This window comes from Eubalaena glacialis, chromosome 2, assembly GCF_028564815.1.
Source record: "Eubalaena glacialis isolate mEubGla1 chromosome 2, mEubGla1.1.hap2.+ XY, whole genome shotgun sequence".
Taxonomy (NCBI): domain Eukaryota; kingdom Metazoa; phylum Chordata; class Mammalia; order Artiodactyla; family Balaenidae; genus Eubalaena; species Eubalaena glacialis.
In genome coordinates, this window is record NC_083717.1 from 5,007,188 (window position 1) to 5,151,366 (window position 144,179).

The 144,179-nt window shown below is 38.7% G+C and overlaps 2 protein-coding genes across 4 annotated transcripts; one reads left to right on the forward strand and one right to left on the reverse strand.

Moving 5' to 3' along the window:
• Nucleotides 1-19,006: 19,006 nt before the first annotated feature.
• Nucleotides 19,007-88,491, reverse strand: STAM (signal transducing adaptor molecule). Of its 3 annotated transcripts, none has more exons than XM_061181542.1 (14): nucleotides 88,249-88,491; nucleotides 70,053-70,137; nucleotides 53,982-54,057; nucleotides 53,805-53,900; nucleotides 52,183-52,329; nucleotides 47,583-47,673; nucleotides 45,540-45,732; nucleotides 43,365-43,459; nucleotides 39,928-40,016; nucleotides 37,837-37,924; nucleotides 37,310-37,364; nucleotides 36,541-36,694; nucleotides 34,542-34,714; nucleotides 19,007-20,315 (listed from the first exon to the last, which is right to left on the reverse strand). In XM_061181542.1, exons 1-14 carry the CDS (start codon nucleotides 88,286-88,288, stop codon nucleotides 20,108-20,110), a joined length of 1,590 nt encoding a protein of 529 aa, XP_061037525.1. In that variant the 5' UTR covers nucleotides 88,289-88,491; the 3' UTR covers nucleotides 19,007-20,107. The 3 variants fall into 3 exon arrangements, with proteins under 3 accessions (XP_061037525.1, XP_061037526.1, XP_061037527.1); XM_061181543.1 differs by lacking the exon at nucleotides 88,249-88,491 and adding an exon at nucleotides 88,006-88,074; XM_061181544.1 differs by lacking the exon at nucleotides 88,249-88,491 and adding an exon at nucleotides 57,738-57,919 and having other exon boundaries at nucleotides 70,053-70,138.
• A 17,150-nt stretch (nucleotides 88,492-105,641) lies between these two features.
• HACD1 (3-hydroxyacyl-CoA dehydratase 1) lies at nucleotides 105,642-125,762 on the forward strand. The gene is made up of 7 exons (XM_061181545.1): nucleotides 105,642-105,926; nucleotides 115,158-115,275; nucleotides 115,464-115,482; nucleotides 115,558-115,646; nucleotides 118,246-118,367; nucleotides 122,798-122,976; nucleotides 125,606-125,762. The coding sequence occupies exons 1-7, from the start codon at nucleotides 105,670-105,672 to the stop codon at nucleotides 125,686-125,688; spliced, it is 867 nt and encodes a 288-aa protein (XP_061037528.1). The 5' UTR covers nucleotides 105,642-105,669; the 3' UTR covers nucleotides 125,689-125,762.
• Nucleotides 125,763-144,179: the final 18,417 nt, after the last annotated feature.

The window sequence follows — 144,179 nt, forward strand, 5'->3', positions numbered from 1 at the left end:
TAGCTAGAGAAATGGAATACTCCTTCAAAGGTCTTAATAGAATAGACTTTTAAGTTTGCTCCAAGGTGTGACATCTGCAAGATGGTGGAATGGGAAGTCCCCAGCCTTAGTCTCCCAACAGAAACACCAGTTTAGCAACTATCCATGGACAAGAATGCCTTTGTGAGAATTCCAGAACCCAGGGAAGAGGCTACAGCACCCCAGCAGAGCATGAAAACTAAGAAAAATCACATTTAAAAGGATAAGAGGAACAGTTTCACTTTGTCTGCATTGCCCCCCAATGCCCCCCAAGCCGGCACATCAGCACCGAGAAGGAGCCCCTTTGGCCCATGATTTCTCTAGTGGAGAAAAGAGAGACCCAGGTGCATATCCAACTTTCCCAGCATTTCAGGGCACTCCTCAAGAGGCCCACTTCTGTCTCACCTCATGCAGAAAACTGAAGAAATTGGCACAGCTAGACCACCTGGAGACGGTTAAGAAGTTAAAAAGAGGTAGGGGTTTTCAGTGGCTAGTGCACACAGATCTCAGAGATGGCACCGCAGCCACACAAACAACCCCACCTGACCACAGAGCTCCGCCAGCCGGCCCCATTCAACCAGAGACCCCACTAGCCAGTCCTGCCCAATCACAAACCCCACAAGCACTGTTGAACTACAGACCCCAAGGACCCTGGAAGTGAACCCCCCTTGCCTGTGGATGCCACCAAAATCCAGAATCCCAGGACAGGCTGAGTCATACTGATGAAGTCCTGTCCCTTTTGGAGCCAGCCTGTTGGGACGGTCTTGAAATTCACAGATACCAACAAAGGAAACAAACATCACAAGGAATCAGGGAAACATAACACCACCAAAGGAAACATTTACTTCTAGTTACTGACCCTAAAGAAATGGAGTTCCACAAACTGACAAACAATTCAAACTAATCTCTTAAAAAGCCCAATGGACTACAAGAGAACAGATAACCAACTAAGCAAAATCAGGAAAACACAGGAACAAAATGGGATGGAATAACGTCAGCAAGATGGCAGTATTAGAATTTCCAGTGCCCATCCTTTCCCAGAAACATCCGCTGGAACAACTATCCACATGCAAAAATACCTTCAGAAGAGCTAAGAGTTCCAGGTGAGGGATTACAGCACCTGGATGGAGCACAGAAATAAGAAAAGAGCCATTGAGGATGGCAGGAAAGATAATCACATTATGTGAAGTTATCTAAACTTGGGCAGCCCACTGGGGAAACAGACATCCTTCCCATGGCAGGAGAATGAAGTGAGCACCCAGCTTCACTGCAGACCCCAGCACTGCCAGCTTCCACAGCCCCAGGTGGCTCCTGTGGTGTCAGGCTTCCGGTGGGCTCCTGTAAACCCAGGATCCCAGCCCATCCCAGCACTGGCACCAGACTGGCCCCCATGAACCCAGGCTCCCAGCCAGGCCCAGTGCCAGGTCTGCTATCACAGATCCAGGCTCCCAACCCACCCCAGCACCATGTTAGCTCCATGAAGCCAGGTGCCCAGTCTAGCAGCAAGCCAGCACTTGCAGACCCAGACACTGGGCTCACCCCAGGTTCACAGCACTTAGCTGGCTCTGTGGAGCCAGGATCCAGGCTTGACCACAAGGACTCAGGCACCAAGCCTGCCCATCTGCTGATCCAGGCACCAGAGCTGCCAGCCCAGGGCCTCCATCAGCAAGGCCAACCACAGACACCACCAGATGGGTCACCTGGAATGTCTCACTAGTAAAGGGCTTTCCCTGCTGAAGCCAATCTGTAAAGACCGGAAGAGGTGCCTACTTCCTCAAATGCACAGAAACCAACACAAAGCCACAGGATCACTAATAATCAAGGTAACATGATTAGCTCCAGTGACTGACCCTAAAGAAAGGGAGCTCTATGAACTGTCTCACAAAGAATTCAAAATAACCCTCTTAAAGTAGGGACAACTAAAGGACACTAGGAAAACAGTGCATGAACAATATAAGAAGTTCAACAAAGAAATAGAAACTATTAAAAAAAATCCTAGAGTTGAAGAATAAAATGAACTGAATAACTCAATAGAGAGCTTTGATAGCAGACTTGACCACACAATAAAAAAAATTAGTAAACTAGAATATAGGTCATTTGAAATCCTTCAGTCAGAGCAGCATAAGAAAAAACAATGAAAAAGAGTGAACAAATCCTCCAAGAACTGTGGGACACCATTGAGAGAAACGATCTACACATTATTGGAGTCCCAGAAGAAAAGAGGGAGAAATGGCAGAAAGCTCATTAAAAGAAATAATGGGTGAGAACTTCTCAATCTGGAGGGAGATTTGGACACCCAAGTTCATGAAGCTAACAGGTCATCCCGAAATTTCAATTCAAAAAGATTTTCTCCAAGATACATTATAATAAAACAGCCTAAAATCAAAGACAAAGAGACAATTAAAAAAAAAAAAGATAAATAAATTCCTCACATATAAGGGCCCACATAAGTCTATCAGCAAACTTCTCAGCAGAAACCTTGCCGGCCAAGAGAGAGTCAGATGATATATTCAGTGTGTTGGGGAAACAAACAAACAAACAAACAAAAAAACCCTGCCAAACAAGAACACTTTACCCAACAAAGTTGTCTTTCAGAAATGAAGGAAAGATCAAGACTTCCTCAAAAAACAAAATCTGAAAGATTTCATCACCATTAGATCTGCCCTATAAGAAATACTAAAAGTAGTTCTTCCAAGTTTTTTTTTCATCAAGGAAAGGATGCTAATCAGTAACTTGAAAACATGAAAATATAAAACACTGGTAAAGTATATAATCAAATTTGAAATACTCTAATACTGTAATATGGTAGTGTGTTAATCATTTATGCTAGTATAAAGGTTAAAGTATAAGAGTATTAAAAAGACAGAGAATTCCCTGGCAGTCCAGTGGTTAGGACGCTGCGCTTTCACTGCCATGGCCCGGGTTTGATCCCTGGCCAGGAACTAAGATCCCGCAAGCTGCACGGCACAGCCAAAAAAAAAAAAACCAAAAAAAAACTGTAGACACAATAATTTGTTAATGTATATACAATATTAAAAGAGATAAACAGTGACATCAAGAACATAAAGTGGGGGGAAGTAAAAGGGTAGAATTTCTATAAGTCATCAAACTTATCAGCTTAAAATAGACTTTTGTATTTTTAAGATGTTTTACCTCATGGTAACCACAAAGCAAAATCTAACAGTAGATACAAAAAAGATAAAGAAGAGGGAAATCAAAGCATACCACTATGGAAAATCATCAGTTCACAAAGAAATACATCAAGACATATCATGACAGCAAAACAATAATAGTAGGAGACTATGATACTGCATTTTCAACAATGGATGTATCTTTCAGATGGCAGATGAATAATTAAACAGCAGACTTGCACAACACTATAAACCAATTTGACTTAACAGCATATACAGAATATTCCAAACCAAGAGCAGTGGAATATATACTCTCTTCAAGCATACATGGAACATTTTCTGGGATAGATCACATGCTAAGTCACAAAACAAGTCACTGCAAATTTAAGAAGACTGAAACCTTTTTTACTTTATTTTATTGCATTCTTCCATGAAATAAAACTAGAAATCAATAACAAAAGGAAATCAGGAAAACACACAAATACATGGAAATTAAACAATACACTCTTGAACAACCACTGGGTCAAAGAAGAAGTCAAAAGGGAAATTTAAAAATATCTTGATACAAATGAAAAAAAAGAACAGAATATACCAAAGTTTAGGGGATACAGCAAAAGCAGTACTGAGAAGGAAGCTTTTAGTGACAAACATGTACATTAAGAAAGAAGAAAGATCTCATACAACCTAACTTTACACCTCAAGTAAATAGAAGAAGAACAAACTAAGCTCAAAATTAGCATAAAGAAGGAGATAATAAGGACTAGAGCAGAAACTGATGAAATGAAATAAAGAATAGAAAACAATGCAAAAAACAGATAAAACTAAGTTCGTTTTTTGAAAAGGTAAACATATCAACAAACCATCAGCTGAACTGACTGAAAAAAAGGAGAGAAGACTCAAAATCAGAAATAGAAGAGGAGGCATTACAACTGATGCCACAGAAATTAAAAAAAAAAAAAAATAAGGGACTACTATGAACAATTATATATCAACAAGTTGGATAACTTAGAAGAAACGTTAAAAACTACCATGACTGAGTCAAGAAGAAATAGAAAGACTGAACAGATCAATAACAAATAATGAGATTGGATCAATAATCAGGAATCTCCCAACAACCGAAAAAAAGCCCAGGACCAGAGGGCTTCATAGGTAAATTCTATCATCAAGATTTAAGAAGAATTAATACCAATCCTTCTCAAACTCTTCTAAAAATAGAAGAGAGAACACATCCAAACTCCTTTTATTAGGCCAGCATCATCTTAATAGGAGAGCCAGACAAAAACACCACAAGAGAAAAACAAAAAACTACAGGCTAATATTCCTGATGAACATGGATACAAAAAATCCTCAACAAAATATTAGCAAACTTAATTCAACAGCACATTAAAAGGATCATAAACCATGACCAAGTGGGACTTATCCCTAGGATGTAAGGATAGTTCAACATATGCAAATCGATGTGACAACATCACATTAACAGAATGAAGGACCAAAAAAATCATGTGATTATTTCAATACATGCAGAAAAAAGTATTTGACAATATTCAGCACCTTTTCATGGCACTCTAAAAATTATATCAAGTATAGAAGAACTTACTTCAACACAAGAGGCTATATATGAAAAGCCCACAGCTAACATCATACTCAATGTGAAAAAGCAAAATTTTTCCTCTAAAATCTGGAACAAGACAACACCTGTTGAGATGTCTATTATCCAAAAAAAAAAAAAAAAAAGAATAAGTGTTGGTGAGGAGAGATATTGAAAAATTGGGATTTTTGTTGTACACCGTTGGTGGGAATGTAAAATGGTATAGCTGCTATGGAAAATAGTATGGGGCATCCTCAAAATATTAAAAATACATCTACCAGATGATCCAGCAATCCCACTTCTGGGATGGAACTGAAATCAGGATCTTGAAGAGGTATCTTCACTCCTGCATTCACTGCAGCCTTATTCTTAACAGCCAAGAAATGAAAATAACCCAAATGTCCACTAGCACGAATAGATATGGAAATCGTGGTATATACATACAACGGAATATTATTCTGCCTTAAAAAAATGAAGGAAACCCTACTCTTTGCAACAACACTGAAGACATGATAAGTGAAATAAGTCAGTCACAGAAGGACAAATGTTGTGTGATTCCATTTATATGAGGCATCTAATACAGCCAGACACACAGAAGTAGACAAATATAATGGTGGTACCAGGAGATGGAGAAATGGGAAGTTGTTGTTCAATGGGCATAAAGCTAGTTATACGAGATGGGTAAGTTCCAGAGATGGGCTCTAAAACGTTGTGCCAGTAGTTAATAATAAAGTATTATGCACTTAAAAGTTTAAGAGGGTAAATCTCACATTAAGTGTTCTTACCACAAAAACAAAACCAAGGGACACAAGGACAATTTGGAGATGATGGATATAGTTATCACCTTGATTGTGGTGATGGTAACATGAGTATATACATACGTCCAAACTCACAAAAGGGTGTACGTTAATTACGTGGGGTTTTTTGTGTACCGATTATTACCACAATAAAATTGAAGAAAAAATTTTGCTCCAAAACACTGAAATGACTAAAGCCTGTACCTAACTCCCCAGTTGCAATATTAGCCCTTATCTCTTCTTATAGTACTGAATGCCTTACTAAATTCTACCTCGTGCTATAGTTTTAAATGTACATGTTTTCTTTCCTTACACATTCATGACCTCCTTTAAGGCAGTGACAGGATCTTGTTGTGTTGCAGGGACCCCAATGCCACCCGCAGTTTTGATGATTCACTAGGAGGCCTCTCGGAGCTCAGCATACTGTACCCATGGCTGTAATTTATTGCACTGAAAGGACTTGAAGCAAAACCAGCAAGGGGAAAAGGCACGTAGGGGGACGTCCAGGGAAAACAGGTACAAGCTTCTGAGAGTCCTCGGTCCAGAGTCACACAGGACGAGTTTAATTCCCCCAGCAACAAGCTGTGACAACACATGTGAAATGCTGCCAACCAGGAGAGCTCTCTAGACTCAGTGCCTGGGGTTTTTACTGGGGCTGATCATGTAGGTACTCTCTACCTGACATGTCCCCAAATTCCAGACTCCCAGAAGGAAAGCAGGTGTTCAGCATAAACCACATCATTTGTGCAAATAGTTTAGGCCCAGTGAGCCACTCTTATCAGTTGTGAGAATGGTGGGAACCCTCCTCAAATCCAAGTTCCCAAATGCCAGCCAAGGGCCAACCTTGGAAACAGGACTTTCAAAAAAATGGCAGTCAGGCCCGCTATGCCAACTTTTTTTCTGTCCGCTTAGTAGCTGTTAGAACCCCCTGGTGCTCAAACATCTGCTGAATTCCAGCTTCAACTTTACACTATTGTTAAAATGAGATGATGGGAAATAAATAAATGAAAATTTCATATATACAAAGAACTATGTTTACATTTTAAAACTCTGCATGTGTTTTTAAAAACTTTGTCTTGCCACTCAACATGAGTTTTGGTTTTTTTTCCCCTATATTACTTAAGCTTGGATAAACCAATTTTACATAAACAGCTAGCTAATCACTATAATAAATATAGAAGTGAACACAATGTAGTGGTTAAATCACCATCACAGAGGTAATGGCCCAGATATGATTTCTATTTTTAATATCTATTTGGGATCTGACCTAAGGTATTGGAATTAGTCTATAGACCTTCCTCTGTAATGATAACAATACTTTGAACTTATATTACAGTCAGTAGTAAACGGCTAAGTTGATTCAGACTAGTAACAAACCTATTAGTCTCAATAATAAAAAGAAAACTCTGAGTGACTTGACAGCTCCGCTGGTAGAATCCAGGCCTGGTGATGCCAAAGGATGTTTTGGTAAAAGACTGGAGAAGCCTGACGTGAGCCTTCATGCTTCACCACGGTGCTGCCAGAATACCTTTCCCTGTGGTACGCCATGGCCCTAAAATTATGCTCAAAATAAAAGGCTTGTCTTTGAGTCTAGAAAAAAGTGGCTTAACAAGTCAACGCAATCTCCTTTACCATTTTTTTTTTCTCCTGGAAGATGCCAATGATGCAAAATATGAAATCCTGCCTAGATCATTTCCTCAATAGACTGTATTCTGTAGTATGAAGAACTCACATAGGCTGTACAGAAACCATACAGGTTCTTTGATTTCAATTTTTCCATTATGGTCAAGAACATAATCTATAAAATCTGTTCATCTTCACACCTCCTGAGTTATGATGGAAATAATGGGGCAAAAGGGTCCATCAGTGGGGTGGGCCGAGGTTAGGGGAAGCCTCGATATCTAGACTGAGGAGTTTTAAACTGATTCTATAGGACAGGGGTTCATAAAATAGCCTATATAGATGGACTCTAAATATCTATGAGGGACTTCCCTGGCGGTCCAGTGGTTAAGACTTCGCCTTCCAATGCAGGGGGTGCGGGTTTGATCCCTGTTCAGGGAGCTAAGATCCCACATGCCTCGCGGCCAAAAAACCAAAACATAAAACAGAAGCAATATTGTAACAAATTCAATAAAGACTTTAAAAAAAATAGTCCACATCAAATAAATAAATAAATATAAATAAATATCTCTGAAGCACCTGAAATTATATATAACACTTTAGGTGGGAGAATTTTTCTGGGGAGAAGATCCATAGCTTTCTTCACCTTTTCAAAGGTGACTGTGTCCCCAGAATGTTTGTGAAAACTCAGGCCAAGTGTATAAGGAAACTTAGGCCAGAAGAAGAAGGCTGCATATTGTCAGCATTTTCCAAACCAGTGTGACCACAAGGATTGCTTGGGGCACTTGTTAAATTGCATGTAATTCTCTTCTCCAGGAAATTAAAATTGAACCATTTAAAAAATCTTGATGCACATTTTGATTCATTGCTTATATCTCAAAGCAATGAATCAAGAAGGCAATAGTTAATCCCCAGTATAGCATGTCAGAAAATGATCTATAACATGCTTATCCTTCAGATTCTGTGGAGACACATCCATTGCTGCTCCTTTGTTGGGCAAATCCAGAATATTCCACATATTAAGTAAATGAAAATTCTAAAAATCAATGCTTTTCAGATGTCATGAAAAACAACAAATCAGAAATTGACGGCTCTGTCACATTCTTTCCCACATAACCTGTCTGAATCCTCATCTTTCAGTTAAGTGTCTGGATTCAATCTCAGCAGCACCACCTACTGATAATTTATTTTATTTATTTTTGGCTACATTGGGTCTTCGTTGCTGCGTGCGGGCTTTTTCTAGTTGCAGCAAGCGGGGGGAGCAGGGGCTACTCTTCGTTGCGGAGTGCAGGCTTCTCATTGCGGTGGCTTCTCTTGTTGCGAAGCACGGGCTCTAGGCGTGTGGGCTTCAGCAGTTGTGGCTCACAGGCTCAGTAGTTGTGGCTCGCGGGCTTAGTTGTTCCACAGCATGTGGGATCTTCCTGGACCAGGGCTCGAGCCCGTGTCCCCTGCGTTGGCAGGCGGATTCTTAACCATTGTGCCACCAGGGAAGCCCCACCTACTGATAATTTAAATTCAGTACTTTATGTAAACTCTTAGCAATGTGAATATTAAACGATTAACTGGAAAACACCTAGAACATGTTTGGCTTTTCATAAAATATGTGATAATATAATTGATAGAGGAAAATTTTTAATATTTTTGCAAGCAGTGAATCAAATTGCTTTCAATGACAATGCACGCTTCAATCATGCTATAGATCGAATGCTTATGTCCCCGCAAAATTCATGTTGAAATTCGAAGCCCCAGTGTGATGGTGTCTGGAGGTGGGGTCTTTGGGAGGCGATTAGGTCACGAGGGCAGAGCTCTCATGAATGGGATTAGTGCCCTTATAAGAGAGACCCCAAGGAGCTGCCTACCTCCTTCCTTCTGCCGTTAGAGGTTATAGTGAGAAGACAGCTATGAACCAGGAAGCAGGCCCTCACAAACTGAATCTGCCAGCGTCTTGACCTTGGACTTCCCAGCTTCCAGAACTGTGAGAAATAAATTTCTGTTACTTATAAGGCACCCGGTCTATGGCATTCTGTGATAGCAGCCTGAATGGACTAAGACACATCCAGATATGTTTCTCCCATGCTGGCTGTTCTCCATTTGTCCCCCCACACGGATGTCCCCATCATTCTGTATTCCAGCTGGGTTCAGCCAATGAGAGGCCCAGCAGGAGATCAGAGGGCAGCAGGGGACACTAGGGTATTCACTCCCCTTGCGCCTCTTTCCTGCCTGCTGTGCCAGTCACAGCTCTGTCCGTCTGTCCCTCCTCCAATTAGTCCAGCTCTCACTGGGCTCCGTGCATTGCTATGGAGCACTTACCCCTTTTGACTCAGGGGTCCTGACGGTAGAGGATGCCTCAACTTCCCTTCCTCGTTCCCTTAGTCTTCAGTAAGTAGTTCTTTCACGAAAGCTTGTGCAGTTGACCTCCTGAGTGTAATTCGACCTCCTGGCAGGTCCCTGACAGACACAGAGCTCTCTGCAGAATCATCTTGCACACTGTAAAACTGAATTGATCATTCACTCAACACTTAAGTGAATACAGTGGGAAAAATATTATTTTAGGTACAGTACAGATAAAAAGATGAAAAAGATTCCATTCTGATCCTCAAGAAGCTCATATTAACATACATACAGGGGATTTGGTTTGACTAAGAACTTTTAAGGTAAATGATTCAGCATAACTATTTTAATTTCTACACATATCATTAATCTTAGGTATTAAGTAGGCCTTTTGACTATCGTGTCTCCATAGTCCCCTGAAAGAATCTCACCTAGTTTACCACCATTAGATTAGAACCCTGTGGTTTATTTAAACCATCTTAAATAAACCAGTTAGAAACGTGGAACCAATTGCTTAACCTGAAAATGTATATTTTTACATTCTAATGTGGTAGTCTCACAAATATCTACCTTGGAGTCCTTCTGTGGGATACACACACTCACTCACACACACACGAATACAAAATCCTCCCTTAGTGAGAAGATTCTGGAGAGCAGGGGCCTGCCTCATTCTCCACTGCTGCATCCAGAGTTTCCACACAGTACAGAGTGAATCAACGTTTCAATGACCAACTGTTGGACAAGAGTGCAACCTTTACCTAGGTTTGAGCCCCAGCTTTGCCTTCATCTGGCTGGATGACCGTGAGCAAATGACCAAACTCTCTGCCTCAGTTTCCTCACCTCCAGCATCACCCTAGTTTAAATGAGTTATCTGAAAAGCACTTAGAGTAGTACCCACCCCACAGTAAGAACGACGCAAGTGCTTGTTAAATAAATAAAATTAAAGCGATGCTGTTTTTCACATCACCTGGAGGAAGTGCAGCTGGAACAGAACTTAAGAGACATAACTCACTTTATAGATGATAAAACTGAGGACCAGGAAAAGTGAATGCAATAAGCCAGTGTAGATGTGACCGACACGGGTAACCTCACCCCTAGGAAGACTCGCTCATTTACACAGCATGCTTTAGAAATAAATGGAGGAATTTTGTCCAACAAAACAAAAATCTGTTGATGTCAAAATGAACGTGTAAATAACCTGTATTTATATTTTCTGATTTGTAAAAGTACGTAAATATTTAAATAAATATCTACTGTACTTAGTGCTGCGAAATAGGTAAAAATTTAGAAATCAGTTAGTAAACCTTGAAAACCTGGTACACATTCGAAAGTCAGCCAACTGAAGGACAAATTAATAGTTAATTTTTAAAAATCAATGGAAATAATGGCATGATGGCTATGCCCACTTAACTCAGAATATAATGGTTTTCCTTAATTTTCCTCTTTCTTTTTTGGAAGGAGAGGGCAAGATTGTAGGGCATATATTCTCACTATAATTAAGCAAAACGCGTAATTCTTTGAATTTGAATGTGCTCACATGCTCAACTGGGATCCTTTCTGATCTAGTATGGGGAAAGAAAGCTTTGTATCCTAAATATCCATAATTCTTATCAATCGCTTAAAAGTATAAAAGGTATTTTTTTTAAGTTAGAAATTAATAGTGACTAAGCCACTCATTCTCCATCTCTAAATGACTTTGAGAGTCAGTTTTGATATAATGACTGTTTGGAAAACAAACGCTTGTTGCAGGAGATGACACTAGGGAACAATGTGAGCAAAATGCAAATTTCAGTTTGCGTGGCTTTGTCCAGGAGAAATGGTAGGACATGTAGAAAACTGCACCCAGCTCAACTGAGCACAGGAACACACAAAACACATGCAGGAATAGGCAAAACACACACGCGTGCACACCTCACACCACCAGCGCCCTCAGCTCACCCAGGTCTGGTGTCACAACTGCCCTCCGACACCAGCAGGCCCTCCGCCCACCTTTACTCAATCCACAAATACAACCCTTCCCGCTCCCACTCCCATAGGCATGCCTCAGGTTTTTTCAAGGTAAACTGCTATATTTATTGTAATATTCATGTATCTAGAAACCGTTTAACATGTGAAACAGTTAATACTGTTTATATTAGATTTTTCTTTTTGTTTTTGTTTTTTTTGGCCACGCTGCACAGCCTGCAGGATCTTAGTTCCCCAATCAGGGATTGAACCCGTGTCCCCTGCAGTGGAAGCTCGGAGTTCAAACCACTGGACCCCCAGGGAAGTCCCTACATTAGGTTCTTACCTTTACTCATTAGTATGTCATTGCTGAAGTTTTGGAATGTTGTGCCTCTAACCAGTTTTCCCCACAAAACCTAAGGCTTGTTTATTTTGCAGTTATGCACAGCACAGTGATTTTTAGAACACATACATGAATGACACCAGAATTCCCTGTATTCTATTATGAGCTCCAGGTCACCAAAATTACAACAATTCAAGTCCAATATACAGGAGTCATCTGCTAGACAACGTTAAGGTTGCCCTTGAATTGATTTCAAACATTATGTATAGAATTTTACATTTCTCAGACAACAGCTCTTGTTGTAAATACCCAGAAAAAAAATGAGCTATACACAGCATTTGATTAATAAGCTGTGAATTACTAGATAAAAAGAATATTTAGAAATATGACTTTCAAAACATACTACACACAGTAATTTAGATCACACTAGTCAATTTTAATTTAATGACGCTTACCTCTTCATCAAAAATGGAAAATAATACTTCAAAGTTTTTAATCTCAAAGTGTTTTTGACAAAACTGTTAGAAACAAATATGTTTTATGCCTAAACTCAGCTCCTTTAGCTATTAATCTATCCTTCTCTGCTTAATTTTTGAGAATAATTTCCCTGACCATTGTGAATTGTAACATACATAAAACAAACATTTAGTATAAACTGGATACTTACTCAATGTTAATGCTCCCCACTGAAAGCATAAACAGAGTCATGTTGCAAATAAAATAAAATTTGGGGGTGTTTTTTGCTTTTCAAATAGGTCCGCATAGTTAAATATATACAAATGCTGGAAAAGAGTTAAAATAAAAACAGAACTTTGCTCCTATCATGCTAAAAACCTTAAAGAAATTCTCTTTCAAATAAACGAAAGGCATGCAGAGACAAAATATTCCTTAGTTTAATGGAGTTAAGCAACAGCACAATAATTTAACTTGCAGCCTAATATAGTTCCATTCCAGATACTAGAAGTCTTCCTATTTAAAATACATGCTTAAGTTAACCTGAAAGGAATCCACTGGCCTACCTGTTCCTCCTCCAAGCAAATTAACATTTGGCAACCATGAATGAAATTAAATTATCCTGATGTTTTGATATTAAATCATTTCACTAAGACCAATTTGAATCTAAGTAATCTTTTAAAAATAAAAAAACATCTGTACAAACACAAAATTGATTTTTACTATGACATAAGATAAAGAACTTTCTTTTGTTTGCTTGTTTCTTTGTTTTGGTAAAACTCAACCAGTATTCACTCCCGGAATTATTCTTGAAAAAATTAGCATGAGACAGCAAAAAAAGATTCTGAAAAGTCAGTGACTACTCCTGCTTACAAAGGGAGAATATGACACAACCAGTGAAAACAATCGGAAATTTTGTCTTTCCCCCCCTCTGAAAAAGCTTATCTACCTTATTGAATACTTGATATAAGCCTTTTTTATCAGATTCAGCATAAACTAATTTTGGAAATAATTTTCTTTAATGCCAGCAGGGTATGTAATTTCCTAAAGTGCAAACAAGAAAACTAGAAAATATATATTTTACCCTTGGAATTGTTTTATATAACTATATAAAATAACAGACACATGTAACTGATTGACATACAAGAAAAAAGTTGTTGACTAGAAAAACAACTTTAACGGCTAATGTTTATGTGTATTAATATTAATAACTTGTAACAATGTATAATGACATTTTTCTAGGCCAAATATTTGTGATGTAAAAAAATGCCATTGCTGATTGTGTACCTTATTTGGAATATTAGAAAAAGACACGCTCGGCCAGCCTCAAAGATGGAAACTGCTAGTTTCCATAGTTCTCTAACATTTCAGGTAATCTGCTTACTTAGTAAATAAAACAGCAAAAGGATGGCAAGTATAGTACGTTGGCTTCATCATAATTTTCACGTCAATAAACACAACTCTGCCTACAAGAACATCAAAAACGGTAAAATTTCATATAGTCCAATGCTACCTCTCTCCTTTAGCTTGAAGCAAGATATGAAAACTGTGTATGCTTCAGAGTCGTAATTATTTAATTCTTCCCCCAATGAAAGTGAAAGTACTATCAAATGAAAGCGCTTCTACTCAAAGTGCAGACGTTCCTGGTGGGGTCACTCAAACATCAACAAAAGGCTCAGGAGCTGACTAACGGACATCAGGCATCCCCAGATTACTCACAGGGAATATACTGTTATGACCATGTGCTGGAAACATGTTCCCGAGTTTCAGTACCTTTTCCTTCTCTGAGCTATGAGGTAATTGCAGTGGCACAGATGAGTTATTCAGGCTGAACAGCAGGGAGGCTGGGGATCTGAAGCACAGAATTTCTGCAAGCGTCAAAGGATCATGTGACAGTTACACTAACACTACAATTTATAAATAAGTGGAAGGCCCAAGAGACTCATGGAACTGCCTAGGATCACATATCTAGCAAGATATTCTTTTGAGAAAAGATATATCTGGGTTAAAATCTAAATTCCAAGGGCAATGAACTGAAATTTCCACTTCATAGCAGAATACAACTCCAACGAACTCCCATAACATAATTTAGTTCTTATTCTTTTCTGCAACCGAAAGTATTACCACATCCTTTACAAAAAACCCATGTGGTCAAAACGGATACATTTTACAACGCAAATACTGAAATCTTTCCTTTTATCCTGTGCCAACTGCCATGTATAGAAATGGACTTGTTATAATGAAGCTTCTTTGGTAAATATTAAATGAATTTACCTGTATTCTTCACTACAACTTCTTCAGTCATGTTTCACAACTAAGTGTTATCATTGTATTTTTAAATCACAGAATATCAAAGATATTAAATTGAAACATTTTTTTCTCTGAGGGAAAAGGAACAAAATCCAAAACCAGTATTTAGGTATTTTTTGTGTGTTTTTAGTTCTGAGGAAAATAATCATACCGTATGGATGTTTCACATTTGGCATCTTAAATGCCTAACATAATATTACACATAATTAATCAAAAACATTCTCAACTGTTTACATATCTCTTTTTAAAGTAACAAGATATGTAATTATCCTGCACTTAAGAAACTTCATATATCCTGCCACAGAAACAGTGGATTCCAAACATTTATTCTATTTTTTTTAAAAGCCATTAACCAACTGAAATAATGTAAGGGCTTAAACAAGCTATTTCACAACCTGATAGTGTACATTATTGTAACTTGCATGTGTTTCTAACTTGACTGTGGGTATAAATTTTAGTCGGCCTGATTCCAATTTGGCAACCAATTTGAGGAAAATAAGTAAAAACTAGAACTTTTATAAAGAAAGGATTTCCCTTCCTCTGAAGTGATTTCAATATCTTAATAGAAGATACGACTAAAAGGTAAAGAGAAGTCTTTTTAAACAAACATGCCAAAATGTACACATCCCAAAACAGAGTCCTATCAGTGTTGATGACATTTCTAAAATACCTAAAAGCCATCCAGAGTGAATCAGGTACATGAACAAGCTTGAGAAAAGCTCATTTTGGTTTGAATGGTGGAGAAGGGGAGCTAATTATTTTTTTCAAGGGCACAAATTTCCTTCATGTACTCTGAATGCAATTTGAAAGGAAGAACACAAAACTGTACTGAGCCATGGTAGCATCAATGGCCTGAGCACGCGGTCTCTCATACAGAATAACCATACTTTAGGCTAACAATGTTCATTTATATGTACAGTTTTCTGATACGAGCTTGAAAAATTTAGATTCATCCCCTGTAACCGTAAGTCACATAGTTCTGACTGCAATTTGGGGGGATTAATTAATAATAAAAGAGTTACTATAATGAGAACCGTGCATCAAGTTAACTAAATAACATCATAAAGAAAGAAGAGATAAATCCAGAATGTGGGACACACTATGAGACAACTGGTGTAGATCTTTAAAAAGGCAGGGAAAAAAAGAAGAGATCAATCCAGATTAATAGAGAATAAATGGACATTAAAAATGTGATATATTTCCTGGATTTTTAAAAAAACTGTACCTATAAAACAGTTTGGGGATGTTTGGTAAGAATAATATTACAGAATTACTGTTAATTTTCTTAGATGTGACAAAGGTTTAGGTTATGAAGGAATATGTACTTATCCTTACAAAATACATGATGAAATGCTTAGGTGTATAGTTTAGTGCGAAGTCTGTAACTTTGTTTATTCACACAATAAAGTATATGTGCATATGCACATACAGACACACCTAGACACAAACATGGATACACACACACACACGTATATATAAACATACATAAAGAGATAAAGCAAATGTGACAAAATGTTAATGATTAGTCAATCAAGACGAAGAGTACTCAGGTGTTCAATGCATTATTTCAATCTTTCTGTAAGTCTGAAAATTCTCAACATAAGAGTTGCTGGGAAAAGCACCACCTGTAGTATCAGATACTGACTTCAAAGGGCCAACTTAGTAACATCGTACTCCCCTCTGCTTAATCTTAACCTCTAAAACAGTGGTCTCCAAATCGGGCATACACATCCTAGGGGACAGACTAAATGAACCAGAGATACGGGAAGAAAATATTAGAATTTCTATTAATAATTTACCTCTTGCCCTGTAAGACTTCTATTTTTGGTGTGTTTCATAATGTGCTATATGTATTACTACAGTAGAACTTCTATAATTTGTAAATACATAGACACATTTTGAGGCTATAAACTCAAAAGATATTTGTTACTGATGAGGGCAGCAGATCAACAAATTTGTATATACTCTCATGAGGGCAGCAGATCAACGAATTTGTATATACTCTTTTCTAAAATAGACATAACTTTTTTAAGTCTCTGAACATCAAACGATTATTAGAACCAGTTCCTTTCGCGTTTATACAAGGGCTTACCGACACAATAATTTAATCTTCAATCTTTATCAGAAACTCTTGACTCTAAAAGAAGCAGGGAACAGAGAATAAAGGCAGAGGGAAGTATTAACATAAAGCTAGGGAGTTGAAATATCAACAAAGAGCAAACAGTATGACGACAAGTTATCACCAATAAAATGTTAGGTTTTGTTCAATAAGGAAATCTAATATTTTAAACACTGAGATTTAAAATGCTCTAGAATATTATAAGGAAAAAATATTGCTGAAGCTAGAAAAACTTCAGGGAAAAAAATTACTAAGTATTATAATTTCAAAGGAAGACCACACTAAAAAAGAATATATAAAACTCAAGGCAGCTTTGCTTAAAAACCAGGGGGGCATGTAATTATAAACAGCATAGAAAATAATCTAGATATTTGACTAGAACACTTAATCGAACCATGATTCTAAAATAAAAGATAACTGAACATAAGGTCTTTGAGAAAATATTTAGGTAAGTTTCTTTTATATATTTATTCTAAAGGGTACAAGGATTCATCGACAATGAAAAAAATTTTTAAAAATTAGAAAATGATATGAGTGAAGAATTTAAACTATAATTTTGTTATTAAATATTTAAAGAGTTATATAACAGGATGCTATATAATTGTTAATACAATCGGTAAGATGAGAAAAAGAAAACAGTAATTTTAATGTATTAAAGAAATGAAAATTTGACCAATTATACCAATGGACCTCATTTTAGAAAATAATTATATAGCTTTTGCAGTTGCATGGTTTACCATATAGGACACTAATTTATCTTGTATAAACTTGAAGCTTGGGACTAAAGATAGTTTCATGCTGAATTATACATATGTCATATATGAAAATTGTATCTATCAGAAAAGAAAGTTAGGGGTCTATTAAGCATTCTAATTACAAAAATTAAGAGGTATAGAAACAAGGTCCAGAAGTTTTTAATATAAAGAAGGGAATCTCTGGGCACAGGAAAAGGTTCATCACTGAGTAGGAGAGACAGGTAACGGTGAAGCAGGACCAGGGAGTTAGAAAAGACTGCAAAATCATGGTAAGGACATACTACATATTATTCCTACTAGGTAGGTTTAGGGCACTGATATATTGTCCATCCAACTGACTGCGGGGTTTGTTGGCTACTCAAGCTAGATAGTATATAACTGGGCTGAATTTTTCCATTCAAATGTCACTGGCTTATGGATACACAAACTTTATAAAGGAAATAAACTGAGAAGTAAAATTTGCTTCACAGAAATTCATATTATAGTTAGTTCTTTTTATAAATAATCCTATTCCCTTTAAAAAGGGACAGCTATCTTTCAAAGAAAGATTTTACGGAAGTGCAACACATACACTGGTTGCAGAACAAAATCACTGTGCTCCTAACTGGTCCTTTCCTATTTCCGTCCTTGCTATGTCATCTGAAAGATGAAAAATCCAGTGGTTCCTTTCCAGTGGAATTTTTTCCGTCTGCTATTTTTATACCTAATAAGTGAAAACTGCAAACTAATATAGTATCAGTTTTAAGTATTCATCATTTAAATCTTTATAAAGGTAAAGAAACTTGCATATGCATTGTAATAAGGGTAGTCTTTTTTCATTTCACCATTCTTTGACTTTTACAGGGCAAAACACATACTAGAGAATATATCATTGATTTTACATCATGAAGCATATCAAAATACAATGGGAAAAATGATACATTTGCCATTGGTAAACAGGAATTCATCAAAAGACAAAGAGAAAAATACAATATGACTTGAGACGAAGTGTATCACTTAAACTAGAGTATTCAAATTGGAATGAGAAAGAGTACAATGTTTTGACAACGTTCATCAAAAAACAACGTATTAAAAAAATTTTAATGTAAAGTTTGAATTCAAATTTTAAAACTACTATTTGAGGGCAACGTACTCTAAACTCAGGAAAACACAACACTAGGGTGAAACACCCTAAGTTGAATATGAGGATTTAAATTTGAACCTACCTTGCCAAAGATGGAATCATTTGTCAAAAGGAAAGCAAGTACCTGATCATAATAGTCTGAGAAAATACAAATTAAATCTTCATTTATGGTGTGACACCTGTTACTAAATCAATTCATTTACTATGACGCTCAACTCAATTTTTCAGTTGTTCAAATAATAGCGTTAAATAATAGCACAAAACTAGGGAAGTTATAAATATTTAAGGAGATTAAAATGTCAGTAGAAAACATATTACATATGGATTAAAAGAAAAGCATTCATTCAAACTACTCCTGAATAAGAAGCCAAAATAATTCCATTTAGAACTTTAAAAGAGAGAGAGCAGCCCATAAATCCCGTTTGAAAGACAAGAATAAATAAACAAACTGTTAAGCAATGCCAGGAATCTAGATGACTTTGAAACATCCACTTACATCCATTTTAATGAAGAATTAAAGGATACACTGTGTTAAAGACATATTTAAAAGACTAGCAGTGTTATTAAGACAGATGAATCAAATTTTGTTATAGCCTAAATAATTACAAGAGACTTTGAAAACGTAGTGTAATTCATGTTTTCTTTCCAGTTTCAAAGCTTCTATCCATTGCCTCTATCTTTGGTGTCACTGCCACCAATAAACACAGTATACAGCTTAGAAACCTAATTACTATCTTCAACTAGGAAAAAGTAAATTAACATTATTTCTTTAAAAGTAAGATATAAAGAATGTGGTCCAACTTAATTTTGTCTCATGGTCCCACAGTATTCTGAAATATCATGCCAAAATGTAAAAGTTTAAAAGGGAACATCATCATTTCCTATAAATGCACCAAAAATTTAGCTACTGTACGCTGGTGTGATGACAGCTAGTAGTATGCAGAGGCCACACAACGACATAACATACGTGTGTTCAGCGCACAATTACTCCAAGGAAGGTTCAGTTTAATGGGAAACTGAAACATGGACAACATAATGCCTTCATGTACATATGCTAAAGCGTTGTTCTCTTGCAGTTCAAAAGGACAGTGTAATTCTCTTAAATTTACACAAAACATTATGAAACATGGTAGTTGCTCATGATTAAAATAAAACAGCAATGTCAATTAAGTTAACAGTGTTAAATATATTCACATGATCACCACCGTGATTCAAAGTGGCCACGAGTGAAGTTACACAGCGATCTATGCACACATCTGCCACAACGGTGCTTGCCAGTTTGACTTTCTGCAGACCAGGTAATTTTACGAGACAAATAATCTTGCACTGATTCTTTCATATTACGAAAGGAATCAGATGTTGTAAGTAGTTTCATTCCTCTGGGGGAGGGGGAGGGGAGGACCTCTAAAAAGTCAGTGCAAATTGAAGAGAGGTCTCCCTTCTTGAATATTGGAACTTGCTGACCAAGATACGATTCCTATAAGCTGAGGATAAACAAATCTTAAGATATCAAAGAATCTCATAACATTGTCATCGGCGTTTAGCAGGTATTTGCCACAAAGAGGAATCCCAGCCCTACAGCAGGGCCTTCGGAGAGTACGGCTGCTGGGGCGGAGGCGGCTGGGGCAGTGCTGACGTTAAAGTGTAGTTCGGCACCTGGGACAGGCTGCTGCCTGCGTTCTGGTACATGGTGACGTCGGGGGCGGCAGCGGCGGCAGGAGGGGGACTGTACACTGAAGCCTGGCTGGGATACGTGCCTCCTGGAACGGAAGTGCCCATCGTGCTGTGGAGCGGAAGGAACACTCGGTTAGATCAATACTGACTTACCCAGCCGCTTAGAGACAAACAGGAAAGCTGTTCATGAAACAGTTACTCATTCATGCAACGCATTCAATAAATACTTAGTAAATAGCTATAACGTGCCAAACACTGTTATTTGAGGCACTGGGATATCATCAAGAAAGAAGGGGGAAACGTCCCTACCATCATGGAGCTTACATTCTAAAAGGAGAAAAAAGATGATAAAAAAATGTATAATAACAAGAGGTGGTATAAAGAAACATAAAGCACCGTAGGAGAACCACGAGTTCCTGGGACAAGAGGTTCCTGGGTATCCAGGGTGGTCCTGGAGGCTGCTCAGACACAGCTACACTGAAGCAGAGACCTGGAAAGAGGGGGGAGGGAGTGATACCGATTATCTAGGAAAACAGGCTTTCAGGCAAAGAGAAAAGCAGGCCCTGGAGAAGAGAAAAGGCCAGGCACGTTCAAGGCGCTACAGGAGGCCCTGAGGGCCGGGGCAGCGCGAGCAGAGGGGAGAGCGGCACGGAGCCAAGCGGCAGGACCAGAGGGGAGAGGAGCCTCGGAATACGTGGCCGTGCAGACTCTGGCAAGGACGGTGGCGTGCATTTGAGTGGGACGCAGACACACTGGTTGGTTGCGGACACCAGAGCAACGCGATGTGACTTGGCTTTAACAGGCTCACCCAGGCCCAGGACAGAAGCCAGGTCACCTGACTGGGGGCTGCTGTAATCGTCCCTGTGAGAGCCGTCGGGCAGCTGGCGAGAGCCATGGAGGGAGGAAAGGGGAGGGAAGGGTCCGATTTTGAAGGAAGTTCCATCAAAGGAAGTTTACGTCATGTCTGAGGTAAAATCTTAGAACTAAGTTCTACTCTACTCTGGTAGAGCAGCCATCCACTGAAAAGGAAAAGACTACAGATAAGGGCCACGGCAGATTTGGGGAGGGAGAATCAAAGCACAGTTTTGGACATGCCAAGTGAGATACCTAGGAGATTCCCAAGAAATGACAGTGAGCAGGCGGTGAGCTATGCGGGTCTGGAGCCCAGCACAGAGGTGAAGACTAGGAGCTTGAATTCGGGGGTCATCAGCACACACAGGCGGCGTTCAGGGTCAGGGACCTGAATGACATCCCCCAGGGAGCGACTACAGACAGAGGAAAAAGCACTCCGTGTTTGGAGCTCTAGAGCTAGAAGTCAGGGAGATAAAGAGGCACTAGGCAAAGAAGGCTGAAGAGTGGCAATAAGGCAGAAGGAAAACTAAGAGAGCATGGTCACGGCCAAGTGAAGAAAGTATTTCAAAAAGGAAGTGACCACTGGGTCTGGCCATATGGAAATGGCTGGTCCCTAAGAGCAGTGCTGGAAGACTAGGGGAGATGAAGACCTGATATCCTCCTTTCTCTTATTCCCTGAAAATAGAGAAGCAAATAACAGAGACCTTCTATCTACTCCCACTAACACATTTACCCACTGTCTGCACCCACACCCACGGTTACATCCTGCCTTGCCTCCTGCTGGAACTGCCCACCTGCCAGTGCTCCTGTCCAAGGTGCCCCGCACTGTGCACTGATTCCCATCCCACCAACCAGAACTCCTTCGAGCTGTCTTGATTCATGTCTCAGCTTCCTCTCTTCCCATTCCCAACCTGACAGTCGAGTTTCTACCATGTGTAAGACACCAGGATATATAAAGAGAAATACTAGGAGCTTTAACAAGCAGATTTCCCCCCCACCTCTCTGTGAAAAATGTAAAACAAGCTATACAATGGGCAATTGCCTAAAATTTTCAAAATACTGCCTATTTTTAAACTTTTCTTCAATTCCTAGATTGTTTATAAATCAATGTTGGTAAATTCAATACTCTTGTACTTTGCACAAATTAAACCAATTCACTATTATAACAGATAGTCATTTGCTGCTACATTCCACCAACTAATGTAACCACGTAAGTCATGCTTAAAGGCATCACCCATTATCATTCCACAAGTGTTGTGTTGTGAAATATAAAGTATTACAAGGACTCAGGTTTCGTGCTATTGGTCACATCGATAAGGGTCACAACAATGCTATTATATCATATTGAGACTAAGTGCTAAGCTCTGGTGCCAAAATGCCTCATTTTGTATCTTAGCTAAATGGGACCTTAGCCGTCGTTCCCTGCCTCAATTTCCTCATCTATCAAATGGGGATAATAGTGCACCTACTTCATGGGTTATTACTGTCAATGAGTTAACACACATAAAGCATACAGCGCAACACCTAGTGCTTACTATCCCATAAATGTTAGCTATTACTGTAATCATTCCCACTTTGTACTATATTCCTCATCTCAACTTAAAAGTTCTACCATCCACCCAGTTGTTCAAGGGTTAAAACCCAGCAATTCTCTCATATCTCTGCTCTGCACTATCTCCCCACCGTGTTACCCATAGGCAATCATTTGCTCATCTCTAAATAACTCTTTTCTCGTCCCTACCTTGCAGTTAGACACTCATCATTTCTTGCTTAATATACTAGCCTCCCAGCTCCTAATCTAGTCCCTATGAATCCATCAACACTATCACCACCTGAAGCTCTTTACGGGCTTTCCCAGACAAGACCCAAGCTCCTTAACGTGGTATCTAGGACCATCCATTATCCTTGTCAGTAAGTCCAAGCGTCTCTCTCACCTCTCCCTCGCAAAGACTTTAACCCTTTAGTAACACTGCACCATTGGTAATGCCCAACATGCACCGTGCGTTTTCACTGCTCCCCATTTCACCCATTCCATGGGCACCATGCATTTCATAGCATGTCAAGTCAACAAAAACATGAGAACCACGTCTTTGTTCATGACAGACAATCATTCTTACTTTTTCCTCCAGTCTTAAGAACATATTTTTCTTGGAAATCTTCCCTGAACCCCTGCATATAGCTTTATTTGTAATTTGTGTTGTAACAACATACTTTGTGTGTGTTTGCCTCCATTAGCCCCTAAGAACCTTGAGGCTCAGAAACTCCAAATCAATGGTCAACTAATATCTGACAAGGGAGCCAAGAATACTCAATGGGGAAAGGATAGTCTCCTCAACAAACGGTGCTGGGAGAACTGGATAACCACATACAGAAGAATGAAAAAGGACCCCTGTCTTACACCACACACAAAAATGAACTTGAAATGGAATAAAAACTTAAATTTAAGACCTGAAACTGTAAAACTCCTAGAAGAAAACACAGGGTAAAAAGGTTGTTGAGACTGGTCTTGGCTGCGGTTTCCTGAATATACAGCAAAAACACAAGCAACAAAAGCAAAAATCAGTAAGTGGGACTACATCAAACTAAAAACTACAGCAAAGAAAACCATCAACAAAACCAAAAGGCAACCTATGAAATGGGAGAAAATATTTGCAAATCACAATATCTGATAAGGAGTAAATATCCAAAATACATAAAGAACTCATACAATTCAATGGCAAAAAACCTAACAATCCATCACTTAAATAAATCATCACTTTGCTTTCTTGATCTCCCTCTCTGTCTCTGAATTCTTTCTGCCACAAGAACCTACCATGGGAACCATCCTTGTTGGAGCCATCCAGGAGAATTCAGGAGGACCTTCAAGATGGCGGAGGAGTAAGATGTGGAAGTCACCTTCCTCCCCACAAATACATCAGAAATACACCTACATGTGGAACAACTCCTACAGAACACCTACTGAACGCTGGTAGAAGACCTCAGACTTCCCAAAAGGCAACCAACTCCCCACATACCTGGGTAGGACAAAAGAAAAAAGAAAGAACAGAGACAAAAGGATAGGGATGGGACCTGCACCTCTGGGAGGGAGCTGTGAAGGAGGAAAAGCTTCCACACACTAGGAAGCCCCTTCTCTGGCGGAGATGGGAGTGGCAGGGGGGAAGCTTCGGAGCCACGGAGGAGAGCGCAGCAACAGGGGTGCAGAGGGCAAAGCGGAGAGATTCCCACACGGAGGATCGGTGCCGACCAGCACTCACCAGCCCGAGAGGCTTGTCTGCTCACCCGCCGGAGAAGCTGGGGGCTGGGAGCTGAGGCTCGGGCTTCGGAGGTCAGACCCCAGGGAGAGGACTGGGGTTGGCTGCGTGAACACAGCCTGAAGGGGGCTAGTGCGCCACAGCTAGCAGGGAGGGAGTCCGGGAAAAAGTCTGGAACTGCCGAAGAGGCAAGAGGCCATTGTTTCGGGGAGCGCGAGGAGAGGGGATGCAGAGCACCGCCTACACGAGCTCCAGAGATGGGCGCGAGCCCCGGCTATCAGCACGGACCCCAGAGACGGGCATGAGACGCTAAGGCTGCTGCTGCCGCCACCAAGAAGCCTGTGTGCGAGCACAGGTCACTCTCCACACCACCCCTCCCGGGAGCCTGTGCAGCCCGCCACTGCCAGGGTCCCGTGATCCAGGGACAACTTCCCCGGGAGAACGCACGGCGCGCCTCAGGCTGGTGCAACATCATGCTGGCCTCTGCCGCCACAGGCTCGCTCCGCATTCTGTACCCCTCCTTCCCCCTGGGAGGCCCTAATCAGCCGTTCCTTTAACCCTGTCCTGGCTGGGCAGGGAACAGACGCCCTCAGGCGACCTACACGCAGAGGCGGGGCCACATCCAAAGCTGAACCCCAGGAGCTGTGCAAACAAAGAAGAGAAAGGGAAATCCCTCTCAGCAGCCTCAGGAGCAGCGGATTAAATCTCCACAATCAACTTGATGTACCTGCATCTGTGGAATACCTGAATAGACAACGAATCATCCCAAAATTGAGGCGATGGACTTTGGGAGCAACTGTAGACTTGGGGTTTGCTGTATGCGACTGACTAGTTTCTGATTTATATGTTTATCTTAGTTTAGTTTTTAGCGCTTGTTATCATTGGTGGATTTGTTTATTGGTTTGGTTGCTCTCTTCCTTTTTTTTTTTATTACTTTATTTCTTTATTTTAATTTTAATTTTTTAATTTTAATAACTTTATTGTAATTTTTTTTCCTTCTTTCTTTTTTTTCTCCCTTTTCTTCTGAGCCATGTGGCTGACAGGGTCTTGGTGCTCCAGCTGGGTGTCAGGCCTGAGCCTCTGAGGTGGGAGAGCCAAGTTCAGGACATTGGTCCAGCAGAGACCTCCCAGCTCCACGTAATATCAACCGGTGAGAGCTCTCCCAGAGATCTCCATCTCAACACTAAGACCCAGATCCACTCAACGACCAGCAAGCTCCAGGGCTGGACACCCCTATGCCAAACAACTAGCAAGACAGGAACACAACCCCACCCATTAGCAGAGAGGCTGCCTAAAATCATACTGAGTTCACAGGCACCCCAAAACACACCGCCGGATGCGGTCCTGCCCACCAGAAAATCAATACCAGCCTCATCCAGCAGAACACAGGCACCAGTCCCCTCCACCAGGAGGCCTACACAAGCCACTGAACCAACCTTACCCCCTGGGGGCAGACATCAAAAACAATGGGAACTACGAACCTGCAGCCTGTGAAAAGGAGACCCCAAACACAGTAAGTTAAGCAGGATGAGAAGACAAGAAATATGAAGCAGATGAAGGAGCAAGGTAAAAAACCACCAGACCAAACAAATGAAGAGGGAATATGCAGTCTACCTGAAAAGTAATTCAGAGTAATGATAGTAAAGATGATCCAAAATCTTGGAAATAGAATGCAGAAAGTACAAGAAACGTTTAACAGGGACCTAGAAGAACAGAAGAGCAAACAATGATGAATAACACAATAAATGAAATTTAAAATTCTCTAGAAGGAATCAACAGCAGAATAACTGAGGCAAAAGAACGGGTAAGTGACCTGGAAGATAAAATAGTGGAAATAACACTACCACAGAGCAGAATAAAGAAAAAAGAATGAAAAGAATTGAGGACAGTCTCAGAGACCTCTGGGACAACATTAAATGCACCAACATTCAAATTATAGGGGTCCCAGAAGAAGAAGAGAAAAAGAAAGGGACTGAGAAAATATTTGAAGACATTATAGTTGAAAACTTCCCTAATAAGGGAGAGGAAATAGTCAATCAAGTCCAGGAAGTGCAGAGAGTCCCATACAGGATAAATCCAAGGAGAAACACGCCAAGACACATACTAATCAAACTATCAAAAATTAAATACAAAGAAAAAATATTAAAAGCAGCAAGGGAAAAACAACAAATAACATACAAGGGGATTCCCATAAGGTTAACACCTGATCTTTCAGCAGAAGCTTTGCAAGCCAGAAGGGAGTGGCAGGACATACTTAAAGTGATGAAAGGGAAAAAGCTACAACCCAGATTACTCTACCAAGCAAGGATCTCATTCAGATTCGACAGAGAAATTAAAAGCTTTACAGACAAGCAAAAGAAGAGAATTCAGCACCACCAAACCAGCTTTAAAACAAATGCTAACGGAACTTCTCTAGGCAAGAACACAAGAGAAGGAAAAGATCTACAATAACAAACCCAAAACTATTAAGAAAACGGTAATAGGAACATAACATATCAATAATTACCTTAAATGTAAACGCATTAAATACTCCAACCTAAAGACATAGACTGGCTGAATGGGTACAAAAACAAGACCCATATATATGCTGTTTACAAGAGATGCACTTCAGACCTAGGGACACATACAGACTGAAAGTGAGGGGATGGAAAAACATATTCCATGCAAATGGAAATCAAAAGAAGGCTGGAGTAGCAATTCTCCTATCAGACAAAATAGACTTTAAAATAAAGACTATTACAAGAGACAAAGAAGGACACTACATAATGATCAAGGGATCAATCCAAGAAGATATAACAATTGTAAATATTTATGCACCCAACATAGGAGCACCTCAATATATAAGGCAAATGCTAACAGCCATAAAAGGGGAAATCGACAGTAACACAATCATAGTAGGGGACTTTAACACCCCACTTTCACCAATGGACAGATCAAACAAAATGAAAATAAATAAGGAAACACAAGCTTTAAATGATACATTAAACAGGACGGACTTAATTGATATTTATAGGACATTCCATCCAAAAACTAACAGAATACACTTTCTCCTCAAATGCTCATGGAAAACTCTCCAGGATAGATCATATCTTGGGTCACAAATCAAGCCTTGGTAAATTTAAGAAAAGTGAAATCGTATCAAGTATCGTTTCCGACCACAACGCTATGAGACTAGATATCAATTACAGGAAAAAATCTGTAAAAAATACAAACACATGGAGGCTAAACAATACACTACTAAATAACCAAGAAAACACTGAAGAAATCAAAGACGAAATCAAAATATACCTAGAAACAAATGATAATGAAAACACGATGGCCCAAAACCTATGGGATGCAGCAAAAGCAGTTCTAAGAGGGAACTTTATAGCAATACAATCCTACCTCCGGAAACAAGAAGCATCTCAAATAAACAATCTAACCTTACACCTAAAGCAATTAGAAAAGAAGAACAAAAGAACCCCAAAGTTAGCAGAAGGAAAGAAATCATAAAGATCAGATCAGAAATAAATGTAAAAGAAATGAAGAAAACGATAGCAAAGATCAACAAAACAAAAAGCTGGTTTTTGAGAAGATAAACAAAATTGATAAACCATTAGCCAGACTCACCAGGATAAAAAGGGAGAAGACTCAAATCAACAGAATTAGAAATCAAAACGGAGAAGTAACAACTGACACTGCGTAAATAGAAAGGATTATGAGAGCTTACTACAAGCAACTATATGCCAATAAAACGGACAACCTGGAAGAAATGGACAAATTCTTAGAAAAGCACAACCTTCTGAGAATGAACCAGGAAGAAATAGAAAATATAAACAGACCAATCACAAGCACTGAAATTGAAACTGTGATTAAAAATCTTCCAACAAACTAAAGCCCAGGACCAGATGGCTTCACAGCCGAATTCTATCAAACAGTTAGAGAACAGCTAACACCGATCCTTCTCAAACGCTTCCTAAATATAGCAGAGGGAGGAACATTCCCAAACTCATTCTGCGAGGCCACCATCACCCTGATACCAGAAGCAGACAAAGATGTCAAAAATAAAGAAAACTGTAGGCCAATATCACTGATGAACATAGATGGATAATCCTCAACAAAATACTAGCAAACAGAATCCAGCAGCACATTAAAAGGATCATACAGCATGATCAAGTGGAGTTTATCCCAGGAATGCAAGGATTCTTCAGTATATGGAAATCAATCAATGTGATACACCATATTAACAAACTGAAGGATAGAAACCATACGATCATCTCAATAGATGCAGAAAAATCTTTTGACAAAATTCAATACCCATTTATGATAAAAACTCTCCAGAAAGTAGGCATAGAGGGAATGTACCTCAACATAATAAAGGCATTTATGACAAACCCACAGCCAACATCATTCTCAGTGGTGAAAAACTGAAAACATTTCCACTAAGATTAGGAACAAGACAAGGTTGCCCACTCTCACCACTACTATTCAACATAGTTTTGGAAGTTTTAGACACAGCAATCAGAGAAGAAAAAGAAATAAAAGGAATCCAAACTGGAAAAGAAGAAGTAAAACTGTCACTGTTTGCAGATGAGATGATAGTATACATAGAGAATCCTAAAGATGCTACCAGAAAACTACTAGAGCTAATCAATGAATTTGGTAGAGTAGCAGGATACAAAATTAATGCACAGAAATCTCTTGCATTGCTATACACTAATGATGAAAAATCTGAAAGGGAAATTAAGGAAACACTCCCATTTACCATTGCAACAAAAAGAATAAAATACCTAGGAATAAACCTACCTAAGGAGACAAAAGACCTGTACTCAGAAAACTATAAGACACTGATGAAAGAAATTAAAGATGATACAAACAGATGGAGAGATATAGCATGTTCTTGGATTGGAAGAATCAACATTGTGAAAATGACTATACTACCCAAAGCAATCTACAGATTCAATGCAATCCCTATCAAACTACCAATGGCATTTTTCACAGAACTAGAACAAAAGTTTCACAATTTGTATGGAAACACAAAAGACCCCGAAGAGCCAAAGCAATCTTGAGAAAGAAAAATGGAGCTAGAGGAATCAGGCTCCCCGACTTCAAACTATACTACAAAGCTACAGTAATCAAGACAGTTTGGTACTGGCACAAAAACAGAAATATAGATCAATGGAACAGGATACAAAGCCCAGAGATAAACCCACACACATATGGTCACCTTATTTTTGATAAAGGAGGCAAAAATATACAATGGAGAAAAGACAGCCTCTTCAATAAGTAGTGCTGGGAAAACTGGACAGCTACATGTAAAAGAATGAAAGTAGAACACTCCTTAACACCATACACAAAAATAAACTCAAAATGGATTAAAGACCTAAATATAAGGCCAGACACTATAAGACTCTTAGAGGAAAACATAGGCAGGACATTCTATGACATAAATCACAGCAAGATCCTTTCTGACCCACCTCCTAGAGAAATGGAAATAAAAACAAAAATAAACAAATGGGACCTAATGAAACTTAAAAGCCTTTGCACAGCAAAGGAAACCATAACCAAGACAAAAAGACAACCCTCAGAATGGGAGAAAATATTTGCCAATGAAGCAACTGACAAAGAATTAATCTCTAAAATATACAAACAGCTCATGCAGCTCAGTATCAAAAAAACAAACAATCCAATCCAAAAATGGGCAGAAGACTAAATGGACATTTCTCCAAAGAAGATATACAGATTGCCAACAAACACATGAAAGGATGCTCAACATCACTAATCATTAGAGAAATGCAAACCAAAACTACAATGAGGTATCACCTCACACCGGTCAGAATGGCCATCATCAAAAAGTCTACAAACAATAAATGCTGGAGAGGGTGTAGAGTAAAGGGAACCCTCTTGCACTGTTGGTGGGAATGTAAATTGATACAGCCACTATGGAGAACAGTATGGAGGTTCCTTAGAAAACTAAAAATAGAACTACCATATGACCCAGCAATCCCACTACTGGCCATATACCCTGAGAAAACCATAATTCAAAAAGAGTCATGTACCACAATGTTCATTGCAGCACTATTTACAATAGCCAGGACATGGAATCAACCTAAGTGTCCACTGACAAATGAATGAATAAAGAAGATGTGGCACATATATACAATGGAATATTGCTCAGCCATAAAAAGAGATGAAATTGAGTTATTCGTAGTGAGGTGGATGGACCTAGAGTCTGTCATACAGAGTGAAGTAAGTCAGAAAGAGAAAAACAAATACCGTATGCTAATACATATGTGTGGAATCCAAAAAAAAAAAAAAAAAAAAGGTTCTGAAGAACCTAGGGGCAGGACAGGAATAAAGACACAGACGTAGAGAATGGACTTGAGGCAATGGGGAGGGGGAAGGGTAAGCTGGGACGAAGTGAGAGAGTGTCACGGACATATATATACTACCAAATGGAAAATAGATAGCTAGTGGGAAGCAGCCGCATAGCACAGGGAGATCAGCTCAGTGCTTTGTGACCACCTGGAGGGGTGGAATAGGGAGGGTGGGAGGGAGACACAAGAGGGAGGGGATATGGGGATATATGTATATGTATAGCTGATTCACTTTGTTATACAGCAGCAACTAACATAACAATGTAAAGCAATTATACTCCAATAAGGATGTTAAAAAAAAAAACAAACCTAACAACCCGATTAAAAAATGGGCAGAGGACCTGAACGAACATTTTTCCAGAGAAGACATACAGATGGCCAACAGGCACGTGAAAAGGCGCTCAACCTCACTATCCACCAGCAAAAGAAAATCAAAACTGCAAGGTATCACCTCACACCTGTTGGACTGGCTATAATCAAAAACACCAGAAATAAAGGACTGGTGGCGAAGATGTAGAGAAAAGAGAACACCTATGCAGTGTTGGTGCAGTCAGTATGGAAAACAGTATGGAGGTTCCTCAAAAAATTAACAATAGAGCTACCATATGATCCAGCAATGCTGCTTCTGGGCATATATCCAAAGGAACTGAAATCAGGATCTCAAAGAGATATCTGCATTCCTATGTTTACTGCAGCATTACTCACAATACCCAAGAAACGGGAAAAGTTAAGGGTCCGTCAAGGGATAAATGGGTAAAGAAGGTGTGAGGCAGAGATAGAGATACACACACACATGAATAGTATTCAGCCGTGAGAAAGAAGGAAACCTTGTCCCTGTGACAGAGAAGGACAAATACCGTGTGATCTCACTTATACCTACAACGTCAAACTCAGACACAGAAAACATCTGTTTAACAGATGTAAAATGAAATAACCGACAAATAAGTACCTAGGTTTGGTCACCTTAGTATCATCGTGGCCACCATCACTCAGGTAGGTCTAGAAAACTGTATCAGTACCACCTTCCCCAGTTATCAGTAATATCACCCTAGGGTGACAGAAGTCTGGAAAAGTGACCACCCTAAAACCAAAATTCTATGTAACAGAATAAGAAATTGCCTCCTAGATACAAACTGAGGGACGTGAAAAAGCTTGCCTACCAAAAACGGGGGAGGGGGAAAAATTCCTCCTTGACCTTGATTTGCAGTTAGAAAGCTTGAGTAAAACATGCTGTACACCTCTATCGAGTACACTTCCACCCCCAGTTCTCACTCCTTCCAATTTTGTGAGCCGACATTTGTTTTGCCATCAGTTTTCTCACTCAAACACACACACATGCACATTTACACACACAACTGTTCCCAATATATCTTTTAAAAAATTGCCTCAAAGCCTGTGTGAAGCCTTTTCAAGGAACTGAAACATATATCTATCTCACTGGCCTAACACAGCCCTTGAAATTCCCATCAAAACATTTACTGGCTTCCCTGGTGGCACAGTGGTTGAGAATCTGCCTGCCAATGCAGGGGACACGGGTTCGAGCCCTGGTCTGGGAAGGTCCCACATGCCGCGGAGCGACTAGGCCCGTGAGCCACAATTGCTGAGCCTGCGCGTCTGGAGCCTGTGCTCTGCAACAAGAGAGGCCGCGATGATGAGAGGCCCGCGCACCGCAATGAAGAGTGGCCCCCACTTGCCACAACTAGAGAAAGCCCTCGCACAGAAACGAAGACCCAACACAGCCATAAATAAATAAATAAGTAAAATTAAAAAAAAAACAAAAAAACCCCAAAACATTTACTTATCAAATATTTACTGAGTTCCTACCAGGTGTAAAACTCCGTGCTACGCTGCGATGAAGAGGGGCCCCCGCTTGCCGCAACTAGAGAAAGCCCTAGCACAGAAACGAAGACCCAACATAGCAATCAATCAATCAATCAATAAATCTTTAAAAAAAAAGACAAAAAAAACTCTGTGCTACATAGTGTGGCTCTAAAGGTGAAAGATGCCGCTCCAGCTCTCAAGATATGACGGTTTAGTGGAGATACAGAGGACAACACGATGACACGATATGCTGGGGGCCTGAGACAGCATCAGAAGAGGAACAGTGCTGGCGAGGTGGGAAGGCAAGACAGGCTTCTAGTAAAGACGAAGCTAAGCTAAGAGCTGAAGAATAAGCAGCCATTAGCCCGGCAAAGAGGGCTAAACGTTTCAAGGAAATGCTCTGCAAAAAGCACCTACTGAAATGTACTTGTGTTTCTGGAGAGGGGACATTTACAGCTACCGCACGTCAGCAGCCAGGCCCTGGAACACAGCGCGGGTCCTGCACGGGGGTCTCACGTCCAAATGGCAGAAGAGGACAGAGCAGCCCCCAGCAAACAGCGACAAGGTGCTCTGGCTCTACAGCACGTCATGGTTTAAGAAGCTCCCAACAGAGGATCTCACTTACAAGGATAATTCCTCAAGGCTCTGAACTAAGAATGGATCCCAAGTAATCTCTGGTAATGAGGCATCCAGAGCAGCATGTGACATGCTAACAGAGGACTAGCTGGGCCAGAGGTGGCACTTCTGGCTAATACTAAAGTATCTGAGAGGTTCCTATACATACTACTCGTGTACACTGGCTAACTTCTCAGCAATACCTACCTCTACTCACTTTGATCTAATTTTAAAGCGGCATGTTACTCTCCTAATAGTTGCTCCCTACCAATTTCTATGTAACGGTATTCGCTTTTTACCAAACTGAGACTTAAAAAAAAAAAAAAAAGAAAAGAAAAGAAATAAAAGTCCTTGGACAAACAGAGTTAGACCTAACTTTTTTCCTAAGCTATATAACCCAGTAGGGAGTGCTGTTTTCTTGTTGCTGCTGTTTGATGCCTGTAACAGGCTTCCGCATCACCATCCTTCTTGATTAAGGTCACTTCAGAATATGAGATGTGACCACAAAATCATGTTTGACAATCCCCAAGCATCCCTAGAGTGTGACTCTTTGGAGCATGAACAGTACAATAGTGAGGGCAGTACAGGAGCATTCTGGGCAACTCCACCATTGATGGAAAGGTCCCTAGAAATTGTACCTGTGCCACCAAGAAACTTCTGTTGTGAGTCAGAACATCATGACCTCTGGAGTTACACACTGCTCAACTCTAAAGCCTACCTATTCGATCCAAAGTGATGACTTCAGCTTAGATGCCCACTGAAGTAGAAAAGGCATTTATAAATTATGAATAATATAATGTATAAATATAATCATTTACATGATAGGGGCATTCTAAGTAAATGACCAGAACAATGGGCCTGTCATTTCATATTCAGCTACTCGCCCCATGAACCACAGGGGCGTACAGCTTCTTGTACTGTCTCTTTTCATGTGGTTTATCATGCTGTGATATATACTAAGTTCCCACAGAGGGTAAAAAGAAGGGAATATTTGTCTTTAAGAGACAGCCCAGAACTATAAATTCTAAAATAATAACCACAGGAACATTCAGCTTTTATGTGAAATTTGTGTAAAGCATTAAATTATAGTTATCAAAGTAAATTTAAGTTACATTGAAGTTCTTAACAAATATTATCACAGATTCAAATAAAAACAAAAGAAATTATGATAGGAAGGAATATAAAAAACACAAAGCTAAAACCAGAATACAGCAGTTCAAGGACTCAGCAGGACAGAGGGCTGGCTTGCTGGCTAGGACTGCAGAACTGCAGGGGGTCCTACAGAACCCACCTGCCACCACAGACGGGGCTGACCGTCTGGCATCAGTGATGACACCTACCCTGGACTTTCCTTATCCATTTTTTATGATTACAGACGACCAAGGGCACCTGAGAGTTTTAACAGCGCTGAACGCGAACAAGAGCCAATGATCACATTACTTGGGGTAGGAAGCCGGAGCCTGCTGACTGGGAAGGGCTGGGCCGGCAGGCAGCACGGCTCCTTGGCTGAGAGAAGACAGCTGCTCTGGGGGAAGGCTGTAGCTCTGGGGCTGGCTCAGCTGTGCGCTCCCTGCGACCAGGTAAGCACCACTCTGAGGAGGGCCTGGGTACACCTAGGACAGTCAGAGACAAAACACGTTAGGGTCCCTCGGATTTTAACAGGCATGCATTCAGTTACAAAAGAGCAACAATTACATCTCTGAAATGGTTTCCTGAGTTCCTTCTGGTGACAGGCATTTTATTTTATTTTTTTACGTAGATTTTATTTATTTTTAATTGGGGTACAGTTGCTTTACGACAGGCGTTTTAAAAAGTGCTTTTCAGTGAAGTGGGCTTCTGATGATTTTTGTTTTTAGGGAAACATTAGCTAAACTTGTGTCTCCCTCTGTACAGAAGCAGTAAAGAAACTTACCTTGAAATTTTATACTAATATAATCCCTCTTTCCACGTTGATACTGTATCTCCCTAAAAGGAACCCCCAAAGGCTGAAGAAGTGTCTTTGAATTCACTGCATTACAGCAACAGTCTGCATTTGTTTCTAGACATCTACACCGAGATACATCTCCTAAGTTACAGCTTACTGAATATAGAGCAAGCTATCCTCCTAAAGTAAGGTCAGCAGACTTCTTTGTCCAGGGACCAGACAATAAACAGGGCGGGCTTTGTGCGCCACGTGCGCTCTGTTGAAACTACTGGGTCTGCCCATAGAGAAAGCAGCCAGCAACGATGGAGAAACGAATGAGAACGGCTGTGTTCCAGTAAAAGTTTATTTAAAAAAAGAGGTGGGAGGCTGGACTTTGCCCTTGGGCCATTGTTTGCATACCCCTGCACCTAAAAACTATACTTGTTTTAAGCTAAAGAGATTAAAGTCTTAAGTGCCCCCTGAGTCTTAAACGCACATAATACTCTAATTTTCTGTAGTATCCATCAGATCCTTCCATTTCACATGTTTGGAAACAGAACTCCACTGTCCGGGGAGCGAGACTTGCAGCAGCTGTTAGGACCGGAACACACCCATCAGGAAACAAAACAACACTCATCTGAAGGCTGTGTTAAGCCACACGAGACTCACTACACACAGAAACCAAAGGTCTTCATTATGGACGCAGCTAGTCCAGTCCTCACAAATACAACTGTTTGTACTTTGCAAATTGAACAGGAAGGGTTTCTCTTTGTCTGCTGGCTTACACTGGCATCAAGACTCATGGGTAGGTGTCATCCAGCCCCACGTTTCTCAGGCCTGGCTGCTCTTCTCCAGGGTTCTGGCCCTTCCCTCCAGAAGTGGACTGCGTCAAAAAAAAATTCATCTTCACAAAGTTTATGCTACCCTACGTGGATAAAATGCTGTGTCTGGCTAACTACTCCCTATACCCTGAACTTAGTGAGTTTGTGGGAAATGGGCTCTTGAAATAGTTGCTGGGCATGACGAGAGGAAAAAGGGCTCTCTGTTGTGTTACACACGTTCTCATGTAAAGGAACGGAAAAAACCCAGATTAAAGAAAGTCACTATAAAACTGAATATGGTAGATACTCACAAGAATTTAGTAATAATTAGAAATTTTACTCAGACAGACAAAAATTGTAGTTCTTAACCAGATAATTAGATATGAAGCTTTAAAAATATACAGATGTTTGGGCCTCATGCCTGGATTCAACAGGTCTGGGTAGAGCCAAAGCATCTGTTGTTTTTTTTTTTTTTAAAGCTTGACAGTGATCGATGTGCACCGCTGCAGAAAAATAATTTTTTAGAACAAGAACTGTTATTATAGCTAGCATACTACACATTGTATTTGTCAAGTGAAAAAATCTTTTTAACTTTATTTTTACTCCAAACATCACTTTTAGAAAGTTTCACGTTTTACAAAAACACAGCTATTCCAAATAATCTCAAATATATTTGAGAATTTAAAACGAAATACTTGCATTTTTAAAAGCTTACCTGAGAACCAGAAACACCGGATGACTGAATATAATACTGCTGATTCTGTAATTTTGCATACATGGAATACATTGGATCTTCATTCATCAACTTGGTATACAAGGACAGGGCCTCCATCACTTTAACATTGAGTTCCGAGAGTTCTGAATGTTTTCTGAAGTATTATACAATGATGTGACACATAACTGCTATTTAAATGATATAATGTTCTAAATAATAAGATGCATCAAAATAGCAAAGATAGCAAAGAGTGGTATAAGTAGACATTATTAAACATTTAACCTTGTAACAAAAAAAAAATATCCTATAGTTTAGCTCCAAGGCAACCAAAACTGTTTCAGATTTAGGTGCTGTGCTGGAAGGACTCTAGCTTATTGTACTTGACTTTACCTCAAAATATCCAGGTTTCCCTCGTTAATAACAGATGGGTCATGTGTGGGCCCTGATGATGCCGCTTACAGCAAATATGATTATAATAGTTAACCCTTATTTTTAAAACAGACTAACATAGCGAAAGTCAAATAAATCCTCACTTAAAAGCGGGAGGGGGGGCAGATGGGTCTAATTTTAATTCCCACATCAAGTAGAAAACAAGTGAATGAGAACTGGCATATCTTTAGTATATGTGCTGCCGAAGCGAGCACAATAACTGGCATATCTTTAAAATGAAAATAAAATAAAATACAAGGCAGCTCTATTCCAATACGCAGTTTAGAGAGATCTGTGGGGAAGAAGGTACACAATACAGATGCAGCGCATGTTCTTTTACCTGTCAATATCTTCCAGCTTCTCATCAATGAGAGGTCCCATCTGGTGACACATGGCTAAGATGACAAGATTTAAAGAAATATAAGAAAATGCAGCAAAAGAAAGCAACTCTCTGATGGATATTCATGTAGTTTAAGGAATAAAAGATCTAACTTGGAATAATAAAAATTCTATTAATTAATCTTAGCCCACAGAACCCAAGACTGATTTTCCTAGCTATTTATAAAATCAATACTTTAGATTGATTGTATTGATCTCAGAAATTTTTAATACCAATTTTCACTTCACAACATTTTAAACGTTGAATAAAATATTTAATTTGGGTAGAAAAGTATAAGAATTTGAATTCTACCAAAGGTTTAATTAAACTGCATATAAACGTGAGACTGGTCACAGAAGAGTCAGAAATGTTAACATTGTTTATATCATTTTCAATTTGATTTAAATATAAAACCACGCTGTAACAGAACACTAGATATAACCCCTAATTATTCTTTATTTGCAAGGGAAATGGAAAGCAAGGTTTACCTTCAAGATGAAGTAACTCTGGAAGATCTGGTTGATCGTCACTGGGATCCGTACTTTGCAACATCTGCAGCAATTGGTCCATTTTATCCTACAGGAATTAAACAGTTACTATAAAAAGTAACAAACCATTATGCAACAATACCTTCTCACTTCATTAGTTAGATAGTGGCTAATCCTGTAATGCACAGATAGGAAGACTTCAATTTCGCTTCTATGTATTTACTGTCCGTGTATTCTCTTTACTATCATGTGAAGTCAGAGCCCTTTTGAAACGGCTACCAGAAATTCTCTTAGATGAGAAGAAATAGAGCAACATTTAAACTTACAACATGTGAGTTCTTTAATCTCTTAAGTCATGCTAGTGGACTTCTGTGTCACTTTGTTTTGGGGCAGCTGTAGTCTTGCCATGCTGACAGGTGTAACCTCTCTCTCAAGCTGGCAGTACTTGTGACTAACAGCTCCGTTACTACTTCTCTACCAGGGAGAATATAGCAGCTGTTTCAGAAAGGCACAGCTCAGCTCTGGTACAGCTGTTCTTCTAAGTAGCACCAGAAGGATTTACTCTACATTCTCTTTCCACCAATGTTTCACTTTGTCAACAAATAAAGGAGGAAGATTTGTGGCTTCTCTATTCTCCTATGTGAAAGGCTGGAAGGCATCTCAAAGCAATGACTCAGATCTATTTCAGAATCTTTTGCTGTAAGACCAACAGAACTAATGAAGGCATCATTACATAAATACATCTATACATTATATTAGTAGAGATGTATCTATACGTAAGTTTTAAAAAACCAAAATATAGATCTCATGTACCAAAGAATATTACCGTAATAATTACAAGCTTTTCTCCATTCATGGTTTTTATATGGTTATGCTACTAAGCACAGTTACTTAGGTAAATAATTTAAAGACTACCAATTCTAAGCAAAGTAGTTATTTGTACCAAAACAAAACTCAATACTCTGTACAGAAGGATAACAGTTTGAGAGATGAATTAATCACTAGAGAGTGAAAACGACACACGTATATTAAAACACTCTTCTGAAGTCAAAAGAATTCCATATTTAGAAATGGATATTATTTTTCAACGTGAAAGATTCATAATTTTCATTTTAAATAGTCTAAAAAAGAAGGCACATGTCAGAAAAGTTTGCCTACAGCCAAAAAAAGAAGGGGAGGGGAGTAAAATGAGAGTGAGAGTCAACTAATACATGGATAATTTCTCTTCTCTTTGTTTACAGAATTCTACAACCTATTTGAAATTATCTACTATCAGAGAAATGAGGTTTCTAGATAGACCGCTAGCCTGACCCTAGAAAATGCATGCATTTTCCGATGGAATGCTATAGCCAAACCTAAATTTCCCTAACTCCAGTACATTCTCTGGGGGCTCTCAGCACAGCTTCTACAACCGTTTCGCTAAAACAGCGCTCTTCAAACTTTCTGCTTCTGGTTCCCCTAAAAAAAGGCTAAAAACCTACAAATCCCCTCACATAGTTTAAAGATGACATCTCATTTTTCATCATTAGTTTAAAATGTTACAAAGAATATAATTTCCAGAGCATTTAAAAATAAAAGTCACACACGACCTAGAGGGGTGGGAGGGAGGCTCAAGAGGGAGGGGATATATGTATACATAGAGCTGATTCACTTTGTTGTACAGCAGAAACTAACACAACATTGTAAAGCAATTATAATCTGATAAAGATGTAAAAAAAAAAAAAGTCACACATTCTTTTGAATATACCCAAAAAGTCTCATTATAATAGTGTTTGTAATAGCAAAAAACACACAAAGAACTGAAAACAACCTAACCGTCCAACAACAGAATAATGAAGTCATGATAAGTCCATTCTATGGAATATTAAGCAGGAATTAAAATAATGAGGTACAACTATACGTACTGACATGGTAAGAATGGGACTAGGGAGGAACTTTCCAGGAGAATCTTTGCTTCGTCTGTATTGTTTGAAGTTGTACAACAACAAAACACATGCATTAATCAAGTACTGAATTTTTTTAAATGAGAGAAGAAAACCATTGCAACTTCAGTACTGAACGTATGATGCTCTCAGGCAGGAAACCACTCACCTCATCAATGCAGGCTTGTTCCGGCTCTGGTTCCAGCGTCTCTACCTGAACATCGTCACTAAACTGTACCGTCTTCTTCTCCGTTTTAACTGTAAAACATGTAACATTTATCGTTTCCTTATAAATTTAACATTTTATTTAAAAGCACTTTAAGTTTAAGGAGAGAACTTGGGTTTTTCTTTTATTTCCTTCAATCTGAGAAACTCAGTTTAAGGGATAATTCGGTTGCAGATTTAGGCAACCATGACAGAACATGACATTATGAAATTCTGTGAAGACTTCTTAATTTTTTCTTCTGAAGATTTCATGTTTTCCGTAACAGATACTTCACTAAAAATAAGAACTATATTTCTGGAACAAAGACTAATCACCTATTACATATGAGAGTTTAGTAAACTGCTGAACAGAAAGCAAAGTTTTACAATGGCATAAATGAATTCTGCTATTGAAAATAAATCCTCTTTTCAAATTACCAGTCCTTTCAAAGAAAAATCTCCACTTTTCCACAGGCCACGCTCCTTCAATGTAATGAATTGGGAAGTTAGCTATATATTCCCCGCACGCCACTCAGTCTTTTTTTTTTTAACTAAGGGAATGACATCCAGGCCAGCGGAGAGCTTTACAAGTGGCCTTGGCAGGGATCTGAATTTTCCACTAAATCAGTCTGTATTTTTTAGTTACATTATTCTTGCAATTGAAAAGGTGGTTATTAAGGGATCTTCAAACCAGAAGCACGTATTTCTCTTGCTCAACAAAGCAATCTCTAAAAAGATTCAATGTAACATTAACCAGCAAATATAAGGTTATGATTAACATAGTAATTAATCTTCTCCAAAGTAATACTGAGAAACACATACAGCTTTAAAGGAATGAACTTCCTTTTTGGATTTTTTCATCCTGATATCAATGTAGTCAATCAGTATTCATAAAAATTAAGAATCAGGGGGATGGGAAAGGGGCAGAATTAAGGAAGGGAAATAATATTAATTAAACTATTAAATATGCTTAATGGAATATTGCATTTCCCCCAATGAATCTCCAATACAATCCTATGAGATATGCCCATCTTGTAAATGAGGTTAGCAGTGGCTTAGAAAGATTAAAAACGCTTGCGTAGGAGAAAGCTAATAAATGGCAAAGGCTGGATTTGAATGCCAATCATTCTAGCTCTATTAGCCCACACTACTGGAATCTGGCCTGTGATTTTACTCTGAGAACACGAAGTCATATCACTTATGTATTCTATGCTATAGAATATAAATGGAAAATAGTTTAATTTCCAATATAAGGAATATATTCATCCCACACAAGTCACCATAAAGTAAAATTCTACATACAAAACCAGTTTCAGCTGATTTCACTTTCCCATGGAAGAAAAAGAGCCATATGCTATACATATTTTTGCTTTTTATATCTTGAGCTATTAACAAGTAGAAAGCTGGGACAGCACTGCATTGGCTGCTACCCATAAGAAAACACATGGTAGACTTCACATCCTAACAGCTGACCACACACAAGTTTGTAGTGCTTTTTCTCTCAGGCACTAATACTGTTACTTTGTATGTATGTGTATGTTTGTGTGTATATTATGTGTATGTGTGTATAAATAATATTTTATACACACACACAGATGTGTTTATGCATATACATATATAAAATACAGTGTTTGCACGAAATCTTACTGCCTCTCCAAAACGAAAACAAGCTAAGTAGGTCAGGCACTTCTAATTGACACATTCAGTGAAATGGGCTTCTGTTTCCTCATAAAGAACGATGCTACAAGGATCTTGCTAACACTCATTTTCCAAGCTTGAGAACTGTAGCTCCACTGTATAAGCTCTGATGCTCTGGTTTCTCTTTTACATGGTCCAGAGTGAAACACATGAAAATAACTAGAATATTCATTTTAAGGCTACATTGCTATGTAATGGGAAAAAAAAGGTGAGATGGCTACTTTATCTTGGATCTCCTCTTGAATGGAAGTCCAAGACAATTCCATCCTTCCCAACAGCTATTTCAAGATTAAAAAAAAAAAAAAACAACCCAAACCCCAAAATCAAGCAGAATCTCCCACCACCATCAGCCCAGATTAAAAAGTTAGCACGTTATGCGCTGCCATCTAAACAAGGTTCCACAGGACGTTTTCCGAGTTTACCAAAGAGAACTTTATTAAAGGAATGGGTATCACAATCTGTCTCTATAAAAATGACACAAGACATCCCGACAATAACTAGGAGAGGGCATTACTTTATCAAAGATCTGTAACATCTGGTCTGTTATTAAAGCCTTCTCTTGAAAGAGAAGCATTTTTATGTTTTCAAAGAAAAGTGAATCTTCACTGTTAATACACAGACACTTACGCTTCATTTATTGTATAAACATTTATATAGTCTGTACTCTGGATAAGATTCAGTACCAAGTACTGTTGGAAATAAAAAGACAACTGAGACAAAGATCTTTTCTTAAAATTCCTGTAAACTAAAAATGACCAAAGCAGATCGTGATTTATAACTTTCTTTGATCTCTTCCACATGGCATTATAGAAAGATGAGATATTTTGCCAAGATAACTGTAGCTTACCAACTTACATACAAAAAAAGTCTTAAAATTCTAACCATTTCAGTCGCTACAGAAATCTTTCTAGATTAGAACATATTTCTGTTTCCTTAAAAAGAGGAAGGTTGTGACTTAATCTTGATGCCACAAACTCATCATTATGAAGATTCATTACAGTATTGCCTAGAAATACAGTGAACTGCCTACCAACATTTCGATCTACTACTGGCAGTTAAATGTCCTGCAATGGTTACGCCTGCCAGTAATATCACTTTTCCTTCTTCGCCCCACATTCTAGTCTGTTCCTCCTAGTTAGCAAAGGTTTGAAACTCAAAAAATTATTGACATGATTCGTTATGGCTCCTTCTGAATATCTGACATGGTGGCTTAGAAAAGCCATTAAGTTGCTAAGAGGCCACTGCTTCCAAATTTGGGGCTGGACACTAGAGAAATGAGCTAACCTTTGAATAGGAAGAACTCTCTATAAGGTTACACTGCATTTGTCACCCTTTCATCAACTGATGATACCAAAAATACATAATGCATAAATTCTATAACACTTCTTAATCTGCATTTTTACAATGACATATATATACATACATACATACATATATATATATATATATATACACACACATATATATATATATTTTTTTTTTTTCCCTAAAGAAAAGTCCATAGTCTGTCTTAAGATAATCTTGGTAGACAGATGATTTCAATTCTTAGATGATTAGATGACTCCTCATAAATAATCTGACTGGGGAGCTGCATTTTTAATAAACACCTTGGAGGCACTAACTTTTGAGAGTCTCTGCTCCAGAAAGCTGAATTTTAGAGAGAATTGTGGATTGTCATCCACTGACAGGCTGGAAAACACTTACTCATTTCTGGTTCAGCAGTGAGATCCGCAGTCACAAAATTAGAGGGGAATAACCCCATGCCTTGATGGGTTTCACCTTTCCACCAGTTGGGGTCACTAAGAGAAACAAGAAAGAATGCTTTACTATAACAAAGAATTTTTATTTCTATGTATCTTTACCTTTTATAGTGTTTAACCTATATTATTACCAGATCTGAAGCTCACAACAATCCAATGGAGGAAGTGAATGTATCCTTATTACAAATTAGAGATGAGGCCTCAGAGAAGATAAGACGCTATTAAACACACAGTTCTTTCTCATATTCTGGAAGCCTGGCGAACGCTTCGAGGATCTAGTACAAGGCTCTGAACTCTCTCCCTCAAACAGAGGTCCTGACACTTGAAAACTGTCAACTTCCAATGTTTATAGGCTCCCACGTGAGAATCCTTTATAATAAGATAGACAGTAGGCTCTGAATCCAGACCTCCATTCCTAAATCAGTGCTCTTTCTAGCACACATTAGGAAACTTTCCCCCCCACAAGAGAACACACATGACAGTAACACCATTTACAGCACAAAATGTTCACAAGGAACACACTCCTGGGTGCTTACCCACGCTAACCACTGGATCCCCAGCACCTAGGATAAGGAAAGCTAGCAAGTGCTCAATAAATACTTTTTGAATGAATGAATGATCAAGGTTTTGTGCAACTTCCAGCTAACCAGCTCAAACTTTACTTCATTTTCTTCCACTCAAGAAAACATATTAGCATGTAAGTGTGATACTATAAGAATAATCTTAAATGTATTTGAATTGATCTTTAAAAACCACATCAGGGACTTCCCTGGTGGTGCAGTGGATAAGACTCCGTGCTCCCAATGCAGGGGGCCCAGGTTCAATCCCTGGTCAGGGAACTAGATTCCACACGCATGCCGCAACCAAGAGTTCACACACCACAACTAAGGAGCCCATGTGCCGCAACTAAGAAGGCCTGGAGCCACAACTAAGGAGCCCACCTGCCACAACTAAGGAGCCCGCGTGCTGCAACTAAGGAGTCAGTGAGCCACACTGAGGAGCCCGCCTGCTGCAACTAAGACCCAGTGCGACCAAATAAATAAATACATAAATATTAAAACGAAACAAACAAAAAAACCTAGTGTATTTATCCGACCTCAAAAATAAAGATTTAGGCTTCCCTGGTGGCGCAGCGGTTAAGAATCCGCCTGCCAAGGAAGGGGAGACAGGTTCGAGCCCTGGTCCGGGAAGATCCCACATGCTGCGGAGCAACTAAGCCCATGCGCCACAAGTACTGAGCCCGCGCGCTAGAGCCCGTGAGACACAGCTACTGAGCCCGCGTGCCACAATTACTGAAGCATGTGCACCTAGAGCCCGTGCTCCGCAACAAGAGAAGCCACCGCAATGAGAAGCCCACGCACCGCAACAAAGAGTAGCCCCTGCTCACCGCAACTAGAGAAAGCCCACATGCAGCAACGAAGACCCAACGCAGCCTAAAATTAAAATAAATAAAAATTTATTAAAAAAAAAAAACAAAACTGCCAGGTCAGCTCTCCCTTTAAAATAAATAAATAAATAAATAAAGATTTTTTTTTAAAAAAAACCACTTGCAAATTTTAGCACTTCATTATGAGTAATAATCATCAGTAACAACTAATTTTCAAGTAAACATAAAGCTGTAGTAAAAAAAACAGATGCACTGTATCACCTCCCCTATGATATAATGTATATAACACCATGTAAAATGAATTTGTTCCACACTGATATACTATTCTGTGCAAATAAATTAATTCACCATATTATGTATTTCTTATAAATTCCATATATATATATATATATATATATATATATATATTTGGTGTATTTTCTAAAATCTTAACCTTTTTTTTACTAATTTAACAATCTATATTATAAGATGGAACCAAAAATGAATAGAGTAAACTAGGCCTCCAAGACATATAAAACCCATTTAAATGATAGATGAGGAAAAATTAAGCTACAAAATACGAATCCAGACAGTATGACACAAGCAAAGCAACAACTGACTGTCCTACAGAGAAACTTCCTGCGTCAATATTTGATTTTATTACGTTTGATAAGGCATTCAGCAAGAATAATATGAAACACAGAATATGTTATATATTTTCAAATGAATGTTCAACTTAATAGTAACCATCACCTGTCATCAAGAACTGTAATAATTTCTCCAGCTTTAAAAGTAAGTTCGTTATCTTCAGCAGCTTCAAAGTCGTATATAGCACGAACTTTTCGGCCTTCGTGTTGGTGGTTAGTTAAGAGATTAGATGTGCTTGGATACAAACTGGAAAGGGTGGTTGACTGCTGCCTTTGTTCCTTCAGCGACAACTCAATGGCTGGAAAATAATGGGTTTAAAAAGACCCAAAATGTTAATATACCCAGCAATCCTAAGAAGTACAAAAAGGTATCTGAAGGTAAAAAGTATTCTTCTTCTAATAATGTAGAGGGAAACTAGGACATATCCTGATATAATATACTGAACAAAAATAATGTCATCAATTTTATTCATTCATTCATTCACACTGAGAGCTTAAAAAATAAATAAACTAAAAAAAAAAAAAACTGAACAGCATGATGACTATTTTTACTGAACAGGTACAATTTTAAATATTCTGGGTAATAAAAAGATATAAACTCAAATCAATTTTGTTTAATTTAGCTGCAGATATTTTATATTTTCTTTCATCTTTTCAATGTATTTCTACAGCTTAAGTTTACCAAATAATAATCAAAATCACTTCAGAAGTCCAAAGTCCCAAGCTTGAGTCCTTCACTGGGGGCTTACTAAATAGGAGTCTCAAAGGTAGTATCTGAGAACCTACATTTTATTGTTCCAAAGGTCATTCTTAGGTAATCAGTCTAAGAACTGGAATTTGGAAATAACTACAGTAAAGTCTCACCTAACAAATTCCCCAAAATAGATTTCAAATGTGTCTGCTCTATCTCCTCCCTTAATACAGGCCATCACCATGTGTCACACAGGCTCTGTAACATAATCTTAATGAATTGACTACCCTGCTTTCAGTGCAACATATAACCCCGTCTTCCCTTCCATCTCTGTTCTAGATGAATAGAAGACCAGATGGGAAAATAAAACTTTTAAATTATCATAGAAAAATATCTTTCAGGATCCTGGGGGAGAGGAAAATATCTGAAGACATTAAAAAAAAACCCAAAATCATAAAAGAAAAGCAAAAATTTTGACTACATGAAAATTTAAAACTTGTTTAATAAAACATGCCATTATCAAAGTTAAATTGTAAGCCAAAACCCGAGTAGATATCTATAACAGATGTAACAGGCAAAAGATTAATATCCAAAATAAAGATGTTCTATACATCATTATTAGAAAAAAAATAGCAAGAGAGACAATGAGAACAGCTAATAAACGTACAAAAAAGGACTGAACCTCACCAGTAATCAAGAAAATAAAAATTGAAAACAATTAGGTATCATTTCAAACCCATCAGATTCACAAAAATTAAACTCTGACAATACCAAATGTCATGAGACTAAAAAGAATAAGTGAATAATAAGAGCTTTCATACACTGCTGATGGAAAAGGAAATACTACAACTATTTAGCAAAGTTAAAGATGTACCTACTCCATAAGCCAACAATACCATGAAACAAAATCTCTCACACACACACACACACAAAGAGAAGGTGGACAAGGATACTCAGTGCAGCTTACTTGTTATAGTAAAAAAAACCCAGAAAACCCAGCTGTCCATCAGTAGGAGGATAAATTACAGCAGGTATTTATTAGTTCACTGGAATATTACACAGCAGTTAAAACAGATGAACCTGATATACATGTCTCATTATGAACAGATCTCAACCATATTGTTGCATGAAAAAAACAAGTTGTAGATGATACCTAGAGTACACTATTTATGAAAAAGAATTTGTTGGACACAAAAAAGTATTTGGTATTGTTTATGGACACATAGATAGTGTAGTAAAAACATTATAGAAACATAGACTGAACGGACATACATGATAGCAGTTGCCTCGCAAGAGGAGAGGAAAAAAGTGACACTGAAGAGAGGAACAAAGGAGAACAAGTAGATTTCAACTTCAGCTGTGAACTCCTATTTCTTTTATTTTTAAATATCTTGGGGGAAAATAAACATCAAGTAAGAGACCTATCTTCTTTCCATGATCAGGGACTTAAAGATGTACCTTTCGCTAAATCTTCTTCTTCTTTTTTGTTAGCCACAGTACCAGGATCCTTGGCTACCAGAGCTGGGCTTGCTTTTGCTTGTTCTGCAGCCTAACACAAAAAAAGGGAAAATGATATTTGAAAGTTGTTCTCAAATTTTCCTACCCCCAACTAATCTAAGAACTCACAAGACCCTTCCCATCAATCCACCGCAGACTTCTGAGCAAGAAAGAAATCCGGACCTGAGCAGCCTCCTCTTTGAAAGGAGCCAGAGAACAGGTAGAGCTGGAGAGAACAGACTGAGAGCGTTTGTTTTCTTAGGGTTAACAGCCTAGCCACACTCTCCCAGGTCTGTGTGAAGAGGTTAAACTAGAAACAGACACTATGCAAACCAGAGAAGACAGACTAGAGGAGATTTCAACAAAAAGGAGTTGAGAGTGGCAAGGAGATGGCTACTTTAAAAACAAGCAGTTTTTAAATTTTTTAAATACCTATTCAAGAGTTTTACTGTTTCCTTCCAGATCAAAAGTCAGGATGTTATCTTTAGGAATCCAGATTGATATACAGTAATACAAATGCTCATAAAATTATACTATTTTCTAAACCAAAATACTAGCAGCTAATTTTGACAATATATTACTGTCCCTCTTAAACATATTTTGTATATAAGGTAGTGTACAATAAATACATACATTGATTCACACTTACAGAATTACAAGCTTCTAAAGTCTTAATGGCTGCTGAGTTTTTGTGTGGCCATCAAGGCCAATCAGACTCCAGCCTCATTTTTCAACCATTCTATCAGTTACCAGAAACTGCTGGCGCGCGCGCACACACACACACACACACACACACACACACACACAAGCTGTGACACACATTTGCTTCTACTCATGACGTCCTCCCCTCTGGCTCACTGTACTCCATCCACATTGTTTCCTAGTGAGATTCAACCCACCAGTCAGTGAACAGCTAAAAATCACTTTCTCAGTGAAACGTTCCTAAACCCTCTCATTAAGCCTTCCCTCCTCTGTGCCCCTCTGGTAACACTTTTAAACAAGGTATTATGATTCGGGTAGTTAAGGACAGTTAAGGACGCAAGCTGGGGAGTCAGGCTAATGGGGAGTCAGGCTAATGTGGTTCAAACCCCAGATGCACCACCTTCTAACGCACGAACCCTGAGCGCCTAAAAGCCTCCTTGTGCCTCAAGTTCCTCATCTACGAAATGAGGACAATGGCCCACACACCACAGGCTGTCGTGAGGATTAAATTAGCACACGTAGCTTCCAAAATCAGATGCAATGAGGGCCATTCAGGGTTTAAATCACAGAGTATATAACGTTGTCTCCTGGGCTTTAAAATGTATGCAGAGGTGATATATGCCATACATGTGATAACTACAGCATAAAGGATGCTGAAGTAGGGAGTAAATAAACTCTCTAGAGTTGCAAGGTTTCTACATTTTATGTGAAATAATTCGCTATTAACTCAAAATAGACTGTGACAAGTTACAAATGTATACTGTAATTCCCAAAGCCATCAATTAAGAAAAATGAAATTCTAAAAAATATTCAAATTACCAAATGCATGGCACTTAGATCATTGCCCAGTACATAGTAACAGGCAATAAATCTCAGCGCCTATTCTAATTCTCTGCTTACATGTCTGTCTCCATAACCAGGCTGCATGTTCCTTGAGGGTATATGGGGCTAAATATTACAAGCGATCATAAATGATTGTTGAGTAAATGAAAGGCAAAATATTCAACATTTTAGTAAATACCGTTCTATAGTCTTCACTTAATATATTTATAATGTCAAACAAATACACAAGGCATTTATTTTTAGCAAAGCTGATTAGAAGAGAGCTTTTATATTCACCGAATAGAACTTTAAGCACTCTCAATCTGACCCACCTCTAGTTGTAACCTTCCTTAAATAAAAATGTTTTAATCATCATACACCTCTGAAAATTGAACGTTACGCTTCATCAGAGGCAACCTTTATCATTATATATGAATTTTTTTTTTCACAATTTGTGAACTTCACAAAATAGACATATTGATCTTCTGTGGTCTGAGAAGGGATCTCTATTGGTCAAGAAGGAAGTGCAGAAACAAGCTATATTAAGCCCTACATTCCTGAACTGCTCTCTTTTCAAAGTGCCTTTCTATCATCAGGTTCCAAGTATAGCAACGCTACTTGTCTGATTAACCAGTCAAACACAGTAGCAGTGCCAGCATCACTTCGACCTCAGTGTCCAAAGTCAGTGCTAAGAGAACCACAGCAGCAAGAGTTAGGTGACTCAAGTATCACTTTTCTTAATATTTTAAAATTATTTTCTTCTGTACTTGGATGAAAAAATATACTTTAAAAAATTCTCTTGTTTCCAGAAACTTTTTTAAAAATATGCTAACAAAGGTCTAGTCTGATTAAAACGTAGTAACGGCTTAAGCAACTAAGTGACTGTAAGATTTGGAGGGACTTCTGCAGTTGATCCCAGATGATAGATTTTTTTTAAAAATTAAACATGAAGCTCTTTACAAACATGGTTTTCAATGAAAACTTCTTCAGAAACTACTATTAAAAAAATCACCATTCTACCTCATCATAGGTTACTTTATACGCATTTTACATATTTCTTGTGGTTGAAAGACAGCAACTATAACAAAATGAGCTTTCACATATTTTATAAGATCTAGATGAAAAAAAGAAAAGTAACTCTGAACTGGACTATTGCTGACCTACATCCTGAATCCTTTGAACAGGAGCGTAGTCTCACATCTACACCAATTAGCACGTAAACGCTCTTGCCAGTGTTCACTCCACTTCTGGTCCTTCAAAGCCTAGTCTGGACAGACACATATCTACTAACCTCAATATCAAACGGAAGGCAGGATCGTGTAGTGGAAGGAACACTGGACTGAGAGTCAGGAGGCCTGTGTCCTAGTTCCAGCTCTGCAACTACTAGCTGTGGCCCTGGGCAAGTCACTTAACCATTCTGGGTCTCAGTATCCTCATCTGTAAAATGAGGGGATTAGATTAGAGGATCACTAGAGTTGTTCCCACAACTATCTGAGATTCTAGGTTAACCAAACAAAGCTACGTATCAAACGGATCATTAACTCTTCTTCCTTCTCTTACAGGAACAAGTTCCTTTGTGGACTGAAATGCAGTTGTCACTTGCACTGAAAGCTGTCCTCAAGAGCAGTGCTGCTCAAAACAGTCATCGGGGGTCTTGTTAAAACAGAGACAATGAATTCACTGCTTGGAGGCACGTCTCCACCCGTGAATGAGATGTGACAGTTCTCACAAGCTTCCAGGTGGTGATGACGATGGCCAACCAACCACACTGTAAGTAACAAGCTCCGGAACAGGGTCTCAGGATCCAGAACCTGCCATTCCACTAGGCAACTACACTCTTCGGTTCTCCATAGTGAGTCTACTCTTCGATAATTAAACATTGCTTCTACTGTCAAGGATATCTTATTATAAGATATCTTGGATTATTCTGCATAAAATTATTCCTTAATTATACAGATTTAGAAATTATTCTGAGGTAGTAAAAATGAGCGATCAATTATGAATGACTACTTCTCAAAGATGTAATTTATCATTGTAAAACTATTCACAAGCCAAATTTTTTCAAGTAAGAAGAAAAATACCCTCTCCTTCCTTCATCTCCAAAATGTATTTCTAGGTTTTCACATCTCAAGAGTACTTAGATAAATTAGAAGTGCCTTGGGAAGAAAGTCTAGATAAGTCTGGATGAATCACTTCATAATTCCCTTGAAACGGTCAAAACCCTGAATGTGAGCCCTCTACAACTAAGAGTTTTCTGCTCATGCTTTCACATCACTCATTATATTCTACCCCAAGCCATACAGTGGGGAAAGACAGTGCAGTAAGTTACCACACACTTTAAGCCTACTTAGTTAGCTGGGCATCCTAAAGGATGGTTACCAGAATAGAAAAAGAACAGAAGAGATAATCTTCCATTTTTTTTCCTATATGACATAAATTAGAGATTGAGCTCATTATATAAATAATTTTTTTTTAAAGGCAAGTTAAGCCTTTCAGTCAGTCATATTTATTAGGAAAAAGAAAGAAGACACTTATGTGCTGGTCAGCTCTTATTAAGGGTAACTTCTCTTCCCAATGACCCCCTTTTATCTCTCTACCATTTTTTAATACAGGTGCTCATAAATTTCATAATCCAAAGAACCTCTAAACACAACCTTAAATTTTAAGGAAACCTGATTTTTGAGCTGTCATTCTTTGTAGATAAAATTACAGCACAAAGAGCATTTAACAAGAATGTCAGTATTACCTAATAAAGCAATTTCGTCTGTATTATTAAAATTATATTAAAATTTTTTTAATTGCAAAAAGGTTAAACGAATTCATTAATAAAGAAGGAGAAACAGTGGGGAAATGGAAGTTGGAACACATTAACATTCCACTATATTTTTCTGGCAACTTTATATGCAAGATTATTATTATTAACAAAAATTCCTCTGGAGTATTAAAAACTACCTGGGTTTGGAGGAAAAAAAGAAAAATAAACATGGCTACTTTAGAGAAATGAACTGTAGCACACGCACAAATTTATATAAAATACCTGAGAGCCAATAGCTGGAAACGTAACACCTTGTTCCTTAAGGTTCTTAATCATTGCTGATATTAGACTAAGCTGTGGATCATTCTTAAATTCATCCGTCCATTCAACCATAAGAGCCTTTAATTTTTCACACACTTTAGGATGACCCTTAAAAATAGAGAAAAAGAATTAATAAAAAAGCACTAATTTCCTGGCAAATGATTTAATGCAGATGCCGTAAATATAAATCTTATAAAGTGGTGCAGATCTCTTTTTAAATCATAAATTATCCCTAGCTATAGATGACACAGGAGAAAATACAGATGGTTACTAGAAATAAACTAGTTTTATTTCCACACTATGAAAAAAAATAGATGATACCATCACATACCTCATAACATATTAAAACACTAGATATATACTAACTTATTTTGGAGGTCAGAAAGACAGGACTTTTCAGAGTATTTTGCAACTAAGCAAGTATTGTCTATGAGGAAGACATAGAAAAGTTTGTTTTCTTTTTTGCAGACCAATGAAAAATAAGTTGGAAAGAGAGAATAAATAGTACAATTCCTTTATTCCTAATTCCTGACTTTTAATGTGCATGGCTATGATTTTACCCAGTTACTTAATTATCTGAGGCCTGGCATGAGGTCCACTATATGCCGATATTCCTGGAAACTTCATTTCTTCAAAATAACATTTCCCCCTTAAGTATAAAACCAGTATGTTCACTGTAAAATATTTGAAAAATAAAGAGTTCTTTCTCCTATATGCAACTGTTTGCTTTTTAAAGTAGTTGTTCACGTTACTAAATACTGAGTACAAATCTTCAATTAAGGAAAATATTACATTAGAATCTCTTCATAAACCGTTGTACATTTTGATGGACATTCAGGACATCAAAAGAATGGTAAATAATTAGCACAAAATACCTAAATATAACCAAATAACTGAATAAAGCAGAACAGGAAAAAATTATCACATAACCATGTTCTAAAAGGAGTACAGAATTTTAAATTCTTATTTATGTACTATTTCCTACTAAAATCTGGAAATACTCATTTTTTCCAAAAAACATGAAGCATTTTCCCTTTTAACACTTAAAACACTTTTTTAATATATAATTATCCCCCCCAAAAAGGCCAGAAATAATTACCTTTAGAATGCATGAATTTTTACGGAGAAAGCTCACATATTACTTAGTAAATTAAAATTTTTAAATTCCTTAAATTGCTGGATTTCAATTTTTAACTCTACATTCAGTTAAGCAGATGACCTCTGTGACTAAAACAAAAAATGGTTATAAAAACTGTGCCTAAAGTAAACTGCTACCTCTTAATCAGATAGAGAAATACACATATTTTTCATCAGAAGAAGGGAATGGTAAAGAAAAGAGGTTAAATATATTCTAATTTGGCTTGACCAAAACCAAATCTCCAAGTTATATAAATGTGTAGTCTCTTCAGCAAAACCTAACATGGACTTATACATGGGATAGACATAGCCTAGAAAGAGTTAAAAAAAAAAAAAAAAAAAAGCACAGACTAGTCCTTTGTGATTTAAAATGTGAAGAACTGAACAATAAAATATATGAAGAAAGAAGACAGTGTTAATTCATTTCTAGAAATAATGTTCCTTACCTTGTTTAATACGTTGCTTACTTCACTAGCAAAATCTCTTGAACATACTTCTAAGTGAAAAATTTTGCCACAATTTGATACACATGCTCCTAGAAGCTAAAAGTATAAAATAGGGAGTTAAAAGAGCTCGATTTTGGTAGACAATTTTGCGGTAGATCTTGAAATGAAACCACTCACAGTCAGAGCCTGCATAGCAACATGAGGATCTTTATGGTTCACCCTCCTCATAATAGACCGAAGACAATCTTTAGGTCTAAAAAATGAGAAATGTAACAATTAGTAGTACATTCTACTTTTTTCCCCCTTAACTATAAAAGGCAATAGACTATGATACAAAAGGGAGAATATGGTAGAGAAGTTTAATTCTTACTAATGACACAATTGAAAAACTGTACACTAAAAAGTTCCTTTAAATTTTTCAAACAAAATTAACAGGCTCTCTTCCTTAACGATCACAGATAAGGCATTTTGGGCTAATTCTAGATGGAAAGTTTTGAAAATAAAATGACACACCAAGACTTCCACCTCCAGTCACGATGGAATAACTGGAACCAGATTTACACTCCTGTTGTAAATAATTAGAAAACTGGAAAAATATATTTAAAATACATTTGGGACATTAGGCCACAGGTAGTGCTGAATGATGATCTCTAAGAAAGAACACGAATTAAATAAACAGACATCTGCCTCAACTTTCTACCCAGGGGCACTTTCCAGGTACCGAAATAGGCTTTCTGTCTAAAGGCAGTTTCTGGATCTCAGCGCAGAGAAGGTGATCCCAGGAAGATGGCGGTGATCTCACTGAATTGAGGGGACAGAAATCAGAATTCTGGCAGGCTGTGGGAGCTAGAATTTGCAGGACAGAGTAGAGGAGCTATATGAAGAAAGAGTGCTAGATACCTGCATGGGGTCCACTGAGGTCTGCTGCCCACCAGGCTGGACAAAAAGTGACTGAGAGCTCTATGTTGAAGGGTTCTCAAAGCTCACACAGCTGTCAGAGCTCATACCAAAGTGGACAGTCCTTGCAGCAGAGCGTTTAGGCCTTGGTGATGGGGCTACACCACCCCAAAAGACTATCCTAAATCCATCCAATAACAACTTAAAAAACAAGCCACAGAAGAATAAAATTGATCCAGACGTAACCTCTAACAGAATCAAGTCCAATATTCTTTAACAGGAGTATGAAAAAACCTGGCATTCAACAATATAAAATTCATAATACTAAGCATTCAATCAAAAATTACCAGATGTGACATGAACCAGGAAGAAGTGACACTTAACTAGGAGAAAACTCAGTCAAATGAAAATGTGGAAATTATATACGCTATTTTAAGTATGCTCAAGGATGTACAAGGAATCATCAACATAGCAAAGGAAAGAAGTGGTATACAAAAAAGAACCCGATAAAACTTCCAGAGAAGAAAAATACATAAAATGAACTAATTAATTAAGTAATTAACTAATTGGATGAAATTAACCTGATAGAAATGGAAGGACGTATCTAATAAGGGATTAATATCCAGAATATATAAAGGGGTCCTACCTCTCAACAACAAAAAAATAATAATCCAATTCAAAAATGGGCAAAGGACTCAAACAGACATTTCTCCAAAGAAGATATATAAATGGCCAGAAAGCACATGAAAAACCACTCAGCATCATTAGGGAGCGGCACATGAAATCACAGTGAGACACGATTTCGCATTAAAAAGGAAGAGGCAACCAGCCGGGGATGTGGGGAAATGGGAACCCTTATGCATAGCGGTGCCCACGGCGATGCGAAACGAAACGACGTAGCCACTGTGGACAAGTCTGACAGCTTCTCACAAAGTCAGACATAAAACTGCCCCATGACCCAGGAACTCCACCACTATGTGCTGAATACGCACATAAAAGAACTGAAAGCAGGGATTCAAGCAGACATCTGTACATCCATGCTCAGAGCAGCATTATTCACAACAGCCAAATCCCCACCAACAGACGAACGGATAAACAAAATACAATGCAATACTATTCAGCCTAAAAGAACGAAATTCTGACACATGCTACATGGGTGGACCTTGAAGACATACTTAGTGAATTAAGCCAGACACAAAAGGAGAAATATTATATGGTTCCACTTATACGTGGTACTCAAAACAGGCAAATTCATGGAGATACAAAGTAGAATAGAAGTCACCAGTGGCTAAGAGAAGGGGGAAGTGGACAGTTACTATTTAACTGCATACATACAGAGCTTCCATTTGGGATGGAAGTTTAGGAAATGGACAGCTGGACACACACATACAAAAGAAAACACAGTATCAAGTGATCGGAACAACACTGAGCCCTGGGAAAACTGGCCAGTAAGAATAATTGTCCTAAAAAATTTCTTTAAGAATTGAAAATGCAACTACTAATGATAAACAGAAAAAAGTCATTTTTAATAGGAAGATATTAGAATAAACAATAAAATTTCTGTTTCTAAGGCTGTTTCACTGCCTGTTGGGAAGCTTTCCACTTAAAGAGCATGGAAAAAAGAGGGGGGAAAATTGTATTTATGGGATACCTATTATATGTCAAGCATTCAACTCATGATTCTGCAGCTCTTATTCTACTGATTTTGTATTAAAAGTATCTAAAAGCAGCATCATTAGACTGAAGAAATAATATAACATTATTTAGATTTTGCCTTTTTTACAGTTGGACTTATTTTAGGAGCCAGAATCTGTGACCTCATGCTAATTTTTGCAGTTGTGAAAAGCATGTTGACAAACACAAAATTATCATTTCAAAGCACTGGCAGAGGCCAAATTATCGAAATACTAAAATTAAAATCATTAAAAAATAATGATCCAAAGATGATTCAGCACAGTGAATAAAACATTTTAGAAAATAATCCTCAATACTTGCTTTACCACCAAATTTTAAATGAAATTTCTGACGTATTGTTCATAAACCACATTCTTTTTTTTTTTTTTTTTTTTAAAGAAAGAAATCTAAACTGTGGTGACTTCTGGAAAAGAGGATGGAGAAAGGGGCTTTGAAATGGAACTTTTTACTTTTTATTACACTCATTTCTATACTGTTGAAATGTTTAACCACAGCCAATTTTAAAAACCAAGGCAAGGACATGTCTGGAACCAAAGCAAAGTTGGCTATTGCATCCAGAGAAAGGATAATGCCCAAAAAAGCCAACTAGAATGTTTGTAAGTCCTGACAAACACTTTATGTATGCCAACAAAGCAATATCTTTTTAGGTATAATAAGCTAAAAAACAAAATCCCTTCAGAACTGTGTATAAAACTGGCGCTATTAAACAACAGAAGTGACCCACAAAAATCTAATATTTAAAGACCTCATTCTGTTCCGTGTTTTTTTTCAATTCAGCTTTTCAGTATTTCCACAAAACGATAAGTAAAATACAGAAGTGAAAGTATATTTATATACATTTCATTATAAATCTTACAATTCAACAAAAAATTATAGCTAAAATATTCTTTTTAAAAAGGTTTAAGAGTTATAATTGAATTTAAAGTAGGTGTCCTATGGCTATTATCCTCTCAATGACAAATGAAAATGGACTACAAATACAGTATCTGTATAATTTATCATCTATACGAGTGCCCCTTTGAGAGTGAAAGGGGGTGCTAACCAGGCGCAATACAAGAACAGCAGGCATAGAGTGAAACTATCCAAGGGAAATTGGATGCATGGTCACCCCAGCCGAAACTATGTTCATCCAAACATTATCTTTTTATGCATAGATCTCGGACACGTAGTTCATACGAGAGTGAGAAAAAAGGCAGTACTTCCATCTAGTTGTGGCTTCTACTGTCTTTTCCTCGAATCCTAGACCAGACAAGAAAACAGGTTTTTCGTGAATGGACACAGCTGCCTCGGCATATGTCAGCTCTGACGAACTAAAGCATCAAAGTCAGTTTCATTACTCACAACATTACTCAATGTAGGCCACCTCAATACACTGTACTGTGGGCTTCCATGAAAAGAAAGCTTTAGGAGGGGGCTCTTCTCCTCTAGACCCTCTCACTCCAGCTCCCCTCTCTCCACACCACTCTCCATCTTTCAGGTTCTATGTCTTCAACATGGCCGACGCTCAAGAAGAAGTCATTGAGCTAAATGGGAAAGACACGAATTTTCACTGTTGTACAATAATTAGTATTTAGAATAACTGAATAATCGTCATTATAAAAAGCTCTATTTGTTACCAACTTCTGCATCTTCTGCTGAGTCTGCTTTCTATGTGGAAAATGTACATGCACTTGCAAAATCTATTTCTGAAAAATTACGTGATGCGGGGAAAATGCACAATAAGTAGTGCTGGGAGGAGCACAGGATGTGAGGAAAGGGACCGCTGAGACATACGAATGAAGTATTTTGTAAAATTACCTGCTAAGATAAAATCTGCACGTGCATTTAGAGAAGTCTACCAACGGTTTCCACCACCAACCTTTTGTAAAGGGTAGTCCAATCCTGATCTCTCTCAAAACCCTTCCCAAAACTCCATTCTGGTATTTTAAAACATTCTGTAAGACTCATCCTCTCTCTGCCTTATCTTGAGATGCGAAAACAAAAAGATAGGAGAGGTCAAGGATACACACAAGAACAAGGAAAGAACTCTCTCTCACCCTTCCCAGTTTTCCAACCCCAAAATAACTCTCTTAACTTACCGTGTGATAAATGACCATACCACAAATCACACCACTGTAAAATGTAATGGAATTGTACTGTTTCCTGAGTTTCCAAAGTTAAGGATAACAAGGCAACAATGGCAGTTAATCAATTTTCTTTGATTAGGGAGTTACTGGTGCAGAACATACTCTGTCATCACTCAAATATGCTCAATACAGGCAACTTCTCCTCAATTACTGAAGCAAAACGGTTATGTTGAGCACCAGGTGAAGACGATGGCTTGTATATTCAGGGCCGTGTTGTTTAAGATATGTATACTCTGAGCAAGAGTCATACCCAGTGCAGGGAGATATACACACTCTGTACGAGAAATGGGAACTGGAATTTAAGACAGCACGTAGAGCTCAGCAAATGGACAGAAGAACAAGTTTTGAAGAAAAATAAAATTGAGGGGGCTGCGAAAGAATACAGTTAAATTCAGTAAGTTAAACATGCATAGGAATGTAGCTCAGATCTAGAGTTAAGAGGACCAAAGAAAACTAAAACTAATTTTGCATTCCTACAGTTCTCTTTTCAAAGAATAATGAAATTTCAAATCTCTTTGAATAGCCCTGAGTACGTTTCCAAAACTGTCACCACATTATTTATAAATGTCTATCTACTTGTAGGTATGTTGCTGTACAGTTATGACAGATAAATAGCTCAGCATTCATCTCTAGTCACCAGTTAGTGAGATTACCTGAAAAGGTCTTTCCATTAATATATAAGGAGAAAGCCAAAAATATTCAATGATTTTGTTGGATAAAGGAGTCAAGATTTGTGAGATCTTATGCTTTGTATAAGTTTTTAAAAGTCTCTTATTTAAAAATATGTCTCATCTCTACATCTTAATTGAAAAGTACTTTTGTATTATCAAGAGAACAGGTTAAACTGTGATGAGATTTTATACGCTTCAGGAAATTATTACCATTGAAAAGGCAGTGAATTCAAATACTAATTATTGCATCTATTACTAAACCAATGATTTTAGATCAATCAAATTTTCAAAATGAGGATACCACCTCTTTATTATCCCCCTCACGGGGCCTGACAGAAGAACAATAGGACATTTTCTTAAAAGTATTGTAAATATAAAAGACAAGCAATATAAAAACAAAAGTAACAGAAATAACAGTGTAGAGCACAGTTCACGAATGTGCTTGCACGGGTAACCTCTCATCACCTTTGAGGCAGGACTGAAGAGGTACAAAGATACTAGCAGTCTGTTTCTAAATAGGGGCAGAAAAATTCTTGCAGTGTAAGACTATCTGGCGTATCACATCTCTGGTCCCCGCCTAATCAATGTCGGCAGTAACCTCCTGTTAGTGTGACAACCAAAGCCACCCCTAGCAGCGCAACACCGCTGGGCTGAGAACTGCTGCTGGACAAGAGCAGCGCTGTGATTCAGTAGAAAAAGATGTGAGGCCTGACAGACCTCATCTGCAAAAAGGGACTTACACGCTTCCTGTTCAGTATGTTATTACATTACTCCCAGAATCATGCCAGGGACTTAGAGATACTCAATGTTAGTTCTAGAAAGCACAAACATATTCTTCTATCAAGTTACTTTTACAACTTTAGCTTTCAAAGCTACTTTAGAGTGATTTAAACTTTACATTTTCTTTTTACATGCTATAAAAAGTGCTTTACTACAACTTACAATTCAAGGATATATGTATAACCGTATTGTGGAGGGGGGAGGGGATATGTGTATGCATAGCTTTTATAGGTCTTAGCACCCAGCAGGCATACACTAAAAGATGTGGGACCTCAAATCTTTGCTGAACAAAGTAAAAAAAAATTTTAATTAACAGAGAATATAAACCCTCCTTGAATACTGAAGGGAGTCTAATATAGAGGGTGGCTTTCAAAAGCATAAAGGCATTACATTAACTATAAAAGAAGTTTAATATTATAAAATGCAAAAGAAATCAGAACTGAAATGAATAATAACTGTATATTCAATGGCATATTCAAAGTGCATATTTGATTCATAATATACATTACATAAAACACAGTCTACAGAGCACAAGGGGGAAAAGGGCAAAACACTGAATACAAATATCAAATTCTGATTCTGAGCTTGTTAAACAGGTATTTCTTATGAGATAACTGATGGAACATGAATATAGCCTACAAATTATGTTATTTGGCTATTTAAAGAACAAGTTCATGTGCCCAAAGGACTTCATCGGAAAAGGAGGTAAACTTCTAATACTAAATATTGAGGGTTAATGGAAGTATAGATAAGTCACTGAATACTTAAATTTAGTAATATTTTGAGTTTCCTAGATCATATAACACTGGAGTATATTTCAGTCAAACAGAACACAATGTAATATAACATATAGGAGAGAGAGGAATCACTAAAAACTTAATAAAATTGGTATATCTTGACTCATGATTTAAAAAAAATTTTTTTTAATATTTATTTATTTTTTGGCTGCATCAGGTCTCAGCTGTAGCATGAGGGATCTTTCGTTGTGGCATGTGGGCTCTTCGTTGCAGTGCGCAGGCTTCTGAAAAGGCTATAACATACTATATGATCCTAATTGTATGACATTTTGGAAAAGGCGAAATTATAGAAATAGTAAAAAAAAAAAAAAAAAAGAAAGAAATTAGTGGTTGTCAGGGGTTCAGAGAGAGAAAGGAGAGGGATGAATGGGGGGAGCACAGGACATTTTAAGGATGGTGAAACTACTCTGTGTGATACTGTAATAATGTATACGTCATTATGGGCTTGTCAAAACCCATAAAACTGTATAATATAGAGTGAGTCTTAATGTAAACTATAGACTTTACTTAATAATAATGTATCAATATTGGTTCATTACTTGTAACATATACCACACTAATGCAAGATGTTAATAATAGGGGAAACTGCATATAAGGGGTGGGAGTGGGTTATGGAATTCTTCGTACTATCTGCTCAATTTTTTTCTAAACCTAAAATTGTATTTAAAAAAACACAAAGTCTATTAATTATAAAACAAAAAATGAAACCATAAAGAAAATATGAGATAATTCTACTAAAACCCTGGAGAAGGAAAGTCTCATATAACTCAAAATTCTAAAAACCATAAGACTGATAAATTCAGCTATATAAAAATCAAAAATTTCTAAATGGAAAAACAACAAAGTCAGAAGAATAATGGAAGGAATTCCCTGGCGGTCCAGTGGTTAGGACTTGGCGCTTTCACTGCCAGGGCCTGGATTCGATCCCTGGTCGGGAACTAAGATCCCACAAGCTGTGCGGCGCAGCCAAAAAAAAACAAAAAACAAAAAAGAATAATGGAAAAATATATGCAATTCATAAAACAGACAAGATACGTCCCTAACACATCAGGGACTCCTAGAAATGAGGAAAGGATAGATACAGACAGTTCACAGAAAAGGAAGCACAAAGAGCTCTTAAGTACAGAAAAAGATGTGCATCCCAGAAAACGATAAGAATGTGCCTTTGACTCTGGAAGACCACCCACCTCAAGCCTCTTCACCTTTATGGAAAGGGGTCAGAGGGAGCCCCAACCACTCCTTCCCAGGACTCCAAGGTTCCTTCTGCAGAAGTCAAGACCAAGTCTTGGGCACCCAACTTTCTCTACTATCCAATAATTGAGAACTTGAGAACATATGCCTGTTATTCTTGTTTAGACCAGTCCCTACAAGAAGCTCCAGACTATCCTCTCCATCATTAAACAGCTCTGCATATCCATTACTCCCCAGCTTCTGAAATCTTTCCACTGGATCCTCTAGAAGTCACAGCCCATGATCAACAAAAGGCCCTACCCCTGGTCCTTTTGCTCTACAGAAAACTGGCTCTCCATGGAAGATAACACTTCTCCTGCAGCCACCTCAAGTGGTAGCTTTCTGTCTTCCCCCAGCTCTTGTACCTCCTAAATGAAGGGTCCTCTTTGCTCCCTTTGCTACTTCGAAACCATTCTCCCTCCCTCTTTCCTAAATAAAACAGCCCAGTTCTGATCTTCTCATTTAAAAAAACCTCACTGCCCCCTCATCTTTCAATGATTGTAACTCCTGGCTCACTGCCACTCTCTCTAATGTTACGTCTGTCTTAACGGAAGTGATGCTTCCAACACCCTTGGCTTTTTGACTCCACCTTACTATTATTAACCGTCAAGGTCACATCCTAGACCATGTCATTACCAAAAGCTGAAAACCCTCTACAAACTCAGTTTCAAGCATTCCAACTATCTTCCATGTTTCTAACTCACTCCCTCTCTTTATACCCAGCTCTGTGCTTGCTTAGGGCGACTCACCCCTGCTCCAGCTAGTCTGTATCTTCCAAGTTCTTAGAGAGCGCCAAGGGTCCTCTACCCTGCAGCACTCACGTGAAGGCTGTTCCCTCTGCCTGGGACCTCTGCTTGCAGCTCTTTGCTTTTTCTCAACTTTAAAATCATCGCATAAATGTTATCCCTCACGCCTGTGCTTCCCTGAAAAACCTAAGTAGGTCTCCCTTTTATTCTCCACTAAAGCCCTCCGCTCACTATCTTCTTAGACCATTTCCTGTTTATTTCTATCGTCCACTGGCAAACTGTTACCATAGCTGATGACAAAGGCTGTACCTGCTTTATTCACCACTCTAGACCCAAAGCATGATACCCAGCCAGTACCCACTGTTTGTCAAATAAAAGCAAAAACGACTGATACAAAAAGGATGAAATGAACTGAAGTAATTCTGTGACATTAAGAAAGTGAAAGAGACCAGGAAATCAAGATCACGCTTTACAAAAAAGCCTTTAATTTTATTCCTGCTATAACTCTTCCCCTAGTTTAAATTACATTTAAAAAAAAAATCCTAAATATGAATCAGATTCTCATTTGTTAACTATAAAAAACTAGAGTACCTACAGCTGTTGTGATGATTAAATAAAATGTTTATAAGGCACTTAAACAAGACCCAGCAGATAATAAGCAGTCAATAAATGTTGGCTATTATCCTTAAAAGACTTTAAAACCTAAGGCCAGTAAATTGAGGGTATGATTATTACAAAACATATGCTGGAAGAAATCTGCTTCTAGAACTGATGCTGCCCTTCCAACTTGAAGAAGTCTAGGTCAGAGATTACTTTTCCCTTAAAAAATCAGGACATATTCTATCAACCTCCAGCTAAAGGTCAGAAATAGTCAAAGCCCGGGTCCAGGACAAGACAACATAAAGCCAATGAAAAATATTTTTAACAAACTCTTTCCCAAAGGCTTATATTTATATTTTTCACAAAATATCAGTAATGACTATCATTTTCTCCTTCTAATTCTGTACGAATAAGTCAAAGACTTACTATCCAAATAGATCCCTTATCCAAGTAAAGAAAAAAGTTTATCACGTTGTCCACTCTCAGTCAACTATATTTTTGTCTAAAGCTAAACAAAGACAGTTAAGACATAAAGTAATAGCACAAATTAATCTGGATGTCAATTACAGAGTTTTAATTTTAACTTTTTATTGCAGATAATCAACACCTACCCTCACATCTATTTTTTATATATGAAATTATAATCGAATCAATCAAAACTAATAGACAAAAGCTATTTATTATGGGAAGCTATTTATTATGTTAAAGAAAACTGCTACTATTATTCTGAAAGTTCTCTTGATTCTGAACAGAGACTTTTCAGTCCCTCATATGACATCACTGGCTAAGCATTTTTCAGTACTTAGACATTGGAACTGCACACTAAAAATCACGTGAATATCTTTGGAAGTCAGAAAAAAATTTTCAGAATTTTTTTTAAAGTTTTAAGTCCAGCATATTCAAACATTTCAGGCTGACAGGATATATTAGGGAATTAAGTAATTACAAATGCAGAAGAGTGTATAATATGCTTATTGTCTATTAAGGCAGGGAAAGATACTCGTATTTGTGTAAGAAACAATGCAAAGATACAAAAGAAACAGAAGTGGTTACCTATAGAGGATGGGGGAGGGAAACAGGGACAGAACTTAGACTTCCAAATGTTCATCTTTTTAAACTGTTTTAAATTTTGAGCCATGTGAGTATTTTTGAAACAAAAAAGTATATATTTCATAAGCATAAGTATTTCTTTAAATCAACAAACATAAATACACACGTATGTGTGGCTCAAAGAACAGTAAGTTTTTTTTAAAGAGGAAGAATTAAAGAGGGTTTTTCAAAATACTGCAGGAACCATGTTTCTGGGTCACAGTTCTCTGACCAAATGAAATTTCACAATAATTGGCTCTTCATTTCCCCTTAAAAATTGAGAATATTTTCCAAACAACCATAACTCCAAAACAGATGACTCGAAAAAAAGAAATGAAGGGAGGGAGGGAGGGAGGGAGGAAGGAAGGAAGGAAGGAAGGAAGGAAGGGAGGAAGGAAGGAAGGGAGGAAGGAGTTTTTTAAAAAGGGCCAAAAGGATTTTTAAGTATTATTTTCTCAGGGAAGAAAGACTTTACTATAAGTTACTTTATGCACTAAATAATTCTACAATATATTGCTGGTTACAAATCATTTTGTTTAAAAAAGAATCTTACTGAAATAGAAATGCTTTTCTTAACGTTCCCTCCACCATCCCCAAATCCGTCCTCTTAAATAGATCTGTACATTTTATAAAATTACAGATTAATACCATATGGCAATGTTTGTTTTAAGAAAAAAACACCTAGACTGTTGCCTAGGATACAAGTAACCTGATGAGCTGCACTCCAGCCCACAGCGCCCCTCTGCTTCAACCTGCCCCATCTACATTTGCCTCAGGAAAACTCACGTCTCCTTTTCCCTCTCACACCAATGACACGTCTCAATCTTTTCTAAAGCACACCAGGTACCTAGAATACTTCACTGACAACCTACAATACCGGTTCAATATTCTCATGCTGCCTTCAGCAACCCGTACTAAACATATGTATCTAGATTCCTAGACAACATAAACCTGATTTCCGTAAGTTTTCCATATAACTAATTATGAAATGATTTAAAAAATTAAAACCGAACTGTAAGTGGTTACCAGGTTCTGGGGAAGGGGGAAGTGGTAAGTTGTTTAACAGGCAGAGCTCACTTGGGGATGATGACAAGATGTGGAGATGGATAGTGGTGATGATCCCACAACAATGCGAATGTACTGAATGCCACAAACTTAGGTCAAAGAAAATGTTTTCATGTATAATAATACACTTGCCTTTATAATAATGCAGTCATAAAATATTTTTATTACTTTTTTATGGAGAAAGGGAACCAGGAAGACAAAAGTGCTGACGGCCCATGAAAGTCAAAATGTGGCCCTGATGCTTATTTCCTACTATGAAATCATCAAGGTACAGCAAGAAAGTGAAAATAATGAAAATACAACTGGATATGTATGTAAAACATTACTTTTAAAGAGAAATCACACACATAAGCAAATTTTGCGGGTTTGATTTTTTTTAAACCCTATAATATTAGAATGGCATCTCAATTATTACACAATCCTTTTCAAACAATTCTTAATATTAACAAGAGCTATAAAGAGATATCACATTTCCATAAACAAACAAATAAATGCTTGGAAATTAACTTAATGAGAATTTAAAGGAACTAGAGAGCAAGTATTAAGGAAGAAAAAATAAGTGAAAGAGAAAAAAGGAAAAGAAGGGAAGAGGAAAGGAAAAAATATTGATTAAAAACAAATAGAACTACCTCTCATTATTTAAATTAGCAAAGCTGAAAACATTTCCTAAGTAAATTCATAGATTTAGCATAATGTCAATTAAAATCTCCAAAGTATAATGAAATACTAAGGAAAAATACTGAGAAAGAATATGTTGTCTAAAGTAAATTTGAAAAAATTAAAAAATGAGGATGTATCTAAACCTACTGATACTAGACAACAACAAAAAGCAAATAGAAAACAATTATTTAAAGCTATAAATTAGTACATTTTAAGTATACAAGGACAACATGGATGGAACCTTGAAGGCATTATGCTAAGTGAAATCAGTCAGAGAAAGACGAATACTGTATGATCTCACTTATATATGGAATCTAATAAAATCAAACTCATAGAAACAGAGAACAGACTGGTGGTTGTCAGACGGGTGGAGGGGTGGGCAAAATGAATAAAATGGGTCAAAAGGTACAAACTTCCAGTTATAAGTAAGTTCTGAGGCTGTAATGTACAGCATGGAGAGTACAGTTACAATACTTTGTTGCACATTAGAAAGTTGCTGAGAGAGTAGATCTGAACAGTTCTCATCACAGGAAAAGACAGGAAAAAAATAACAAATTATCATTTCTAGTATAATAATGTTAACATGAAGAAAAACAAATTGATCTCTTTAAACCTTCATGACACATCATACAGGATTTTTAGGTGGGTTACAAATTTATTTTTTAACTAGAAAAATATGGAATATTTCTAGTAATGAAAGGGAGTTTGTCCTTTCATTTCAAGCAATTAACCAAATTATTATAAAAAAGTATCTACAAAATGAAGACTACCAAACAAAAGATAAAAAGAAAACTGATGGAGTGAAAAGAGAGAGGAGGGACTTTGCAACTGGAATGCTAGATAAACGTTTTATCTCCAAAATACACAGGGATGGAGCTAGGTCGATACCTAGTCCTCAACAGACAAACTGTCACAAAATATCATTTTAATCAAAAAGAGGCAGGTTTGACATAAATACACTACCATGTGTAAAACTGATAGCTAGTAGGAACCTGCAGTATAGCACAGGAAGCTCAGGTCGGTGCTTTGTGATGACCCAGATGGGCAGGATGGGAGGGAGGTCCAAGAGGGAGGGGATATATGTATACATATAGCTGATACACTTTGTTGTACAGCACAAACTAACACAACATTGTAAAGCCATTAAAAAAAAAAAAGAGGCAGAGGTGTACCCACTTAACCATGCACCAGATACTATTATAAACACTTTATATATATTAACTAATCTAACACTCACAACAAGTCCCCTATGAAAAAGATACTATTTTTATTCTCATGTAGCAAACTAGAAAAGGAAGTTCCTATTTACCCACCAGTGACAGCTAAGCAGTCAGAGCCAGGATCTGAACGCAGGCAGTCTCACTCCAGAGGCCATGCTCTCAGCCACTAAGCTATTTGCTTTCCTCCACACAACAAAAATTCATAGACCTTTCATCCTACAAATCTAAGTCTACTAGATGTATATAAATTACTATTATACAAGGCAAAACACAAATAAGAATGGTTTTGATAGAGTGCTTTGAGGATTCAGGTTTTCGGTTATGATTTTCAGTACTAGGGATAAGGAAAGCCTTTGTGGAAGAAATAATAGCCATAGTGGGTCTGGAAGGATATGAGACACAGAGATAGGAGAAGGGAGAAGAGAATATTCGACACTGAAGGAACAGAATGACCAAAAGCATTACGATAAAGCGGAAAAGCACTGGCAACTCAAATATTTGAGTTGAAAAGTACAGTAACTACAGAAGAAGTAAACGAAAAATAAATGATTCAGAGGCCTAAGGAGGTTACTAGACTTAACTGAGTACGAAAGACAGGGGAGTAACATGGTCAGAGTTGTCATATGACCACTGGCTATAAGAACTGGACAGAAAAGAGATGGAAACACAAGGAAACGCCAGACGTTAATTCACTAGGCTAGGCGTGGTTAAGGATGGCTCAAGTAAAGCAGGGCCAATAGAAGTAGAGAAAAAGGAACAGACACGTAACACACAGTAACTACTCAAACATCAACTAAATTAAGGAACTAACCAGGGCGGAAGGGAGGCAAAGACAACAAAGGAGATGGACGAGGCCACAATCCTGGGAACCTGCCAGAGGGAACACATTACGGACTAAAAAGGGCTTGAGTGACGGCGTGGAAAGGACGTAAAGACAAACTGCCCTGCCTGGTTTGACCAAGTTCAAGAACTTAACTAAGGAGACTCTATGACATCAATATCGTGAGAGAGATTATGGAGGCGTGCTGACACAATTTAGTAAAAAAACTAAATGCAGAGGAGAGTCTGAGGTTTTAGGTGTGAATGAAAGAATAACCTTGTCATTAACAGAGACAGGGGACAAAGGAGGGAATGTAGGTTTAAAGCAAAAGGAGACATGAGTTCAGGATTCTAGGTGTGAGACCGAGGCTTATGTAGTGTGATGTTCAGAAATTATGCTGCATCCCCAATATTAGTGCTTGACTTAGGGATTCAGAGCTAAAACTATAGATGTCACATAAAGAAACCTGAAAGCTGGGAGATTTCAAAAGAAAAAGTATCAGGTAAAAAAAAATGGACCAAAGAAAGTTTAAGGAACTCTCTCTATTTAGAAGGCAAGGAAGAAGAGCCAGAGAAGGCACCATCAGAGAGTTAAGATTACCACCAGAAGAATCAAGCAGAATCCAGCAGTGCTCCCAAACATTCTTCACATGAAAGTATGTAAATAAGACAATATTTGTGTGGCACAAAGGGGTAAATGTGGCTACTAATGACTGGACGTTATTAACCCAGGAATGAAGGAAACCATTACTCTGTACACCAGTCAATCCCCTTGAGGCACTGTTGAGAAAGCCCTGTATTACCAAAAAGTCTGTATGCCAGAAAGTTTACAATTCTATTTCCCTAAAACTGTCTCTCTTTCAACAGTCACTGATTAGTTGGGTCGAATGGGCAGATGTGACAAAGAAGAAAAGAACACAGAAATAACCAAAAAACTTGGTAACTGAGAAATCACTGAAGACTTTAAAAATCAGTGGGAATGGAAACAACCTAAATATCCATCAACAGATGAATGGATAAAGAAGATTTGGGGAATATATATATATATACACACACATATATATATAATATTCCATTGGATATATATATCCATTGTGTGTGTGTGTACACACACACACACACACACAATGGAACACCACTCAGCCATAAAAAAGAATGAAATAACGCCATTTGCGGCAACATGGATGGACCTAGAGATTATCATACTAAGCGAAGTAAGTCAGAAGGAGAAAGACAAATATCATATGATATCACTTATATGTGGAATCTAAAATACAACACTAATTAACATATCTACGAAACAGAAACAGACTCACAGACATAGAGAACAGACTTGAGGTTGCCAAGGGTGGGTGGGGGGAGGGAAGGACTAGGAGTTTGGGATTAGCAGATGTAAACTATTATATAGAGAATTGATAAGCAACAAGGTCCTACTGTAGAGCACAGGGAACTATATTCAATATCCTGTGATAAACCACAATGGTAAAGAATATGAAAAAGAATATATGTATAACTGAATCACTTTGCTGTACAGCAGGAATTAACACAACATTGTAAATCAACTATACTTCAATAAAATTTTTTTAAAAAATCAGTGGGAAAAGTTAGATTTCAGGAGGCAATTATGGACAAGGGAGAATAATTAAAGTATCAACATTGTTACCAGTCATGTTGCCCCTCCTGGTTATAGGGAGTAACCTAAATGGGATGATTCCTCAAATCTCACTAGCAAAAACATTCTCCTTTTAAACTAAATTGTGATTGTAATATGCTTTACCTTCTAACTCTTGTTTCATTCATGTTAATAAACAGGAAGAATAAATTAAAATCCTTTGAAACTTTGCAACACTTACCCAGTGCGAGACTGACCGACTTTATCACAAATATCCAAAATGAGGCCCCAATCCTCAGCAGTATTCATCTCACTGGTTGCTTTCTCTGTATATTATAAAAAGAAATCGCAGACACATTATTTTTAAAAATCTTTAAGAGGTAAATGATCGCATTCAAATTACCAAACTGTAGTATAATCAAATATCAACAAATCACAATAGGTGTCAACACCTGGTTAATGAAATATTTAAGTCCATCTTTAAAAGGAGGTAGGGCACCTTTATTACCTATCATAATTATTTTCCCCATTTATACTTCATTTGTTTGTTACTTAGTATCAAAAAAAATAGGCCACTGATTTTTTGTTATAAAAATACACCCGCAGGCGCACACACACGCGCACGCACAAATCTATCCCTTTCTGCACACAGAAAGACTAAAATAAAGAATACTTTCGGGCTTCCCTGGTGGCGCAGTGGTTGAGAGTCTGCCTGCCAATGCAGGGGACACGGGTTCGAGCCCTGGTCTGGGAAGATCCCACATGCCGCGGAGCAACTAGGCCCGTGAGCCACAAGTGCTGAGCCTGTGCGTCTGGAGCCTGTGCTCCGCAACGGGAGAGGCCGCGACAGTGAGAGGCCCGCGCACCGCGATGAAGAGTGGCCCCCGTTTGCCGCAACTAGAGAAAGCCCTCGCGCGGAGACGAAGACCCAACACAGCCAAAAATAAATTAAAAAAAAAAAAAAAAAAGAATACTTTCATTCCAATAATTCTTAGCTTTACTCGCCAGCGAAGGACCATGACTAGGTACAGATCTCTATCAAAATGTTTCAGGTAATTAAATTAATTAACTATCTAGTTTTGTTGATTTTGTTGTTTGGGGGGGAGGTGCTGAACAAAAGAAAACCAAGCTTTAACTGAATATTTTCCCTTAAATAAAAACTTGACAAGTTGAAAAAAACAACAGAGGTATGGCAGATTGAACCAAATCACCTAATTTAGATCCCTTTCTTAATTACAATAAAGGGACTTTTTTCTTCTTTAACACAAACACACAAGGATAAGGAAAACATGAGAAGCAGTAACAGCAACAACATCTCAAAAGCTATAGGACAACATTGATACATGGTAAACTACTCAGAAGACCCAAGAAAGGTGACTCCTGTATTGGCAGTAAGAAAGAAAAGCTTAAGAACCAGCTCGGTGCTTTGCGACAACCTAGACGGGTGGGATAGCGAGGGTGGGAGGGAGGCTCAAGAGGGAGGGGATATGGGGATATATGTATGCATATGGCTGATTCACTCTAACACAGTACTGTGAAGCAATTATACTCCAGTAAAGATCTATTAAATAAATAAATATTAAAAAAAAAAAAAGAACCAGTCTGTTGAATCCTCAGAAAATTCAAGTACTCATAGCAGAAACAATGTCTGCAATTGAGAATGAAGAAGAAAAAGAGGACCTCCAAGTTAGCAAAACCGGTTAGTGCTGTTTGAAATGTAGGTAGTCCCTACTTTGCTTCCTTACAGGCTCTAGCAATCACCTCTCCCCCCCGGAGCAAATGAGTGGTGGTTTACTTTCTGCAGGTAAAGCAAATTTTTTTTCTAGACAAGAAAATACCAGGTATAGTTGAGACTTAGGCACCAAAAATAAGCAATTACTTCTGTTTTCCAGTCTAGCACATAAGGAGCTTGGAAGTATTCACTTCATCCTAACAAGTAAAACAGTAAACAAAGTGAAAAGTCAACAACTCTTCTTAGATGCCTCAGAAGTGAGGTCACAGGGCAAACTGCTGCCCCCAAAATGAGACAAATAGATAGGTGGATACATAGAATCACAACTTAACAGAGCAGAAGCCCTTGAGCAGAAACATCTCCAGGAACCAGTACCAGGGCACAAAAATCTAAACTGAAACTGACAAACTGCCGGAGGAGAAGTGTGCACAAGTCTGAGAGTTAAAACTCCAGAGAAGCCTAGGCTTAGGGGAGTCCCCACACTTTTGTGAGCTTTTTTTTTTTTTAATAAATTTATTTGCTTTATTCATTTATTTTTGGCTGCATTGGGTCTCCGTTGCTGCGCGTGGGCTTTCTCTAGTTGTCACGAGCAGGGGCTACTCTTCGTTGCTGTGCGTGGGCTTCTCATTGCGGTGGCTTCTCTTGTTGCAGAGCACGGGCTCTAGAGCGCAGGCTCAGTAGCTGTGGTGCACAGGCTTAGTTGCTCCACGGCATGTGGGATCTTCCCGGTCCAGGGCTCAAACCCGTGTCCCCTACACTGGCAGGCGGATTCTTAACCACTGCACTACCAGGGAAGCCCTTTTGTGAGTTTTACTTCCATGGGTTCTCCCAGGTTCTCAAGGTGAATAGCACAGAAAATTTCTCCTATTTTTCCAGCAGGGGGAGAGAAACTGATCATTTTGAAATACACCAGAGTATTCTCTTCTTAACAAGGCCTACTCTCAAGAGAAATAATTTTACCAGCACCTAACTAACTAGAGTTTTATCAGAGATTAACCCACCTGGGGGAAGGGAAATCCCAACGCTAGCCTGCTCTAGCCTTCCACGTGGGAGAAGGGGAATATCCAACTCCAGCCCACTGTAGCCATCCCATCCCAACTTAAGGGTGAGCAGCACATGAAAATTCACTCTTTGGGGCAGAGGCTCACTGAGCCCTAATTACAGGACTATCAGTACCTGATCCTCACACCACTAAAGGCTGGTGTCCCTTCATCTAGTACATCGTCTCCAGCTTCCAGCAAGCCACACTCTATAATGCGAAGACCACCGTTGGAAGAGACCAGACTAGCATCAGAACCAGACTCAGACATGACAAGGATGTTGGAATTATCAGACCAGAAATTTTAAAGACTATGATTAATATGCTAATAAGAGCTCTAATGGAAAAAGGAGGTAACATGCAAGAACAGATGGACAAGGTAAGCAGAGATATGGGAATTCTAAAAAAGAATCAAAAAGAAACACTGGAGATCAAAAATAGTATAACAGAAACAAATGTCTTTGATGGGCTCATCAGCAGTCTGGACATGGCTGAGGCAAGAATCTCTGAGCCTGAGGATATGTCAACAGAGATTTCCAAAACTGAAAAGCAAAGAGAAAAAATGACTGGCAGGGGGGAAAAAAACTGGAACAGATTATCCAAGAATGTGGGAAACTATAAAAGCTGTAACAAAGGCATAATTGGAATACCAGAGAAGAAGGAGAAAAAGAAATGGAAGAAATATTTGAAGCAAGTATAACTCAGAATTTCCCCAAATTAATGTCAGACACCAAACCACAGGTCCAGGAAGCTCCAGGAACACCAAGCACAATAAATGTCAAACAAACCAACCTCTACACCTAGGCATATCACATTCAAACTGCAGAAAATCAAAGATAAAGAAAAAATTAAAAAGAAGCCAGCAGAAGAAAACACCTTTCCTGTTCAGAAGTAAACATAATGATTACACCTGACATCTCAGAAACCATGCAAACAAGGAGAGAATGGAATCAAACAGTGTGGAGAGAATGAAATCAAACAGTGTGGAGAGAAAATAACCACCAACCTAGGATTATATACCCTGTGAAATTATTCCCAAGGAAAGGAGAAATAAAGACTTTATCATACTAAGAAACATTGAGGGAACCCGTTGATAGCAGACTGGCTTTGCAAGAAATGTTTTAAAAAGTTCTCCAAGGAGAGGATATAGGAGACATGTATACACGTGTGTGTGTATGCATGTGTGTGTGTGCAGGCATGTGAATAAGTGAAATGAATCACAGCAAGGACACCAGGAACAAAAGAGAGAAATTAGGAATAGTTTGCTACTAGAAGGTGAGTTGTACTACCAGTGAAGTGGTACAATGTTATTTGAAAGTGGACTTGGACTAGTTGTAAATGTATATTATAAACTCTGAAAGTAGAAAAAAAAAAGTATAACTGATATGCTAAAAAAAGAGGGAAAATGGAATCATATACAATGCTCAATTAAAACCACAAAAGGCGGGGGGAAAGTATAAGAAACAGGAACAAAGAACAAGGGCTACAACTAGAAAATTGTAACAGATATGGTAGATATTAATTCAACAATATCAATAATCACTTTAAATGTTAATGGTCTAAATACAGAGATTGTCAGAATGATCAAAAGATGAGATCCAATTATATGTCATCTACAAGAACCCACTTTAAATATAAAGATACATATAGATTAAAAATAAAGGGATGGAGAAAGATATACCATGCTAACACTAATCAGAAGGAAGTGGGAGTAGCTATATTTCTGACAGAGCCAACCCTGGAGCAAGAAAAATTATCAGGGACAGAGGCATTACATAATAGTAAAGGGGTCAATTCTCAGAGAAGACAACAATCCTTAACATGCATGTGCCTAACTACAGACTGTCAAAATAACTGAAATAAAAAGTAATGGAGGGCTTCCCTGGTGGCGCAGTGGTTGAGAATCTGCCTGCCAATGCAGGGGACACGGGTTTGAGCCCTGGTCTGGGAAGATCCCACATGCTGCGGAGCAACTGGGCCCGTGAGCCACAACTACTGAGCCTGCGCGTCTGGAGCCTGTGCTCCGCAACGGGAAAGGCCGCGACAGTGAGAGGCCCGCGCACCGTGATGAAGAGTGGCCCCCGCTTGCCACAACTGGAGAAAGCCCTCGCACAGAAACGAAGACCCAACACAGCTAAAACAAATAAATAAGTAAATTTATTAAAAAAAAAAATTAAAAAAAAAAAAAAGTAATGGAACTGCAAAGAGAAACAGATGAAGCCACTATTATAGTTGGAGACTTCAACACCTCTCTGTCAGAAATGGACAGTTCCAGTAGACAGAAAATCAGTTTAAGGACATAGTTGAACTCAACACCACCATCAATCAATTGGATATAATTAACATCTGTAGACTATTTCATCCAACAACAGAATACATTCTGCTCAAGCTCACCTGGAACATAACAAAACAGACCATATTCTGGGCCATAAAACACACCATAACAAATTTAAAAAACTAGAAATCATACAATGTCTGCTCACAGGCTACAATGGAATTAAACTAGAAATCATTAACAAAAAGAGCTGGGAGGGGCTTCCCTGGTGGCGCAGTGGTTGAGAATCTGCCTGCCAATGCAGGGGACACGGGTTCGAGCCCTGGTCTGGGAAGATCCCACATGCCACGGAGCAACTGGGCCCGTGAGCCACAATTACTGAGCCTGCGCGTCTGAAGCCTGTGCTCCGCAACAAGAGAGGCCGCGATAGTGAGAGGCCCGCGCAGCGCGATGAAGAGTGGCCCCCACTTGCCACAACTGGAGAAAGCCCTCGCACAGAAACGAAGACCCAACACAGCCATAAATAAATAAATAAATACTTAAAAAAAAAAAAATGTTGACTCGTAGCAATAAATAAAGGCCACATTAAAAAAAAAAAAAAAAAAAAAAAAGAGCTGGGAAATCCCCAAGTATGTGATGATTAAATAACACACACTTCTAAATAATACACAGGTCAAAAAAAGGAGAAATATTAAAATATTATGAATTAAACAAAAATGATAGTACAACCTATCAAAATTTGTGGGAGGCATTTGATATCAATGCTTAGTGGGAAATCTGAATTTATACATCAGAAAAGAGAATCTAAAATCTCTAACATAAACTTCCCCCTTAGGAAACTAGAAGAGAAAATTAAATCCAAAGCAAGCAAAAGGAAAAAATTTAGAGCAGAAATCAATGAAATTGAAAACAGAAAAGAGAGAAAAATCAGTATAACCAAAAATTGGTTGTTTGGAAAGATCAATGAAATTGATAGACAGGGTAACCAAAAAAAAAAAAAAAGAATGAGAGAGAAAACACAAATTATTAACATCAGAAATGAAAGACGGGACCTCACTACAGATTTCATGGACATAAAAAGGATATTAAATGAATATTACTATGGGTGAAGAGCATTGAGAGAATCATGGGAGCCTCCAACTTATAGCCAGTCAGTCAGAAGCACAGGTAACATCCTGGACCGGCACCTGGAGTGGGGATGAAGGCAGTCTTGTACAGCTGAGCCCTTAACCTGTGCAATCTGATACTCTCCCTAGGTAGACAGATAGTGTCAAAATTGAGCTAAATATGTGGAACACCTAGTCAGTGTTCACTGAAAACTGAAAAACTTCTTGGTGGTGTTGAATAAAAACACATAGTAATTATCAACAACTCTATGCCCACAAATTTGATAACCTAGAAAAAAATGGGCCAAGTCCTCAAAAGACACATTTGCCAAATCACTAACAAGAAAAGGTAGACAATCTGAATAGGCCTATATCCATTAAAGAAACTGAACAAGTAATTAGTAACCTTCCAAAACAGAAAGCACCAGGCACAGATAGGTTAATGGTGCATTCTACCAAACATTTAAGGAAGAAATTATACCAATTCTCTACGATCTCATCTAGAAGATAGAAGCAGAGGAAATACTTCATAACTCATTCTATGAGGACAGTATTACCCTAGTACTAAAACCAAAGACATTAGTGGAAAAGAAAACGACAGTCCAATATCTCTCATGAAAATATCAATAGATGCAAAAATCCTCAACAAAATATTAGCAAATCCAATGCAGAAGAAAGCAACTTAGAACAAACAAGAGCCTATATAAGAGGAAAAAAAACTTCAAAAAGAAATAACTGTTATCTTCTGAAACAAAAACTATACCAAAGCAGAAGGTAACCTGTCTTGACTGGAGCACTGTAATGCCAAGAACAGGTATGTTAAAAGACAGCATCTCCAAGATCTTCACTAATATTTCCATGTTTTTTAACCTGAGATGGTTTGGGGGTAGAAAGCCTGATCCATACCAAGATTCTTACCTATAATGATAGGTCTTCGTGATGAGATAACGAAATTCCTGATCCCCTATTCCCCTCAATGCCCTGCTACCTCGTTCAACAGGCAACACTTATTTCCCCATTTTGACTTACTACTGAGAGCTGGAGGTCAGTCATAGCCAGTTTAAAAGCAGAAAATACAAAGCAGCCAACTCTGTCCAAATTCTTCGTAGGTTTGCAATACCTGAGCCATATCGCGGTCCCAAGGGATATAGCGACACCTACCAGTTAGTCACTGCCATGGAGAACTATCCATAGAATATAATAAGGTGGCAGTGGGTGATGACCAATGGGTAGTGGCAGATAGGGTACCTATGTTCAATTACCCTACCATTTTCTAAAAGCAGATTATTCACACAAATTAATTCCTGTTAAGAATTAACACAAATGTCCAAAACATCTGAGATCATGGTAAGGTGACTTATTTGTAGGAAATTACAAAAGCTGGACAGATATTCAACAAAATGGAATAAGTTTCTAGTCTAGGCCAGACCCTATCTGAAGTAGCTCAGACTCTAAAAACCGAAAATGAAACCAACAGATAGAGACCTGAATATATATAGAAAAAATATCACAAAAAAAATGCAAAGCCTAAAGCAAGTTGAAAAAAAGGTAAACACCTGGGAGGAGAGAGAATGAGTATCAGGAAAGGATTATTAATGTATTTAGAAACTAAGACAGAGGGGAACAGGATTAATAATAAACTCTTATTTCTATTTAAGTGAATACAGTAAAGTTATCAAAACAGAAGAGCAATATAAAGAAGAATGTAGGCTGGCTGAAATACAGACTACTTTGTGAAAGGCAGGAAACACTCTAAGACCCAAAATACAAAATGAGGCATCTGTATTAATTCAAGAAACACCAGAAAGCCTAGAAAATCTTGAGCAAGGAAACAATCTGATCAGAGCTGGACTTTTAAGAAAAAAATGAATCTATTGCCAATATTTAAAAATGGTTTGGAAGAGGGAAAAGAAGAAAATACAATAAGAAACTTAACATTACTCTGGAAACTAAATGGGTTACTTTGAAAGCAAACGTTTAAACGCTGTTTAATTTGTTCTCGCTGGCAGATATGCCAAGAGGATAACTGAGCCAAACTGACCCGTTCAAGCTTCCATAATTGTAAATCCCTTGAAAATAACAATTTCTACTTTGGGTAATTCTTTCAATAGTCATGCTTTCAGCCTAAATGCTCAATAAGTAAGAAATCTAATCATGTAACTGCAATATGAATCCGTAAAAGTCATAGAAACATAGACCTTTAATAGCACCTACTTTAATGGTTTTCAAATTTTACTTTTCAATGCAGAAACCCTCTACAATGTAATTCTGATGCTGACTACCCAGAGTTAGCACACACTTCACAGGTTGAGGGCACAGAACTCCCCAAGTCTCCCCTCACTTCAGACACAGAAACAAGCTCTGGGGTTTCCAGCCACATGCACTTCGGACTAACTGGCTACAAATTCAGGGGTTTCCACTATCCCCTCAGGTTCGATAATTCACAGAACTCAGAAAAGCACTTATAATTACAGTTTTATTATAAAAGATACAAATGACAACCAGCCAATGAAGAGAGACGCACGGGGCTAGGTCTGGGAGGATCTCAAATGCAAAGCTTCTGTGCCCTCAGGACTCACCATCCTCCTGGCACATCAGTGTGTATCACCAACCAGGAAGCTCAACGGAGGTTCGGTGTCCAGAGTTTTTATTGGGGTTTCATTATGAAGGTATGGTTGATTGAATGATTGGCCACCTCCTAGAACTCAATCTCCAGGCCTCCTCCCCCTTTCTGGAGGTCTAGCTGATATCGTGTAACTCAAAGCCCCAGCCATCTTATCACAAGGTTAGTCTTTCTGGAGCCACCAGCCCCCATGCTGAGTCATCTCTCTAGCATAAACCAAGGTATTGTCCCAGGAACCCACCATGAGTTAGAAAGATGCACCTATCACTCAGGAAATTCCAACGATTTACAGGTTCCCTTCCAAAAAACAGGGACAAAGATAAGTAAAATTCTTTATTATTCAACAATCTCTTTTATAAGAAAAATTTGTCTTAAAGGAAACCAATATGTGAAGTAAATTCAAGTGGAATTGCTCTGAGGAATCCCATAGCCCTACCCCATAAACCCCCAATACCTTTGAAGCCCAAGAAGACTGAGTGAGTCATCCTGAACAATATCCTCCAGTCTAACATTTACAGTCCATGGATTCAGCATCCACAGGTCAAAAATAGTCAGAAAAAAAATTTCAAAAAGTTCCAAAAAGCAAAACTTGAATTTGCTGTGTGTGGGCAGCTATTCACATAGCATTTACATTGTATTTACAATTATTTACATAGCATTTACATTTCATTAGGTGTTACAAGTAATCTAGAGATGATTTAAAGTATATGGGAGGGGTGGGGACTTCCCTGGTGGCGCAGTGGTTAAGAACCCACCTGCCAATGCAGGGGACACGGGTTCCAGCCCTGGTCCGGGAAGATCCCACATTCCGTGGAGCAAATAAGTCCGTGCGCCACAACTACTGAGCCTGCGCTCTAGAGCCCGTGAGCCACAACTACTGAGCCCGCGAGCCACAACTACTGAAGCCCACGTGCCTAGAGCCTGTGCTCCGCAACAAGAGAAGCCACCGCAATGAGAAGCCCGTGCACCGCAAGGAAGAGTAGCCCCTGCTTGCCGCAACTAGAGAAAGCCCACGCGCAGCAACAAAGACCCAATGCAGCCAAAAATTAAAAATAAAAAAAATAAAAAAGTATATGAGAGGGGAATTCCCTGGCAGTCCAGCGGTTAGGACTCTGTGCTTCTGCTGCAGGGGGCGCGGGTTCGATCCCTGGTTGGGGAACTAAGATCCCACATGCTGCGACACAGCCTAAATAAATAAATTAATTAAATAAACTAAAAAAAAATAAAAGTATATTTGAGGATGTACGTAGGTTATATGAAAACATTATGCCATTTTATATAAGGGACTTGAACATCTGCAGTTTTGGTGTCCACGGGAGTCCTGCAGATATTGAGGGATGACTGTACTTCATCTTAGAAAAGGAAAGCAAGTTATCACTTTGATCTGGTAGTGCACTTAATTCATCATCCTCACTGACTGGTAGCCAAGCAGATTTTTTAAAAGCTTAGTGCATTTTTTAAAAAGAACACACTTAAATCTTAAAACCTATCACTCTGTTTAAAAATAGTTAAGCTTATTAAAACTTAACTTATTAAAAAGTAAATAGTTAACTAGAAATGACAAGCTTATGTCTGATAAAATACAAATTGTCTATTATCATAACTAAGGATGATCTGAATTAAGGCATACCCAGGAGTGTCTGGTATAGTCATTAGCAGATATTATGCTAAACATTCTCCTATGCACAAACAGGATCAGGATCTGACTCAAACTTATATACACAGACCAGAAATGCAACCCATTTCAGAACGCTAAAATTGTTCACATTATTTATTGATGCTGCCTCAAGATCAAGAGCTATAGCACAGTTCTTCTACGTTGTAAAACAACAAATACTTTTTAAATCAGAAAAATATAAACTGCCAGTAGCAGTTCAACATGGCTTTGTGAATAGCAAATGAATTCAAAACTATTTATTTTCTAAGACAAAAACATGGTATGTGGGAAAATAACACACACTTGCTTCTAAAGAATTCGAAGCTTCATAATGATCTCATTTTATCCTCAGATTATCCTTTTCCTTATACCCAAAAAGAGGAGATTGAGAAATTTGCCTAGCAGTACCCAGAAAAATCACACACTGAGCCTCATCTGAATTTCAGTAGTCTTCTCAATGGATTGAAGCACTTTTTTCTGATAAGCAGCTACTTTTGATTTTCTCAAAATTTATGACTGCCAAAGATTTGGGGAGGTAAGAAATGCTGAGAGGATGATTGCCCATCACATTCAGGCTATAGGAAAAAGACTGTCATTCAGTCAGTTTGGAAACATAAAAGTTCATCAAAAATGGCCAATGGAAAAAGCAAGTCCTAAAGAAATTACCCTCTTTTTGAGATCGGAATCAATTTTTCAAAAACGTTTGTTTCACCGAATATCCCTATCCCCCCTGACCACTGGAAATTCCATTGGAAGAGCAATCTGAAGCTCTTCTAACCAGAAACGGAAGTAGGTGTCGAAGCAACAGCATGAAAGCATCTCAGAAAAGAGCACAAAATAGAAATGAAAATCTAGAAGCATTAGAAAGAATAGCTTACAGGAGAAGTAAAATAAGAACAGAAGAAACAATGAGCACAAAATCTCTTAACCCAGTGGATATCAGCCCTTTAACAGACCTGTATTCTAGATTTTTACATTTTTCTCCTGAGTATGTTTTTACAGTAATTGATTCCAGCCCTTAGAATCTGAGTAGCCTCCAAAGGCTCCGAACGATGTCTGCCTTGATTATAAGAGGAGTTAAAATGTATCCCTTGCATACTACACGGCAGGTACTGGGCTAAGTGCTTTACGTGCATCACCTCCTCAAAACAACCTTAATGGGGACTAATGAAGAGAAAGGTATGGCAGCTCAGAGGATCCACAGATGAAAAAGCCGTGGTGTAAAACCAACAAGGAAATATGCCTTGAGGAAAACAGTGGAGACTGAAGAGGTAAAAAAAGGAGCCACATGCTACAAGGTTTTATATGCTATGTTGAAAAGTTCAAATTCCTGTGAAAAGCTGTAGATTCACTGAACTATTTTAACCAGAGGAGCCATATGATTACATTTACATTTTAGAAATATCACTGTCACCTGGAAAATGACTGGGGACAGACTGGAGGCAGGGATAACAGAGCTACCGGACTCTCCTAAAAGAGCAAGCTAAACCTGCTGGGCAGTGGCGATGACAACAGAAAGGAGGGGAGGCCTGAACGGACGGACAGATGAATGGACTCAAGAGCTATCAGGAAGAGAAGCACACAGACTACAGTAGCACCAGAATCCTGGAGGGCAAGTTCAGGGCGGCTGGGACAGAGTAGACAGTATATATTTGCCATGGGGATGTAGAAAATTACAACTACAGAATTTAAGAATGACTCCCAGGTTCTTGACATATCTGACTAAGTAAACTGAAGTACCAGTCATGAGAACAGAGGAAAAGCAAACTTGAGAAGAGAAATTTGAATATGAGTTTGAACATGCTTAATTGGAATATTCAACTCCAGTAAAGAGTTAGAACGTCCTGAGCTTTTTAAGTGTTCCTCATAGCAACGTAGATACTTTTATCCCTATTCACACAAGTGGAAAGTAAACTCAGAGGGGTTCTGTACTTGCCTATGTCCATGTTTTGCCCACTTACTAAGAGCAAATGCTGCACCTGCAATTTAAACCCAAAGCCCAAGCAAGGTCTTTCCATCACACTAAACTGCAGGAGAAAAATGTGACATTGACATTTACGAAGATTAAACTGGTTGTGGTTTGATATTGACTGGGCTAGCAAAACAGACTAAAAACATGTCCAATTCTGTAGGCTATAAGCCGGTCCAAAGTAGTGTGACTAGGAATGCAATGTAGTATAAAAACAAAGACATGATGATTTGGTAGAGGCAGGGTAATGATTCAAAGATGCCTCTTTGGTTTCAAATCAAGATAACTAGAACATTATAAAATAATTGCATAACGAAGGAAGAACTAGACTGGAAAGATACGTTCAGTTTTCTGATACACTGATTTTTGATTTTTTAGGTGATACTAGAACACCAAATAGATATGCAAGACCAGAGCAATAGCAAGATATCAATAACTCATCCTTTAATAAATACTTATTGAGTGCTTACTATGTACCAGGCACTGTCCCTGAAGTATTAGGAATAGAAATGAAAAGTTCTTGTCCTTGTGGAGTTTACATTCTACACAGGCGGCAATCAATCAACCAATCAATCAATCAATGTGAGGTAGTTGAGTACTATAAAGAAACCAAATGGAACAAGGACACAGAGAGGGTAAAGATGGATATTGTTTACAGAAGGTAATCAGGGAGAGCCTCTCTTAGAAACTCTTCTGAACGGAGTCTTGAATGATGTGATGGACATCAAGACCTTCAAATACCTGGGGGAAAAATAGCCTAGGCAAAGAAAACAGCACAATATAGATACAGAGGCAGGAATGAGCTTGGCGTATTCAGACCCAAGAAGCTTAGAATGAGAGAGAGTGTTTGGAGACTGTCATCATATCAGAGACATAGGAAAGGCCAGACTATGGGCCACAATAAGGAACTTGCATTTCCCTGTAAGTGGGATGGGAAGCTCCTGGAAGGTTCTGAGCAGGTAAATGACAGTACCTAAGATTTTTAAAAGATCACTGACCTTTGTAAATGAGAACTGATTGTAAGGGGCAAGAGTAGTAGCAAAGAAGCCTGCTAGAAATCTCCTGCCACAGTCTATGAAAGAGAGAACGATGACTGGAGTAAGATAATAGTGATGTGAGAAGGAGAAGTGAAGAGATTCTGGATATATTTTTAAAGTAGAGCCAGAAGATCTTGCTGATAGCATGGATATGAAGCATGAAGGAAAAAGAAGAATCAGTGATGACTCCTAGACATTAGAGATGAGTGACAGTAAATATCAATGGTGCCATCTACTGAAATAGGCAAGGATGAAGGAATGAGCAGGTTTGGGGAAGACACCAAAAACTATTATTATCTCTATATTCCATATTAAAGATACGGAAACTGAGGCACAGAATATCTAAGCAACTAACCCAAAGTCACACTGCTGGTAAGCAGCAAACCTGGTAATTGAGTTCAGGCAGTGTAGCTCCAGAGTCTGAATTCTTAATGCAAAGCTAAATTGCCTCCTAAGACTCCAAGGGGAAAAAAAGTCTCAAAAAAGAAGTTCCAGAACTGAACATTTGGAAATCACAAAAAGGAGAAGCCAAAAAGACTAAAAAAGAGCTAAGCAGAAAACTGGAAAAAGTTTGGTGTCCTGGAAACCAAGTGAATAAAGTACATCAAAGAGGAATGCTAAGAGATCAACAAAGAAATGAACTGGGAATTGACCGATGGGTTTGGCAAGACAGAAGTCACCAGGGACTCTGAAATAAAAGCTTGATGGAATGAGTTAGCTTCATAATTTAAGAGTTGAACTTAGCAAGAAATATAACATCCAAAATGAGATTCATGTATTCAGTAAGTGTTTACTAAATGTTTATTAGTGCCAGAGACTGGTCTACGTGTTAGGGATACAGTAGCGAACAAACCAAACAAAAATACCTGTCCTCATGGAGCTCACATTCTAATAACATATTTAGGTGCTTCTTCAAAGGAAAAGTGATCACCAATATTTTATCTCTTTATATGAAATGTTACGTGGTATAAATCAGTATGTAAATTTCCAATTTACCATTTCAGTTTATCAGTTTATTGATGACTAAAGCTAAAGGCAATTAATTTTGAAGTAGTAAAAATATATGCTAATGTTAAGTGATAAATATATCAAGTGAGTTAGTGGGAGTACTTTAATATCACTGACATACTCACTGATGGACAAAGTAAGAAGAAATATTGTTAAATGTACTCTACATACTATATTCTACATGCTATACTAGTGAAAAATTTTAAATGGGAGTCTATTGGACTCTGTCCAAGGATGATTTGCTGGGAGTCTCTGGCAGGTCTTCTTAGATAAACTTTCACGATATTCTGATACATGGATCATGAGGAGAGAATTGATCCAAACACTAAAACCTAACTTTAAGAAGTAAGCTTTTCTGGGAGTTCCCTGGCGGTCCAGTGGTTAAGACTCCACGCTTTCACTACCGAGGGTGCGTGCGGGTTCAATGGGGAACTAAGATCCCACAAGCCACACAGCAGTGTGGCCAAAAACAAACAAAAGCAAAACAAAAAACAAACAAAAAGTAAGCTTTTCTGGAGCAAAACAATGTTCCTACACTCAAGAAGCTTACCATCTAACAGGCTCAATGGACACGTTCTCAATTCAACAAACTTTTATTAAGCACCTACTCTGTGTCAACCAATAAAAGAGTTCAGGGGCTTAACACAAGATATAACTATCTTTAATGCGAAATAATTTGGTAAAGACAAAAAGTGTCCCAGGAGTTTTGAAAAGGGTGGAGATTACAGTGGGCTAGAGCAGTGTTTCTCAACTAGAAACTATTTCGTGCCCCCAGGGGACATCTAGCTATGTCTGGAGATGTTTTAAATCATAACTGGGGTTTCGGTGGGGAGAGGTGCCACTGGCATCTAGTGGGGAGAGGTCAGGGATGCTGCTAAACACCCTACATTGCAGAGGACAGACGCCCACGACAAAGACATTTATCTGGTCCAAACCATCCGCAGTGTTGCTAATAAGAAACCCTAGGTTAGAGTAATCAGGAAATGATTCAGGTATGAGTTGGATTCTGAGTTGACTTTTAATCATACGTAGGTGAAGAAAGGTAGAAGAAATAATACAAGCAAAAGTATAAAAGCAAGAAGGAGCCTGTGTCTGAACTGGGTGGCGTAGGTACTGGGAAAGGTGTGACATTAAGAATCCAATGGTTCTTCATGACCTTTTTTTTTTTTTCCTTAGATTCCATATATATGTGTTAGCATACTGTATTTGTTTTTCTCTTTCTGACTTACTTCACTCTGTATGACAGACTCTAACTCCATCCACCTCACTACAAATAACTCAATTTCGTTTCTTTTTATGGCTGAGTAATATTCCATTGTATATATATGCCACATCTTCTTTATCCATTCATCCGATGATGGACACTTAGGTTGATTCCATGTCCTGGCTATTGTAAATAGAGCTGCAATGAACATTTTGGTACGACTCTTTTTGAATTATGGTTTTCTCAGGGTATATGCCCAGTAGTGGGATTGCTGGGTCGTATGGTAGTTCTATTTTTAGTTTTGTAAGGAACCTCCATACTGTTCTCTATAGTGGCTGTATCAATTTACATTCCCACCAACAGTGCAAGAGTGTTCCCTTTTCTCCACACCCTCTCCAGCATTTATTGTTTCTAGATTTTTTGATGCTGGCCATTCTGACCGGTGTGAGATGATATCTCATTGTAGTTTTGATTTGCATTTCTCTAATGATTAATGATGTTGAGCATTCTTTCATGTGTCTGTTGGCAAGCTGTATATCTTCTTTGGAGAAATGTCTATTTAGGTCTTCTGCCCATTTTTGGATTGGGTTGTTTGTTTTTTTGTTATTGAGCTGCATGACCTGCTTGTAAATTTTGGGGATTAATCCTTTGACAGTTGCTTCATTTGCAAATATTTTCTCCCATTCTGAGGGTTGTCTTTTGGTCTTGTTTATGGTTTCCTTTGCTATGCAAAAGCTTTTAAGTTTCATTAGGTCCCATTTGTTTATTTTTGTTTTTATTTCCATTTCTCTAGGAGCTGGGTCAAAAAGGATCTTGCTGTGATTTATGTCATAAAGTGTTCTGCCTATGTCTTCCTGGACTCGAGGATATGGGGAGGGGGAAGGGTAAGATGTGACAAAGAGAGAGTGGCATGGACATATATACACTACCAAACGTAAAATAGATAGCTAGCAGGAAGCAACCGCATAGCACAGGGAGATCAGCTCTGTGCTTTGTGACCACCTAGAGGGGTGGGATAGGGAGGGTGGGAGGGAGGGAGATGCAAGAGGGAAGAGATATGGGGATATATGTATATGTATAACTGATTCACTTTGTTATAAAGCAGAAACTAACACACCATTGTAAAGCAATTATACTCCAATAAAGATGTTAAAAAAAAAAAAAAGAATCCAATGGAAATGTGGGTTCAAAAGGCAACAGGATATAAAGGTGATTGGGTAGTTGGAAGCTAGATTACATACGACCATGAAAACTAGATCAAGGTGCTGGAAACAGAAGAAGAAGGTATTAAGAAGTTGTTTTATTTTACACATTTGCCCTGGAAATTAATGTGGTAAGTTATAAACCTGCTTGAGAGCAGCATCATGCTGCTTATTCATCACTCTCTTATGTCACAGAGCAGTGTCCTGTAAATAATGTGTGCTAAGTGCTTATTAAATTAAATGTCACTTTCCAATTATTTATTTATTAACTATTACTAGTCATCTCTAAAGTTCCATCCACTGCTAAGATTCAGGACATTCGTTTAAACTGGAACCAAAGAAAGCCATCATTTAGTCGGTGCCCACCATAGAAAGGCACTGTAGGAGGCCCCTCTACACATACTATTCCACTGAACCACAAACAGAATGTGTTTTCCCTCTCTTTAAAGACGAGGACGTTGGGACTCAAAGGGCTTCAGTAACTTGCCCATGATTCCACTCTGAGCTAGGCAGTGGCAGGGATGGGACTGAACCTTTTTCTAGTCTTAACCCAAACCTTCAAGCTTCAGTGGCAGGCTGTAAGTTACAGTTAAAAAGCAAAATTCAAACCTTTTATCATTAAGATATACAAAGACATGAAAAGCAACTCCATTAGAGTGTCCTTATTCTTCTTTACTCTAGCAATTAGGCACAGTATTTAACTTGCTTTCATTCCACATGCGTGTGCCCCAAATGCTAGGAGCATTCAAATCACCCCCAAAATTCTCTCCCCGAAAACTCAAACTCCTGTAATTATTACCCTCAGACCAGGAAACACACACACACACACACACACACACACACACACACACACACACACAACTAACCTGTTGAACTGGTATGATCAGTACTTAAAACCGATGATTCAGAAAACCAAAAACAGACCATTTCAAATTCAGAACAAATTAGCATTTTCGGATCCCAGGTCCTCTTCCACACTTAAAGTACTGAGACCTACCCAAGGAAGGCAGCCCAGTGTCTCCGGCCCTCAATGACGTCTACACTGTTGTCAAGTATTCCATCTTTATCACTCTCTCCCAAAATCTCTGACAGTCCGCCCTGAACCAGAAGCTCTGTCCTCCCGTTACAGTTCTATCACAGATTTTAAAGTCCCCTAAGGAAGCCAACCTAAAACATTCCCGTAGTTCCAGACGTCTGACATGTGTCCCGGGAAACACTCTATCATACGGCTTATCATCCTACGCTAGCGGAGACTCCCTAGCTCTCGACTCTGTCCTCCCAGAAGCACCGTCCCAGCACCAGCTCCCGCCCCAGCTGCTCCTCCGCGGCCTTCGACACCCACCTCTCCAGCAGTTCTTTCGGAACCCACAGCCCCAGCTCAAGGCCTGTTTCCCAGACTCTCACAGTCCCCCTTCTTTCCAAGAGGATGCGCCGAGCCCCCAACCTCCTCCAAACTCTTACAGAAAAGAGCCTCAGGGAAGGGGCAGGACTCGCCCGGCCCGGGGGTTCCAGACCGTCCGCCGGGAGCGGGCAGAGCGGGCTCGCGGCCCGCAGGGAGTGGACAGCGGGCGGCAGAAGCACCTACCGACGTCCTGATCGAAGGGATTGGTGGCAAAGAGAGGCATCTCCACTGCGTGCTGAGGTGTCCGCAGGGACTCCCCCTCGACACCGCGAGAGTCAGGGTACGACCGAGGAACGAAGGCTCCTCAGGCAAAAACAGCGACCGAGACGGACCCCCCGGGGTCCGCGACAGCTCCTCCTCTCCCCGACCCTCAGCTACCGCGGCAACAGCGGCGGCGACGGCGGCGACGGGAGCGGAGGAGCCGCGAAGGCCCCCCGCGCGGAGCCTGTCGGGAATCTGGGCGACCTCGGCGCCGCCTGCCCAGAACCTGCCCGGAACCTGCCCCGCCCAAACCGGCCCAACCCCAGCGCCCCCTCCGCCCGGCCCCGCTTTGATTAGCCACACGGGAGAGTGGCCGTGATGCCTGCGCTTCCTGCTTTGGCCTTGGTCGGGAGCCTCCGGAGGACGGGGTCCTCCGGGCGCGCCGAAGCCGACTAGCGAGCCCAGGCGTGAATCAGAGGCTGAGTAGAAAGAAAAGGGGTCGAGGCTGGGGAGAGGGAAGACCCTTTCTCCCACCCGTTCCGTTGGTTGTCACAACTTTCTGGTCCCTGGGGAGGGGGATGGAAGCCCCTTCACTCGGGGGCATCTAAGTAAAAGGGCTGTGAGTTCAATTCGCTGCCTGCGGTGACCAGGAACTTGCTCGGTGAAGTCATGTGAGCGGGGCGGCTTGGCCCGAGTCCCCACGAGGGGAGTGTCGGGCGCGCACGAGGGGAGTGTCGGGCGCGCGGTGCTCGCGGCGGCTGAGGCTGCGCTGGCACCTTCCCGAGAGGCCCCGAACAGCCGCTTCGGAGGCTCGGTCAAAAGCACTTCTGGCTGGGCGTTGGCACCTGCTGACTGACTGTGCACTCACTAAGCGATTACGGTGACTGGCAAAGCAGTGGCACAGGGCAAGAAGGTCTGCGATACCCGCCCCTCCCCCTCCCCAAACCGAGCAAAAAGAGAAAACTGAAAAATGGAGCTAGCGATTGATTAGTGATTCGTAATAACTTAAACTATTTCGTCATTTTATTTATAACTTTACAAAAAAAATTCTCTATATTCTGTAGAAATGTTAAGGAGCATCTTCTAGAGATTTTTGCATTCCTCTTGGAAGGAACTTAGAGCATCCTGCGTGTAAATTGAAGTTATGTAAGTCTACCAAAATTAGAGCACTTCCGAATGTAGCATGTAAACGTTTACAACGTGTGGACGGCAGGATTGGTATTCTGGAATACGAAGAGGGCTTAGAAACATCCATTAAGAATGAAGTCCCATTTCTAAAAGTGAAAAATGACGATTAGAGTAGCATTTAGATACGTGTTTGTCATTGAGACAAAGATGAAAAAGAGGGATGTGGGGAATCGTACACTCACAATGTTGGATGAAATTATTACAGTCTCCCTACGAGAAATATCTGGAAGTATGTAACACAAGCTTTTAAAACCGTGAATACCTTTGGACCCAACAATTCTACTTTTTGCAGTTTATCCTAAAGACATTCTTTAAGAACGTCAACAAATATATTCATGGCAACCTTGTTTATAATATCAGAGCATTGTTAAACACGAAAATGCCCGACATTAGGGATTGGACACATTACTTCCCTCTTGGTGCCTCAGTTTCCTCATCGGTATGAAACAGGAGTAATAATCAGGTTGTGAGGATCAAATGGATTCACACAAACGAAGCCCTTAGGTGCCCAGCATACAGCAAGCGCTAAATAAGTGTAAGTAATCGTTTTAACTAGTATTGGTTCAGTAAATTATAGTACACACAATGTAAAAACTCCCCGACTATTAAAGGTGATAATATAGATCTATATTTACATAGACATCTAAATACATAAGTTTGTAAAAGCAGCTTACAAAACCATATGAGATTACAAAATACCCCCAACTTTTAAATTCTGAGAGGAAATTCTGAGTGAGAATATTACGATTATCTCTGAATGGTAAGATTTGTGATATTTTGCTCTTTAGGTACTTTATATTTTCCAGATATTTTAGTGATGATTCTATATGTCTTTCAAGAGCAGAAAAAAAGTTAACACAGCAATGTAAAAAATGTGGTACATTAGTGCCACCGGTTCTTAACATTTTAAGGAGCCAGTACCAAAACTTGCTTGTGTTTCATTATGATGAGTATACAATTCTTCCAAAACATCACTCTTGATATGTGAAGCAGAGCATTCTCTCTCAAAAACCGGTTCTTGATTACTGGGCTGACAGAAACAGGTGTCTACCTCAAGTTCCCGGGCATTAGTGTCTGGGGCACATTATCATAATCGCCATGTATCAGAGCCAAATATTTATGAAGATGCATTTGGATGTGCTTTGTGCTTCACTGAATAATTCTGTTGCCAGCGATAAGCTAGTGATCAAATTGTTCAAGCCTTGATCATCAATATGTGAGCACTGGAAATAGTGAAGTAATAACACAACTATTAGTCTTGATAGCATTATCTATGTATTCTGACTTAGAAAAATGGTTATAGCTCTTTGGGGCTTTTATCATTAATATGCTATAAATAATAAACATTTTCAATATTATTTAACATAAAACCAAATAGAAAAAGTGCAAGTGGTTTGTATTTTGAGGTTAGCTTTCCATTATTATCCCTTAAAACAGTAAAACTACATGAGTTTCACTTTAAAACGAGTGAGTTTTTTTTAAAACGTTGTAGAGACACTTTCAAGTGTTTCTGTAATATGTGTTTACGAAATTCTATGGTTAATTTTAAAATGTTAAATCCCTTTTTTTGTTTGTTTGATTTTGAAAATTCTTCTGTCTTTAAAAACAAGACAGCAACATGCAAGTGGAGTTACTCCAGGAAAAAACTATAATTCTAAGGTTTAGGAAAAGAAATATCCTAGGAACATTACCAACACTACTTTAGTTCACACTCTTATCATCCTTTGGATGAATTATTACATTCGTCTCCTACTACGTTTTTCTCCTTTCCTACTGCTATGGACTGAATCGTGTCCCCACAGAATTCAGATGTTGAAGTCCTAACCCCTAACGTGATGACATTTAGAGATGGAGCCTTTGGTAATTAGGTAATTAGGTTTATATGAGGACATGAGGGTGGGGCCCTCATGGTGGGATTAGTGCCATTATAAGAATAGACACCAGAGACCTTCCTTTTTCTCTTCTCTCTGCCAGGTGAGGACACAGTGAAAAGGCACCTGTATCTGGAAGCCAGGAAGAGAGAGCTCCCCAGAACCTAACCATGCTGGCACCCTGATCTCAGACTCCAGCCTCTAGAACGGTAAAAAATAAATAAATTTCTGTTGTTTAAGCCACCCAGTCTATGGTATTTTCTCATGGCAGCTGAGTTAATATACCTACCTGTCTCCAAACCATTCTCCACACCCCTGCTGGAATGATTTTTCTAAAACACAAATATGATTGTTATTCCTTTAAAATCCTCATATGGTTCTTCAGTCACTCAGTCATTTAATAAATATTTATTAACTCCTTATGTGTACGAAGTACCATACTAGATGCTGGAAATATCATAGGGATAAAAGCTCTTTTATGGAGTATAGCTTATGGAGAATACAGTCATTAAATAAATAATTAAATTCTAATTCCTTAGCATTACATCCTTACAGAACTGGCCCCTGAAAATCTCATTTTTAAATTTTATTTATTTATTTATTTTTGGCCACACTGAGTGGCATGTGGGATCGAACCCATGCCCCCTGCAGTGGAAGTGCAGAGTCTTAATCACTGGACCGCCAGGGAAGTCCCTCATTTTTTTAAAGTCTTTTTTCAGCCCCTCTACTTTAGTCTTTCTGATGCCCCCATACTTTCCATGTCTTCAAACAAGCAATTCGTTCTGCCTTTCCTGCTCTGATTCCATACCCTCTCTAAACCTCCACTCAACTTCAATTCCCAAAAGCCTTTCCTAACTCAGCACCTGACCTGTACTAGGCATGTAATAAGTATTTGTTAGTTAGTTGATTATTGGCTGTTTCTATCATGGCACTTAATGGTATTATATTTGTTCCAAGTGTCTTTTACTACATAAAAACCACCCAACCTTAGCGACTTAGGACAACAATAATCATTTCCTTTGCTTGCAAATCAAAAAAGTGGACAGAGCTCTGCAGGCACAGCTTGACTTTCTTCCACACAGTGTCAGCAGGGGTGGCTCAAGGCTGGGATGACTTTACACCTGGGGCTGCAGTCATTCGAAAGCTTGCACACTTACGTGTCTGGCCACTGATACTGGCAGTCGGCGGGGTCATTGGGGCTGCAGCCCAGAACACCTACAGGGAACCTCCTATGTGTCAGCATATTGGGCTGCGCGTTGCAAGAGGCAGGAAGAGAAAACCTCCAGTTCCTAAGACCTGAGCTAGGAGGTGGGCATAGCAGGGTTTCAGTCATATTCTACTGGACAAGCTGTGGCAGCATCTGCACTGATGGGGAAAGGAAATAAAATCCACCCTTCGATGGAAGGAGTATAAAAGAATTTGGGGGCCATATCTGAAAGCTGCCACACTATTGTAACTTTTTACTTGTTTGTATAGCATTGGTCTGTGACTCTCTTATCTTGATATTTCCAGACTTTCCACTAAGTGTTCCATAAATATCTGTTAAATGTAGTAATAAAATATGTCACGATTAAATTGGCACACTTCTGTTACCAGCCATGAGAGAGTAACAGGATCTGGACTTACCTTTCACCATAACCAAGAGAAAACTGGATAAAGTATATGGAACAACTGATTTCAGACCTAAACCAACAGACTGGGATCCCAAGGAGAAAGGGAACCAGCAGTGAGCCCTATGATTGCCACAGCTTTCTGTCCAGGGTCAGTTTCTGGACTGTGCCACAGGGAGGGGAAACCCCAAAATTACCAAAAGGGATAATAAATGACATTTTACAATGATAAAGGCATAAATTCACCAAGAAGACATAATAATATCAATTGTGTATCAACCTAAAGACAGAACTGGAAAAAAAGGAAGCAAGATTTACAGAACTGATAGGAGAAATAGATACATCCATAGTTTTGTTAGCTGTTTTAATACTCCTCTCTCAGGTAAAGATAGAACAAATAGAAAATCAGTAATTACACAGAAGACTCGAAGAACTCTCTCAACCAACTTGATCAAATTGACGTTTATGATGGCCCACCCAAACTCTGCAAGATAACATTCTTGCCAAGTAGACACAGAACAGTAACAAAGATAGACAATATGCAGGGTCTTATAATGACTCAAAATAATTTAAAGGATAAAATTAAATAGATTTTGTTCCTTGACTAAAACAGAATTAACTTAGAAAGATAACAGAAAGATATCTGAAAATTTTCAATTTATGTAAAGATTAAACAGAACAGTTCTAAATAACCTATGTGTCAAAGAAAAATCAGAAAATATTTTGAACTGGTTGAAAGTGAAAACGACAAATCAAAATTTGTGAGATGCAATTAAAGTGATGCTTAGAGGAATAGTTTAAGCATTAGATATTAGAAAAGAAACATCTAATATCAATGAGCTAAGCTTCTACCTTAAGAAGATAGACAAAGAACTCAAGAAGAAAAGATAAATAATAAAGATAAAACCAGAAATCAGTGAAATAAAACACATAGAGAAAATCAATAAAACCAAAATTTAATCTTTTAAAAAAATGAATAACATTGATAACACTCTACCTAGATCAAAAGATAAAGAGGAAACACATAAACTGCCAGTATCAGGAATTAAAGAAGAAACATGACTATAGATCCTATAATTAAGACATTACAGAAATTAAATAATATTAAACCAAAACATTCATAAAGAAATATTCTTTTAAAAACCTTTACACCAATAATTTGACAACATAGGCAAAAGGGGAAAAAAAATCCTTGAAAGATGTAAATGATCACAACTGGGTTGAGAAGAAACAGAAAACCTGAAAACATATATATATATATCAATAACAGAAATTAAATTCTTAGTTACACTGCACAAAAATCTCTAGACCCATGAATTCAGTAGTTAATTCTATCAGATTTGTAAGGAAGAAATAATATCAAACATCTACAAAATCTTTTAGAAAATACCTCAGTGGGGAACAATTTCTTAATTATTTTATGAGGCCAACATTACCCTGACACTAAAATCAAAGACATTATAACAAAGCATTAAACAATATCCCTCATTAACAGAAATAATAATAATCCTTTAAAAAAGAAATATACAGGAATATAAAGAGAATACATCATGACTAAGGAGAGAGTATCCCAGGAATATAAAGTTACTTTAGTACTTGAAAATCAATCAACGCAGTTGACAGTACTAACAGAATGTAAGAGAAAAATTGTATGAAAATCTCAATAGGTACAGAAAAATACCATTTGACATAATTCAAAAGCCTTTGTGATAAAAACAACAAACTAAGAATAGAAGAAACATTTCTCAACCTGACAAAAGGCATCTTCAAAAAACTTAGACCTAACATTGCACTCAGTGGTGAAAGAGAATGATTTTTCTATAAAACGAAGCCATACAAGAATGCCCATTTTCACACTACTACTTAATATTATAATGATGGTCTTAGTGCTAAAGTCAAGAAAAAACATTAGAGCAATATAGGTTTCAGACTTCGCCTTTCACCAAGATGGAATAACAAAGACTGGATTTATCTTCTTGCTGGAAACAACTGAAAAAACAGACAAAATACATGAACAACAGTTCTCAGTGACCCTGGACATCAGGCAACAAAGAGAGTTATCCCTGAGAGGTGGGACACAAATAAAGTGAGCCTTATGATTGCCCTTGTTTACTGCCTGGATAGAGTTTCCAGGCCATGGCATAGAGCTCAGTCTCCTTGAGATGAGAAAACAGAGCTGCAGGTCCAGAGGGGCCAAGGTTGTTACGGTTTACAGGGCAGAGCACTGGAGACATGCTGGAACCCAAAAATATGCATCACCTGACAAGATAAAATACACAACGTCTGACATCTAATCAAAAATTACCAGGCTATCTACAAGAAACCTATTTTAAATACACGACTATGTCATGGTATATAAACATATACCATGCTAACACTAACCAAAAGAAAACTTGAACAGTTACATTAATGCCAGACAAAGTTGGTTTCAGATCAAAGACTATTACCAGAAATATAGAACATCACTTTTTAATGAAAAGAGAGTCAAATAATCAAGAGAATATGAGAAAACTATATAGTTTTGCATATAGTGACAACTTCAAAGAACATAAAGCAAAAACTGATAGAACTTCAAGGAAAACTAGACAACTCCATGATTATAGTTGGAAATTTCAACTCCCCTGTCTCGATAGTGATAGAAGTCAGTAAGGCTGTAGAAGCTTGAATAAAACTATCAACCAGCTTGTCTTAATTGAAACTGATAGAACACTACATCTGATGAAAGCTGATTACGTATTCTTTTTAAGTGCACATGACATACTTATCAAGATAGAGAATATTCCAGGCCATAAAACAAATCTCAATAAATTTAAAAGGATTCAAGTCATACAAAGTATGTTTTCTGAGTACAATAGAATTAAATTAAAAATAAATTACAGAAGAATATTTAAAAGTCCCCAAATATTTGGAAACTAAGTAACACTTCTAAATAACCCATTGGTCAGAGGAGAAATAAAAATGAAAAATAAGAAGTATTGTGAATGGAATGATATTGAAAATACAACATATCAGAATTTATGGGAAGCAGTTATAGCAGTATTTAGAGGGATATTTATAATATAGCATATATACTGGGAAAAAAGGTCTCGAATCAATTGTCTCAGCTTTTGTTTTAAGAATCTAGGAAAAATTGCAAATGAAACCCAAAGAAAGCAGAAGAATGGAAGCAGTAAACATCAGAGAGGAAAGCAATGAAAAAGGAAACAGAAAAACAATAGGGGAAAATAAAAGGCAATAAATAAAATTGATAAAACTGTAGTCGGACTGATGAGGGAAAAAAGAGAGAAAAGATACAAATTACAAATTTCAGGAATGAGAGAAGTGACATCACTACGGATGCTACAGATATTAAAAAGATAATAAGGGAGTATTATGGCCAACTCTATAACTATAAATTAGATAACTTAAAGGAAATGGCAAATTCCTTCAACTGCACAAACTACTAAAGCTCAGGACAGAAACAGTTAACTTGAATAGCTCTATTTCTATTAAAGAAATGTAATTTCTTGTTGAAATCCTTTAACAAAATTAACTTTGGGTCTAGATGGATTCACTGGAGATGACCAAGGGGTATGAGGAAATTGGGAAGGGATGGGTTGATGGTGTATCTTCATTATTTTGATAGTGGTGGTAGTAGTTTCATGGATATGTATATGTCAATACTTATCAAATTGTACATTTTAAATATGTAAAGATTATTTTATGTCAATTATACCTCAATAAAGCTGTTTAAAAATCACCAGCAAGAATATCCTTTGCAACAATTTATAGTTTTGATGAAACATTTTTCGACAATCACTTAAAGATACGAGTGAAGGTAAAAATGTTTGAAAACCCCACCCTCAGGTCATTCCCCAGCAAGATTGCCCCACCTCCCCAGGCTCTTCTAATAAATAATTCTAAAACAACTGCTTCTTCTGAGTAACATGGTTTAACATGTTTTTTTTGAGCAGGTCGGACAAATCTGTAAAATGCAAGGGTCTATAAATAGCCTTTTCACAACAAAAGATAGTTTTATAATAAACATAAACTCCCTTGATTTATTATAGCTCACTTGACTTCCACTTTTGACCCATTTCTTATTATAAAGATTATACATCTTCTTTAACCTAATAACTGTTAATGACTGGGTAACTGGATTAGCAACACTCAGCAGTTGGTGAGGGTTTATGGTGATTCCACTGACTCAGTTTGCAGCTGGTGTATCATGAAGGATCTTTGAAAATGAAGACGTCACCAAGGAATCTGCTCCTCCCCAGCATTTACCATTCAAAGACTTTTCAGAGGCTTCCAGGCGTTTTAAAATAAGCGACAGATTTTCAAAACAGATGACTCCAATTATGAAGGTAGCTCAAAGTTTCTGGGCACAGTGAAAAATGACTGTGCTTACTGTAAGGAAATACACAAGAAGGAAAAAGGCAGCTTCATTCTAAAGTTCCCTTGCTATATCTGTGCCTATGTAGCAAATGTTCCCCAAAGGAGCACTTAAAATACTACTTTTTGTATTGTGTTTAGTCTAACATAATTAATGTTTATAATAGCATATGTGTATCTTTCATTTTGTTTTCATTCAATTTTGTAAGGTATGAAATTGTTCTTCGAGAATGAATTTCTTACTTGTAATAATATGACTATAGAACAGAAGGATTTTACTTACAAAGGTTGGACTTTCAACTTTCTGCCTAGAACCACATTTGTAGGATTGATTCTATTTTAGAGGAGATGCTGGTAAGCTCTAGGTAATGACATCACTATGCCTCAGTTTTCACATCAATAAAAAATTAAATTAATTCCAACATTCCTCCCAAAATACAGTGCTCAATTTATCATTTTCTAGATTAGTACCTCTGTGTTTAGAGGTTTCTCACTCTTAACATTTCAGTTCTCGTTCTCTTTGTATTTGCTTTTAGTTGTACTTCCCTTTACTCACTTCAGCTGCATTTTATAAATACTCTCTTCTTGAATCTACCAGCTTTCTTCTCTTTCATATTCATTCCTATTGTGATACTTACAAATAGAAAAACTGGTTAACATTTTTAATTGTATTTTTCTCTTCAGTTAATGACATCACTTCCCATTAATGATATCATTGTTCTTATCCTGTTGAAATAACCACATCAAGCCTAGTTAAGTTTTATCACTATATGCTAAAAACACACATTACATATCACATTATATCACTAACATCACTAACACGGTCACTAACACTGTCACCAACACAAATCATTAACTCTGATTTCAAGATTTGTTTTAAAGCTATGATAATCAAGACAGTATGGTACTGGTATAAAGACAGACAAATCAATCAATGGAACAAAATAGACATTTGAGAAATACATCCATACATATATGGACATCTGATTTTTGACAAACATACAAAGGCAATTCAGCAGAGAAAGGATAGGTTTTCAACAAATGGTACTGGAACACTTGGACATCTATAAGCAAAAATATGAATTTCAATCTATATTTCACACCATATACAAAAATTAACTCAAAATGGATTATAGGCCTGAATGTAGGACTCCAAACTATTAATCTTCCACAAGAAAACTGGACAAAATATTTTGTGACCTTGGGTTAGGCAAGAGTTTTAGATATGACATCAAAGACATAATCTATCAAAGAAAAAAATTAGTAAATAGGACTTCATCAAAACCAAAGCAACTCACAAACTGGGAGAAAATATGTGCCCATGATATATCTGATAAAGGACTTGTATCCAGAATATATAAAGTACTCTTGAGACAATAAGAACACGATTGTACCACTAAGAAAATGGGCAAGAGATCTGAATAGTCTCTAAAGCAAAGAAAATACACAATTGACTAACAAGCACATGAAAAGAAGATCAGCCCATTAGTCATTAGGGAAATGAAAATTAAAACCACAATGAGATAGCACAACACATCAATTAGAATACATTAATATAAAATTTCAAAGACTGATCATACCAAGTGTTGGCCAGGATGCAGAGCCACTGAAAGTCTTCTACATGGCTGGTGGGAATGTAAAATGGTACAACCCCTTTGGAAAACACTTTGGCAGTTTCTTTTTTTTTTTTTACTTTTTTCTTTTATTTTTTTAAATTAATTAATTAATTAATTTATTTTTGGCTGTGTTGAGTCTTCGTTTCTCTGCGAGGGCTTTCTCTAGTTGCGGCAAGCGGGGGCCACTCTTCATTGCGGTGTGCGGGCCTCTCACTATCGCGGCCTCTCTTGTTGGGAGCACAGGCTCCAGATGCGCAAGCTCAGTAGTTGTGGCTCACGGGCCTAGTTGCTCCACGGCATGTGGGATCTTCCCAGACCAGGGCTCGAACCCGTGTCCCCTGCATTGGCAGGCAGATTCTCAACCACTGCGCCACCAGGGAAGCCCATTTTGGCAGTTTCTTAAAAAGTTAGGCATATACCAACCATGCAAGCCAGTCATTCCACTCCTAAGTATTTACCTAAGAAAAATGAAAGCATAGATCCAAACAAAGATTTGTCAACGAATGTTCATAGATGCTTTATTTGTAACTGGAAAAAAAACAAATATCTAAGCATGAGTAGATAAACAAATTATGTGGTGAATGGATAAACAAACTGTGGTATATCCATACAATAGAATACTTCCCAGCAATAAAAGAGTGAATTACTGATACACAACATGGATGAATCTCTAATTCATAATTCGTGATTCATAATTCAGCTACATAATTCGTAGAACACAGAGCAAAATGAAAATATGGGTTCCCTTGTTCATATATTATTAAGAATTTCAAAACAGTGACAATAGAGCATTAAACCAAGTGTCAGGCCCTTTTAAGCACAGGATCCTGTGGGACTACACCAGTTGCAAGCCCATAAAGCTGGACCTTCTCAAAATAATTATCCTGAGTGAAGGAAGCCAGACGAAAAGAGTACACAATGTATGATTTCATTTATATAAAATTATTGAAAATGTAGACTCATTTAAAGTAATGGGAAACTGATCAGTGGTTGCCTGGAGACCACATGGGGTGGGGTGGGGTAGGAGGAGGGATTAAAAGGAGCAGAGGGAAACTCTCTGGGATGATGTACGTGTCCACTATCTTGATTGTGGTGAAGGTTTCACAGATGGTACATATGCCAAGGCTTCTTAAATTGCACCTTTTGAATACATGCACTTTATGTCAATTATGCCTCAGTAAAGGTATTAAATATTGCAAAACATTAATTAGCCTTTGAGAAGGATTTTTTAAAAACACAGTTCATGATCACTGGTATGCAATTCTTCCCCACAGCCAAAACACACACGTGTGTTAAGTAAAAGCAGAAGACAATATATAATTAGCTGCTAAAATGAATGACACATTATCAGTACAAACTAATTCTGTGGAAGAATAAGGATCCAGTATGAGCTGAAGCAATCAGGGAAAGCCACTTGAAAAAATTGGTATTGAATGTAGCCTTGAAGAGTGAATGAGACTTACACAAACAGGAAAGGGAAAATAGCAGTTTGGGTAGGGAGAAAAGAAAGGAAGTTTGGATTAAAAGTTAGCCAGAACAGTTTACAGACAATGAACAGACCTGCTTGGTTGGGTCAGAGTATTTTGGTGACAGGCACTTCATAAGAGATAAATGTTCAATTGGCTCCCCTGGGTTCAGGTTATAGTAGACAGCTCTGAAGCCAAGCTGACTAATCCATTTTTACCCTAAAGACAAGGGCTAATGTGTAGATTGATAAAAGATGTTTTGAGAAGTGAAAGAGTGTTATATGTAGAAAGCTATTCCAAATCTTCTTTGCTTTGGGGACACCTTGCTTTCAAGCAGGCTCCCACCTCAACTTTCTTTTCCCTGCCTCAAAATACCTCCATCTCCATTTCCTTTATGCCTGTCTGAGAAAGAAGGGTCCTTTCTCTTTTTGAAACCTAATTCCTCCATCTATGTTCTTACTCGCTAACCCTCTTACAACCACAGGGATCTTGCTTCATGAAATAGCCTATTTTCACATAGACAATCAGCCTCTTCATATCTTATGGCACCTTTGCTTCAACAAATAAGCAAATGAAACCCTTTTTTTGGGGACTCTGCTGTGTCTCAAGATATTTCCTTATTCATTCCCCTCTTCATGCTGAAGTTGACCACCAACCTAGCTCTGGGCTTTGCCATTTCTCAGACTGAAACTCATCTCATTTCCTGCATCCCTCATGCCTTCTGCATTCAGTACACTGCTGCCAGATTAACCTTGGGAAAGAGGCTTCTTCAGTATGATTTTCCTTCTTTCAAGTCTTCAGAAATTCACTCCTGCCTTTTAAAATAGAGTGGTTCTCAACGTGTTTCTAGTCTACCTCTCGCCTGATACTTTTAAGATTTAGTCAAAGTGCACAACTCACTTATCCTCAAGCTTCTTTGTTTTTCCCACCCCCATGTTCATTGTGAGCCCTCAGCCTGCAAGATCCTCCTGCAATCTGTCTGTTGGAATCATACTCATTCTTCAAGTATTCAAAAGTGATTTTCTGAGCCCCCAGACAAGTTATTCCCATAGCACTCCGCGATTCACTTTTCAGATTTCTTTTACTCTGCATTTGATGATAGAATACGAGCTTTGGCGTCAGGAAGAACATCAAAATCTCTACCTATTAGCTTCTGACCTGGGGCAAGTTTCTTAATCCCTCCAGAGTTCAATTGCCTCATTTGAAAATGTGGATAATAATACCTATCTGTAAAGACTGTTGTATGGATTAAATCAGTGGAAGTGCCTGGCATATGAAAGGTGGTATGTTTCTGACATTATCTTGGAATACATTTATTTGTATGAGTTTCTTATCCTCTAAAAAGCACTGTAGGTCTTTTGAGGACAGGCCCCATTTTTCATTCATTTTGGTACCCCCTATTTGTATGTAGTATACAGTAAATTATTTACTTTTTAAAGGGACAGTTTTAGAAGTCTGTTGGCATGTAATTTACTCTTAGGATATTTAAAAGTTTTTTCCCCAAAATGTTACATTCAACTTTGTTTAAAAATATAGCCACTCTGAAAATGTTACATCTCATGTCATATTCAATGTTTTAAAGAAATAATTGGAGGAGAAACTATTAACTGTAATATACAAACCCATTCTGCCACAAAATTTGGGTTTTATGCTAAACATATCAATATTGTAAATTTTACACTTTAAAATATTTATTATGTATGACACTAAAACCAACTCTAAGTAATAATTTATGTACATAAAATGCATCTCCTTTATGTGTTTAGTGTGATGAGTTTTGACAGATGTATACACCCGTGTAACACCACAATCAACAAATAGAACACTTACATTGTTCCGAAAGGATTCCTGTGTCTATTCCCAGTCTGTTCTCTTTGCACACATCCCCAGCACCAGGCAACAACTTTCCTGTTTCTTGTCACTGTATATTAGATTCTCCTTTTCTAGTTTCATATAAATGAAGTCATATACTATGTAATCTTTCTATCTGCTTTTGCTCAGCATAGAGTTTATTAGATTCATTCATGTTGCATGTTCAGTAGTTTGTTCCTTTTCATTGCTGAGTCATATTCCATTGTATGAACATACTACCATTTGTTTATCCATTCACATGTTGATGGACATGGATTATTTTCAGTTTGGGGCAACTATGAATAAAACTGCTATGAACATTGGTGTCCAAGTCTTTGTATGGACCTATTTTCATTCTCTTGGTTAAATACCTAGGAATGAAGTTAGTGGGTCATATGGTAAGCAAGTGTATGTTGATCTTTTTAAGAAATTGCCAAATTTTTTTCCAAAGTAGTATTCTCTTTAGCCATGTATGAGAATGCCAATTACTCCACATCCTTGCCAACACTTAAAAATATTAGATGTAGTGATGTCTCATTGTGGGTTTAATTTGCATTTCCCTAATGACTAAAAAGATCGAGCATCTTTCCATGTACTATTATTTCCATATCTTCTTTGTGACATGTCTATTCAAATTTTTTGCTCGTTTTAAAAAAAATTATTATATTATTGTTATAAGAATTCTTTATATATTCTGGATACAAGTTCCTTGTCAGATACATGTATTGTGAATATTTTCACTTTTTTAATGGTGTCTTTGGGATAACAGAAGTTTTACATTTTGATGAAGTTCCATCTGTCTTTACTTTTATAATAAATGCTTTTTTCTAGGTCATTGTATCTAAGAAATCTTTGCCTTCCCCAAGGTCACAAAGATTCTGCTGTTTTCTTCTAGAGTTTTAGAGTTTTAGCTTTTATATTTAGGCCTATGATCCATATCAAATTAATACTTGTCTATAGTGTAAGGTAAGGATCAAGTTTTTTTTTTTTTTTAATGTGGATATCTAGTTGTTTCAGCACCTTTTGTTGAAAAGACTTAAACTTCGCATCTTTGTTGAAAACCAGTTGACCATATGTATGGGGGTCTGGACTCTATTCACTGATCTGTATGTGTATCCTTATGCCTACCCCACTGTCCTGTAAACTGTAGTTTTATACTGTTGAAAACAGATATGTATGTGTTCTAGCTTCGTTCTTACTACACATTTCTGTATCAATTTTAGAGTTATCTTGTCAAATTAAAAAATATTCTGGGATTTGGAGAGAACTGACAGTCGAACAACTTGAGTCTTCCAATTCACGAACAAAGAATAGCTATTTATTTAGGTCTTCACTTTCTCTTGACAGTGATTTATAGTGTTCAGTGTACGGGTCTTGCACGTTTTGTTAAATTTATCCCTCTATATTTCATGGTTTGGGATGCTGATAAGTGTTAGTTTTACTCTAAATTTCAATTTCCAGTTGTTCATTTCTAGAATGTATGAAAGGATTGATTTTTTGTTACATTGGCCTTGTATCCTGCAACTAGTTCCAGTAGCTTTTTTGTGGATTCATTAGGCTTTTCTAATAACACAATGTTGTCAGTTGCCAATAGTTGTACTTCCTTTTCCAATGTAAATGCCTTTAAAAACAGTAGTTCATAGTTTTCATCAAATTGGAACAATTTTCAGCCAGTATTTCTTCCCCAGGCACACCTCAGACTTCCCCATCTCCCATTGTTAACATCTTCCTCAAAATTATCTAAGTTTCTCAGATGAGGCTGGTAGTGCCGTCTGGGGGAGGTGCCCAGAGCCCAGATCAGGATCCGCGTGGACCAGGTCCAACTTTCATCTCTGTGATCTTTCGGGGGTGGTCTCCAGCCCAGGGCCAGGCTCAGGTTCCCGGAGGACGACCTAACAAGTAGATCGCTTCCCTTGCTCTGCTCAGAATTTCTTTCACTGGATCACCAGAGATCCGAGTTGCCCGAATGGCGCTCACACATTGATTTGGGGTGACTCAAACTGTTTCAGGCCTGTAAGTGGTTTACATGGATGATTTCACTTAAATCTCACAACAACCCCAAGAGGTAGGTTTTAAAATTATTCCCACTGAGGAAATTGAGGCATAGAGAGATTTAGTTGCCCAAGTTCACACAGCTAATAAGACTGGTGGAGCCTGGAATTTGGGGCTTGAATTCCAGTCATCTGACTCCAGAGCCTGCCTTCTTTTTTTTTTTTTTTTTTTTTCATTTTGAAAATGCTTTAATAAGTGTTGACAACACTGTTTTGCAAAATGTAAAGGTACTATACAAATTCTTAATACAAAAAGAATAAATTAAAAGCAGATTTCTTTTTAATTCTGCAACTTTGTCTACAACATACATCTGTCATTGATTACAGTTGAACAGAATCCAGTAAAATCATTTTACATGCTCTACAAATCAGTTTCAGGAGCAACCTAATCCTTTCTTCCCCATTATTAAACTAGAGTCCATTTTACACGACTTGTAATAAACTATTGACATTAATGTATATGTAAAACTTTACACCTAGTTAATTAAGCAGTAACTGGTCATCTGATAGCACCTGGATGGGGTTTGCTATATGTAGAACTAAACTAATACCCAGAGCCTGCCTTCTTAACTGTGTGCTTTAAGGGTAAAGAGGAAAGAACTGTTAGGAGAAAGCATGTGTATCTGGAAGAAGATTTTTAAAAAAGGAGACACAGAGTGCCTAACAGTGGGATACTACGTTTCCTGCGGGAAGGGCTCTTGCTAGCTTTCCATCCGTAGGTTGCCTCTGTCTGCGCAAACTTTTCTCCTTTGGTATCTTGTCACGTCCTATTTCCTCCAGTTTCCCTGTAACATCCAGCATCCCGCGGTGAAGTGCAATGCACGCCCACAGAACACTGGCTCCAGTGGAATCCACGCAGGTGGGGCACTCCTATTCCACCCCCCGCCCCATGCCTGCTCCACTGGCTGGGAAAAGTGAAACAGGGTGAAAAGTGGGCGCTTCCTCCCCAGAAGTTCTTAAGAATGAGTCTTTGGCGGGAGGATCCCACGGCCTCTCTCCACCTCCAGAAACAATCTTACAGAAGTCTGGGCGGGGCAGGGCCACGCCAAGTCCAGGTGCGTTTCGACTCAAGGCACTAACTAGCAAGGCGCCCGTCGTCTGCGCCGAGACGCCCCGGCTGTCTCCAAGAGGAGGCTCCCCCAGCTGGCGAGGCGGATGGGTTTCTCCGGGAGCGGAGCTTGAGCTCACACCCAGGGGCTCCCGGGACCCCCGCGCGCCCCCGCGCCCAGGACCGGCGGCCGGGTCCCCGCGCGGCGCGCGCTCCCGCGGGCCGGGGGCGGGGCGGGGCGGGGCGGGGCGGGGCGGTGGCCCGCGGCGCCCGCTCCTCCCCCGGCGGGCGGCCGGGCTGGCGGCGCCGAGACCCCTGCGCGCTGCACATGGGGCGCCTGACGGAGGCGGCGGCAGCGGGCGGCGGCGCTTCAGCGGCGCGCTCGGCCGGGCCCCCTCCCGCTCCCCTGCCCCTCTCGTCCACGTCCCCCGGCTGCGCGGCCACCATGGCGTCCAGCGAGGAGGACGGCACCAACGGCAGCGCCTCGGAGGCCGGCGAGGAGAGGGAGGCCGCGGGCAAGAGGAGGCACCGGGGCTTGCTGGCCACCTCCTGGCTCATCTTCTACAACATCGCCATGACCGCGGGGTACGTGCTTCCCGAGGGGCCCTCCCCGCGCCGCCGCCGCTTGGCATGCCGCGCTCCGGGCGCCGGCGGGCCGGGGGGCGCGCCCGGCTCCGGGGAGGGGGCGGCGAGGGGCCGGGCGCGCGTGCGCGCCGGGAGGCGTGGTGGTCGCGGCGCGGGGGCGCGCGCGGCGGCCGTGGGGGAGGGGCGCCGCCGCCGCCGCCGCCTCCGGGCTTGAATGGAGCGTGGTCGGGGGGGCCAGGGGCGCCGGGGCCCTGCTCGCCGGGCATTGCCTAATACGGTGCACGGCGTGCGCGGCGGCCGCGGGGCGCGGGCCGGAGGTTAAGTATAGACCCGGGCAGGAATGCGGGGCCGCCCCGCGGGGAAGGCGGCTCCGGCCCGGCCGCCGCGGGCGCCGCTACTGCTGCTGCTGCTGGAGAAGCGCTGGGGTCCCGCCACCCCGGAGCCCGGAGCCGTCCGGCCGGGGGCCCAGACCCGCGTCCTCGACCGCCGGCCCCTGGAGTGCGTGTCCTCGTGCCGCTGATGGCTGGGCAGTGTTCCTAACTGTTCGTGTCGCTACGGGGTTTTTTGCTGTTGTTTTGTTTTTTTTTTAAGTAATAGTGCTCCCGAGAGCTTCTTACTTGAGACGGTTTTCAAAAAACCCTGCCGGATCGGAGCTTAGCACTCGTGTCCAGCATCTTGTTGGCTCCGTGACTGATACCCTGTACTTTTATTTGTGGCTTTGAGTACGACTTACAAGTTAAGGTTACACAATGACTGTCTCTCTGCAGAGAGCTGTCACAGTGACATGTGTCGACCGCTTTTCAAAACCGGCTGGGAAAATGCTCTTCCGTTTCTCAATGGCATTGCCGTTTAAAAAAGTTATTTTCCCGTTATCACATGAAGTATTATTAACCTACACAAATCTGGGGAAACGTTTAATACCTTTAACTTTCTCTAGGGCTTATAGAAAAATGTGATTGATAAGGATTTAATAAATGATTTGATACAGTACTGAGTACCTATTATGTGCTTAATACCAAATACAGTTAATGAAAATATTGGTATCTATTGAGGATTCACTGTGCGCTAGGCACTGTGTCGGTCACTCTAGGTGTAGTATGTCATTTCAGGTCCTCTGCAGTCCTGTGAGGGGTGCATGATATTACATTTGATAGACTAGGAAACCGAGGCACAAATAGGTGAAGTAACTTGCTCAAGTTCCCAAAACCAGCAAGTGTCAGACTTGGATTTCGGCACAGTCTGAGTCCAGAGCCGTGCTACTTCTTTCCACTTTACTAAATTTTATAATCTTGAAAGGGAAAACTAATAGAGTCAAAGCTACTGGAGAACAATTGAGTACCCACTGTGTGCTGCAGCCTTTAGATACCCTGGAGGCTGAAAATATCCTCTCTCCTCTGTGCTAGTCTCATCCAGTTAATAAACACTTCGGGGTCACCTACCATTTATTAACTGGTCTTGTCTCTTTCCTTCCCAGGCCACTCTCCCTTTTGAAGGCTGAGTTAACCTTTTCAAAAAACGAAAATCAATGCATAACTCCAGTTTAAAGCCTTCGGTGACCCCCCCATTACCTCCACTGTAGTGGAAGGGATTTAGGCTGTCTGTCGTTCAAGGCCCTTTGCAATATCTCCCTGATTTCCTCTTTCCAGTTTTATTGCTTTTGAAATCTCCTGTAACTCACTATGCCCTCAAACACCATGCAGTTTTATTTTCATGGCTCTCTCCATCTTTGCTCAGGCTGTTCATTCTTTGGATAATAATCCCCATGTTTCTGCTGTGACTTCTAGCCAAGCCACCTCTGAAGTATCCTGGGTCTCTTACCCGACCTGAAGCAGAATTAAGTGTTCTCTCAGCTGTGTTCTCACACTTCATTCCTAACCTTCCTCCCTGGCTCAGCAAATTACTGCTTCCCCGAAACTTGTTTGTCTCCCTGCCTGTGTTGAGAAGGTCCCTTGCCATTCTTATCTCTGTTTAAAGACAAGGGGAACGGAAATGGAATAATCCATATAATTAACTCTTTGGAGGCTTTCTAAAGGCGTTGAGATTTGAAGAAGGGATAGGATTTGCTTATGTAGAGGGTAGATATTCCAAGTGGGATTAATTCTGGAAATAGGCTCATTGAGATGCAAGAAAGCCTCCCGATTTAATTGGAGGGTTGGGGCAGAGGGGTAAATGAGTTGGCGAAGTTGTGGTGTTGAAAGCGGGACACACGCATGTACATTTAGTGGTTTGGATAGCAAGAGGCTCTTTGTTGTTGGGTTTTTTTTCGCTTCCCCCCCCCCCCCCAGCCTTACTGAGTTGTAATTGACATGGAACACTTTAAGTTTAAGGTGTACAGTGTGATTATTTGGTATATGTATGTATTGCAAAATGATTTGCACCATAAGATTAGTTAACACATCTATCACCTCCCATAGTTACCATGTTTATTTTGGGAATAAAAACATTTAAGATTCACTCTCTTAGCAACTTTTTTTTTTTTTTGTATTGAAGTAGAGTTGATTTCCAACGTTGTGCGAATCTCTGCTGTACAGCAAAGTGACTCAGTTATGCACATATAGACGTTGTTTTTTTATACTCTTTTCCATGAAGGTTTATCACAGGATATTGAATAGAGTTCCCTGTGCTACACAATAGGACCGTGTTGTTTATCCATCCTATATATATACTAGTTTACATCCGCTAATGCAAAGGTTCTTTTTGTTCATTTGCTTGTTTTGTTTTTCTCTTTTAGCAGAACTTTGGAGGGTTTATTAATTTTTTTGTAATAGTTTTGAAAACAATCAAAATAATATTTAAGAAATAAAATTTTACATAAATGTAGAAAAGAACTTGCCTAATTCTATAAGCTTAGCATGGCCTTTCATTTTTCCTTGTTATCTCTCATGTGAGTTACTTCCTTCAGATTTTTACTCAAATCTCCATTCTCAGGGAGGCCTTCGTGGCTATCTTCATTCAAATGGCAACCGCACACAAACACTCCTTATCCCCCTTGCCTGCTTTATTTTTCTCTATTGTACTTATTACCGTATAACTGTACGATGAATTTTACTGATTCGTCCTGTTGCCTATTGTCTGTGTCGTCCTGTATCAGTGTCAGCTCCGTGAAGCACTCAAGAAATATTTGTTGAGTGAATGAATGCACATTATAGGGTATTGTAGTTACAGTATCTGCTGTGTAGGATATTCTGTTTTCACTCACTGTTTCACCAAATATTTCTATGTAGTTTTCATAATTACACTCTTTCATGGTTACATGAGAGGGAATAGAGTTAAGGTACAGTAATGGACTAAATCATGCCTCTAATGACGTTTTGCTTTAATTTGTTTCTCTTGAATTTGTTGTTTAGGATGAATTCCTGGAGTAGAACTACAGGATGTAATTAATTTAATTAAGTAATAATGTAATTTAAAGGATGTGAGGATTTTTATTGTACTTGCTCACAACAGATGCTTGACTAGGAAAGTGAGCATTTCTCTCTCTCTCTCTCTCTTTTTTTATTTTTTTGTTTTGCTACAAACACTTTTGAAGCCCGCATGTGTTAGTGCATTATCCTAGGTCAAGTGAGGGACAAAAGCTAAATATTTTAGGCCCTGTCCTTGTAGAAGTGCCACCTGGGGCATTTGTAGATTGCAATAAAAGACAGGATGAAGTAAGTTCCGCAGAGGTGTCAAGTCAGACAGGTAGGGAGGGTCAGAGAAAGCTTTGGGGGCGGAGGGGGGACCATCGCATTCCAACTGAGCTTTGAAGGATGAGTAGGATTTACTCGGCGGGGATGAGGAAAAAGCAGGAGTTAGGGAACAACTCATGCTGACATGCCGTTGGGGTGACAACAAGCGGGCCTGCAGTGTAGGCTGGGAAAGGAAGATGGACGGGGAGCCTGGCTGACTGCACAGGCCTTATTACATGCCTCGCTAACATGTTTGGATTTTAACCTGTAAACAGTACAGGAAGGTGTTAATTGAAGGTTATGTTTTCACTCCTTTTTAGCTGGGTGACCTCAGATGAGTTCCATAACCTCTCTGACCCTGGGTTTTCTCATCTGTCAAAGGAGCAAAACAACTACTTTGCTAGGCTATTACAAGGAATTAAGAAATAGTGGATATGAAGTGGTCGGCAGGGTGCTGGACACACAGTGGGTGTTTAGAAATGATAATTCCTACTCCTAGTGGTGAATTTAAAAATGCACTTCATGCAGAAAGAAACTATGTAAGATATTCTCACAGTGTACATAGTCTGCGTTAGCAGAGCACCAAACCCAAGGTTCAGGCACGTACATTTCTTGAAGTGTTAAGTAATAGACATATATTATATTCCCGAGGTAGGTGGATCCATGTATGAACCTACCACAACGTGTTTATCCTTCATCTGTGGATGGACATTTGGGTTCTTTGCAGTTTGGGGCTAGGACAGATGACGTGGTGAGCATGTGTATGCAAGTCTTGTGTGGACACACGCTTTCATTTTTCTTGGGTAAATACCTATGAGTAGAATGGCTGCGTCATATGGTAGTCACATTGCTGGTTTCTTATGAAACTGCCAAACTGTTTTTTCAAAGTGGTTGTACAGTACATCCCCACGGGCAGTGAATGAGCTTTCCGGTTGCTGCACATCCGCATCGGCACTTGGTGTGGTCAGTCGTCATAACTTTATACCTTCTAAGTGGTGTATTGTGTTACTGTAATTTTAATTTGCATTTCTCTAGTGACTAATGACCCTGAGCATCTTTTCATGGGTTTACGTACCAGTTGTGTACCTTTTTTTGGTATAGGGTCTGTTTAAATCTTTTGCGCATTTTTTATGGGTTTGTTGTTTGATTTTCAACTATTGAGTTTTGCAAGTTCTTTATATAGTCTGGATACAAGTCCTTTATCAGATGTGTGATTTGTAAATATTTTCTATCAGGTATGGCTTGCTTTTTCATTCTCTTCACAGTGTCTCTCAAAGAGTAGAAGGTCCTAATCTTACCGAAGTCCAGTTTATCTGGTTTTTTTCTTTTATGAAGCTTTCAGCTTAACTCTGTTGGCATGAGTGCCTTATGTGTGATAAATTGAAACACATGTTGGCTACTATACGAGTCTGCATGTAGTCTAGGAAAGGAAGTTTAGAGTTGTCAGTGAACACCACACGGAAGTATGGATTGTATGAACGTCAAAGATCATCTCTGGTACAAGCCTCCGAATGGTTACTTTGAAGGAGGTTTAAAGAAGAAACGATAAAGTCAGAACATCATGATTTCTCAGTAACTGCCGAAATAATGGATCTGGACCATGGTCATCAGTGCTAACATCACAAAGAAGAGGGACAGCCAGAAATTTCGGGCTCCCTGGGGAAGTACACAACACAACGGAGAAATTAACCTTGAATGTGAATCTGTCTGCTCAATCCTTTAGAACGAACTACACACTCACAGGAAATACAGGGGCCAGAAGAACATAATAAATGACATGTGGGTATCCGGTTAGCAAAACCCAGACCGAGGGTAACTCTGCAGGAACCACTCAGGGTCTTGAACAGATAAATTTCAAGAGAAAGAGGGGAGGAGAGATGAGGATGGATGGAAGGAGGTGAAACCTATAGATTTAAAAGAGTCATAAAACACATAGCAACTAATTGCAATGTGTGAATCTTATTTCAATCATGATTTTAAAAAATTATAAGACAGTTAAGGAAATTTGTATCTTGACTCTAAGTTTTGTGATTGAAGAAGTTATTGTTCAATTCTTCACATGGGATAGTGGTGTTTTGGTTATGTTTATGAAATATAAACCTTTTAGAGATACATAATTAAGCATTTATGAATCATATAGGATGTATGAGATTTGATTCACAATAATCAGGGAGGTAGGCTTGTGGGGAAAGAAGTGAATAGAGGTTTGGATGAAACAAGATTGTTAATAAGATGATACTGGTTGAAGCAGGGCAGTGGGCAAATGGGGGTTCATTGTACCATTCATTCTCTATACCTTTGTATATGTTTGAAGTTGTTTATAAAAAAAATTTTTAAAGCGGTGTTGAAATTAAGAAAAAAAAGGAGTATAGGTGTAGATAACCAAGTTCTTCAAAAAGCAGGTGGTCTCCAAGAAATCTGAGGAGAAAAAGAAGCACCAGAATGCAGCTAGAAGAAAGAGCTCCACCTTCAATAAGATTTTTCAGGGTGATTGTAGCCATAGTGGCATGAGAAGAAGGCATTTAGTGAGTGTTAGAAGGTGTTTAGGAAGTTATGCCACATCTCTCTCGTTGCTGCAGTGTTCTGTCTCCACTTAGTAACTTAAGAGTTCCTTGAGGCCAGAACTATGTCCTGTTTATCCCTAATTCCCCAGCACCTAGCACAGTACCTGTCCTGTATTGATCCTGAAGATGAATGAATAAATAAATGAATTAAGCAAGCGAGAAACCTTCTACATGTGGAACACAGGTTTATGTTTTCCAAAGAGAGTGTTTTGTCAAGGACTGAAAGTGTCTATTTGGGTTCATATTTAGGCAATCAGTAGCTCTGGCATATTTTTTTAAAAAACTGTCCAAAAAAGAATTCCTAATTGTAGACACTCCACTTGCTTTGGGAAATTTTTAAAATTACAGTTACTAAACTGACGGATATAGGAAGCCCAACGTTAGCTGAATGTAGGGCCCTCAAGAGAGACTTTGATTCTCACCCTTTGTGATTGGGGCGGGGGGGGGCTTAGGAAGTGAGCACGGGTTAGTTCAGATGAGTTCGTGGCCATATTTACCAAAAAACAGATGAGAGGTTAGCATAGATAGTTCCATGGTCCTTTCTAACCCCAGAGTGTTAATTTCTTTTATTTCCAACAGGTTAGTGGTGATAGTATTGTAATACTGTACTAGTTGGTACAATACTGCCACCTATGGGACAACAGTAAAATTTGTTATACTGTTAAAATGCATGGATTTTTATATCATGCCTTTAAAAATGTAGAAAACTTGCCATCTAAATTAATCTTTTGATGAATTCTTTGGTAGGTTAACAGTTACCTCTTAAATTGGTATTTGGTAAAAATCTGATTTGGATTTGTCTAAAAGAAAAGACAAGTATATGGGAAAATGTGAATGAAAACATTAAGCTTTTTGTTTTCCTGTTAGAAGTAGTGTAAGGACTTGGAATTGAGGATAATGAAATCAGAACATTTTAAACCTGGTAAGTACTTAAAACATTATCCAGATTAGCACACACTCAGATTAGCCCAGCACAGGGCTGAGTGTTGGCTCTAATGCGGGATGGAACCGTGAGTTGAATCCAGTAAAAGCCATGGTGCAGTAGAAAGGCAAGAGCAGTGAGGGTTAGGAGACCTCCACCATTAACTTACTCTAAGCTTTAGGGTAAGTCGCAGGATATCTCTGCATGGTGATTGTCTTGTATAAAACAGTGGCTTTCAAACTTTCTTGATAGCGTACTACTATCAGTTAAAATATTTGAGCATAACATTCTGTATAGCTTTAAAAATTACTTATCATTTAAATACATGAATTATTATGATTAGCTAATATCCCAAGGCACAGTATACGCTTAGAGCCAGACCAGTACAGCAGAGTAGTTCAAGAGCATAGGCTGTGAGATGAGTGGTGAGTTGAGGTCCCAGCTGACCGGCTCTAGGGCCCTTTCTGCCCATTTCCACAGCAGTGAAATAGGATAGTAGTAGTCGCTACCTCATGGGGTCATTGTGAGGATGAAATATTAATATATTAAATGTGCATATAGGACAGTGTCTGGAACATTGAAAGCACGCTGGAAATGTACTTATCATTATCATTGTTATTATCCTTAATACGTCTACATTGCAAAGGTCTTCGTGATAGTTTCCGGCACTTGCCTGATTTCTTGTCATATCTCACTAAAGGCCATTGTTTTGTTTTTGTTTTTGTTTTTGTTTTTAAATTCTTTATTTTTAAGGTCATTGTTTTTATCCTCATTGTGTGCTGAGGAGAAGAGATTCCCGGGGTGGAAGTGCCTCTCTGCCATTTTCTTGCTGTTTGATCGAGTCTGCATTTTCACCCCACTCAGTCGGTCGTTTCTTTGCAGGCACCTTTAAGCCATTCGTCTATTTTACTGAGTGCTCTTTAATTAAAAAGTTAAACCTGTATAAAATTATTATAAATTTTATAGTTCATAAATCCATTTAACTAGACACTTTGGAGACCACTGTTTTCAAAAGCCTGGGGTAGCTATTCATTTCCATGGGTGTATTATTAAGGATTTTTAAAAGTTACAGGTAACGCAACTTTTTTAAACTTCAAAGTGCTTTTCTAATTGCAATGGAAACTGGAAAAAAAAATTACCTCTCATCAGTGACTCTTGGACATTGAGTACCGGGGTGAGAAAGCTGGTCTCCACAGGTGTAGCTTGTATTTTTAAGTACCATTAATTCACGCAACTATATTTAATGTATAAGTGTAAGTTAAAAGGGGGGAGGGGGCATATGTATTTTTTCTTTTTTGAAAACAAACTTTTTTTTCAATTGAAGTATAGTTGATTCAGGTGTGCCACATGGAGATTCAGTATTTTTATAGAATATACTCTATTTGAAGTTATTACGAAACAATGGCTATATTTCCCTGTGCTGTACAATATATCCTAGTTGCTTATTTATTGTGTACATACTAGTTTGTATCTCTTAAGCCCCTACTCCTGTCTTGCCCCTCCCCCCTGCTCCCTCCCCCTTGGTAACCACTAGTTTTAAAACACACTGTTTAAAAGCAGGCTTATGTCTGACCTTCTATATGTGTCCCTTCTGTGGCACTACAATTGTTTTTATTTAGAGAAAATAATAAAAATGTTAATGATTCTTTTTAAAGATTTTTACCTATAATTACGTATAAATATATACTATATATTTGTATAAAATACATATTTATACACACACAGCTTTTTACCTCAAATTTTTATATAATTATTAAATGCTTTATAATGACTTCATTTTTGGTACAGAAACCTGTTTCTTCAGTCCGTCAGTTTATCTGCTGAGACCAAAAATACAATGCACATTGTTTGACATTTTGTATGTAGTTGATCTCGAATATGTGCTCCTTATTCCCTTGAAGAGTCAATGTAAAAATGATATTTGTCATTTCTTCCTATGAGTTTTTAAAATAGAATAATGAACTGAGAGCATAATAACACATACATGTTATTAACTGTATAAATTATGGCATTTCTTTACAGGATTCAGTGGAATTCGTTGTGATAGAATTTTATAAAATGCTTTTATTTTCTCTAGGTGGCTGGTACTAGCTATTGCCATGGTACGTTTTTATATGGAAAAAGGAACACACAAAGGTTTATATAAAAGTATTCAGAAGACACTTAAAGTTTTCCAGACATTTGCCTTGCTTGAGGTAAGTTTTCGACGACGCTGTTTTTCTGTCACTGTCATATTTATTTGAAAATATATCAGTTGAGCAAAATCAGTCTTATTTTGCTGATTATTTACTCCCTACAGATGCATTTAAAACCAGCGATGACAGGAATTTATTTTATGTTGTATGCTATTGACATGTGATTTTTTTTGTGTGTTTGCTTACAGGTAGTCCACTGTTTAATTGGTAAGTTTTTGATTTAATTTTTATGTTTGGCATAGATTGCATTTAGGGCAGTGGTTGACTTGTTTTTTCTTTAAGGAATTGTACCTACTTCTGTGCTTGTGGCTGGGGTCCAAGTGAGTTCAAGAATCTTTATGGTGTGGCTCGTTACTCACAGTATAAAACCAGTAAGTGACACAACACTTCGTCTACTTGAGCCTGCAGGAAAGCTTTCTTATTAATAGGAATCCAAAATATTAACTGTATTTCAGGAAGCAGAACCCTTGGCCAAAGAAAGGTTGGGTTTGGATGTAAGTGTGATTGTACATTGACTTAGTGCGTTCGTAGAATGGCTTTGAAACACCAGCAAAACCAAAAATTGGCATTTTTATAGCCATATAAAATGGGGTTTTCCAATTTTTAAAAAATTTTTTGTTTTAGGCTGTGTTGGGTCTTCGTTGCTGCGCGCGGGCTTTCTCTAGTTGCGGCGAGCAGGGGCTACTCTTTGTTGCGGTGCACGGGCTTCTCATTGCGGTGGCTGCTCTTGTTGCGGAGCACGGGCTCTAGAAGTGCAGGCTTCAGTAGTTGTGGCGCATGGACTCAGTAGTTGTGGCTCGCAGGCTCTAGAGCACAGGCTCAGTACTTGTGGCGCATGGGCTTAGTTGCTCCGTGGCATGTGGGATCTTCCCGGACCAGGGCTGGAACCCGTGTCCCCTGCATTGGCAGGCGATTCTTAACCACTGTGCCAGCAGGGAAGCCCCTATCCACTCTTTTTTTTTTTAAGATTCTTTTCCCATATAGGCCATTACAGAGTATTGAGTAGAGTTCCCTGTGCTATACAGTAGATCCTTATTAATTATCTATTTTATATATAGTGGTATGTATGTGTCCATCCCAGTCTTCCAATTTATCCCTTCCGCCTCTTTTTTATCCTACAGAAAATCTCTTCCTTGATTTTACTATTTAATCTTCTCCAACAGTGGTATCCCATGGGCATCTTTCCACCCATCTTTTATTAATTCAACCAGCATGTATTGAGTGCATTCTATACCCCTGCCACTGTGCTTACTTCGGGATTTACAGAAATGAATAAGTCAGTCTCAGCTGTCAGGGGTACTGACTGTCGGGGAGTAGGGGGCAGCCCTACAGATGTTGAATCATTCAACAAGTATGAATTACGCGCCTATTCTGTTCCTGACACTGTGCCGGGAATCTGGCTATTTATAATACACATATGGTTCCCACCTCATGGAGCCTGGAATTGGGAGAGATGGTACACAAGTTGTTGCAGAAATAATTGATTATACTAGTGTTAGTGCTTTGAAACAAGAGGCCAGTGTGGATTGCAGTAACCGGCAGACTTGGCCTGACTTAGGGAGTGAAGGAAGGCTTCCCCGAGGAAGGAGTGTATCAGCTGAGTGCTGTAGATATACAAGAGTTTGGCAGCCAAATCCTGATAGAAATTGGCAAGTGTTATAATACAGATATGAACACAGTACTGTGAGAACAAGGAAGGGGAGCACGTAACTGCTCAGGGTGAGAGGAGGGGTTTGGGACAAGTTTTCCAGAGCCCGTGGTGGTTAGCTGGATCTTAAAGGTGAGAAAGGGTTTTCCATGGGAAGTATTGATAAAGGGAGGAGCATTCAGGGACTTCCCTGGTGGCGCAGTGGTTGAGAATCCGCCTGCCAATGCAGGGGACACGGATTCGAGCCCTGGTCTGGGAAGATCCCACATGCCGCGGAGCAACTAAGCCCGTGCATCACAACTACTGAGCCTGCGCTCTAGAGCCCGCGAGCCACAACTACTGAGCCTGTGCTCTAGAGCCCGCGAGCCACAACTACTGAGCCTGTGCTCTAGAGCCCGCGAGCCACAACTACTGAAGCCCGCGCACCTAGAGCCCGTGCTCCACAACAAGAGAAGCCACCGCAGCAATGAGAAGCCCACGCACCGCAACGAAGACCCAAGGCAACCAAAAATAAGTAAATAAATTTATAAAAAATGAAAAGGGAGGAGCATTCTATTGATAATTAGAGGGAATGGCATGTGTTAAGACACATTCAGAGCATATTCTGGAAATAATACAAAGTTTTGTGTCCCCAGAGAGAGCTGGGGGTGGGGTTGAGTCGTTGCACAAGAAGTCGAGATTTCTGAGCTCCAGCTGTAAAGATCCTTGAACATCATGCTCAGGTGGGAGGGTTTTACCCTTTCCTCCTGGTAAGCAGTGGGGAAGCCATGAAGCTTTTAAATCCCGGGACTAGCACCTTCCAATTTTGTTTCTGTTGGTTTGCTTCTGTGTTTTGCTTTTAAGAGAAAACGTCCACCTCTGAAGTGGGCACTGCATAGGGGACTGTCTGCATTAGAGGTGATCAGGTCCTGAATTGACACCGTGGTAGCAGGGCTGCAGTGAGTGGGCAGATTCGGGAGTTAGTGCTGCAGTAGGATGGGTGTGATTTGACGACCAATAGAAAGTCCAAGGGTCAGATTGTTCCCATACTGGTTTTGAGGGGCTGATGTTGTCCTGGGATGGTTGAGTTATTGGCTGGAGTGAAGGGTGAGGCAGAGAACCCAATAGAAATTTGACCATTCCTGTGCTTAGAGCACATTTAAATCGCGTGTTTGTAAAGACCTATGTAATGGTGACTGCATTGCGTTTTCTGTATTGCATCTGTCTAACCCTAGCTCTCCGTTATAATAAAAGGCACGTACTAAATAATAAACAGAAAATATCTTCGTGGAGAAAGAAGTTCGAGGTTAAACAACCCTGTGGCTTTCTCTGTAATTCTGCAGATCCAGAATGAGGAGAGCGTGGTGCTTTTTCTGGTCGTGTGGACGGTGACGGAGATCACTCGCTATTCCTTCTACACATTCAGTCTTCTCGACCACTTGCCATACTTCATTAAATGGGCCAGGTGGCGACGATGTCTTGCAGTTTAGTTGCTCCCCGTCCTGCGCATACGTGTTTTGTGTGCTGAGCTAACACAGAGAACTAAAATGTGTGTCAGCCCTGTGTTTCCAGGAGGCTGCTGTTTGTGAAGTTAGCAGTGTTGTAACTTGCATTCTAAAGGCTTAATTTAATGACCAGGCAACAGTCATATTAACATATATCTTGAGTGAAAGCAATGCCAAACTACATTAGTGTCCTTAGCCTCTGAATCGGTCATTCATTTTTCCTTGAAAGCAAAATACACATCTTTGGGATTACATTAAATCAACTCTTGGCCAAAACTATGGCATTTTGTTTGATTGACTTAAATTTTTTTTTTTGACAACTCACAAAGTTTTTATTCTACAAAACAAAGTTAGGAAAATAAGCTAAAACACTAAAAATAAACTTTTAAAATAGGCAAGCTTTAGTAACAAAATGCATATTAAAGAAATTATTTGAAACTTCCAGTGCATAGAAATTATTTTAACACGACAGACTTTCATTGAATTAAATACATACTGTTCTTGTAATTGCTAAAAGTGGCCCTTACATCAATCAGTTATTGATTTAAATTACTTTAACATTCAACTTATTATCCACAAGTTTTAGTATCTTATATATACAATGTCAACTTTTTTTTGTGTGTATAAAGTAGCAGAGACAGACATTTAAAAAAGTCACCCTTAGAGACTTCCCTGGCGGTCCAGTGGTTAAGACTCCTTGCTTCCATTGCAGGGGGCACGGGTTCGATCCCCAGTCAGGGAACTCGGGGGACTAAGATCCTGCATGCCGCACGGCACGGCCAGAACAACAACAAACAAACAAACAAAAAAGTCACCCTTATTTGAAATTGTATTATTTGTTATGAGGACAAAATTTATATTTCAAGGGTTCTAAACATAGCTCTCCCAAAGCAACAGTTTTTAAAGCAGAAGATGTTCCGTCCTTTTTAAAGTATGTGTTCTTCGAGCAGCTGATATTTTACAAAGTTATTATAAAAACAACTTATTATTTGTGCCCTTTGGAGAACAAATCACAAACCAGCATAGATTTGTTCATTTCATTCTCCATGTTGCACTTAGAGTCGAAATAACAATAATAACAATAACATATGCTGTGTACCTACTGCATACCTGAGGTGCAGGTGTGAGTGCAACAAAATCTCTGTCCTCTCAAGACGGAGGGGACAGAAAATACAACAACTAACAGGTGTGAGAAATGCCAGGTGGTGAGAAGTGCAGGGGGGCAGTTGGGTTAAGAAACGTCTATCCCATATACGTCTATGTAGATAGGTAAATTAGATAGATAGATAGATATGATAGATAAGATAGGTAGATAGATAGATAGATAGGTAGGTATCCCACATAGGTAGAATATAAGAGTTCGACAGTATTTTCATTTGTTAAATTTTTTATTAAGCTACAAAAGTAATATGCTTTCATTGTGAAAAAATCTCAAATAGTTTTAGTATATAGAATAAACATGGAAAGTTCCTGTTTGTACTCCTACCTGAGCCCCACTCCCTTCCCTTGGAGAGAGGAAGTTGGGAGTTTACCATCAGACTTTTTCTTAATAACAGCAATGTGAATACACAGATGTGAGTTTTTAAAAACGAATAGGATGACATGATACTTGATTTTTGTTTATATATTGGAGATCATTTTTTCTTTTTTTAAATCAGTACAGGTCCATTTAGATCTAGCTCTCTAACTCTTAATGCTGCATAATATTCCATAGTATAACTGACTCAGTTCTATATTGCTAGAATTTAGATTATTCCCAGTTTTCTGATGCTATAAATACTGCTTTGTGATATTAAAAACAATGCAATATCCATATTTCCATTATTTTTTAAAACTCTGATATTTGTATTAATCCATAGCTAGCTTATAAAGGTAATTCATAAGTAGTGTCAGACTTGTTTTTGCTCCCCTTATACAAAAAGCCTAACACTTATTATTAAGTAATTACTCCTTTTTTAATAACTCATATTATACATGTTCAAATATAATAAATTAGTATATATAAATAACCTAAAAGAATAAAAACCTTTTAAATTGTCTATATTCCCCCTACAAAGGATTATCACTCTTAATTATACTATATATCCTTTCAAACGTTTTTATATTCTCTAGCTCTTTTTTAGATATTTGTGGCTTACCATTTTGAATATGACAAAATACTTCAAAATTATAGTTTGAGCTTAAACGTTTCATCTGTCATAAGGTTGCACTACCATTTATAAGCGTTTGGCAAGATTGGCAGTTTGGAATGTAGCTGGATTCTAATCCCAGAATGCATCTCATGCCATTTTGAATGACCTCAGTCTTTCAGACCTCTAGCACCTTTGAAAATACTAATTCATAATATAGTCTCTTTTTATTTGCTGTATTTATAAAATTTGTTTGCGGGAGATAATGGTCTTTAATGCTTTGCCCGCCTTTTAGAATGCATTTGCATGTCTTGAATTTCTGGAAAAGTTCCAAACTCTACCATTGCATGTTTAAATTTGCTGTTAGAAATCCTTTGTCAATTGCCTTAATGTTAAACAGGTTACTATAAAATCTTTCAACTTTTGAATGCACATGTTAGCATAATACATCACGTCAGTTAAGCATAATCGTGAATAATTATGTTTCATGTCAAAAATCTTAAAGATCCCAACCAGCCATATATTTGCCAACCCCATTAAATAACCTAAAATAACATTTATATTTATGTTCCAGTGTTGAAGTTATTCTCAAGTAAAGCTTAAAAATGGCTTCTTATTTATAAAGAGTTGCCCTACTGTGATGGTTTGAATATACTTTGATTCTATTTATCTGTCAGACGTGTTCCTAGAAAAACCCACTGAATAGATAAATGCGTAATGTTATGTTTTCATATTGATTTCCATTTTAATTTCAAAAATGCATTCCCTTCAAAACATTTTTTGATGACAATTAGGAATCTGTAAGGAAACATCATATCTCTTTCTGAATAAGTAGTTAAATCTGTCATGCTGCCATCAGAGCTTAGAGAGTTGGTGACATAGAGCCTTTTTAAAGTGCAAATAAAGTCAAATAAATTGTGTAATTTTTTCCCACTTCATTAAAAATAATCACATCTTTAAGGCTTTAACCTAGTTTATACTTAGTGTGATTTTTTTTCAGTTAAAGAACAATCTTACCCCCCCCCCCCAAAATCATCTGAGAGTCACATAAAGTTAAAAAAAAATTTAGGAGGTTTGAATGTCTTACTTAAGAAGGGAATATAAAATGCTCAGTTATGTACTTTTAAATTGAGGTAGGAAATTGAGGTTGGAAAAAATTGATTTAAATAATACACACATAACTACATAAGGCTGGTGAGGAAGCAGGTGGCATGCACAAGGCAAGGAGGGGACACAGAGGGACAGTAGAAAGATCATTTTCTTTCTTTACCAGTTCATCTATTTTGGCAAATAATTCTGCCCCCCTCTGTCCCCTCTTGTCCTTGCATATCCTTGGCACATAGGAATAAGGAGACTCTTAAGAAATGTCGTTACCTTGGGCGCTTGGGGCTGTCCTGCAGGTCCACCAGTGGACACTTGTGCAGTGTTCCTCTAACTGTAGGCGGAAGTGATGCTGGGCCCACACTGTGTTGGAGGATGCTCCGCAATCCAAATGAACAAACTGTGGTTTGGATTTTGACTAGAACTCTCTCAGCTCTCTTTTAAGCAAGCTGACTATTCCTTTAATGTGCAAATTCAGGAAACGACCTGTCTTCCTTGTTTTGTCATGAAAGCAGTTTTAGACAGTATGTTCATTAGTAGTTACTGATGCTTCAGGTGGTTTTATCAGTTTTCTAAAATAGTCATTCTTTTAATTAGTAACCACAAAGCGTTTTCCAAATGTCTCCAAACAACGACTTTGGCGATTTCAAGATTTAGATATAAAATTAGGATCATAACTGGTCTTTTTTAAAAACACAGCATTTGATCAACAAATGACTAGCTGCAGGGAAAAAAAAATCAGTATGATTCCAGGTGTCAAAGCAGTTACTTTCATAATGCCTTACAATGCTTACATTTACTTTACAATACACTGTAATAGTTATAATACTTGTATACTTTATCATACTTAAAAAACTGCATCAATCAGTCACTGACTTTAAAATGTATTGTTATTTCAGCCCTGTAAAGTAAGTTGACTTCTTACTTTATTAAGATCTTGCCACTTAAAATGGAAACTACTATAAGAAAAAAAAAAGATGATAATTAAATTAATAAGCAAATGATTAAAGTGAAAAAAAATTAACCTTGTTACGTGAGGTTAATATAAGTATGTATAGAAAGGAGAATTTTTAAGCTTAAATAAAGTAGTAGCAAAAGAATCATGATATAAAATCCAATAATTATTCTAGAAAATAATTGTCAGGTTTTTCTTTCTCCAGATATAATTTTTTTATCATCTTATATCCTGTTGGAGTTGCTGGTGAACTTCTTACAATATACGCTGCCTTACCATATGTGAAGAAAACAGGAATGTTCTCAATAAGACTTCCCAATAAATACAATGTCTCTTTTGACTACTATTATTTTCTTCTTATAACCATGGCCTCGTATATACCATGTAAGTATGTCTCTATTAGTATTATACTTTGATTTAGCATATGCTGTGAAAGTTTTTCAGAAGATGTCATAAAATGCCAGATTAATAAGGAAGAATAATGTCTTACAAATACATCAAAACCTCCGTTCAGTGCCACGTGTATTCATAATTTGAAATAACTGAAGGGTGAGTTGTGAGAAAAAAAGGTAAGTAAATTAACACACAAATGATTGCCTTCTCAAAATCACTTAAAAATAAGCTTAGTATGATTTATGTTTTTAAAGAAAAGATAAAGCCTGCAGTGAACTCTTTGAAAGCATTTAGAATTATGTATCGAACATGAACATTTTATCCAAGAAAATCTGAGGTCATTTCTATTCATTAAGCACATACTTGGAAAGATCATCCAGGAGTACTTGTTAGCCTTATGTGTGTTGCCCTGTGTACTAGAAAATAATAAAAAAAACTGCTTTTCTTAAAATATTTTGAATAACTCAGTCTTTCCACTAATTTCTCCTCACCTTTCAATAGTTGCAATGAATTGGTGAGACTCTATTCATTTCATTTAAATACAAAGTGGTGTATTTTTAGGTCAGATTTTGATAATCACTAGCAGGAAATATGAAGATAAAGCAAAGCTGTTATTTGCCCTCCTCAATAAAATTAGAGACTCTGGGGTCAGTGCGGGGGAAAAGAGAAATGAGAAATGTTTATAGAATCTAAAATCGACATTGACGCAATATGAAATATTTCATCTAAAGAGGATGAACATAAAATTTGGCCACTTCCTTGGGACCTCCAACTTTTAAGCTTTTCCAAAATCAAAATTGCCTTGATGGTCATATAGTGATTTTATTCCCCTCACCTTCTCCCATCTCAGCCTGACTCTCCTCCGATTATCCACCAGGGCAAGTTCAGGAGGGCTCGGGGATGGTGTGCCTATGACACTTGTTTCTTCCCCTGCTTTTCGCAACATCTGGTGAATGGCAGCACACCTGGAGCAGAGCCGGACCTGTCCTATCATAGTTACAGGTTCAGGTCTTGGGTTGCCTTTTTCCTCACAGCCACTGAGGCATCTCTGTGGAAGCCCAGGGCCCAAGAGATCATGGTTTGAAACCATCAAACCAGTAACTTGTGACTGTGCATTTTCAGGTGTCCTGTGAAGACCAGCCTTTGCCAGTAGCTGCTTCTCAGTTTAGGAGGCTGTCAGTTACCTGAGAGCCCCGCCTGCTGGAGGATCAGCCAGCCAGGGGGGTGTTTTCCACCTGATTATTAGTATTAGTAGTAATAGCAACTAATTATACTTTGCTTATTAAATCTTTTGCTAATTACAAGTATAAAAGTACATTTTGAGCACTTAGGGCTCAAAAGAAGTCCTTTTAGTTCTCATTTATCAATGGGGACATTAGAGATTAGAGAGGTTAAGTGAATTGCTTTAAAAATCGCTCAGCTAGTAACTAAGATCAAGGTTTGAACTCAAACCCATACTTCTACTAAACTACTCAAGATGTTATAGAAGTATTTGCAAAAATCGGTCAGTTAGCTTTAAGTCTATATGGCCTGAATATATTTAGGCCCTTAGGTATAATATGATGGTTACATTAATGAAGGTTGGATACCTAAATAAAAAAATAAAGTCTTTTATGCATTTTGGCTCCATTTGAGCTAAGTTCAAAAAGTAGTTACCCACAGTTGCCTAAGCAAAATATTCAAAGCTTCTTCTGTCATTAGGTTCATTAGTTTTGGCTATTCTGTTCATCATTTTCAGAGATATTTGTATACTTGTATTGTTTGTAGCTGATGTTAATTTGTTCATGCACCAACATTTACCCTATGATTTAAAGTACTGGTTCAGATTGGCTCAAAGTAATTCTCCAAATTTGACAGGGTGGATGGCCATTTGTCTAACTGACCTAATACATATATATTTGTGTGTGTGTACCAGACTACCCTTATGCCCAGCCAAGAGGGGCTTTTGCTCTGGGCCCAGTTTTAGATAGAGGGCCCTGTCCTGGCTCACTGCTGATCACCACTCCACACAGGACCCCCTTCCTTCAGATCACATCCTGGAAACCCGGGACCATGGAATTTGCAACCCAGATGGCACTGAGCGTGCATCTAGACTGCATAGCTCTCTTCCCCAGTCTGTTCTCCTGAGGTTAACACTGTTACCTGTGTACACATCCCTGAGATCAGGGGGCAGCTGTTTGTGAGGTGGATGGATGCAGCTGTGTGGGCTTGGACATCCACACAGGTGTTCCCGAGACCCCTCATGGTACAGGACAGCCAATGGAACGGAGAGAAGGGGCCAGGTGGGGCAGCTTTCCTTGTGCAGCACTGTTCTGGCACGGTATTCCGAAGAGTTATAGAATTCTAAATTCAAACATGGCCTTCCAGGTCATTATGAAGATATATTTATCAAAATATTTAAGTTTGCTGAAAGGACTGATAGTTTATGGCATTAAAATATTTAGGCATATGGTATGTGGCCCTCCATTTGTATGCTTACCCTGAGCCCTGTAAGTATTAGGGCGGTAGTAGCAATTGTATATGATGTGCTTGCTTTCGAAGTCCGCCATGTTTAAGAGGTTTCAAGCATAAAAGATTTCCAACCATAGCTTACCTTCTCTGTTTTCTTTTTTCAATTAAGTGTTTCCACAACTCTACTTTCATATGTTACGTCAGAGAAGAAAGGTGCTTCACGGAGAGGTGATTGTCGAAAAGGATGATTAAATGATCTCTACAACAAGGTGCTTTTTCCAGAATAACCAGGATTACTTGAGTCCAAGTTTTAATAATAAGAATAAACAGCTTCATGAAATATTGCAGATTGTGTTATTTCTTAAACTATAGCTTGGGACACGTGGTACTTGCCAATATTTGTCTTCAGATTGTGCCAGGTCCGTTTTCTCCAAGAACTATGCAAGTATTTATTATCAACTCCTGGGTAGGTGATGATCATAAAAAAAATAATTGTGTGTATTACCTGGAAAAAAAAAACTTTTGTTTTTAAACTAAAAATAAGTTTTACTAAATTTTTTTTGCAACATATGTTCAAAGCTTTTGAAATCAATATTTAGAAATTAGTTTAATGATTTAACATTATGATGCCTGCCAGTGATATTTACGTGATATTTATAAATGAAACTAAATACAGAATTATAATAACAATAATGTATTAGCATTTCTTGAACCCAAGGTCTATTTCTCTCAAGCTATAAGGTAGCTTTTTTTTTTTAAAAAAGTTATTTCTGTATGTATGTTTTTTTAATAAATTTATTTGTTTATTTATTTTTGGCTGTGTTGGGTCTTTGTTTCTGTGTGAGGGCATTCTCTAGTTGCAGCGAGCGGGGGCCACTCTTCATCGCGGTGCGCAGGCCTCTCACTATCACGGCCTTTCTTGTTGCGGAGCACAGGCTCCAGACGCGCAGGCTCAGTAGTTGTAGTTGTGGCTCACGGGCCTAGTTGCTCCGCGGCATGTGGGATCTTCCCAGACCAGGGCTCGAACCCATGTCCCCTGCATTGGCAGGCAGACTCTCAACCACTGCACCACCAGGGAAGCCCCAGCATTTTTAATTAATAACAATTTTTGGAAACATAGACATAGTTTGCTATGGTAAATCTTTTGATATAGATAAAGTAGTCATATAAAAAGCCCAAAATATTCAAGTAGGTGTCACAGTTGGAAAATATTCTTTGGAAATATGTTTAGGCCACTGAAATTATACTCCTAAGCAAGTTTATTTTTATTTGAGTTAACTACTCAAGGTCAAGCTTTTCAATTGTAAGGATTTTAAGGGATTAGAAAGAATGTAAGTATATACTTGGCCTCACTTGTAGAAAAACATAATAACATTGAATCTGATGGTAACACTGTGTCTGTTACATTCAGAACTCTGGCTGAAAAAGGCTGCTCTGTACTGTGGAATCATCTAATAAAAAATCATCTTGTGACAATCCCTTTGTGGTACTTAGGTATCAAAAAATTTTAGGGTATGATCTGAAATAGACTCATTTTATTCTGAATTCCATTGAATAGCAAAAATCTTATGGTAAAGCTTCTGTCCATGTGTTGAATAGAAAGGTACACTGAAGATAATCTAATAATGCTTTAGTTCTAAAAATTGTTTAATTCTTAAAAATGTCCTTAAAAATTTTCCCCCTTATATTAAGGTATGCTGCTTTCCTGGCCTGTTTTAGAGACACTATTAAATGTGTGACTTTAAAAGAAAAGGAACTTTTGGCCTGCTATAGATATGTAGGTGTTATTTTGGCTTTAATTGTTCTGTATTCTTTGCATTTACAATCAGCATGTAACCTTACACTTTTCAGAACTGCTTGTTTTGTGTTACTACCTCATTTTCAAAGGATTTCATGTGGAGATTTGTAGTGCAGAATAGTTTTGCAAACTTACATTTTAGATAACTTGATTTTTAAAAAGGTGCTATTTCTCTTATTACATTACATTTTAATATTTCCTTTGCAGGATTAGGTTACTAATTCTCAAAAACGCTGATGTTCATTCTGCGCTTACATGGCTTTGATCGTTTTCGTCTTGAATTTTTATACGGAAGAAATTTTCAGGGACTTTTTCCTTTGGTAACATAGTATAAGAAGCTCACATATTTATCTTGTTAGATGCCTGTCTTATGAAAACTGTTTTCAATCCTTTTCCTAAAATTTGCACTAATTCAACTTGTACTCCCTACCAGCAGCTGTAATACTCTTTTTTTCCCTTAAATGACGGAATATCTTGAAGTAGGAATTGTGATCAACTTTAATAAAAATGAAATACATCGAACTATTCAGGGACTATATTAATATATTCAGTGCATGCCTAAACTTTAGATTTAGTTTATCTTCAGGATCTTTTATTTCAACTAATTCTAAGCCGTCTTTTGTGTAGAAAATAAAGTGCTTAAATGGTAGTTTGATTTTAGAAAGAGAGTATTTGAAAGTCCTTTGCACTTGTCTCCTGTGACAACATTTTCTTTTGAAAATCTCCCAAAAACGTTCCTTTGAGTAGGCAAGTCAGGCTTGAATCAAATAGACCTTGAGGGCTTCCCTGGTGGTGCAGTGGTTAAGAATCCGCCTGCCAATGCAGGGGACACAGGCTTGAGCCCTGGTCCGGGAAGATCCCACATGCTGCGGAGCAGCTAAGCCTGTGCGCCACAACTACTGAGCCTGAGCTCTAGAGCCTGCGAGCCACAACTACTGAAGCCCACACGCCTAGAGCCTTTGCTCCGCAACAAGAGAAGCCACCGCAGTGAGAAGCCCACGCATCACAACAAAGAGTAGCCCCCGCTCGACGCAACTAGAGAAAGCCCGCGCGCAGCAACGAAGACCCAATACTCTGTAATGGCCTATATGGGAAAAGAATCTAAAAAAGTGGATATATGTGTATGTATAACTGCATCACTTTGCTGTACACCTGAAACTAACACAACACTGTAAATCAACTACAATAGAAAAATAAAAATACATTTTATTTTTTGATTTAGGATAGTGTCTTACCCCTATATTTTTAAATGCAGTTGTTCTTAAATCCACTTAACACTTTGTGGGTTTTACTTTTTAGGATAAAGACTGTAGAAAAATGGGTTTCAGATCACAGCTTTTATAAGAGTGATCCTAGGACCCCAGAGTCCCTCCCTTGGAGGCTTTGCATCAGTGGCTGTAGGGCTGAGGAATCTACATTTCTACCAAGGTGCTGGGTAGCTTGATGCAGGCAGTTGAGAGTTTCCACCACCCCTTTAAGAAACACTGCCACAGAGAAATATCAGGGCGGAGGGAGGTGACTTCTTACAAATGCCGTATTCCGTGTACTTAATATAACAGAAAAAATCAGCATTCCATGTTGTTCTATTGTCTCTAACCAAAATGAACACCATAGCTTTAAGTTTATACAAATGAAAAACTCAATATTTGCATAGGGTGAGGTAGTAAGACATTTTGTATGTGCTCTTTAAAGCATATGTTATTTTATAGCTGTGTAATTGATCTGTCCATTCACTTAAGTAGTGTAGGGCAATAAGACAGAGAACAGTGGTAAAATCCAGAGTAATAATCAGGTTTTTTTCTTGTATTGAATTTAATGATATGAAATAAATGGACATCATAGTTTTAGTAGTTAAAAACTATGCTAAATGATTTTAGTTCAGTAGTATTGTTCATTGAACAGAACTTCTAGTCTTTTCTTTTTTGGTCAATAACCTAAACACACACACACACACACACACACACGCCTCTTAGGAATATATTCAAGATTGTGAAAAACGTATGTGTTCCTGTTTTTGAGAAATATGCACAACAGAAAGTAATTATAATTTGCCTGAGTGATTTATGACTTAATCATCAGTTGACTAAAATAGACTTGTGGCTAGGTGAGTTTGTTCAGAAGCTAGTTTTATTGAGTATACTCTAACTGAACTTCATTAAAACCTTTACAACAGAAATTAATCTTAAGAACTGAGGAAATGGAAAGATTAATTTACATTAAATGTACTCAAGAAGAAAAAAATGACTTAGTTTTCAGCTGGGAGAATGTTGATATTTGAGCATCAAATTTTTTTTTCAAAGCTACAACTTTGTGACTTGTATGCATAAGCATTTGCTCTAAGATTAGGTATTACTTTTTTGTTTCAGTTCCAAAATCAACATATATGGGATAATTTATATAGAAACTGATTTTGTAGCATTAAAAATGTATCACATTTTAGGGGCTTCCCTAGTGGCGCAGTGGTTAAGAATCCGCCTGCCAATGCAGGGAACATGGGTTCGAGCCCTGGTCCGGGACGATCCCACATGCCGCGGAGCAACTAAGCCCGTGAGCCACAACTACTGAGCCTGCGCTCTAGAGCCCGCCAGCCACAACTACTGAGCCCGAGTGCCACAACTACTGAGCCTGTGTGCCTAGAGCCCGTGCTCCGCAACAAGAGAAGCCACCGCAATGAGAAGCCCACGCACCGCAACGAGGAGTGGCCCCCGCTCTCCACAACTAGAGAAAGCCCTCGCACAGCAACAAAGACCCAATACAGCCAAAAATAAAAACAAATAAATAAATAAATTTTTAAAAAATGCATCACATTTTAAAAATGGAAATTAAAATTTCAGTTCAAAATTTGAGGATTTTTTTTTTTTTTGCAGAAGAGTTGATACTATTTGTACTAGGTAGTATGAACTAACAGTGTGATAGGTAGCAAAAGTTAGGTATGAGCATAGCTAGCGAAAAAGGCCTTTAAAAACAGGTTTTAAAAATGTTGGTTATTTCACAGGCTGTACATGTTCATAGTTATGAAGCATTTTTGGCTCTGAAAAATTCCTAATTATTATTATGCTTATGGAATTATCTGCTTTATGTAAATGCATTCAGATAGTTTTTGAAGAAGTGTTTAAAAATATTTTAGATGCATATGTACCTTGTGAACACACGAGTTTGCTTATTTTATTTTTTTTAATTAAAAATATTTTAAATTAATTTTTTATTGAAGTATAGTTGATTTACAATGTTGTGTTTCAGGTGTATAGCACAGTGATTCAGATATATATATCTTTGTCAGATTCTTTTCCCTTATAGGTTATTACAAAGTATTGAGTATAGTTCCCTGTGCTATACAGTAGGTCCTTGTTGGTTATCTATTTTATATATAGTAGCGGAGTTTGCTTATTTTAAAATACGTGTTTCGTTCAGTAAACATTAAAAGAAGAAAAGAAATCATTGCCACATTTATTTTAAACTTTTATGAAATTAAGGCTGAGTTGTTTTAGTACTAATTCTAGTCTTGTAGTGAATAAAATGGATTAATTTAAAGCTATAAATATTTCTTTAGGGGTAAAATGTACATGGATTTATTTCTTGACAAATATTAACAAAATAAAATTATAAACAATACTGTAGGTTATTTTTACTAGATTCTGATGACAGGTATTTTTAAATTCATCAGCCACATTCAGTGAAAGAATGGTGACACTTGTAATGGTTAAGAACTGGGACCTGGGAGTGAGACCTGTGCTAGATTTGGGGGAAGTACTTAATTTTCTTAAGCTTCTGAGTCCTCATCCATAAAATGGGGTAAGAAATTGTCTGAGTTGCAAATGAGATAACATCTATAACCATGTAGCACAGAGCTTGGCAAATAGAAGTAATCAATTAATGACAATCTGCTTTTAATGGTTTTGTGACAACTATATTGTGCCAGGTGAAATTTCTGAAGTCATATGAAACCCATTTATTTCTGGGGTAGAATTTAATATCACTTCCAGAGAATTGTTTTGGTGGAATTTTCTTTTCCTATACTTTTTTCTATTTTTATCGATTTGAACGATGGCTTCGATTTAGCTATTTTTCTTATCTTGAATTAGAAGGAGAAAGGTATAATTTCATTTAGTAGGGGAACAGTGGAAAGGAGCTACCTAGGCGTTGGTCTCTTTTAGGATATAAGTGGTATCCTGATGGACAAGCCTTTTGATAGTGAATATTTCAAATAAGGCAGAAGCTGTAGTGAGATATTTTCCAGCCAGCCCGGCCCCCTGGCAGTGCTCACAGGAGTGGGGCGTGGGCTTTGATTCACTGACAGGAGTCCCCTGGGCTGAAAGGACTATCTTTACAGCAGAAGATCTTTTTAGAGAATTCTGTTATGTCAGCATATTATTAATAACTTGTATGGTATTAATAGAAGAATATAAAAGTGTTAGAGGTTTCTCAAATGAAGAGTTCCTTGATCAGAATGGGATGAAATAATTTTGTTCTGAAACACCTTGTTAATCTGCCACTGTTAGCAATGAGATGATTTTCCAGAAACCTTAAGTTCATCATAAGTCCCCATTTAAAAAAATTAGATATAAATCTCTGACATCCTAAATGGCGTGCAAAATCTAGATTATAAATCACCTTCTCTCGTGTCTAATCTGAAAAGCTAGATGACCACGTTGGTCAGAGTTGACTGAAGGCATATGGTCCAGCTGTTATGGTTTCAGATGAGTCAAGTTCACTGGTTTTGGAGGGAACATTGCAGCTTCTACTGGCTGTTTAGAAAGGTCAAAATCCAAACAATACGGAATGACCTAGAGTAAAAAAGTGTACGTTTCTCTTCACTTTTTCCCTTTGTTCCAATACTTCAGGCATTAGTAACAGTTTGGTATCTTTTTAGACCCTTAAAAAACACACATTTATTCTTTCTCTTCCCCTTTACACACATACACACACAAATTGTTACATAAACGGAAATAATCTAAACATGTATTATTTTGCTTGCATGTCTTGGAGATTTCATGTGTGTACATATGTATATGTTCATGCTACTTCTTAATATGTATTTCTCCATTGATGGACATTTTTGTCAATAATTTATAATCATTGATAAGTACACGAAAATAACATGAGATGGTAATGCTGATAATCGTAATATCAATATATAACATTTGCTGAAATTTATTGTGTACCAGGCCATGTGTTAATTTATCTCACTTAACCAAATGAGGTACACGTATTATAATAAATATTTTACCATTGAAGGATCAGGCTCAGAGAGGTTAAGTAACAGCCCCAAGTACTTTTAGACCTTTTTACAGATGTATACATGTAAGAGAGATTCCTATGTGTAAAATTGTTAGGTTAAAGAGCACACCCATTTTAAATTCTGGTGGATGTTACTGAATCGTGTTCCAAAAAATCTATGTCAGTTTAATCCCAACAGCAAGGTATGGGAGCACGTATTTCTTCATATTCTTACACTAAATAGTGTAAATCTTTTCAATTTTTTCCGTTTTATATTGATTATTCCAATTGAATGTATCTTCAGATCTTTATTGGTTATTTGTATTTTTTTCTGTGAATTGCCCTTCCATATTGTTTGCCCACTCTTCTTCTGAATTGATAGTCTTTTTTATTGGTATGGAACAGCATGTATAAGTTATTTACATGCATTCTTTGTCACATGTGTTTCTGTCTATGGTGTGCTTATATTTAGCTTGTTTATGATGGCTTCTGTCTTATAGGAGATTTCAATTTTTATCTACAAAATCTGCCAATATTTTCCCTGGTTTTATGTTTTGCTTAAAAAGACCTAGACATCTCAAAACCTTAAGTACAATTTCTTATTCTTCTACGGCCTGTGTAACTTGCTTTCCATTTGAAATTTTGAGTGTTCTGGTGTAGGGTAGGGTAAGAATCTAATTGTACTTTTACCCGCATGAACCTCAACTTGTAACAGCATTCACTGAACAAGACCTTCCTTCTTCTCACCAAAGCGGGGTGCGGCCTGTGTCAGTGTCAGGGGAACGTTTCATTTCCGCGTGATCTGAGTATACGATACTATCGTGAGACAGAGGAAGAGACTGTTGGCCTCGTCACATGTGGAGGTGATTCGTGTGTTGCGGTTCCCATTCTTTCCTCTATTTTTGTCTCCGTGTCGCTTCCAGTACAAGCATGGGTCTATTTTCACTCTGAGATTGGAATATGTGTTTGGCGGAGGTGTGTGTTGTGTCTCAGCCCATCAGTAACGGTGCTGTGGCCCAGAAATGCCCAGGGCACTCACCTTGGCCTGTGCCACCTGTGGGAGCCCCACAGACACTTCACTGGCTGCAGCCCATCTTGTGATGGCGTGGCCAGCCCAGCCCTCGTGGTTCTCGTTATGGCTACAAAAGGCACCTCAACAGCCATCAGGGAACTTTGGCAAAACATGATTCATGACCCACAGGTCCTGGAGGGTCACAAGGACACATCCCAGGGCCACACGGCAAGGTCATGGGGAGAGAAAGAGAGCAGACTTGGGTTCTGCCTTTACGGGGGGAAAAGCGAGGTCACTCAAGTGGTCAGTTATGTAGGTCACCCAGGGCTTTCAAAAAGGGGAACTTCACGGATGCAGGGGTCCTGACTTCATCCAGTCGTGTATCTGGCACTGTGTGTATTCGAGACAGATGACTTTGAAGTAGATGCTTCAGCATTCAGAAGCTTAGGGTCAGGTACCTACATGACAATCAAAAACGCCTCACCCTGCAAGATGAAATGGGAAAAATCCATTATGATCTAATTTTGCTTATTTTTTCCCCTTGTAAGGGCAGGCCTCTGTTAGAAATGGTGTTTTGGGGGGTCATTTATGCATCTAGAGAGGAAAGAGCCACCTAGGTTCTAAAATCTCTTACCTTTTTGTAGGCGGTCTAGAAATCCTTTAGTGGGACAAACAACATTTTAATCTAGAAATAGCCATATGGTAGAAGATTTTTTTTTCTTAAAGAATATGATTTAAACATCGAGTTCCCTCCATGTAAAAATCCCCAAGATATTTTGCTACTGTGGGAAAAAGCAAGGGGGTGGTCTAGTGTAAGGTGCATGTTTTGTTTAAAAAGTGGGAAGAGGAGAAACGTCATATGTATTTGTGTGTATATACAGAAACTCTAGAAAGATATCTAATAAAATACAGATGGCTTTTACCCATTGGCGACAGAGATGGGGGTGGAACTGGCCAGGTGTGGAAAAAAACTGAGAGGAGACTTCTTGCTGGTGACAATTTTAAACTTTCTAGTTTCTGAGCCATGTGAAAGTATTACCCATGTATTTTATTTTTTTTAAATAGGGAGTGGTCAGTAGTCAAATGCAGCAGGAATTTCAGTAAGGCGAGAATGGGAAGTGTCTATCGTGTTTCCCAGTGATTTGTTAAATTATGAACTTTACCAGAACAGATTTGTGGGTATGTGAGTGGCTGAAGGAAGACTGTGTGCAGTGAATTGAAATGTGGATGAGAAGCATTTTTATTGTATATTACTGAGAGAAGAAACCACCCCAGGTCTTCCCTGGCAGTCCAGTGGTTAGGACTCAGCACTTTCACTGCCGAGGGCCCAGGTTCAATCCCTGATCAGGGAACTGAGATCCAGCAAGCCTTGCAGCATGGCCAAAAAAGAAAAAAAAAAAGAAACCACCCAAATCGTAGTGGCTTAAAACAAGTCATTGTACTCTCCCACCGGCCTCTGAGTTGACTGGGCTCAGCTGGGCAGTTTCTTTGCTCCATGTGATGTCAGCCGAGGCTGGAGTCACCTGGGGACTCAACTGGGTCAGAGCATCCATGATGACTTGCACATGTGGCTGTCACCTGGAAGCTGAGCTGGGGCTCTTAACTGGCTTTCCTGGGTACAGACTTTCTGTCTGGCCTTGGCTTCTCCAGGGTAGCTGGGTGCAGAGAGGCTGCGCACCCAGAGCAAGGAGGGGAAGCTGTCTTCATAAAGGTGAGACTGAGAACTGGTCCAGCATCACTTGCAGCCCATCCTGTTGTTCAGGCAGACCTAGGGCCAGCCCAGAGTCAAGGGGAGGGGACATGAAGGCACCTCCTAGTGGGGAGAGTGACAAATCATTTATGTCCATCTTTAAGCAGTCACAGGAAGCCTTTGCCAGAAATTAATTACAACTGAAATGTCCCCTGCACAACTCATATTAAAAAAAAGTCCTAGCTGAGAGAATTACAAATTTATTTGAAGAAAATTTTAAGATTATGACTAACAAAAAATCTGCATGCCCTACCCCCTGTGGAACAAGGAGGAATGTAACAGGCAACTTAGTCCAAAATGGTTGGGTAGCTTGAAAAATTGTGTTTAGTGAGTTTTGCTTTGGAATAATGCCCTCTGCTTACCTTGACGGAAACAATAAACCATCACAGGCAATCTGCTTGTGCATTTCTCTCAGAGTATGGATAATATCCTCTACATTACCTATGTGAAGAGCATTAAATATTTTTTTCCAAATCCTAGTGCTAGGAAATCTTTACTTTCTGTGAAGAACTGATACGATTGTTTCCTATAGTCAATGCAAAACTGATTATAAAGAACATCCGAAAAATTTACAGGTCAAATGTAATAATACTGTAGTGTACGACCTGTATAAATTTATGTGTTAACTACACCTTAGTGATGATTTTCTATACTAGCTAGATGTTCCATGAGGTGAATTGCTATCTATTTCTACTTTTCCAGTTTAATGTATGGTCCTTATAAATCTTCTAAAATCTTTTGTAAAATAAAATAGTACATGAATGAATAAAGGAAACAACGACAAAAACATTGTTAGGAGGATAGAGATAAGACATCTTAAATTTATACCCTAATGACTGAAAGCCAGAGTTTGTTTAGTAGGAAGGCTACAGCAGAAGGACATCAAGTCTCTAAGCATCTGAAGAAATCTCAGAGGAATTAGAAAGGGGATGCTGGAGGTCCCAAAGGTACTTCATCTCTCAAAAACTCTTGGTTATAGCTACCCTGTTCTTTAAATTGAGAAAAAGAGGGATTTTCTTAATCCAATATCTAGTAACTACAAAGAGCCTACAGCAGACATCATACTGAAGGGTGATCTAGTGAATGTTTTCCTTCTTGTAACAGGACACGTATGTCCACTATTACCTTTTCAATTCAGCTTTGTTCTGGAGGTCCTGCCTAGTAGAATAAGGGGAGTAAAAGTATGAGGAAGAAGGAAACAAAGCTGTCATTCTTCACTGATGATACTGCAGAAATTAAGGCAGCCAATGAAGTATTCCTGGTTATCAGGAACAGAGGAGAATGAGACCTGGGAAAAAGATTGCAGAACTAAAAATGTAAGTGACAAAACAAAAGGTGACATACTGGCTTGTAATGGAGACTTGTAGTCATCCCCCAAATCTGTTCTCTTTTATGGTAATTGAACCCTTGAGTTACAACTTGCCACTGAGAATAAGGATATTTCCCAGGGTCTCTTACAGCTCGGTGCGCCTGTATGACTAAGTTCTAGTCACACTAGCATGTAAGGAGAAGTGACACATGCGGCTTCCAGTAAGCATGCTCTTACTGGAATGTGGATGCAGTGGCAGCCATCCGTTTTGGAGCATGATGCATCTTGGAACTCCCTAGGAATAGCAGAGCAATAGGAAAAAAGGAACATGGATCTCTGCCATCATGGAGCAGCCATAGGGCCACTGGATACAACTGTGCAGTTGGACATGACATTAGCGGGTACACATCGCAGAGAGCACAGTGTGAATGTGACCCCATAGAGTGGTGCAACAGACATCAGGAAAAATGAGCATCCTGTACAACCATACACAGTATCCCAGCGTCACCTGCCCCAGGTAGGGCTACCCCCGAGGAGTAAGTCTTGGGAAGCTTACACCTGGACTATTTCAAATACTGTTACTTTGGATCTCTGCTACAGCTGCTGAACCTCCGTTACAGTTCATACAAGATTCTAAATCAGGAATAGGGTGTAGCGTCCTTTAGCAAAGAAAGGAAGTCAAACAGAGTAGTAGCCAAGGGGCAAGATGAATTTCACATTTGTTGAGTGAACGCTCTGTGCAAAGATCTATGGTAAGAGCTGGTGGAAGATACAGTTGCTGGTGGAAGGACAGTTCCTGCCCTCCAGGAACTTAAAGTCTAGTGAGGAAAAACCCATCTATAAACTTCAATAACTTTTGGGAATATAACCCTCAAGGAATTTATAATCTAGTGAAGAAAAATATATTTATACCAGTAATTTTAATACACAGGAGTGAAGTGCGGCTCTGAGGGCAGCAATTGAGTAGGAAAAGACATTTATACCAATAATATTAAGTGGGTACTGGAGGCATCCCTGATGTTAAGCAGAGTATAACTAGCTAGCCCCAAGTTTCCAAATCACAACGTTCATCAGTTTTCCCTTCAGATAGCCTTAAGTTATGAGACACAGTACTAATTTTTCTATTTCAGTGCCCTAAGACATCTGGCTTTCTGCAGCATGTAAGCAGGTTGCCTAGTGTATTTTAAAGAATTCTTCTTAGTAAAAGAAAGAGGAAAAAAATCAATATATTTTTTAATTTGCACACAGAGATGAAAACATGGTTGGCCTCAAAGGAAAAAAACATCTAATTTATTTTACAGTGGTTTCTAAATGTTACTCCAGAGAGGCTTATATTTATGGAGAGTATCAATATGACCTTTAAGAAACTTATATTATTTTGGTGGTGTTGTTCTAAACAGACTATGATAATAATAACATCCAATAAAAGAAAATGCATTTGAAAAATAACGCGTGTGTGTACTGGTTATGTGTGGGCAGGGACCAACCACAAGTTCTGCAAATCTTTTCTCAATATTAAGACTGTTGTCACTGCAGTAGTAATTTGCTGTTTCAGCCTACCATGGATATTTACTAAGGATCTATTCTGAGCAGTGCTCTGCTGGGCACTGTGGAAATGTGGTTAATAAAACAAATTCTGCATTGTCATACAGTAGGCCACTGCCCAAAAGGAGGTATAGAAACACATACTCATAAATAACCAATACAGACTACTAGGTAGAGGCCCAAGGAAGTGCGAGTATGTTGGGGAGGAAACTTCTTTTGTATTAAAAAAATTGATTTACAGAAAGGGGTGGTAGGTGGAATTTGCCTCTCAGGGTAAGATTTGCTGACCCTGTTCTAGAAGAAGAGAGACTACAGGTGAGGATCTTCTCTTTTGGATGACAAAGGACAACCTTAGGTCGGATCGTTTTCTTCCCTGGGTAGCTCAGTTTGTTCTTCTCAGACAGTATGTCCCCTTAGAGTACATTCCCAGCCTAAAAGTCATCGCCATGGGAATATGGGCTGTGATCATCTGTTATAGCTATTTTGGTCTATGAAAAAGGGGTCATGGAATCTATTTCTTTGCCTGTATTGGAGATGTGGTAAGGAAAGAGTCCATGGTCTCATTCTCCAGCTGTTGGCCAGTCTGGCAGGAGGCTCGCTGGTCAGCATCTCAGAGTCTAAGAGCAAATCTTCACCCACATTTCTATGTACCAGGGAAAAGATGAATTCTTACTGGGTGAAGCTTAAAGGACTTCATTGGAATGATGGGCATTAAGGATTGGGAACATTCCAATATGCAGAGTTAGAAGTGAGTTTGGGGCTGGGGCAAGTTTGGAAAGAGGGGGGGTAGTACAAACCTATAAAACTAAGAGGCCAGAGCATATACAACAGAACCAACAGGCACACGGTGGGCTACGTAATAAGACACACGGCTAAAAGGGCCGTTGTGTGGATTCTTGCCCCGTGGAGAGTCATGGTCTTTATTCAGCAGGCAAAGGCCATCAGAGATTTTTGAACGTGGTGTTGACAATTCCACCTGTGCTTCCTCATCGTGGGAGGAGCTGGAGGCATCAAAGATCGAAGGCTGGAGACCAATTAGGAGGCTGCTGCATTATTCCAAGCAAGAAATACTGAGAGACTTGACTGAGGGAACATGAGAGAAAAAGCGAAGGTGGATGAGACATTGGAGACCTTGTCAAGAATGAAGCTCCAGGGTTTGGTGCCTGGGGAGAGATGGAAGAGGAAAAAGTACACCCTCAAACAGTCTTTTAAGTTTTAAGCATGTAAGTTATAAATATGATCTTATCATCTAACAGAAAAATAAAACACAGTAAGCATTGTTTATATTTCCCCCAAAGATACACATTAATGGAATCCCACATATCGGTAAATGGCAGATCTATTTCCCTCACCTTGCAGTCATCATCAGCATAATATTTTCACTCATAACTCACAATTTGTTGCCTTAACCTTCAAAGTATATCCAGAATGCAAACATTTCCTATCTCCACTGCTGATACCATTTTGGGTTTGGCTGCCATTTTCTTTCGCCTATGTCATTACTGTAGTCTCCTATGTTCCCCAGTTCATCCCTGGCTCTCCGTAATCTGCTCTTAACACAGCAGTCACTTATCTTTTTATAATTTAATTTTTATTTTATATTGGAGTATAGTTGATTTACAACGTTGTGTTAGTTTCAGGTGTACAGCGAAGTGGTTCAGTTATACATATACATATACCCATTCTTTTTCAGATTCTTTCCCACCTAGGTTATTAGCAGTCAGTTACCTTTAAAACAAAAGTAGGATCATGTCATCCCTCTTCTCAAAATCTTCCAGTAATTCCCCACTTCGCTTGGAGTAAAAGCAGACGTTCTAACCATAGCCTACAAACCCTCCGTAACCTGCTGCCTCACTACCACCTTCTGCCTCACTTTCCTTTGCTACTTCGCTCCGGCCAAATCTGACACCTTGCTGTGCCTGTAAAATGCCATCCAGTCTCCTTTCTCAGGGCCACTGCACTTGCTGTTCCCCTTCCCTTTAGGTTTTTGTCACTTTACCAGAGCAGCCGTCCCTGGCTACCATAAGATGTAGCAACCGTATTCCCTCCACTGCATTCTCCAGCCACTAGACTCCAACTTAGTTTTTTTCATAACTCTTGACAAAATATGTATTTATATAGTTTGTGTCTCTCCCTAATATGGGCTGTAAACTCAACGTGGGCATGATTAGTCTTTTTCTTTTCTTTCGTTACTGCGTTTCCAACACCCAGAGCAACTTGGCATAGAGCAGATATTGAAATATTTATTGAATTAATGGAGTCTGTCAACAGAAGGCTGAATTCCACAAGTGCGTACTAGATGTTCCCGTTGGGTTTTTTTCTGTGTGTTTTTAAAAATTTATTTTATTGAAGTATAGTTGATTTACAATGTTGTGTTAATTTCTGGTGTACAGCAAAGTGATTCAGATATGTATATCCATATCTATATCTATTCTTTTTCATACTCTTTTCCATTATAGTTTATCATAGGATATTGGTTATAGCTCCCTGTGCTATACAGTAGGACCTTGTTGTTTATCCATTCTCTATATAATAGTTTGCATCTGCTAATCCCAAACTCCCCATCCATCCTCCCCCTCCCCTGCCCCCTTGGCAACCACAAGTCTGTGCTCTATGTCTATGAGTCTCTTTCTGTTCCGTAGATATGTTCATTTGTGTCGTATTTTAGATTCCACATATAAGTGATATCACATGATATTTGTCTTTGTCTGACTTACACTTCACTTAGTGTGATAATCTCTAGGTCCATCCATGTTGCTGCAAATGGCATTATTTAATTCTTGTTTATGGCTGAGTAGTAGTTCATTGTATATATGTACCACATCTTTATCCATTCATCTGTTGATGGACATTTGGGTTGTTTCCATGTCTTGGCTATTGTGAATAGTGCTGCTATGAACATAGGGGTTAGATGCTCCCATTGCTAACACTTACCTATAACATAGCATCTGATGTGTCAAGAGAAGCACCTCATTAGAAATTTCTGGTAAACTACTTCTGGTAAATTGTAATAGCAAAAAAAAAAAGCCTAGTCTTAACAAATCCAAAATCTACAACATCTTGGTAACCATTCCACTTCACTGAGTTCTAGCAAACGAAAAAGCTCTGAGGTGTGGGCTTAGGTTAACGAGTGATCTGGGCATCATTTTTCAAAACAGCTCTGATCTTCAGAATTCACTCAAGCAATCATGTAACAAAATTCCTAAAACAACTATCTATATACCAACACCATGCTCTGGGCATGGAAAGATGGAAGGTTGTTCCTACCCTCGAGGGCCTTACAGTCTGTTAAATAAAAGAAAAAACAAGTCATCCTGCAACTAAAAATGCGTGTGTCAAGTGCTTTGTGGGGTGAGGGGGAGCACAGAAGAGGCGCAGCTAACCCAGGAAAACAGTCTGCAGAGGAGGCCAGGCTGGGGCTGGATTAGGTGGATTTCATGTAAATGGAAAAGACAGGACGGGGTGTCCTAGGCAAAGGCGACTGCAGCCTCAAGCGTGCAGTTCTGGGGGAGTTTGGGAAACTCCAAGTAGTTCTTTGTGGCTGTACACAGGTATCTTCTGAGAGGTGATGAACATGAGGATGGAGGTGTAGGCAGAGCCTAGATTACGAAATAGAAGGAGACACAAGACAAACGTACGATGGTCATTCTGACGGGGGCACATCGTGATAGAAAGGGGACCTGTAGGGAGGAGGGGGTCAGACAATGCATACATGTTGTCGTATTAAAGTTTATATTTAATTCCGGGTGTTGTTTAATAGTACTTTCTCTAAAAAAGCTCTCAAGTATTATGCAGTAAGTATAAGAATAAATAATACTTTGGTTCTGATCACACATCAGTTTTGATTAATTGAATTGATAAGTTCATTACAGACAGAAAGTTACACACTTCTGTTTTATTTGTATCAGGTAAAGTTAATGGTACAATTTGTGATTTTTAAGATTTCGAAAGTATTTCCCTTTTCTCTTTGAGAGTTCCTATTTCTGAGTCTGTACTCCTGTTTCAAGGCACTTAAATCATTTTGTCAGCTCAAGAAGGCCCTCCCACTGTCTGAGGGCAAACAGCCTGGAACTACAACTGCAAGATTTTTAGAGAAAATTCCCAGCCTTTGGAGCAGGTGCGGCAATCTCTCATGTTCTACCAACTAATTGATGGTTAGTGGCTGCTGGGGTTCTGTGCCGGGGACTCAGAATCGTGCCAAGATCATGAGTGATGTCTGCACGGGCAGGAGACGGCCAGTGGTGGCATGTGTCTCTAAGTGTTACCACCCCTGCTGAGGAGAATATACTCTGACAATTCAATCTGGTGGCAGTGCTAAGAAATCAGACCACTCTTTTTAGCCTTCTCTCCAAAGCCTTTGAACTGTCGAAATTTTCTGAACCACATTGACTTTTAAACTCTTTGAACCATAAGAGACACAGGGACATGAAGTAACTTGCCCAAGGTCACCCAGCTGATAGTTGGTAGATCCATGATATAAAAGCAATCTGTTTGACTCCAAAGATCATGTTCCTCTCTTCTTTTCTTTTTTTTTTTTTTTTTTAAATTTTTATTTATTTATTTATTTATTTTTGGCTGTGTTGGGTCTTCGTTTCTGCGCGAGGGCCTTCTCCAGTTGCGGCAAGCGGGGGCCACTCCTCATCGCGGTGCGCGGGCCTCTCACTATCGCGGCCTCTCCTATTGCGGAGCACAGGTTCCAGTCGCGCAGGCTCAGTAGTTGTGGCTCACGGGCCCAGTCGCTCCGCGGCATGTGGGATCCCCCCAGACCAGGGCTCGAACCCGTGTCCCCTGCATTGGCAGGCAGATTCTCAACCACTGCGCCACCAGGGAAGCCCTTCTTTTCTTTTTTTATATTATGGATCTACCAACTATGAGCTGGGTGACGTTGGGCAAGTTACTTCATGTCTCTGAACCACAATTTCCACATCCATAAAATGGAGAAATTAATATCAGCCTCATAAGAATGTTGTACTTACCTCATCGGTTTCATCACATACCATCATTCTCTCAGTGTGCTCTAGGTTGGCAAACTACTGCCTTTAGGCCAGATTGAGCCCTGTTTTTGTAAAATAAAGTTTTATGGGAATACAAAAAAAAAAAAAAAAAGAGAGACACAGGGACTGAGTTTTGACACGTGAATGCAATTCACGGCCATAAGCTCTCAGACTTCCTTTTCCTTGCTCTTGACCTTCTTTTGGCTGCTAGACAGGTTACCAATGTCTACCAAACACCCTCCCGGTGTAACTGGCTGTGGAGTAGTCAACCAATAATGCTCCTGCTTCCATATGATATCGGGTAGGGTATTTTCAAATGCTTATTGATACGATAGTTGGACACCAAAACTATGAGTTTTTGCTGAGATGAAAAGATAAAGTTTAAATAAGAAGGGGCATGGCAGATAAGAAATTAGAACAGTTTGTTAAAAAAATGAAACATAATTGACATACAACATTATATTATTTTCAGGTGTATAACATAATGATTCAGCCTAAGTATAACTGCAAAATGATCATCACAATAAGTCTAATTAACATCCTTATGGAAATAGAATAAAATCAGGGTTATGTGCACGGGAGCTACAGAGTTCTAACTTGGAATTTTTGCCTGACAAAGGTCTAGCTTACTTCCTACTAATTGCTTGCTAAAGTTAATTCGAAATCCTCAAACTAAAAGTCAGGGGGTAGTAGAGGAAAACTAGCTCTTTTAACTAGTGTATCCAAATGTCTCAGCAACTTACCATAAAGTCAAAAACGGATTGGTGTGCAGCTCTCTCCAAACAGTGACTTGGGGACCCAGCCTCCTTCTAGCCCTTGCCTGGGCCAGGTTTTACGTATGATTCCCAAGACCAACGTGCCTGTCTGTACCCAGCTAGCACAGCAGAAGAGACACACAGATTCGCGTGTAGCAAGTTTTATGGGCCAGACGTGGCCGTGGCATTCACAGATGTTCCACTGGCAAAGACTTGGTCATGAAGCCAAAGCAAATGAAGGATGCCGGTGCCCTGGAGGTAAAGGAAACAAGCTGGTGAAGAACTTCCTTACTTCTCAAAGAAACAGACATACCACAGACTTGCTTTCACTGTAAGGTGCCTATGGGCTGGTGCCTATTTACC

Coding starts and splice junctions, on each gene's coding strand:
- STAM (XM_061181542.1), bottom strand. CDS start 88,288: ATGCCTCTCTTTGCCACCAATCCCTTCGATCAGGACGTCG. Junction 70,138..88,248: donor TCCCTTCGATCAGGACGTCG/GTAGGTGCTTCT, acceptor TATAATATACAG/AGAAAGCAACCAGTGAGATG. Junction 34,715..36,540: donor CCGGTGTTTCTGGTTCTCAG/GTAAGCTTTTAA, acceptor TGACTGTCCTAG/GTGTACCCAGGCCCTCCTCA.
- HACD1 (XM_061181545.1), top strand. CDS start 105,670: ATGGGGCGCCTGACGGAGGCGGCGGCAGCGGGCGGCGGCGCTTCAGCG. Junction 105,927..115,157: donor AACATCGCCATGACCGCGGG/GTACGTGCTTCC, acceptor TATTTTCTCTAG/GTGGCTGGTACTAGCTATTG. Junction 118,368..122,797: donor TACTTCATTAAATGGGCCAG/GTGGCGACGATG, acceptor TTCTTTCTCCAG/ATATAATTTTTTTATCATCT.